The 123,179-nt window shown below is 38.3% G+C and overlaps 4 protein-coding genes across 5 annotated transcripts in view; 3 read left to right on the top strand and 1 right to left on the bottom strand.

Annotated features, from left to right (window-relative positions):
* Positions 1-1,934: 1,934 nt before the first annotated feature.
* LOC140230933 (dynein intermediate chain 2, ciliary) lies at positions 1,935-32,352 on the top strand. 2 transcript variants are annotated; one of them, XM_072311073.1, is made up of 18 exons: positions 1,935-2,038; positions 7,063-7,146; positions 7,974-8,027; positions 9,140-9,187; positions 9,680-9,760; positions 10,681-10,807; positions 15,065-15,138; positions 18,073-18,099; positions 20,378-20,506; positions 21,363-21,464; positions 24,542-24,710; positions 25,262-25,423; positions 26,344-26,591; positions 26,958-27,047; positions 27,714-27,801; positions 28,711-28,939; positions 29,322-29,424; positions 30,157-32,352. In XM_072311073.1, exons 1-18 carry the CDS (start codon positions 2,009-2,011, stop codon positions 30,451-30,453), a joined length of 2,142 nt encoding a protein of 713 aa, XP_072167174.1. In that variant the 5' UTR covers positions 1,935-2,008; the 3' UTR covers positions 30,454-32,352. The 2 variants fall into 2 exon arrangements, with proteins under 2 accessions (XP_072167174.1, XP_072167175.1); XM_072311074.1 differs by lacking the exon at positions 18,073-18,099.
* Positions 32,353-58,916: 26,564 nt separating this feature from the next.
* Positions 58,917-71,994, top strand: LOC140230396 (cartilage oligomeric matrix protein-like). Its single transcript, XM_072310545.1, has 19 exons — positions 58,917-58,973; positions 59,587-59,638; positions 61,057-61,208; positions 61,945-62,085; positions 62,486-62,560; positions 63,003-63,155; positions 63,662-63,766; positions 64,247-64,354; positions 65,148-65,310; positions 65,640-65,758; positions 66,298-66,350; positions 66,726-66,811; positions 67,367-67,462; positions 67,855-68,033; positions 68,655-68,900; positions 69,744-69,818; positions 70,475-70,572; positions 71,091-71,230; positions 71,723-71,994. Exons 1-19 carry the CDS (start codon positions 58,962-58,964, stop codon positions 71,764-71,766), a joined length of 2,097 nt encoding a protein of 698 aa, XP_072166646.1. The 5' UTR covers positions 58,917-58,961; the 3' UTR covers positions 71,767-71,994.
* Positions 71,995-72,839: 845 nt separating this feature from the next.
* On the bottom strand, positions 72,840-77,438 carry LOC140230395 (uncharacterized). The gene is made up of 2 exons (XM_072310544.1): positions 75,495-77,438; positions 72,840-75,076 (listed from the first exon to the last, which is right to left on the bottom strand). Exons 1-2 carry the CDS (start codon positions 77,289-77,291, stop codon positions 74,849-74,851), a joined length of 2,025 nt encoding a protein of 674 aa, XP_072166645.1. The 5' UTR covers positions 77,292-77,438; the 3' UTR covers positions 72,840-74,848.
* A 39,904-nt stretch (positions 77,439-117,342) lies between these two features.
* Positions 117,343-123,179, top strand: part of LOC140231088 (ileal sodium/bile acid cotransporter-like) — a 7,387-nt gene continuing 1,550 nt past the window's right edge. The window contains exons 1-3 of the mRNA XM_072311240.1: positions 117,343-117,492; positions 122,269-122,462; positions 123,035-123,179. The exon at positions 123,035-123,179 is cut by the window's right edge and continues 60 nt beyond it. Coding sequence (XP_072167341.1) covers positions 117,343-117,492; positions 122,269-122,462; positions 123,035-123,179 — 489 coding nt within the window. The remainder of the gene's footprint in view (positions 117,493-122,268; positions 122,463-123,034) is intronic.

The following is a 123,179-nucleotide window of genomic DNA, read 5'->3' as shown; positions in this document are numbered from 1 at the left end:
GGGGTGCCCTATACGGGGAATTGTCCTGGGGAATTGGTCTGGAGGGTAAGTTTGATATCTGGAGGTAGTTATAGGCTAGCTAAGACTATATGAGTAATCTACCGATTGATGGTTATGGTTGGTAATTTCCCTGGGGAAATCATCCAGGTGATATTTATCGGGGGGGGGGGGGGGGTGGGGTGGTTGTCGGGGAAGGGGGGGGGGGGGGCGATAGTTGCCCTACTGGGAATAACCTTGGAGGTGAGTAACTGTTCGGGGCTAGCCCTGGGATTGCCCTGGAGGGTAATTGCACTGGGAAAGGTGAAGATTGCAGTGTATTATTCCCCAGAGTAATATTAATTATCAGGTATAGAGTAGTTGTTATGTATATGCCAAGGGTAACTGTAGCTATCCCGGCTGTAGTTATCCGATTGTTATTTTTTCGGAGGGGGGGGGGGGAGGGGTAGTTATCCGAGTGGTAGTTGTCCGGGGGTAGTTATCCGGGGGGTATTACTACCGGGGGTAGTTATCCAGGGGGTAGTTATCCGGGGGGTAGTTACCCAGGGGGTAGCTAACGACTCCGCCGGGGTAGTTGTCCAGGAGGTAGTTATCCTGGGGGTAGTTATCCAGGGGGTAGTTTTCCGGGGGTATTATCCAGGGGGTAGTTATCCTAACGGGGTAGTTTTCCAGGGGTAGTCATCCTGGAGGTAGTTATCCGTGGGGTAGTCGTCCTAAGGGGGAATCGCCCGGGGGGGGGGGGGGGGTGATTGTGATTACCCGAGGAGGGTAGTTGTCCGGGAGGTATAATGTCCTCGGGGGTAATTGCCCTATATCTAGGGGGTAGTTGTGGGAGGGGGATGTTCCCCCTCCCACGGGGAGAACTTTTTGCATTTTGATGTTGTAAATGGTGCAATCTGATGCATCTTTTTGCGTCTTTTATCGACTTGAAACCCCCCGCTTAGACGCACCGGCGTAGCCTGGATAATGATCTTGTGATATTGGGAGGGCGGTGGTTACTATGCGAGGGAGCGAAGCGACAGAGCCCGAGCGAGCGGAGGGAACGGGGGGGGGGGGGGGGGGGGAGAACTTTTCTCACACGGTGAGAACTTTTTGCATTTTTATGTTGTAAATGGTGCAATATGATGCATGTTTTTCCGTCTTTTATCGACTTGAAACGGCCCCACTTTTTTAAGGTAGCAGGATATTTTGATGTGGATTATTATTGAACAATTTGTCTATAAAGTGGTAGCATTTAAATAAACTTCTTGTATTAATCTAGTGTTACAATAAATTTCATGAACGTTGTCTGTTAAGCAATCAAACAGAAAAGGCATGCTCACGAGGGTGTATATACAAAAGGGATATTTCTCCTCCCACACAATGGTGATTTTACATTTGCAGACCTGAAATTCAGCGATCTGGTGCAAACTTTTGGTCCAATACTTGGATTTTTTTTCTAGCTCCCCCACCCCCCCCCAAAAAAAAATATTTCTGGAAATAATTTGGACTTTTTTTCAGGAAGGTGTTAATAGCAAAATCACGGCATTTAGCTCTTATTTCGCGTGTGCATCATCTATGTGTATGTACAAAGTCTAATGAGGTAGAGGGGGAGGGTGTGGGAGGGGGATGCCCCCTCCCACTCGACGGAACTTTTGCGTTTAAAATCAAGATACAGCGATCTGAAGAACACTTTTTGTGAGAAATTCGGGTAGTGTGATTTTCCCCCCGATTTTCCCCTTTCTTTTTTTTCTTTTTTTTTTTCCACGATCCAAAAGTGTGTGTGTGTGTGTGGGGGGGGGGGGGGCTGCAGCCCCCCTAGCCCCTGCAAATTGCACCGCATGTTATTACTGTGTACCGGTGGACAGACTCCTTCGCCACCAATGCACCGTTTAGTCTGAAATGTCAGACTAATCGAAACACAGAGATGCTTTGCGCATGCGTAGTTTCCTTAACAACAAGCAGCGGAACCGACTGTGTGTGTTCGTCGACCGTGAATGGCAAGCGAGTAGAATTGTCAATTTCAAAAGGAATGCCAGCGAAAGCATCAAAGATCAAAGGGGTAAAGTTTAAAAATGTAGTTAAGCCATCACTCCTCAAATATTATAATTCATAGATTTTTAAAATCTAAGGATGAACTAGATCTATGCCCTTGGTTACTACTGCACTGCACTCCACTGTAACCCCGTCGCGGGGCGCTGTAACACAGTTACGGTACGTATTTGTCCGTATGGGGTCGCTGCTGCGGTTAACTCCACTGGTGTTGCTGGTATGGTAGCATTGCATTGGTGGGACGTGGGGGTAGTCGCCTCGCGTCGGCCAGTTTCCAGGACCGCGACCGTGGTGAGGTACCGTAGAGCTTAATACCAGGGTACCCACGGTACTCGTACCCTTCATACTAATAGGGCCTGGTATGAATTAATCATGATAATAATGATGGGGGCCTCTCATCAGCGTGGTACGCACCGCCGCAGGCCCTTTGGCAAACTAATTTTGGGTAAATCTTCTGGGTGATAGGGGGTGTTTCATCAATAGTCAGCACTGACAAGTCGTCAGTCTCTGACAATTTCAGCAAAATCCTTGACCTTGGTTTTGATTGGCTGAGATACTCTGGTCACTGACTGTTACTATGGTTATTGTCAGAGACTGACAACTTGCCAGCGCTGACTAACTTGATGAAACATACCCCTGCTGCTTCTCATCACATATCGAATCGATGCTTATTAAGTTAAAAATTTCCGTGGATAATATTTTTCTCATGTCCTGTTGTCAGGGGCCTACCGGTGTTGCCGTTGATCTTTGCCTCCAAATCCAATGTCTGCAATCAGCATGCCGCATGGCTCGCTCCATCCAACGTTAGGCATATAGAAGCTCTAGATATCTACATGTAAACGACCTAACTAGACCAATCTCTATTTTTAATTATCCGATATTTCTGGAAATTTTATTCAGGTGTTAAGCCTAAACACCCTAACTGTGCCAGAAATTTGATTATGGTTGGGTATGCCACATGTAGCCACCCTGTAACGTTCAACCAGTGATTGTAATATCAAAACTGACTGGAAATCGGTTAGAAATGTACTCATATCGTGGAGAAAACTCGACAACAGATTCTGATGCTGTCCTCAAAATTAAAATTCGAGGTCGCCTTCGAAAGTTCAAGGATATCACCACGAATCACGTGTGGTGTCAGTTTTCTCTCGCTCATTTTTGGTACAATGTGCCAGATATCACCACCCCTAAACTTTTACCGGGATTTTCGCCACCCCTAAACTTTTACCAGGATTTTGAAGTGAGAAAACAATCAAATTTACCTGATTTTTGCCTCACGAAGATTGAAAATATGGTCGGTTCAGATCCCGATCTCGCACACTCATTGTGGATTCCACCTACGGAGATATCGTTGTCTAATTGTGTTGACGCATTCCATGGCATAGAATGGGTGAAAATGTAAGAAAACTGGCTAAATGCCACATTGAAAACTTCAGAAAATCACAAATTTGAGCAATTTGATGCCTGTTTCCACCTTGTTTCTTAATGGCAAATCAAACCAGTGCATGTTCTCTGCGTATTGCGCCTTTCTTACCGCGCACTTTTGTCTTGCTTTGCGCACAAGCAGCAAATTTATATGCGCTATGGCGATATGGGGCATGGTGGCGAGATGTGGCTTACCTACCATATCGGTATTAGGTGTTTAGCCATAGTGCAAGGCACAATGTGTTCGGTATGCGCAGAATAGTATTGAACTGTGCGTTTTAAAACCAAAGATAATTCAATGACAAATACAATCGCTTAATGCAATGTATTAGATTCTATAGAATCTACATGCTTCTGAAGAAGAAAATAATACTAAATTGTACCATAGATATGCAAATAACAAGAAATGCTCTAGATAAGCAAGAATATGTCACTGGTCAACAATGATACAGGGGGTATGACAAGTGACCTATCTGCTGGGCTGTGCAGTAGTCTCTATTTTTGAATTCTATCAGTGTTGGTAGATCATCTCAAGCCACTTCATGCATGTGCATGTGCTGTAGTGGGCATATCATGAGTACATTCTAACCTGAAGATTGATACCAAGCCAGGTTCATATGCATGATTTAAGGGTGTAAGACAGCTTGTCCATTCTTAATTAATGGATGTGCTGATGCTTTCTCAACAGAGCGCAACACCCGTACCCACGGTACAGCTGGTTTGTGGGAAGATCATTCTTGCCTAGCAGTAAGATAGTGCATATGCACTAAACTATTACAGGTGGAGATTCTCATGACATAGAAATGGGTCATGAGGACCAGTTCATGTAGGTGAATTTCATGTTTTCTTCGAGGACCAAAAATGGTGGCTATTAAAAGAAAAAAAAGAAACTCAATGCAGCAACTAAAAAAAGATACTAATGGACCTGAAACACAACTTTTTGGTATTTTCATACAGATTCGCATCCTCAAAAACAGTATATAGTAAAAGTAAATGAGATGGCAGCATAAATCAAATGCATGCAAGGACAAGAAACTCTTTATGCCCCTCTTTACTTGGCCTTTAAGACAGGGCTCCACACTAACTTTTATTTTTGATCGGGCCACCAAAATCATTGATTTTTATTTTTTGGTGGCTCGAAAGTAAAATCTGGTGGCCTGAAAAAAAAAAAAATCAAGAAAAAATAAATCAGTCCTACTAAGAAAAAAAATAAATATGAAGTATTACTGAAGTGATACAGGTACCCATGTCTAAAATAAATGAATAGAAAATGCAATCATCTTACCGTTATTCTGAGTTCTAAGATTTAGCAAATGCCGGCTTATAGATTATAATAAAAGTTGATGCCTATTAAGTACTCCAGACTTAAAGGGTGTGTACAGTTCTGGTCGAGGTGAGGATTTAGCTTTTAACGTTTTGCGAGATATTCAGAAACCACTCTATGAGATGTCAAAGAGCATGCAGTTCTAAGGGGTATCAAAAGTTTATTCGATGAAAATCGGTTTTGAAATGGCTGAGATATCCAAAAATAAGGTGGAACAAAGAGATCCTAATAAAGTTGTGGCATGTCGCCTTTTATTATTAGCACTTTTTTGGATATCTCAGCCATTTGAAAACCAATTTTCATCAAATAAACGTTGAATTCTTCTTGAAATTACATGCTCTTTCATATTTCATAAGAGGCGCTTTTCATTATCTCACTTAGGAATGTTCAAAACATGAATCCCCACCTCAACCAGTACTGTACAGTCCCTTTAATTTGAAATGATAAAGTGGGAGCATTTGCAGACATTTGTAATCATTCGACATTTTGTTTTGGCATTGTAAAGAGCTGAAAGTAATCGTTATTCATTTCTGATTGTAAAAGCAATCATCCAACATTTACTAATACAACACCTTACAGGAGCCGAATGTTGTACCGTCAATCATTTTCAAATATAAAAGCAAACAACTGACATTCAATTTACAATATAGCATCTTACGGAGCTGAATGTTATCCTTATTCATTTCCGAACGTGAAAGCAAACATTCGCTATTTATTTTAGCATCTAACTGAGCCGATTGATACCATTAATTATTTTCAAATGTAAAAGCAACAATCTGTTATCTATTTTAGCATCGTACGGAGTAGAATATTACCGTTATTCATTTCCAAATTCAAGAGCAAACATCCGACATTTATTTTATTATCATATACGGAGCCGAATGTTATTGCTGTCCACTTCCGAAAGTGAAATAAATCATCTGACAATTATTTTAGCATTGTACGGAGCCGAATGTTACTGTTTTTCATTTTTGAACGTCAAGGCAGACATCAAACATTTATTTTACCATCAAACGCAGCTGAATGTTACTGTTATTCATTTGGAAATGTAATAGCAAATATCCAACATTTATTTTAGCATCGTATGGAGAAGAATATTACTACTATTCACTTCCGAACGTAAAATCAATCATCTGACATTTATTTTAGCATCTTCTGGAGCCGAATGTTATTGCTATTTACTTTCCAAAGTAAAAGCAAACATCCGACATTTATTTAATCATCGTACGGAGATGAATATTATTGTTATTCATGTCTGAACGTCAAAGGGATCATTCGACATTTACTTTAGCATCTTCCGGGGCTGAATCTTATTGCTATTTACTTTCGAACGTGAAAGCAAACATCCGGCATTTATTTTATCATCATACATAGTTGAATATTATTAGTACTCATTTCCAAACGTCAAAACAAACATTCGACATTTATTTCAGCATCTTCCGGAGCCGAATGTTATCCTTATTCATTTCCTAACGCAAAATCAAATATCTAACATTATTTTTAGCACCCTACGGAGCTGAATCTTCCTGTTATTCATTTCCAAAAGTATAAGCAAACATCGGACATTTATTTTAGTGTCATACGGAGTTGAATATTACCGTTATTCATTTCCAAAATTAAAAGCAAACATCTGACATTTATTTTAGCATCTTACAGAGCCGATTGTTACCGCTGTCCATTTCCAAAAGTTAAGGGCAAACATCCGACTTTTTTTGGTGGCCCGATTGGGCCACCAGAATCTTCATTTCTGAAATTTTGGTGGCCCAATGTGCGTTTTTTGGTGGCCCCGGGCCACCGTTAGTGTCGAGCCCTGTTTAAGAACTGTTACAGTTAACATTCGTCTTCTCAGTCTGAAAGCTTCAGCTTGTCTCTTCATAGGACATTACACTGGCTGGTCTTGTCTTTGCAAACTATTACTGAATTTTTAATGGAATTCAACTGAACTTAGCAGTAGAAATGATATAAACATATGAATTACTATGTATGTTGGAGAAAATATTACCAGTATATGAACTTGTTAGACTTGCCATCATAGTAATCCTGAAGAAAGGGGCCAAGGCTAGCTTGAGTCTAGAACCAAAATTTATATCTAGACTCTGGAAACCAGAAAGAAAGACTTGCACTTGCAGACAGATTATAGCTAGAGAAAATCTATGATTGTGTATAAGTCAGATTCTTCTGGTTTATGACCACAATCATCAGGTAAAAAGTTAGGATGAGCACAGTGTGTGCATACATGTATAGGATTTATGTGTTACTCTTGCTATTTTCTTGGATACTTCAAGGGCTCTGTCCAAGGCGGCAGCCAGGCAGGAGGACCGAGCACCCTCAAGGTCAACAAGGCCAGAGCTCCCGCCAAAGGAAAGAAGGTACAGTGTATAGTGAAGTGTTTATCAAATTGTACAAGTAGTACAAGCTAATTATACCTAATCCATGGGAATCATTATGACCCCCCCCCCCCCCAACACACACACACACATACTGCAGTACATTTTCATTATTTTTTGCAATCAGACTATCTGGTCCTCTTCTCTGTTTTTTAAAACTTTATTAGCAGCATTTGGACTCACTGTGGCATATTTTCTTTATACTGAAAGACTTTTTACTCTATATCACCTCCCAGTACTTGTATGTTTCCACACTTATTTTCACAAGTATCTGTAGAAGTCTTTGTTATCAACCACCATCTGCTATATCCTACCCCTTGTCTTTTCTTTCTGTAGCAGGACAATACATCTTGATCTTCTTTTATGACAAAACTGCACTTTAAATCCAGCATAGTACATCTTATAAATATTACAGTGGCAGAAAGAGATGAATCTCAATGTCAATTTCTCAGGGAAGTTTGTGTCCTCCCTAATCATCCTCCAGGGATTAGTCCATACACCAATCAGAAAAACTTGCAGTAGACGTGATATACTTCTTACTGTATGTGAATAATCTGCTACTTCTGCTGAAAGAAAATCTCTTTGCCTTCTTCCTGCTATACAGTATATACCTATTGAATTGTTATACCATTTTGAAGAAGCTTTCAAATGCTGATTTAAAACAGTGAAAGCTTTCATAATCCCATGTGTATATTAGATGACGTAATACTGACATTGCCATGACTCTCCAGTTGAATTGTACTCAAAATCAATCTCTCATCAAGCAGGCCTTACTAATTAATTTTTAAAATAACTGTTTTCTATGGCAGGATGATGATGATGCTACCGAGGCTGGTGAACATGGAGGTGAAGAGTGGATGCAGGTAATATTGTTTTCATTGTTTTCATGAGATACATAATATTGAATAAAAGCAGTAATTGCAAGGTTGTGTAACTTGTTGACAGAAATATAAAAATTACTTTCGTTTTCTAACATAGGAACAAGAGCAATCCTCATTGCAGAATTCAAATCTAGTCAACTTTCAGTTCATTGATAGCATGATGCAAGATTTTTGCACTGGTAGAAATGACAGTTGAAAATGCAATCTTCCCAGAAAGATTTTTTTCTTCTTTTGTTTTTTTCATGTTTTTATTTCTTAAAGTAGCCAATAAGAGCAGCTGCTGCTATTGTTTCTTAATCAGCAAATTTGCTCACCAAAATTGTTACTGATCTCCGCAAATATATCCTAGCACAGAAAATCAGTTGAAGCCATATTTGATATAATGCAAACGATTATACACTGAATGTGAGTTAAAAATGCTTTCTGTGTCACCTGTATGAAAATAGTAGAATGTAGTTCTTTTCAGTGGTTCAGTTTTGAATTTATTGTAGGGTAACCCACATTTGTTGGTGTTTTCCAGCTTAAACTATTTTGTCATCAGGCTATCTTGGATATTTTGTCATTTCATTTTGATCCAACATTACGTAGAGTTTTCAGAGATCGGCCCAACCCCACCAATAAAACACAAGCACCAACAACAGCATCACACTCAACAAACCGTTCTCATTTAAGCCCTTCCAAAGATTTTTTTTTTTTTTTTAAAGTTTGTCATTGAGTCTAACATTTAGTTCAGATTTAGCATGACTTCCTGTGTATCCAGATTGGGTAATAGTGACTAGCCATATAATGTGGCCATTGAGTGGTGTTATCTGATTAATGTAGGGGGCATACCTGTATATCTAGGGGAATTAATATCTGTGAAGCAATTTTTTAGTCTAACGTGCATCTTATATGTTGTCAAGACAGTAGGCAACAATGTCAAAAGTAATTGTTCTGCAGACTAGAATAAGTAATACAAAACCGAATGATGCTCGCTCATACTTGTATTTTGAAAGACGGTTTAAGTTCCGTTAGCTGTAGGCCTATGCATGGCAGTGATATGTAGTGTTTCATATGTGATCGTGTATTAAGGTTTTCTTCTTACTTCTATGCAGGCAAAGACTCTCATCAAGCCAGATGACCAGTTAGAGTTATCTGAGCAGGTAAGCACAGACACTCTCAAACTTCTAAATCTCCAATCTTGATAAAAATATTGTCTGCGTCATATTAGAGTCATAGGTGGTTTAATAGGCACTCATGAATTATGCATTATGCTTTTCAGAGTGATTATCAGCGGGTCTTTCTTCCCTTTTTTAAGTTATAAATTCTGTAGAAATCTCATCAGTTTCATCTTTTCTATGAGAGCATATATTTTTTCCTACTGATTTTCAGAGAAAATTATGCCTAATGAGGGGATCTCTTGAGACTACACTAAATGAAAATTCCCTGTGATGTAAACTAAATCTAAACTTTTTGTATCAGATGCAATTTAGATCTTTAATGATTCAAAACTACAGTGTACATGTGTCTTGGAATTTGCAAAAGAGGTGTAATTTTGAATATTGAAAATTGGCAAATGTGTATGTATCATTTCAAATGGCATTGGATATGTGTTGTAAATAATAATCTTTCCCTCTTTTTTTTTTTCCTTACAGGAATTGAAGGAGGAATTCACCAGAATCCTCACTGCCAACAACCCACATGCACCACAGAATATTGTCAGATACAGTTTCAAGGTAAGGAGATAAGTATAAGCTGAATCAGCTCTGTTGTTGGTGTGTTTTTTTTTTAATAACATTGAGTGATAATATGCAACAGACCCAGATGGATAAAATTTCAGAGGTGCAATTTCATACTGCCAAATTTGAAGTATTAGAGCTATCCAAAGGCACATTTGATGAATGTGCAACATAGATGACCCAGAGGGCTGATCATGATGCAGCATTTCGTTGACATGAATAGAAAAAAAAAAAAGATCTTAGCATACTGAAAAAGGTATGAATATATTCTTTTCTTTTTTGTATTGTTATGTTTCTCATCCAAATTACTTTTCTTCAGTACGTGCAATTGCATATACATGTATATGTCATGGTAATCAATAGCAGTTCTGCATTACAGGCACTAACATACTGTGTCAAACCACATACGAAAGGTTTGTTTTACAGTTCCAGCTCATCATCTACATTGCAGGAAGATTTCTCAAGGGCTGCTTACCTTAGATACTTGCCAAGACGGTCCCTAAATAACTTTATTTCATGAAGTGCACAGATACTATAGCAATATGAGCGAAAATAAGTTGCATTTCTAGTCAGCTTTATATGTTTGTCTAATCTTGTAAAGCTATTGATAAAATGTTATGTTGTGATTGACATTGATTTATCCTGGCAGCACAAAAACTTGATCATGTCACTGAAAAGAAGGATTCATCACATTAATTCATTTCTTTATTTTCATTTGTTTATTCATTGTTTGCCGTCTAAACAGCCAGCATCCAAACTACAATTTCAAAACCTATTGACCTATCACATGATTGTACAATTATTTGCTAGACTGTAGTAGAAAGAAAGAAAAGACACAATGAAATCAAACCTCTAACTTTCCCTTCAGAATTGGGTACAGAGTTCATTCCATGTACAATGTACTCCTATATTTTCAGGACTGTACCTTCAAGCAAACCTCTCATGTGGACCAGCTGGCTATCCACTTCTCCCTGGATGGTAACATGATTCACAAGGACTCTGATGAGGCAAGACGACAGCAGCAGAGGCATGGAGCCTCTGAAGGTAAATCATGACGATATCAAACTATATATAATACCTTTAAACACAGAGAATGCACAGAACACAGCACTTTTGTTTAGAGTGTGTGTAATTATTTTCATGCATGTTTGACAAAGAGGTCAGGAGGATTGTTTGTTAGGCGATCAAATTGTCTGCCTATTCATTTATTTCTAGCTATTTAGCTCACTTGAGCCGAGGACCCACATTAGAGATGTGGCATCAAGCATCCTGTGGCAGAAATTGTATTGTCTAGAAATTCTGCCCATGAAAATTTATATTCCCGTGTTTTGTGAGGAAATTATTCAGTTGGTTTCATCCAGTCTAAGTCACTAAGAGATAAATCACTTCTGACTGTGTTGTAGGAAGGAAAAACTATTGCTTACATAATGTACATAAAGAGCAGTGTACTCATTGCAGCACCTGTTGGCGTAATTTGGCATTTTAAAGTTTTTCAAATGCTTTTAACTAGTGCCATGAATAACCAACCGTAAGATTACATTTTATATGCGTACATGTGTTTTCAAATTGTTATTATTTGGACTGTCATTTCTATCCTAGTTAAGCAAAACAAATGACAGCAAATTATCAGTTGGTGAAATTTGTCCAAATTAATTCATTGCATCATGATGATATTTTGCATGTACAGTCAAATTGTTTCAGGTGGTACATGAAGACCAATTTCAAATTTTTTGGATTCCCTCTATTTTCTTTCCAATCTAACACTCCAATAGTAGGTGTATTCTTCAAACGCTGGAGTGGCGGTAGGTGAACACCAACGTCATTCACATCAAATGTTTTGTACTATATTGCTAGTAATTATGCATATAGCTTCCCTCAGTATCCCCTTGTATTACTCATTTAATATGTGGCATTCCAGGGTGGTCTGCAGCAAGCACAATACAGTGAGATCATTAGTGTCTTAAACAGCATGGACATTACATAGAGATAGCTTTGATACTATAAATCCAGTATGTGTTATTCTGTGCTGTGTGTTTTATATTGAATAGGAGCTTGCTTCACACATTAAAAATTGGCCTCCAAAAGGAAACTGAATTTGTCCTTGAGATGTAAAGCAGCAAATAAGTATCTCATAGTATATTAAAAGAGAATCCTTCTATGAATTCAGAGGAGAATACAACTTTCTATTTTTTTTTTTTTTTTTTGAGGGCATCAGGTCACAAAATATGATTCTTGAAGGAAATCCTTTAAAGTAAAACAAAATTATATAGCAAATCAAGAACTTTCTGTCTTTACAACAAAAGAGAGAGAGAGAGAGAAAAAAAAAATGTAGTACTCAGTGTGTCCTGCTGGCATGGGGAATGTTTGTGGACCACCCAGTTTTGTGCATTGTGCATGTATTGTCTCCAGCATTTCATCTTCAATATTGAAGTTAGTGGCTGCTTTCTTCATGTATGTCATGATTCCATTACATGAGCAGGTGAACAAACCAGGAGCCATTAACGCAACTGTAAGATATGTACCAATGTATAGAATCATATCAGTAAAAATGTGGACAAAGCTTCACTAAAATTCACTGATCACAGTTAAGTGATTGCTATTCTTACGTATGAGCTGCATTGCTTGTTCCAGTATTTTTTAATCAACCAGATGTCCACATATTACAGAAACATTACAACTGTCTGCTGAACGTACATGTACATACATGTGTAATAATGCCCATTTGAAAACTTGCACTCCATGTTTCAGTGATCAATGACATCATTGTGAAAGCAAGTTTGTAGGTTGCATTACTTTTGTACATCCACAGTTAATAATATCTAGTGCTATTTGTCAATATTGTGTAATTGTGATATTATTCTTGAAATCAGTTTCACGACAAGGTACCACATACGTTGAATTATAACACAGTGATACCAGAAAGTTAACGTTAGACCCTGCAAATGCCCTGGTAAGAGGAGATGTTGTCATAATTTACGTCCTGTTAGCAAGTACATGGTACACCAGTAGTGTGAAAGGTGGCAAAATGTGAGGATGTACTGTAAAAGTGGAAATTTTCATGGTGTTGAAATTTTCGCGCATTTCGCGCAACTAAAAAGTAGTGCGAAAATAAAAGCACATGGAAATTTTTGCTTGCCATATGTTCCAGTAGTTAATGTCTTGATTTCGTGGAATTAAAAATGTGCGAAAATCTTTGTACCGCACCAAGCACAAAAAATTAGTCGCGCGAAAATATGGATCCACTTTTACAGTATTGCCATTTCAGTGCTGGAACACAGGTATTTCTTCATTACCACTCTCATGTCTTCCATGTTTCAAAATTGTACTCACAATGGGTTACTCATTTTCATCACTTAAAGATAACAGATAAGACTGTTTTCTGTCATGAAAATCATACAAAGAAGTGGGCATTATTGATGAGGAAAGTGTCAATATACCATTTATCATGCTGTATCATGGATTACTCTTACAGCACAATCATGTGACTGAGTTTTCTTGCACATCATTCCTCATTTCCTTGTACACACAAAATGACAAAAACATGTTATTTTCCCTTTATTTTTCAGTGTGGATAGTGAATATATTGATTTCTTTGACATATGTAAGATGCTTAACATAAAGTGCTGACACTGAGCAGCCATGAACAATTATAAGTCAAATAAATATTAAAGTTAGTGGCATGTCAAATATAAAACAATGAGAAGTACAATAGATCATGTTTCATCTTAAAAGCTGCAGTATAAGTTTTGAATCACAGATGTGTACCATATTGATAGGTCTACTGAATAGTCTCAGCAATCTTACTGCAATCCTTATTGTGCCCAAATTTTGGTTTAGCTATATCGTTTGTTTCTCAGCTTTCATTCAAATTAGCTGTATCTGTCGCAGAAAATCTCCATAGGAGAAGCTGTCCACTTTTGAAGGAACATTGTCTTTCTAAAGACATAATCATACTGTATGAAAGTGACATTACCTATCTATGTTATTGCTGAAGTTAAGCAAAGTAAATCTTACACATTTTCATTCTGCTTTTTTTTTTTTAGTGTGTGTTTGTGTGTGTAACATTTGTGAAGAAATATGTTATCTACACATACAAATATTCTTCAGTTCATGTCAGAATGTTTCTCATCATACTGTACATTCAGTAGCAGCATATAAGTGTTTGTAGAGTTCAAATTATACAGTTACTGGTAATAATTTTGTGACCATTAAACAATACAGTTTGTACCCAGGTACTAAACAGAAGCTAAGGGGTTAGTGTACATGTATATATGTTTACATGCATACAATATGTGTACTCCATATTTTAAACTTTTAAGTTTCAGTTGACTTTTATCACCTGAAAATAATGTTGTATTCATAAACCGTCTAGATTCAACGGCAACTGCATGTTTCTCATAAATTTTGCTTTAAATGCATGTTCCATCAGTGATGTTGCATGGCTATTGATTTGTCGTTTTTTGTTGCAATGTGAGAGTACACATATGTAAGTATTCATTGAACACCTCATTGAACAATAAGGGCCACATATGAATGTATTGTATGATTCAAATTGAGAAGGGGCAGTCATATATTTAGCAATCATACCTGAGCATGACTTTGTCAGGCAGTCATGTGAATGCTCTTTTGTGCTCAGACTTCTTGTAGCTGATTGACTGCCCAAAAAATGTGCATGCAGCAAATCAAAATGTGAGATTGCGCTTATAAGCATTGCATACCGTTTACATTGTTAATGTAATAGGAAATGCATTGTGGCCATATAATCCATCACATTTCTGTATTCACTGTTCAAATTCACTTTCTGTGCAGTGTTGGTCAAGAAATTGTGCTGTAAAAATTTGATATTTTATGGTAGCAGAAGCAATGCTACGTTGTAGAGTATTGCTATATAGTAAAAAGAACCAGCAAAACAAACAAACTAAAAGAAACAAATCAACAAACAAACCAGAAAATGTATTTAACCTGTGTCAAGCAGGTCTAATATCTTTCCAGGTCAAGTGGCCAAGGCTTGCTATGCATGTGGCCTGCCTCCGCAAAATATGTGGATGAGCCAGTTTGGTCCCTTCCATATACAGTGATATTGGGCTTGTGATTGGTTTGCAATATACTGTTGCTCATGGTTACTGGTAGTACATCATGATACATTGTACTGCCATATGGCTTTGCATGGCTGTTTGCAACTGGCATTTTCATGATTTTTAATGACCGTGCATGATGTTGCTTTATGCGTTCATATTGCTATGTTCTGTACTCTAAACATCAATATTAATGTTCATATATAACACTGGCTTTTCTCTTCAGCAATCAGTGAGCAGGCCATCAGTGAGGCTGGTGATGAAAAGAAGGATGAGGAAGGAGAACAGAAAACAGAAGAGGTAAGCATCTTCCCCAGTCCCCAAGCCATTCTTCCCCCTTTAATGAGTTCAATAATATGTCTCAGTTTACTGTTTCACTTGATTATCAACTGGAGTTGAAATGTGGCCTTTGGAGGACCTGCATTACATGAAGTGGTAGATGTAACCATGCCAAAAGATAAGCGGCAGGCTGTGTAACAATTAGCATGAAGTAGTCTTCAGCTCGGTCGTGATTTGGCAAAAAGGTGTATGTCTGAAAAATATCATGTTTTTGTTTTTTACCATTTGGGGGGTTTTCGATGTCGAAATTTTCATATGACCAACTTTCGTAAGTCATCAATCCTTTGTTTCCGAGATATTTGGGGCTATCTCTGTATTATTTTATCAATTTTCCTGCTTTTGATTAGGCAAAAGGATGTATCTTTACATACACCCTTGACGTACAATGACGTACCAGGATAGAGAACTACATGATTTGGCAAAAGGGTGTATCTCTAGATACACCTCTAACCGTGCACGCTGGGGAGAGTTTAAAAATTTGGCAGATAGGTGTATCTTTAGATACATCCATCTGCCGAATGAATCATGAATTATAGTTACGAAGTATGATAAGGCAGAAAGGTGTATCTTATATACTCTGTGTATATTATATACTCTGTTATACGTGCTGCTGGCATGTATGTGTACTGTGTCACCGGTCGGTGCGGTGGCGGGCCATGCTCCTGACTTAAACTGGCAGCCCGTTGCACTGCAGAAGTTTCTCCTTGTTGCTAGTCGGTGAGTAGATAGAACCTAATATCTAGAAGTTCAGATCTAACGTTTGTCCTAGACTTCTATGGCCACTTCTATGCCATTAGATGCGCAGATTCGTAAAATCTAGCATTTCTGTTGAAATGACAGCTTTTCCAGCAAGTGTGGCTGTGGGATGACAGTTCTCTACGCTTCAAAATGACAGTGGTCCCTGCACTGTCCGTGCTGTGCAGTGCATGCAGAAGCCTGTACATAGTGTAATGGTTTGCTGTGTGACTGTGAGATCGGCTACCCATTACGCTATGCGAATGGGGCTGTTACCTAACAGACATTTAGTGGCAGTTACACACAAAAGTCTAGAGAAAGATGTGTCCCTGTCTTTGGAAATGATACTTGGATGTACTGCTCTAAGTGCTCAGTGGATGCAAACAGTTAAATGATCCTACCTGAATTTTCATATTTATTGAATTTATTGCAAAAATTGGGAGCAGCATGATAACTGCGTTTTTAAGAACAGATACATGATGTGCAAACAACTGCCTTTTTGTTTACTAAAGCATTCAGTAGAGAAAACAAACAAACCTTTTGTCAATAAAAAAGGGGCACAAAGCTAAAAATATAATGATGCATCTCATTGGAAGTAGAAGTTTTTGAAAAAAGGCAGAAGAAGGAAGAAGAAAAACTCTTCAGCTGTAATCCTTAACCATGCATATCCATGACACCATGTTTTGTTAATATTCAAACTCGAGGGTGTGTTTTAGTTTGCGCACATTTTTCTATGTTTGATGAAAAAATTGTGCATCGAGATATTTTTCTTTATTGTTATTCTTTTAATCTTTTTGTAATAATGAAGTAAAGATTGTCAAGAGTTAACATTTGATTAGAAATGGTCTCACATACACCCTTCTCCCTACAAAATCTCTGGTATATTTTGTTATCGTTTAATTTGGCAAAAAGGTGTATCTCTATACATACACCTTTTTGCCAACTTAAATGCACGATTTCTCACGGTGCATGAGAAGATACACCTTTTTGCCAAAATAGCGTGGGTTTCAGTCACTGTAAACGTGATTTGGCAAAAAGGTGAATCTCTATACACACACCTTTTTGCCAAGTTAAATGCATGATTTCTCACGGTGTATGTGAAGATACACCTTTTTGCCAAAATAGCGTGGGTTGCAGTCCCTGTAAACGTGATTTGGCAAAAAGGTGTATGTCTCTAAACATGCTAAAAGTGCTAATTCTCAAGTTTTTTTTAAAGTTAAATGCAAGAAAATTATCAGGAAATGAAATTTGAAGTGTATACTAAATCATGGAATTAAATCCCCGAGTGCTGCACAGTTTAGATGGCTTCTACGGTCAAGGAAACTGCCAAAACTTTAAAGTCGATTTTCTCGGCTTTGTAGTCGCTGTAAAACGGCAGACATACACCTTTTTGCCAAATCACGACCGAGCTGTATCCAGCAGAAGTGGAACAAAATTTCTTAGATATGTTGAAGTGTAAAGCCACGTCACATGTATAGAGAGAGTAAAATCAAGCAAACTGAGTGGAACTATCATGACAGTTTGATATGAAATAAGCAAGTCATGGAACGCGAAAGATTTTATGTTTCCATTGAACACTGCTGTGTTGGATGCAACCACATATGTACTCTACATTCTCGTGTGATTGGAAGAAAAGGATGAATTTCTAAAATTTTATTCAAAGTGAGTTGTGTCAAACTGTGTTTATCTAATGGTCAGCCATTTACTGTTTCTATATGATAGGAACTTGCAAATGTGAAGTGAGGAATACAAGATAGTGTTGGAGAGTTGGAGTCTGGAGAAGTTAGATAATGACAGAATTCCAATAATCAATGCTCAACTTCTTTACCAGGGGGACATTTCATGGAGCATTTTGTCAGATATTTTTTTCTGATAAACTGTTATACGTTACTGAAATCCTTGCACCTGATTGGCTAAGAGCAAATTTTTCCTACAAATTTGTTGGACAAAAGGCTTCTTGAAATGCCCCCCAGTTTACCATAATGATGAATAAGACATGCGTGAATGCATAATGCTCCGCTATGATGTAATATACTAATACAGCTGCATGTTGACTAACTGATTATTGTAGGATAGAAAGTCCTATGTGCTGTTGGGTATTTGCAATAGAGGTCATAACAAAGCGTTGTAAAATGCAATATTCTTTTGTCATTATCAAAGGGTGAAAAACCAGAGGAAGGTTCAGAGGTAGGTTGAGACAGGTAGTTTCCAAAGTGGAGGTTTTAGATGACTGACTAGTTGTTAGTTTTTTTTTTTCATAGATGTTTTGAAAATTTTGCTGTGCTTTGTTGCATGCTAGAGGAAAGAGAAAAACGTGATTTATGATTTCATTGTTTACTTTCTTATTCCCTGTTTTTCTTGTTTCTCGAGCAAGGCACATTTTTCCTGCGTCTTTTGTGTAGTTGCATCACAGTTGTCATTTTGATTCCTTTCTCATCAATTAGTAAAAGTAGTCACTGCATGCTTACCACTCTTTATTCACTGTTTTCAAAGCAGTAGCAGCATGAAATATTAAAGGCGCATAGTCCCGGCAGTGTAGAGGGCACTGTTGATGATACAGCCGATCACCATTAGCATTGATACGAAGATTGCCGAAGTTGAGCTGTCATCAAGAGTAAAGCGCGTAGGTGTTGCTAGGTAACATTGCCTTTGTTGTCTTCTCTGTGCATCACACAGTCTGTAGTAATTCCAAGGTGCGTGCATATGTGCTTCTTATTATGACATCACAAAAGAAGTTTGTCAAAGTTGTCATCCCCCTCAGCCGAACCATGAGCCGAACTGTGATCGGACTTCTTCGGACTCGGGGAAATGGGTCACAGCGTAAGCGCTAAAGAGGAGTCGATAGCGTAGGTCTCTAAGAAACTTGCGCCGTGCGCCCGCGTACGCAATTTGACTAAGCTACCGGGACCTTGTGCCTTTAACACGGTTTTGTCACTGCTTGATTTATGAATTTGAAGATGAGATGGATATGACCACAATAAGAATTTTAGACCCATAGCGTAGAATTATCATGTTTATTATTATTATTGTTATTATTATTATTTTTTTTTTTTTTGGGGGGGGGGTTGGTATTTACAGCTAACTGACACAGCTGTCTGGCTATGCATCTGCATAAGTAGGTCCTGAAGTAACTCCACAGGAGTTTTGTAGTCCCCATACCAACCTGACATTATTTGCCTGTCATCTGCTTTGCTTGCATATGGTGTTCAATTTCTCTTGCTCTTTTCACCTCTGTGCATGCCATTTCAGTTGGTGCATAAGATTAGTGGAGGACAAAACGTTTGACTTGATTTGTCATGTTTAGAATTACTTTTGTTAGACATAGAACAAAGAACCTTCAAACTCAGAAGAATACTTCTCCATATCTGCCTTGATTTTCTGCCAATATCTGAGATGCTAATTATGATGTGGTGTTTTTATTTTTTTCTCTCTCTGTTGTATTTTTTAAGCCTTCTCATGTTGTGAATGCCATGATGGTAATCGTACAATGCCATGAAACTTGAAAGGAAGTAGACTGGTTGATATACAAAGAAGAAATCACTGTGAGTGTGGATGTTTGAAGATTTTGTTTAGATTCAGAATCACCACTTTCTTTGTGTTTGAAAATTAGTGCTGGAGTTTTATATTGCTGTCCTGTTCCATTCTTTAATTATCTATTTATGTGTTTTATTATTATTATTATTATTATTTTTTTTTTTTTTTTTTTTTTTTGGGGGGGGGGGGGTTTAAATATTCTTTTTAGCTACTGTACGAAGAGCATGCCATTACCATTTGCCATAGAGTAAATTAAACTACATCTTTGTTCTTTTGTACAATATTGCAATGAATGATATTTGCAAGGTTTAGTGGGCAATGGTAATTTATGAGCAAAATTCTTTCACATTCATTTCACAATCCTTCAAACAAAATTTGAAGGATTATATTATTATATAATTCATTATTCTGTAGTCATTTATTCCAAATGTGAATTTATTTTGCCAGGAGATTGAGTGGGGAAAAAGAAAAGAATTATAAGAGTGTACCCTGTAGGCATTTTATCTGTTTGAGGAGCATACAAGAGAGGCTTTTTGCAACAATCAACCCCTTTTTGATACACAGTATTTGCTATTGGATGAAAATATTCTAGTCACAAAGAAATCAATGGTACACACTGTAAGTGGTAAAATTACTAATTTTAATACTAAAGAGAAAAGTTTTGTCATATTTTTATTTATTTATTTTATTATTTTTTTTTTACAGTACCATCAAACATTGGAGGCATGTATTTTACCCAATATTTTGCTCTGTTGGGATGTTGAAGTGTTTATGTTGTTTATCAAAAAAGATTTTTTTTTATTACTGTTATTGTTATTATCATTTTATTAACATCACCGTTTTGTTTTCTCATTTTTTTCACCTTCAGCAGTAAGGAAAGGTTACTGTTAATGAGTACATATCTGTTCTGCTATTAACTCCTGTCATGTAGCCAAAGGAAGGGGATAAGAGGGAGGAGGAAGCAACCCCTGCCCCTGGGGAGGGAAAATCAGATCAGAAACTCACCAACCAATTCAACTTCAGTGAGCGTGCTTCACAGACCTACAACAATCCCTACAGGGTAAGTACGGTGGTGTCAGTGTAGGGGATCTCTTCCAGGATGGTGCAGCAATTCAAGAGTGGTATTTTAAGTTTGATCTTGGGAACGGATTATCCTTTGTTCTTCTTTCTTTCCATTCTTTTTTTTTTGGTTAATAGATAATGTGTATTGACTGACTCAAAAGCCAAAATAGAATAGTAGTAATGATGAAAGTTTACATACTGATCAGTAAGCCTGTAACATCATATAGATGGAAGCAAAAAAGTTATTAGGATTTCAGTGCAAAGCCCACAAGTCAGAGTGCGGCACATCTATGTACAGTGTATGTTCTGCACTTTTATCATGTGTCTTCTTAGATATGTTACATTGAATTTGATTACCATTCATTGTTGGTGCTGTATACACCATATAATTAGCGAGTCTGATTTTACACGAATCGGGCCTTCCTGACAATCTTGCGAGTGGCTGAATTCAGGAGAAATGTATGCACTCACAACATTCAAGAAAATAAATATCCAGTGAAATATATGGTGTATGTAGTATTACTTGGGCTCTGAATCGCTCCACATAATAATATTTTGTACTCCGTACTGTCTGCACTCGCCCCTCCCTCCCATACATACATCAAGCTATCAAGATATACCACAAAGTTATACATATATCTCAGACTCTTTCAACAATGTTTAATGACCCTCTATAAGAAATATCACCCATCACAGCAACAGACTTTATTACTATCAATTCAAAACCATGATTCTTCTGTGGAGTAACCCAGGGCAGAAATTTAAACCTTTCCAAGCAACTACACATTTGCATGCAGAGGTGTATAGACTCACCCAATTATTCATTGGATTCTGTTAACAAATATCTGACTCAGGAAAGGGGAACACAGACCGAGCCCCCACCACGTGCTAACTTCTCCTCTACGGCTAACCAGTGGGAGATATATGATGCCTACATGGATGATCTGGAGAAACAGGTAAAAATTTTGAAAAATGCTGTTTGATTGATTTGCCTTTCAGATAATACAATACCAGCAAGTAGTCTCTTCACTTTCAGAGAGGAAATGAGATGCTTCCTCTCATCATTATTTATTGATTATAGAAATCTTACATAATAAATAGTAGCTCATGCGATATTAGCAATCTTTCTTGACAATAAATGGTGTACATGCCCAGTGACTTCCACTATTAGATTGTAACTTTTACTGACATGAAACACCTTCATCACGTCTTTACATGGACCTTGACAAGCATTAATACAAGCCCCATAGATTTAATGAAAGACATCAAAGAGCTATTGATACTGCTAACTTCGTCCCCAATATGAGGAGAGGACAATTTTCATTTGTGTGGGACTTGTGTCTGATTAGTCTAGTGGCCGCTTTTGTGCTTCAATTGTTTTAGAACTGAAACTAAGTATCAACAATTTCCTAATCTGTACCAGTAATCATTTCCCCCCAAATCTCTTAACATTCACTATATATTCATTGAATTTACATGGATCTGATGATGGACAGTGGCAAACTGAAAATTCAAAGGCCCATCAAATCTTAATGGGATTGGTTTCGTATTTCATGTTTTTCTTTCTCTCATATACCTCACTTTAATCAAGAATAGACTTGAATCCACTGTTCAGGTTGCTCCCCTCCCCCCCCCCCCCCAAAAAAAAAAACACAACAACAACAACAAACAAACAAACAACTTTATGTAATGCTTGAGAGCACTACCTGTCTGAATTAGGCATTACTTGAAAAAAAAGCTCATGCAGAGAGAATCTCACAATATATTTGATTACTGTTATGAAAATGGGTCAATAGTGGTTTTTATTTATTTTTTTGTTATTCTCATGTATTTAATGCATACAACACATTGCTCAAACCCAGTTATCGAAAGTGCAAAATTTTCTTTGTACTCCTATATATTTAGAGTAACATTTCTACTCCTGCCTGTTGTTTCATCATATATTATAATTGCCTACTCTTTACCAGTACATATTATCTAATCACAACATTTTTGTATACATGTAACATGCTATAATGCTTGCCTTTTGCTCTGTCTTCATTTCTATGGTAGCAGTTTATGGGTCTTTGTTGTTTGCTCTGATTGTCATGTTTTTTGATGGCGATAACATGTTATAAAATCATGCACAGAAGTGTTGCCAAGGGACAGTGATATTATGTAGGTATTATTGAATTCCCTCTCTATCCTGAACAAATAGATCATAAACCCTATCCAGATTTCACCCTTGAGAAGCTGCCATTTTAGAAATTTGCCTGTCCCTTAGTACCATATTGTTTAACTTTAAATGAATGTATTGTGTGTGTAGGGTTTCTATTTTTATGTGTGCAGTTTGTTTGTATATTTGGGGATTTGTTGGGGGGGGGGGGTAGTAGGAAAGAATAGTGGGTTAAGACTGCATGCCAAAGCTGGTGTAATGTGCTAATTGTACTTTGGACCATGCTTGTTTCTTACAGCAGCAAACACACTGTGATTTCTTTCTTCTTTTTTCATCCAAGTTGATGAGATAATATATTACATGGTAGGACAAAATTCTGTCAGATCTTTTGATGAAATAATAATAAATCTGATAAAACATTATTTTGAATGGGTATTTTTATATTTTGTAAACTCCACGTTCTTTGCTGTTTCCCATTTATGCTTTCTTCATCTTGTGTTGCTACATATATGCATTTTTATTACTTGTGAAATATGTGCTCTCTGCATACCATACATTGCCATTAATTAATACTCATCCTCCCTTCCTGCTCATTCTTTTTTTTTTTTTTTCTTCATGTTCTTTGTGTCTGCTTTGTGAGTGCTTGATTCATGGCATATTATACCTTACTGCCTCGCTTCTATGCTTCATTTACCCTCTCTCAACCATCATGCAATCCATATAACTTGGACATCTGCTGCCCTCGGTTGGTGCATCCATCGAATCTTGCTGCTGTCATAGGCCGAGGTTGGTGTCATTTGCTGTTCGTGACTGCAAAATAATTTTTTTGTACATGTGGCTTTGTGAGAAATTCTGCATACTACTCACCGTATATGTTGTTTTAACAGTTTGAAATCAGAAAAAGATCTCTGACAATAATGTGCAAGTCTAGGATGTCTGTGTGTCGTACAGGATGCAGACGAAGCCCCTTGCATTTCTTGTGAGAATCAGGTATACACAGGTGTAACAAGCAGATTACTTGCTTCAGTATGATGTCTTCAGTATGTACTGCTGTGTACCAACAGTCAAATATCTGCTCTGTGTGTGTGTTTAGGTTAAAACTCTTCTGTATTAAATGATATACAAAGGAAATGATAATCCTGAATGCAGTACATTTCCTGTTTACCATCTATCATCTGATGCTATTATCTGTTATCACCTCTTGCTAATATTGCTCTTTGCCAATTGAATGATATCAATTACATTATCTAATGCACACCAGCATAATCACTTTATTTGATTATATTATTAGCTGACATAGATGCTTAACATTCTTTTTGTCAGATTCTGACAGCTTCTGTTTTTTTTTTTGTTATATTTTTTTAAGTCACTATAATATTTGTTTGAGTGACATTGTAAATTTCATAATTTGTCAATTACATCTTCTATTATCATGCTATGACTAAATCCTAAAGAGGGTAAGTGCAGTGATCTATCTTCATTCTAAGTGTCTGATTAGCTAGAATTGTGACCCTCCTTGTGCTGTATGCTCTGTAAAGTTGCTCTTCTGTGTATGTTTGCTCTTAGAGAGTCAGTAGAGCATTTGATACTTACTTTGACATTTCACACTGATTCTTGTAAAGCAGCGTACAACATAGGGCAATTGCTTCCTCACCGCAGCTTGTCAGTCTGTCACATGAGTGCTTTTCATTGGTAGTGTTGAAAAGTTCAGTACAAATATGCCACACCTCCGAAACTACATCCATGTCAACATTTCTTTCTGACAGGGGTGGGAGTGAAAAGCCCTATGATATAAGAGGTATGCTATTGACTGAACTGAATTGTGTGAACAATTGCTAGGACATGCTATTTCAAAGGGGTCTAACATCTGTTTTGCAGGAGAAGGCCAAGGAGAAGAAGCAGGCACAGCCCAAGAAGGAAGAAGACAAGAGCAAGAAGAAGCTCACAGCCCTGGAGACCCAGTCAGATGACATGTCCCGCATTGCCCATGCCACCAAGATCATTGAGAGAATGGTCAATCAGAACACATTTGATGATGTATCTCAAGGTAACTGTAATCTCAAATAATCTCAAATAATTTTCTTGGAAGCTTCAAATGCTGATACATACCTTGAGCATGGTTTTTGTGGATCCTGTCTTTGTGATCATAGATAAGAAATTATTTCTATCAGTGAATTTGTATCTGAGTCAAAGGCAAATGGCCATAATGGGGAAAATCTACCTTTTCATCATTTTTTGTTTGGGTCAAAATGCATTATCAGATTTATAATGAAATATAGAAAGGAAACCTCATCCAGTGTAGGGAATGCTTTGTTTATTTGAGCAGTGCTTCGAATTGGCCATTGTATCAGAAGTATTCTGTGTTTTATGAATTTGATTGTCCATGTACTTTTTTTTTTTTTTTTTTTTTGGGGGGGGGGGTGTTTTTCCTGTGTTCAATTCTTGATTCAAAGTGAATGTCAGGTAACCAATATGACCATTACATCACATTTTTTTCTAGATTACAACATGTTAGATCAAGGTTTGATATGAATAAGCTATTTGAAGTATAGTCATTGAATAACTTAAAGTGATTTTTTGCCCTGTTCTTGCATTCAGATTTCAAATATTGGGAGGACCAGTCTGATGAGTTCAGAGACCAGGAGGGTACCCTACTGCCCCTCTGGAAGTTCTCATATGAGAAGTCAAAGCGCCTGGCTGTCACTTCCCTGTGCTGGAATCCCAAGTACAAGGATCTCTTTGCTGTTGCTCATGGCTCATGTGAGTTGTAATCATATATCCTCCTGTACTTCATCTTTTCTCCCTTGTCTCACCCTCCTCACTCCTCCTCTCTCTCTTGTCCATTGTCTTCCCTTCCCATCCTCCCCCTCTTCTTTGTCCCTTCCTTCCCCTTTCTCCTTTCTCTACTCTTCCCTGCTTTCCTCTTTTCTGGCTCCGTCTACTTTAAAATTTTGAATATTTTTCCCCCAAAATTGTTCTCCATTCCATTCTCCCTCTCTCACTCCTTCATCCATTCCATTTCCTCTACCTACCTTACTCTTCCTTTAACTCAACCTCTCCCCTTCATAAAACATTCACAATTTTATTTTTTTTAATGAAACTTGCTCTATGTATGATGTGATGTCTATTTCTTCCAGCTGAAATGCATACCGGTAAAGGACAATCTTCATAAATCAACTAAAAAAGGGGGGAGGGGGGAACAAAGAGGACTTCAAACTTCCCCAGCCTGTCAAAATAATGTTTGGTTACTTAATTGACCAGGAGCGAATTTAGCCAAGATAAAGGATGAGCCTTCTGATTTTTTTTTTTCCTTTCTACACAAGAGGAAAGGGATGTGATGGTATATGGGGATTCTGAACAATTGTGCATTTTCATGAAAAAAAAAAAGTGAATTAAAAAGTCTGTAGCAGACAGTTTGTGTGGACAGGACAAGTTTTGCATTGTGATTTTGGAAAATTTCCTTTGTCATGTGAAATTTCCACGTGCATAAACATGTTTCTTGCCCAGCAACAGTCACCAGACCCAAATATTTGCACATTGAGGTCAATAATAACTTTCCAAGAAAACTGCAAGAAAACACCTACCACTTTGTATGTGTTTTCTAGCAATGATGCAGAAAAGGCCTATATCATTGTCATTGATATTGACATAGTCTTTTGTCCTGACGTTGTCTTATGCAGATGACTTCATGAAGCAAGCTCGCGGCATGATTCTGTTCTACACGCTGAAAAATCCGTCATTCCCTGAGTTCATTTACCCAACTGACAGTGGTGTCATGTGCCTGGACATTCACCCAGAGCATCCCTACCTTGTGTGTGTGGGTTTCTATGATGGCTCTGTGGGGGTTTTCAATGTGACTGTGGGCGAGACTAAACCCATCTTCCAGAGTACAGCCAAGACAGGCAAACACACTGACCCTGTGTGGCAGGTAAGCATAGATTCATTCATTTCTATGGGCATGATACACATTGTAACATTGCACTCTTTAGCAGATAGTGGCAGCTACATGTGCAGTAATTTTATCACTCATTGTAAGATAATAGAACTTTTGTTAGATAAACATTGATTAGGTCTTTGAAGCTGAATATGAATAATGCAATGTATGATGTTTTGTTCTCAATCTTTAAAATGATAATGCAATGTATAATGTCTAGTTCTCAATTTTAAAAACTAGTAAATTGGGAATCTCAATGACTTGTGCCCTTGATGCTGTGCCCTTCCTGCATATTCTGTGCTGTGCATTGATGCTGTTATTCATACTGCCATGTACACTTTCTCGATCACTGTCTTGTAGGTGGCTTGGCAGAAGGATGACCTGGACAATAACCTCAACTTCTTCTCAGTGTCCTCAGATGGTCGTGTTGTGGCATGGACACTTGTAAAGGTACACATGCACATTGTACACTTTGTCCCTTGTGACTGGTCACTAATAAATATCACGGAGATGACTTATGTATGAAGGTACAGGGCTTGAACTAAAGCTTTTCATGCACATTATTAGCATATGTCATAGTAACTCAACTGTTGAATATCCATCACATCAAATGCATTGCTCAAGTCTGCATTTACTTTTCTCTTGTTTCATTGGAACTTAAGGTAAAGAATCAACATGAAGATTGCCTGGTGACAGTTTTGTTGAAATTACCTGTTAGATTGTACACTAACTTGTATGTGAGAAACAGTGACACAAAGTGACTTTAGATAGGTGCTGTGACTTGTCAGGTTGTTTGTTTGATATCTTGTCAGTGATTTTGGTATTTTCTACAGCTGTATTATGTACTACTGTATACGCTGTTATTTTCGCGAGGCTTTAATTTTCGCGAATTTCGCGAATCACAGTTGGATCGCGAATTTAACAACACGCGAAAATGTCTCCATGCGCCCTGTTAGTAGTGCATTAATGTAAGCGTCGGCGTCAATTCGCGAAAACAACATCTCGCGAAAATGTCTATGGCCTCGTCATTCGCGAAAATATCTGTACGCGAAAATAACAGCATATACAATAATATAATTATGGAATGTTGCCATTTACTTCTGCATTGTTTCCCAGAATGAGCTGACATACACGGATGTGATCCAGCTCCAGCTTGATGCAGTCCCCCAAGAGGGCCCTGAAGGCACACAGCTGTCTCCTCTGGGTGCGTGCACGATCATGGATTCAATTTTCACCACCAATATTTCTTGTTGCATCTATTTGGAATCTTTATTCTGATATGTAATCTTCTGTAGGCTGACTGATGTACCAATTATGCCACCACACTTAATTTGCATGAAGTCACCAAATTCTCCATGGACATGCAGCTGAGTGTCTTAAGAATACCAGATAATGATCTAACGACTAAGCCTACTTGTACTTGTTTTCACTGTAAGTTTAAGACAGCCACTTGTATGACTGAGAAGCATTTAAAGCTTTGGTATAGCTTTGGTTGAGATAGGGATTCAGGTTTTAATTTTTTGAGAGATAATTATAAACCACTTATAATGAAATTTTAAAGAGCATGAAATTTCAAGAGGAATTGAAACATGTATTTGATGAAAATCGGTTGTGAAATGGCTGAGATATCAAAAAACAAAGAGGTCCTGATAAAAAGGTGGGTCCCTCCTTTTATCAAGACTACTTTGTCTTCGAAGACCACTTTGTTTTACTTTATTTTTGGATATCTCAGCCATTTCAAAACCGATTTTCATCAAATAAACTGTTAATTCCTTGTCGCATTGTATACTCTGTAATATTTCATATAAGTGGTTTCTAATTATCTCGCAAAAAGTTAAAACGTGAATTCCCATCTCAAACAAAACAACACCGTCCCTTTTCATATCATACATGCATGCATCCCATGCACAGTTGGCTGTGCCTATCAATATATGTGCAGAACAGAAGAACAGATTTTTACGTCCTAGATCTGAAGTGATGGCTTGCTTAATATGGTATAGATTAATTCACCAGAACGTAAATTGCACATGCATCATGATAATACGGAATAATGTCAACCTATGTGTGACTGGCTGTCGACATAACACACACTTATGTATATCTGTCTGTACAGGATGTGGCACCTGCTTTGACTTCCACAAGCAGACAGACTACCTGTTCCTGGTGGGCACCGAGGAGGGTAAGATCCACAAGTGTTCTAAGGCCTACTCCAGCCAGTTCCTGGACACGTTTGATGCCCACCATATGGCAGTTTACAAGGTGATGTGGAACCCCTTCCACCCCAAGATTTTCATCTCCTGCAGTGCTGACTGGAGTGTCAAGATCTGGGACCACACTTACAGGTTTGTCAGAATCTATTCTTTCTACTTATTTGACTTCTTAACCTGTCACCAGGCTTGTCTAAGAAATTACAGGAGTGCAATAACTGTACATTTTCCTCTCCTATAAAGTGTGTATCAGTACAAACTTGAGTTCCGACACCCTGTTACTACTGCATTCTGCTTATCTACCGTGACAGTTTTTATTTTACATGGTACCCACTTGTGTAGACATTTGAACAGAAGACTTCCAGTATATCTGCCATAAGGTGGGCAGGTTTTGGGTTGTTGGTTTAAACTGACTTTCTTTAGATTAAGAATGCTGCTAATCAGAGCTTGTGGTGTCTTTCTATCAAATGTGTGTAATTGATACCAGCATTTATTTTTGTCTGTATTTTGTTGGTAGGAATGGACCCATGTTCACCTTTGACCTTGCAAGTGCAGTTGGAGATGTAGCATGGGCACCGTACTCGTCTACTGTATTTGCTGCAGTGACCGCAGATGGAAAGGTATTGTGAAGTTCTCCCTTTGATATCCTTTGCCAATCAGGAATATTGGAGACACGTGTTCATTGTCTGTTCATTTGTCCCTTGCACTCTTTGATACTTTCTTCCTTTCTCTCCATGTCTGTTTCCTCCTCCCTCTGCTTGTCTGGTTTATGAGTTACATCTTGTAACTTAAGTCACTTCATTACCCATATCTATCCTTGCACAGTTTAGACGTGATCAAACAAGTCTTTTATTTCGATCTACAGTTTATTTTCATACAGAAAAGATTGGTTGTATGTCAATGTATTTCACATAGTTTTCTGTATTTTTTCAATTCATTGTCAGTATCTGAATATGAATGTTTTAAAACTGTTTGAACATACTGAAGCTAAGTTTTGAATCATTAGATATGAGAAGCTGTAGTAGTACCTCTAGTTGTGATGGAAGCAATTGTTATGTTTACAGACAGGTATGTTGAGAAAAGAGCGAGATGAAGAGATCCTGCCAATGGTAGTTTGTATATTAACAGTAATACCAAAGATATGAGTCCCAGCTGAGTTCTTTGTGAAGTCAGGAAGTTGCTTAACAAGCACTCACCAACATGTTTAATATTGTTTATTTACATTTACAGAAGTAATGCAGTGAATTGCAGCTATTATTTGAGTATCTTAATTTCTCATATTGATAAAGAGAATGATGTTGAGCTAGACGTGTGACATAACTATACGTCACTCTCTTGTTTGTCTCATGTAGGTGCATGTCTTTGATTTGAACATCAACAAGTATGAGCCCATCTGTGAGCAGGCTGTTGTGCAGAAGAAGAAGACCAAGCTCACACACATAGGCTTCAACCCAAACCATCCCATCATTCTAGTCGGAGATGACCGTGGCTATGTGACCAGCCTGAAACTCTCCCCTAACCTCCGCAAGGTGCCCAAGGACAAGAAGGGCGTGGTCTTGAACCATGGAGCCGAGGCTGAAATCGCCAAGATGGACAAGCTTCTCACCCTGGTCCGGGAACCACCCAGCAACAAGGATAACAAGAACTGAACCAAAACAGATTAGCCTTGCACCACAAGGCACTCTGAATTGAGGAAAGCATGGGCTAGGGAAGGGCACAAATATGAATGAGTTTAGCCAAAATATCAGTTTGTAGTGGAGATGTGCATTCACTTTATCTCAAGTTATGCTCATAGCACATAGAGCCCAGACAGATTTGATGTAACTCTACATCAGAGGTCACCCTTAACAGAAACTTAATGAAAACAAAATGCCTTGCACCCCAAGGCACTTTGAATGAAGGAGAACGAGGGCTAGGAAAAGGCACAAATGTGAATGAGTTAAAATAAGCCAAAATATCACATTTTATTGGGAATATGGTGTCATTTCATCTCAAGTGATGCTTATAGCACATAGGGGCTGAGATAAATTTGATCTAACTCTGCATCAAAGGTCACTATCGTTATCATTTACTTTCTTTTCTGTGGAGAAGTTATCAGCTGGTAACCAGATGTGTTTACCATGTGGCTTTTACTGACATACCTTCAAACTTTCAGTCACATGAGAGTTAGGGAGCCTCATATTTGATATTAGTGCAGGTGTACTGTAGGTTTCTTACAGCACTTCTGAGGGATCTTTGTATATCATGAGGGTTGGTTCAAGAAACACATAAATTGAATGTGAAGTTTGTTTTTCAGTTTCCAGTGTAGCTCCCATACTTCTTTGTAGATACATCTGTAACTTGCATATTGTTTGCATAGTTATATTATTGTAAGTTGCTTTTTTATTCACTACAGATTGTTCTATTTCATTGAAAATTTGTATTGAAAGTAGTTATACCCATTCATATGTCACACTTGTGTGTATGCTGTGCAGGCTATGCTTTGCATGCAGAAATCTTTTATAGCAGTGTGTAAATTATTCAAACCTGATATTACATCTGCCAGTTGAGCCTGGCAAGAGCAGCTGAGATTTGCTACTCTTCATGCCTTGGGACCCATAAGGGTATTTCAGACAGTGATATGTTAAGTGGCAAAATCCCATCTGGAATCCTAGATTACAACATGACAGATTTGTGCAGGACATCTGTGAATCATGAGCATATCAGTCTGTACCTCACCATTTAAAGCTGGTGTACTTGACTGTTAGTGTTGTTTGTTTTTTTTTCACTAATTAAGTGGGTCAGCAGAGGATTGATCCTCTTGGTACAATGAAGGATTCAAATGCAGACATTAGGAGCCAAGGATGTACCTTGTCTTTAGCAAACCCTTGCTGTAATTGACCATAATATAGCAGGATTTCTCTGTATCAAGATTATCTTTCCATGAAAAGGTTCTGTGCTCTGTGCTGTAATACATGTTTGTTTGTGGAAATATCATTTATGAAATGTACCATCATTCATAATATCATTGTTATGCATGAAGTTCCAGCATTTGTCCACTTGGCATTTGCACACAAAAAAAAAAAAAAAAAGAAAAGATAAAAAAAAAGGAAACACATTGAAGAGTGTTATTTTTACATTTGAATACATTGCTGAAAAAAAGTGTAGAGTGTATTATGAAAATGATATGTAAAATATTGGTATGTGATGTATTCAATTGCTTTAAGAAATAAATGTCTTGACTGTAAGAATTGTGATCATTTTAGTAATTTTGTGACTAACACTGCTGACTGTATCACTTATACTATTGAATATAGGATATGTGTGTTGAATGTTGCAGTTTTGACATGAGCTCCTTGATGACGTTCAAAATTCAACATGCAATCTAACATCACTATATTTACTTTACATAAAGCAATTCTTACAATAATTTGCAGACTTACAAAATGCAATGTGTGCTTTATCATCATGTCTTGTTTGACAAGAGCTCTCCTGATGTCATTAGAATCTCAAAATGCAATCCAACATCACTAATTTTGCTTCATATTTAACAATTCTTACGACTTGCATACTTCTGATATGTATGTGCTGCATAACCATGTGTGTGTATGGGTTTGTGTGGTGTGTGTTTGTGCGTGATGGTGGGGGGGGGGGATGACGGGGCTTAGTGGGGCTTTGTTCTAGGGGCAGTGCACATTACTTGCTACCTTTTTTTTTTTTTTTTTTTTTAATTCCTTTGATCCACTAACCCATGATATCTTAACCATAGCCATCTTTGCTTGGTGAATATGTTCAATGTGCAATATGTTTTCTATAATTGCGTTTAGAATAATGGTCGTACATTAGTTTTGGATCCACGTGGCTTAGAGTGTAATGCACAATTTGGAGTGTAATAAATTACAGACTGTTCTGTGTCTCTTGAAATGGGTGCAGCGAAGCCTCCGAAGGAAATGGATCCATATTGTTGACTCATTCCTCTGTCCCCTTGCTCATGTCAAATATTAGCATTAATGAGAGAGCAAAACAAGCAAACTTCAAAACAAAAAAGAAAAAGATCGCCTCTACCCCCCAAAAAAGTATCCCTTTCAGTCCTCGAGCTACCATTATGATAAACTTGAACGTCAGTACGGATATTAGGATCTCTCCTTCCCCAAACAAAAGAAGCCCTAATGACATGTGGATACATAGGTATAAACATGTATAGATAATATGTCTGTGAGTGTTACCCTGTACTAGAACCTTGTTACAAGCTAACTTAATTAGGCGTACTAGTAAAGCTATGTATGATCACAACTCGGGACACCGTCCAGCCGATTTGTAGCCTGCTCGGTCGCCGCTGAGCTCTATGATTTTTATAGAAGTCGAGCGGACTGTAAAGCCCAGCGATCCCGAGCAATGGCCTGTCGATTTCCCGTTGGTGACCGCTCGATCTCTGCCCGAAATTTCTCACGAGCTACCTGGGTATATACGGTATGTGACTGCCCCTTGACCATCAACGACAACGCTTTTGCTTTACATACGAGAGAGCAACGGGGTCTCCGATGCCCCTGATTCTACCTCAACGACTGCCACAGTAAGGTTCAGAAGCCCAACACTTTTGTGAAAATATGAATACATGTACATTAAAGCCTGTGTACGACTTTGATAATTATATAACTTTCCTTGTACTTTATTCTCCTCAAAATAGAGTTTGATTCGTCATGAAGGTATACGATTTACATGAAGATGTAGACATGAGATGTAAACATAGACATGAGATGTACATGAAGTATAAGATTTAAGAATTGAATTACGAATTATCAACCTCTTGTCAAACCGGATATAAATAACAGGTAGAAAATAGGAAATCATATAGAAAGGAAGGAGAAACCAAGATGAAAAAAAAAAAAAAAATCTGAAATCACTCCTACATTGGAATGTCCCAAAATATTTTTGCTTGCTACTCTACTTCTGTTGTATATTTTATCACCTTTTACCAGTTCTCCAAAATGCGATTTGATGCATGAATTTGTACACACACGGACACACACACCCACAAACATTCTTACTTTGATATACTCCCGACTACTCTGTTTATCACGTATTGTCTACTTCCTACCATGAAAAAAGAAACGATTTAAAACAAAACCAAAAATGATATTCGTGTTGTTGTTTTTTTCGTATTAGAACGATTTTATATCGAAATTTTACCAGCATGAATATTAGTTCGATGTTTTGAATAGTCATTTTTTTTAAATGTTTGGATAACGAGTGCGCGCTTGGTCGTATCTTAACCGCAAAACCGATTTCTCCACGTCTTCTTGCCACTATTCGTACATATTACTATTATTACATAACTGAAATTTTGAAGATATTCAAAAATCAGAAAATATATTTGGTAATTAAGATGTGACATTTGTGTCTCAAGATATAGAAAAAAAGAGCAGTGTTAATCGCATTCGACGCTCCATATTTTTCGTTCGCAAAATAGAAGATCGTAAATGCTCCTTGGATAATGAGAGAACCACGGACGGAGAACCTTCCGGGAAGAATGTAACGACGGAAGCCCCAGACAACCGAAATTCAGCTGCATCATCAGCAACCGCGAAAAGAGAAAAATGCTAAACTGAGAAAAAAACATCGACTGTTAGTCTCCTATATAAATTCTAGAAAATAATGTATATCCACAACGTGGTTTCAGTTTCTATGATTGTGCATCGAAAAAGTATGGAAATTCATTAATTTGATGTTGTTTTTCATTGTCAGTCGTGACAAGCATCGGCGTGGGCGGTGAGAGACAGTTGTAGTGCCTAGCGTCATGTGGAGCAGTTTATGGAGCAAAGCACGGTCCATCAAAACATGAGTTCGCGAGTCCCTTTTGCAACCCTGAAAATTAGATTGCTTTCATAAACTGGTATATTGTAGAGGTAGGTAATTCAGACCTTTCCACAGAAAAATAAAACTGGAAACTTCTTTATGAGAGAAGGGAAACAATGCTATAGATTTTCAGTGTATTTGTTGGGACCCCGAAAAAAACAAAATCCAACCGCTATTCTCGATACAAAAGGGGAGCGTCTCCTCGAGCGACATGGGGTTAGTGTTTCGTTTCATTCTTTTTTTTTTTTTAACTCTGAGATGCGTTTACGTAAGATTTCATACACGATACTTGGATGCATTATTCTATAACCATGCAAAATTTCGTGACGTTTGCAAAAGAGATATATACGGCCTTACATAAACGCATATACACTCGACTTGAATGCGACAAAGAATAGAGAGTAACATAATCGTAAAGTTTTACATGTTTTCGCGAAACAGGGATATCGGTCACAAACACATTACAGCAACTCAAATGAGGCGAAATAATTTACTATAGGTTTTCCCAGCCAATTTCGAACTTTTGTCAGTCCATTTGATAAAAGGTTCATTCAATTTAGCGAAAATCCTCGTCATTGCACATTCTGTCATTCAAAATTGCAACTTGTTCGTTCAATTTAGCGTTTCGATCAATGAAATTCGCACATGTGTCTTTCGAATTCGTAAAACGGGCATTCAAATTGGCACGTGCTCTTCAGTCATTCAAATTCGCCAGCACTGGCGGAAAATGGTATTTTCAGTCATTCAATTTCGCGTATGGGCAGTCAAATTCCAAACATGTTCATTCAAATTGGCGTAATGTTATTTCTATTTTGAAAAGTGAGAACCGTGATTTATACGTATTTAAATGTGAATTTTTGTTTCATCCACACACTGTTCAGCATAATTATTATAAAGGTATCTTTGACCATAAATAACTCAAGTTTGTTGTTCTGTAACGCCCCTCTTCTTTCATACATGTTATCAGAACTATACATGCACCAGTACCATAGATTCACTTCACTATCTTATGTTCAGTCATGGCAGCACGAGTTAGACACAGGCGTATCTCTCAAGAAGACAGGGAAAGAATCATAGAAGCATTTGAGGGTAATAACCTTGACAAATTGATGGCTAGAGCTGATCCAAGAACTTTATTCGTAATGATGATTAACGCAATATAGCACCCACCAAATGAAAATAATGAAACCTGTAGATGAGAGAAATAATCACGATGTAAATTGAAACCTCCTTCTCCCATTAATGTCAAAACAAACTTAAGATTAATGGTATCTGTGAATGAAATAATGCTATCGAACATTATAAACACAGACACATATTTTGAAAGTACTGTTGCAAAAATGATATCAGAATAAAGAATGAATACGAAAATATGAAATGTTATGATGTTTGCAAACAATACCTATGATGAATGAAAATGAAAAAAAAAAGGAATAAAAGCATAAACGTGTCTGCTAAATTGACTGCAGTAAATGCGAAATTGGATGCCCAAGAATGAATTCGAATGAACGAGCGCAGCGTATGCGTCATCACGTGACTATATCATGCTAAATTGAATGAACGATTTTCGAAATGGTGCTTGTCTTACGAATTTGAACTGAAAAAGTGCTGATTCGAATGATGTTAAAGGTAATTTGAATGCTCCAAAATGAATTTGAATGAAAAGATTATAAAATTGAAATACCGAACATGCCATCTAGGCTAAATTGTGCTAAAATGAATGCAGCAGTTAGGAATTGGACTGAAAAAAGTGCGAAATTGGCCGGGAAAACCTAATAGTATCACTGACTGGACACAAATCTTCGTGAAAAATTCAATTCTTCGGTAATAAGAAATCTATGACTTAAGTCGAATTACTCGTTCAGTGTGAGGACTTAGCAATTAATAATTTGAAGGTGGATTGCTACATTACCACAAAAAAAAAAAAAACTTTTTGTAATATTTATATGCTAAATACGAGAGTGCGTTGAGGTGTTGAAGCTTCACTATTCCACTACTTTTTCAGTCTTTTTCCATTTTCTAGTTTTATTTGACAGGATTCAGTATGTCAAGATCAACTCGAACACAGGGAGTGGATGCAGGATCCAGGACGGTTATAACAAAATCAAATGGAAGTGATATGATGAGAATCAGGAAAAATTCAGGTTATTCGGGAGAATATTGCTGGTGGTAGGGTAAAATGGTATGAACATGTAGAGGATGAAATGACCTGATGACATCGGCAGGTGATCAAGGGGGAGAAGGGAAGAGAAAAAGTGGACGCCTGAAGAAGAAAAGGATGGAAATTTCAAGAAAGATGGATGATGGGTGGACGGGGTCATCCCACGAGACCGACACCTACGAGTCATAGCCTACAGCTCAAGAGTCCGACACTAGGCAAATAAGACCTACGAGTTCGACATTTCAACACGGGGCTTAATGTGTCGGTCTCATGGGCCTTGTTTGCTATAGTGTCGAACTCCTGGGCTATATGACTCATGGGCTGTATGAGTCTGGGCTGTATGAATCGTGGGCGTCGAACTCGTGACGTGAACCCAGGTAGACCAGGGGCTGGTTTGAGACAGAGCAAGGTGGATAGTGGAGAGCGACCCCTTTGAAGGTATTCATGGTTTGATAATCATCAAGTTCATGAAAATTACAAAAATGACGATATATTGATAACGCAGAATTACACCTTTCTTTTTTTTTTTCGAGGGATGTTGAAACATCTCAACGCTCGCTTTGTGTGGAAGACAAGTCTGAGAACATGATAACATCTATCAAATTGGATGTGAATGGCAAATAAGTTTTTGTTAAACGACATTGGTGACAATAACAAGAAAAAAGGAGATCAAAACCTCAGAATTTTAGGAAAGAAAGAGAAGGCAGTGTTTTCAAGACTGCTCTCACGCTGAGCTTTCTTACCTCATAATTTGTTTGACGTTCACCCACTGCTGCGATCGGTGCTGAGCACGTAGTTGTTGTGGCATGGTATCTACTTCCACGACATCAGTGACGTGCATGACAAAAATAGGTCAAAAACACAGAAAAACGGTAACGTTTCTCCTGTTTCGCGTTCCTGTTGCGCTTAATTGTGTCTCCCAGACCGATGATCAAATGACACAAGTATGCCAATTATGAGATAGATGTCAGTCTTAGGGAGATGAGAACTGAAGATGAACGACATTTATTTCTGTTAGAACAATCTAACCATATTAGCTTAACTTGTCTTTAAACAATCGAGATAAGCAAATTTTGGCCTTTTTGTTGCCTTCGATCGCTGTACAAAACGTTAAAAGAGACATAGCACGTAAAGAGATGTAATGATAGGACAGGGTGTTTTATTTCACAGACAAATTGATACATCTAAAGCCATAAGATGCATCGCACATAATATGAAGATATAAGTTTGAGTTTGACTGGAGTAAACGATAGAATAAAAACGACGAGTCGTTTTCTTTTCGTCGCGACGGAAAGAATCATGACATCAGTGACATAGCCCAAGACCTCCTTTTTTTTAAATCAATACATTGGTCAAACGTATTGAAAAGATGAGTAACAGCTATAAAACTTATATAGTTTTACTCATCGTGGAAGCTGTATAAAATTGTAATAAACTGTGATCAAAGGAATACTATTTTGCTTTTGTGCTCCACATATATACATTCGAGAAAGTGATAGAAAATGCACTTTGGCAAGCAAACTTACATTACTTTTAATAAACAAAAGCCTAGATAACCAGGGAATGTGCCCAATTTATTTATTAATTCCATCCAATCAAACCCGAATTGTTTCACAGTGTTTTCTGGGTTTCGGTCGAACTACGTAATCTTACTCACTGTTACAGTGAATAAATGTTTCATGTTTATATATTTGATTTAGTTAAACTCGTGATTAGCATAGTGTCATCAAATGACCGGGAACTCAATACACAAGCTGTTCAGGATGACAGCAGAGACAGACAGACAATGGAATATACCTTTAAAAATGAAACATTGCGAAAGTCTTGGAGTGCAAGATCACATTTTGGGACAGACACTATTTTCATAAAACATTATTGTGAATAGAAGAAATATATTGAGCTTCCTGTCAACCGTTTCCGTCCACATAATAGGCTGATTCGCCGTCGTCGTCAGTGAAGGTTACGAAATCTGAAAAGGATCGATCCAAGTTGATCCTCCTTGTATAGGCCAAAAGTCATATCGCAAAATGCGGGCTGCGAAAAACTGAAACTTAATAGCGAAAGAAAACAATAAGTGCTCTTTGTCTGGTTTCGTTGCTTCTCTTCAAGCATGGGTATTTCATGATACGTTGGAGACCATGCAGTTGAGAAATGTACCATTTTCTAGCTAGTAAAAGTATAAAAATGGATTCGAACGATGCGTGTTTGCCTTTTCCAACAAGAACAAGGCAACTGGGAATTGAAAAAAAAAAATTCTTATTCAGAGTCAAACCTCAATGCGGTAACAAGTCTTTATCAACCTCTTCGTCATCACACTTGTTTGTTTACGTCATAAAGGGGAATGAGTTCTTTCACTACATCTTCTAGCTCCGTAACAATCACAATATACCTCTCTATAACTATATTCATTACATTATGCAATGTATTACTTTATTCTCCATTTTTCCTTGTGACAATATTCTCGGTTTGCAACACTGGCACTGGTGTCTCTCTTGAGAAGTAATCTACATTAGATTCCGAATGATTTGTTTCAGTTTTTCTTATCCCAACTTTCACCCGTAAAAGGGGAACACTGAAGCACAGGTTAGATGCTTTTCAATAGAACACAGGACACAACGCATACATATCGAATAATGGATATACCTGACACTATACACGCGTAGTCGAAGAACAGCGGGTTTGTAAGTTGACCTAGATTACAGTACAGACAACGCATATGTGTTATTATATTCCTTATCATGGAAGTACGTAAGTAGAACGTATAGCCTGCATCGGCAAATGATCGGATAGATCGTGTGATTATTTTCCAGATTTAAGTGATTCGAGAGGACATTTTTATCTATGATTGCACATTATTATTATTAGATGTTTCTTACGCCATGCATGAACAGTAAATCAAATCAAGAAAACCTATTATATTCTTCTTTTATCTCTTTTTTTCTCTGTCTGTTGGATGAGTTTCCGGTGTAATGCTAAACTTTGTGGGCGGAAGTGAAGGAGTTAATCTGAAAATGAGGGCGATGAAATTTGCAGTCCAACTGCGCGAAGAGAAGGAGGTTTGAAAGGGGACCGTCTGCCTCATGCCAGGAGCCGTGACAGACGCTGGTGAAGGTCGCTATGCTGTCGGCGACCTGGCAGGGAGAGATTCAAATCAAATTTACCATGACACAGCATAGGAAAAAAAAAAGGCCAGAATTAAAAGAAGAGAAACAGAGACACAATTTGATGAAAAGAGAAAGGGCAGTGAAGATGAGATGAGATGCCCTGTTCCTGGTTTCAAAGAAACTTTAGAGCACAGGAATGGTCAAAAACTGTCGGATGTGTCTGGTCTAATCCTAAACGCGACAATGTAACGTGGCAAATAATGTAGAACGCTGACGAAAGGACGTAAACCACACGATACAGGAACACGTCGTAGTGTATTTACACACGTCGTTGATACCTCTTTCTTTCTTTTTTAATTCATGAATGATTTTAAATCAATTCTTAAAGTAGAGCACTAGTTCTGTATACAAATGGTGCGTTTATTGTCTGAGTACTGAGTCTGAGTACTGAAAGTATGTCTCATATCCGATGATAATTTGTTCAACTGCATAATAACATTCCACATATTATTAACAGAAAAAAGTACAGTGTATAGCATAATAATACATTGGTGCCAAGGATATCACGTGAAATGACACCGAAGAAAATCAATTATCTTAAATTTCTCCTCATTCAAGAATTCAGGACGGAGGTTTTCAACAAAAGTGTAACGACCCTATAGCTTTAGACCACATCCATGCAACCTGAGTCTGGAAGATGAAAAAGGTAAAATTTGTAGAGACCGCAGGTGATACCTTAATTTATTCTAATCAGACCAACATCTATGACAAGTAGCCTACTGATTATTCCTCAACACTTAAATCAGTCATAGACATCCCATCGACATCTTACAGACAAGGACACAATGGGCGAGAGTATATTAAAAAAGAACCTTTTAAAAACTTTTGCTGATAATAGTTTATTGCATATGTATTAATAGTATGGCCCCATATATCTTTAAAAATATTAAAAGGCGCAAACTCCTCGAGAAGAATTAGTAATCGAATGTCTGGCAAAATTGCTCCAGTTAATTTTGACATTTTTTTTTCAGCAGAAAGGGTGTATGATTGAACATCGCAGATAATTCCAGTGAGATTGAAAATGACCCAGAGATTTTATTGAACCATTACATAAGCCGCTCTCACTCCCCTAAGTTAGGCATTATCATTTTGATAGGACGTACTATCTCCCACGCCCCTGAAACTTGAGTACATGGAAGCGCTTGTTAGGAGGTAGATTACGTTATCAGTCATAAAAAGAATTTAAATGTATGTATCGTTATACATGTCATTACTAGAAAAATGATTCGAGGATATGATATGCGTAATTGTTTATTTTAAGTACACTGTATAACAGACGAAGATCCTAAGAAAGAAAAAAGGACCATATGCTGGACAAAGAATTTCCAGTGGGCTTAAATATAGTCTGGCGTCCCGCACTCACATTGATTTGGAAGTGTCCCCGCCAATTCAGGCGGGAACGCGTCACCATTGCGCTTTCTCCGCAGAAATTGTGACGTAGTGATGTGACGTCGCTATCGTCTGTTCGGGACGCGCGCTCCACGGAGGTCGATGAGCGAGTTTTCAAGTTGTGCTTGGAATGACAACTATGGCCGTAGGAGTCATCACAAATATGTTTTGACGATAAAAGACAACTAATAGATATCGTCGTCTAGATTTTTTTTTTTTGTTCTTAAACCTATAAATATTATTCATGTTGGGTATCACGTTGTTTTGCTGATCCATAAAATAAGATATCATTCGTCACACAATTATCGTAATTGAATTTCTGCGACTGCGAACAACATCTTAACAGCAGTTCTGCTTTCACATAGGCCCCTACGTAATCTCAAAGCTTTATTTTATTTCACTTCTTCTTTTTTTTCTCTCTCTCTCTCTACTGGGTGGTCAAGACATGACAGTAGATAGTCTATCTAGTTCTGGTCGAAAATGCAGCCACCGATAATCTGACTGCATTCAATATGAAAAAAACCCAAAAAGTCTTATTGTTGCAGACACGGCCCCAAAACAGCCCCAAAACAATATGTACATTTTTTTTCTCATTCTATATCTTTAAAGATTTCTCTAAACAGAACCCATGTTTTGACTCATTAATACGTAATAGTTGCTTATCAAAATCAAAGCACACATTAAATCGTTTGTTTATTACAAGAGCACATCAATATGTTGTTTGGTAATAAAACATACGTCAGTAATTTGCAAGTCCTCACTAAATTCATGATCACAATTGTTGACAGGAGTTTACATTTAGATCCGAGTAAAACAAGAACACTACCCTTTTCTAGTCTTTCCTTCGAGATCATGGTCACAGTATAAGGCCCCTAAATACGTGCGTGTGTTTGTGCTTTTGTGTATATTCGCTGAAGTTATTTTTTAGAATATTAATGTCAAAGTGTGGCATGTTAATGACCTATATAACAATAATACATTGCAGACGTAATTATACTATTGAAATGTATTGAAACAATCTAATCAAAGAAAGGTGACCTGTTTGAGGACCTCAACTATCTATAAACTGATAAAGCTTCATGGATTTGTTTCATATAGTAGGAAATAACAACACAATCATGTTAGCGATATCCAACAGACAACGATTTATCCATTTCTTCTTTCTTGCTTTCACTCGTTTACATCTTTACTTCAGATAGAAGAGAAATGAATGTAAAGATGCTCAGATTTTTCTTCATCAGTTTGCATGGACGGCGGTTGAAGCTAGACACCTGACAACAAAGACCGGTTCATCAGAGCGCCGTAACATGGTCTGGCGTTGCCCGACGGCGAAATCTCGATCATCAAAATGCTCCTTCGTATACTCGCGCTATCCACAACTGCTAATACACGTACTGCTGAATAGTGTTGAGATGGGTGATGTTACAATATTCGAAAGTTTGTTCATCCGAAAATGAAAGAAAGTGCGAACTAACGTACCGTCAGAATTACGAACCTCATTTCGTTTTCGAATTAACGAACCTTCGGAGTAACGAGCCTTTTTTTTTCCAGTTTCGGATTAACGAACCTTCGGCATAACAAACCTTCAGAATAACGAACCTTCGGAATAACGAATTGTACGGTTAGGATACCTGTAATTTCACTTCATCCTGTATACGTCCCATCAGCGGTAGCTGGTGAGAAAACATTATTTCCACAAGCAATTCTACTTTGTCGTATTTTCGCATAGGATGATGCTAAAAAGTTATGTCATTAAAAAAAAAAAAATATTTGCTGTATTGCTCATGCGAATGTAACCGTCATGATTCCAAATTGTTCTAAATTCTAAATTCTAAATTATTATCTTCCCCAAAGTCAACTTGAAAGTAGAGTAGCAGTGCACTTTAAAATACCATGGAGCTACAAGCTCCATGAAAATACATATCATTACAATAATATGATATCATATGGTTTTATTCACCCTCAGTATAGCACTGTTCTTCCAGAGGGCCCTGCCATTACTATTATCCCAACATTTCAAAGTACCCATTTCTACACCTGGGTCAAGAGGAACGTCGTCGGTAGTCCCATCAAGGACGCAAGCACTCAGCATGCAGGACTCGAACTCGTCACCTCAGTTTCAAGTCATCAAGAGTCTTATCCAGTGTACCACAGTGGCCCCGGCAGTCCCCTCTTTGTACCGAGTCTTGCATCAGCGTGGTGTGCTTAACAATCTTGGTTCGCAGTTTTATGCCCAACTAGCAAGACTGCAAGATCACAAAGACAACAACATCATCAAACATGTGGTCTTGGAACACAATGGTCCATAAATCAAAATTCTACATTAATACATCACTGATTCTTCCTATCACCATACTTCCGATTTTGTGTATTGGAAAAAAAAAAGAAGAGAAATGTGTGTTCATTGCCCCAGACAGTGAGTTCATGCAGAGACAAGTGAACATTTCCGGAGTATCCGACAGTAAGAGCCATCATAACATATGATATGATATGATATGATATGATATGATATGATATGATATGATATGATATGATAATGATATGATATGACATGATATATCATATCATATATGATATGATATGATATCATATATCATATCATATCACATCACATCACATCACATCACATCATATCATAGCACAGCATAGCATAACATAACATAGAATAGATATAAGTCCTCTCATCGTCGGTTAAGAAGTGCTTCGATAATAAATAGTACATCGGCACACCTGTGCTTAGAAAACTTCTAGAAGCTGTCTGGTGCATTCACACATATCAACCTTTTGAGGGCGAATGTAGAAATGTAACACTCTTCAATAGACATGTATGTTCTAAGAGCTCGAAGAGGTAGTCGCGATTAGGAGGGAGTGCCATGATTATTATAGCGAATGGAAAAAAAAAGTTTTTTTAAGGAAAAGAAAGAACAGATAAGACAGTAGTCCAACGGTTTGAGTGCCGTTACAATATACATGCATTTATAAGACAAAGGTGATATTTAGTTTGGTTAACGATATATTAAACGAGCTTTGTAGCTTCTGTATAGACGATAAAGATAACATGACGTCATACCATTTAGTAAACCATCAAGTCGAGAAGCGACCAAGGAGAAGCCAGTTCGGGGTTCCACTTTGAGCATGAGCAGAAAAAGGTCATCTGTACCCGCAGAGCATGTTGGTTTTTTATTCACCGAGATAAGCATCTGTGATGTAATGATTATTCAAGTGATCATTATGAGTGTGGCTTGCCAGCACATCCACCTGACAGCAAAAGTGGTATTTGACAATATCAATAGAAAAAGATTGTTGATGCATTCAATGCAAAATAATGAAATGGATGCTTTCCAAAGTGCTAATTGATGGATCATTCTGGTCACCTGGTCTACGCAAGTTCATTCTTTGTTTGAACATGACTGATGAATTCCATAAATTGTTGCGTGGGGTGAGCTAAAATACCTTCTCTCGCTTGAAAACTTGTGGAGTGCCTAATCAACTGAGAAAGAAGAAAGGTCATTTGTACCGATGTGCCCATGAGCTAACCCCGAACTGGCTTATTGAGATTCAACTACCAACGTCGGTTATTCTCTAACCAATGCAATTCTTTCGTAGGATGTCTTCTCGTTACAACACACAATTATATTTAAAGTCATTATATGCTTTGCTCAGAAATTGCTACTTTTTATCAGATATTGTTATGCCTTTTCCGGATTTCATCAATGACACTGCAAGAGTTCAGTTAATTAGTTGCTCATGTCCAATATTCACAAAAATTAAGAAAGTAAAAGTTGGAAGTTGATGGACAATAAACTTTGGAACCATACCTGAACAAGTCCAATAGTCCCGTCTTGTGGTGAGATAAAATCATTCCGGCTGATATACATTTGGTATATTTGGTGTCTACAATGCAACACTTATGTTTTCTGTTTAGCAACTCTGGACCTATTAGTAATTTGAGTCAAGTTGAACTTCAGACATCGGACATCATTTTTAGTCCGTCTTTATGATCTTTTTGTTGGGTTCAAACGTGCAACTTGTGTGACTATTAACCTTCTGCCCTTGCCTTGTGATGAACAGTGGGAAGTGTTTTGGTTTGCTGTTCTCTGGCCATTGTGATACTAGGAGACATGTGTTTCTTGACAAAAAGAAAAAATCTGACAACCTGATAGTTGTTTTCATATCAATGACATGCAAAATCCCCCGCCAAGTTCCATTTTTAAATTGCATCGCCCTTACATCAACAAATAGAATTCCTATCCCTGAAACGCCACTGAAGGGACCTACAACAGACTGCGTCCATCCACCGGCTCAGTCTGTTGCCCCGCTGTGCAGGGCATTATGAATCAATTTGTTACGCAATGAAAATTCCTGCTCCCGTTTAAGATTGGAAAGCATTATTGTCCAGCTGTAACACAAGTACTCAGGTTATACAAGGTTGTGCGACAGGAAATCCTCTTAAGTGAAATCCATAATGTAATAACGAGCAGTGAAGGAAAGCAGACATCCACTGGAACGAAATGTTTATTATATACTGTCATCAGTTTCGCATACATGGAACAATTACCAATTGATTCGCATCAAACGTGACGTCTTAACACAGGAGAGAAAGTTATGGAATGTCCATCCTCTTGAAATTGTCAATTTCCACTGTGCCATGCAGGCGGCCCGTTCTAATCATGATTTTCAGGAAATCAATCAACCATCGAAGTGCTCAGAATTGATAGTTTGGTGCTAGACAAAGCAAGTTTTGATGTTTATATCCAGGCAAAAATTAGTTTTATTCATTAGTGTCTTCATTTTATTTCCTTTGGATAAGGCATCTTCACATTTTCTTAGCTGATTGAGTGTAACAAATCAACAAAATGCTAAATCATGATCATCAGATGAATGATGTAATATATCTACCACATTCATTTTCATTGTGTCCTCTTTAGGGACCCTATTTCTTTACTTGATTGGCCATAGCCCATAACATGTGAAAGAATCAGTTTTCGAAGCAATTTCATATATATAAACCCCTCAAAATAAGTTCTGCAATTAGAGTTTGATATATCATATTTCTCCTATCCTGGCGGCATTATCTTCATTAAATATGACATCATAAGAAAGCCTGATTAATTATCTTTAAAATGACACCTCACTTGCTACGACTGAGTGTTCTTGGAATTTGCAAAACAGCTGAGTAAGGGGACAGATCAAAAGTAAAAAAAAAAGTCGCAACAATTCTGCTATTGATAATGTACAGTTTTAATGACAGAAGGCCACTGGAATAAGCAATGCTGAAATGAGAGCACTTTCAAAAACTCCTATTTCCTAAACATTAGATGACTGTTTGGTCAACCTTTATGTTTAATTTTAATATGCAGATACTACTGCAGTTTTTAATTCATGGATGAAGCCTGGAATCTAATGATAATCTCACAATGCATTCTATTCACTTGTACATAAGGGAACTTACTTTACAAGGCCTTTTTGGCTTTATTCAAGTTCTCTATTTTCATTTTCACACAATTATATATTCATTTTCTGCTGCCACCAAAATGATTCCTTCCGTGTCTCTTTATTCTAGGTTGCTTTTCGCAGTGGAACAGCTCAAGAGGAAACCAGTAAATGGAAGACAATCAATAAAGAGTGTATCCCGTTCTGCAGCGTTTAATTCTTTGCTGTTTATTTTCCCCTCAGATAGCTGAATAATAATCTTTTGTTTGTTGTTGACAAATAGTAATGACTTAATCCAAGCAGATCCCATTTCTTCTCCCCTCCAACAAGAAGGACTCTCTGAGTTTTAAATAGATATATGGCGCCGTATACATGATGCTATGAATCATCATCAGTACAAATCTACTCGGAAGCCGATCGGCAATTGCGGGGTTGTTGAAACATTTTTCTTGACGCTGTTGAGAAAGTGTAAGATGCGAATATATGTCTTGTATATTTAAACTCTCTCTCTCTTGTTTCAGGATGATGCATTATATGAATTTTGATACTGTTTTACAAGTTGATTGACATTGCAGTTTAATAACTAATCTTGAATTTTGTTGTGAACAAAATCACAGAAATAATTCTTGTTGCCATACATCATCCATTGATAAAGATGCAAATCAATCAATAATGATATGTGCTATCTGTAATATATATTTAGTCTCTTTAGAAGATGATATTTTCTCAAATTTTTCAAATTTACCATGACTTAAAGTATTTGAAGGCAAAGTTTGTAGGCTTGGTATTCAAAAGTCTCATGTGTCAGGGCGTGTTATTCAACCCATTTCCCATATTTTGTCTTCCCTCACATTTTTCTCCTATTTTTTTTTTCTTCTTTTCGTACGCATTTTACGTCTAGTCATATGTATGTGTGCGTGTGTGTTTGTGTGCCCAAGGGTGAGTTGAGATGGCTTCCCCGCCGAGATTGGTATGCCCGACTTCTGCCCGTTAACGGCCCTGCGACGCTCGGTGCCACCAAATGAATAACCAACATTTGAAACTGCAAGCTTGGTTAGGCCAAGGTTGTTATCAGCATATACATCGATATAAGATCCCCTTTAATATACAAAACTCCAAACACAAAACAAAGAAAAAGGGGGGAAATACACAAAGAAAACACCTCCAACAACGACAAACCCAATGAAAATAGCACACTGAAACAAAGAAGGAGAAACTGACACGTTGAGAAACAGTGGGTGCTAGAGTCATTTACTAAGTAAAGAAGTTTTGTCAAGGTTTCGTTCAGAGAACGAGTTGCATTTATATCACACTAAAACAAAGAACACTGAATACGTCATCATAGCGTGCCACTGCAATGTTATGAAAACTTCTTGTTTGTGAGACATCTAATGATCTTTTCTATAGTACAGGCAATTTCCGTTATAACGAAGTCCTCGGGACCTGCGGGCGATGCGTGATCTTGAACATGAAGGTACAACAAACCAGAAACTCCAAATTGATTTGAATAATATCAGAGACCATTATATCTGTCAGATTTTTAGGAACAGATCAGGAGAAAGAACAAACTATCGATTAAGTGTCATTTTTGACCGATGGCTCTGTAGTCATAGACCAGGAGAAGGCAAGAGGCAATTGAGAGAAGTTTAAAGACTAAACACTCTTGTTTATCTTAACCTTGACATGGTTCTTTGCCATAATTTTACAGCTCACATTTTACCTTGACGTCGTGTTTGAATTACAGTTGTATTCATCGTGTATAAGTGAGTAATTGCTTGTTTAGAGAGAATTCAGTTTGTGGACCTGTATATATGTAATCATTGAAACACCGGAAGTCATTATATACCCCATCTAACCCTGAAATTTTCTTTTTACTAGTTACTCTCTTTTGCTTTGCCATTGCTCACTCCCGATAGCTTAACAATGTGGACTAGTCTCTCAGGCGACTGGAAGATTCGTCAAATTAAAAAAAAAAAGCAACTGTACTAAATGTACATTGGTTGATTTTCTAAGAACCTGTCAAATCTGGCTGGCGCTGTGTCAAACAAACAGAAACAAATACATTTTAGAATAATGATACTCGTATTAAGTAGGAAGCTTTGTTGTTATTGTTTTTTTGTCTCTTTTTGATGATAGACTTCTAATTGTTTTTTTTTTTAATCCCATGACGATGTTTCACAGAAGTCGTTTGAGTTTATGAAAAGGAAACTAACTATGACATTGAAACTTTTTATTCTCCTCTTAGATGGCATTCCTCTGTCTCCTTACACACGACACCCAACGGGCTCCTCCATCCCCGGTCTTCCGCCCTTGCTCCAGCATCCCAACTCCGTCCTCATGTCACCTCTAAACCCTCTGCATGGAACCCATACTGGGAGCAAGTCACACCATGACCCCAGAGTCCCGAGCTCATACACCGGATATATTTAGCTGCAATACTTCTGCAAGCTGCCAGCATACAGCAGCTGACGCGCGCAAAGGCAGGACGTCTTGAAACATCCTTGCATCCCACCAGCTCATCTTCGGCACCGCGGACTGCCGAGGCAAACTCATCAACTCAAACATCCGAGACTTGACACGCCAGAGCAAGCTAGCAGGATAAAAAAAGGTCGCATTCTCCAAACTCACAAAAGGGGCTTGGCCTGCAGTAGAAGGTGCTCAAGACAGAAGTGGAATGAATGAATACCTTCACAGCCTCTTAGAAGGATAAACGACGGCAACACAGCGTCATTGCTTCCCCCGTAATATTCCATCAAAGCGAGAAGCCGAACTCCAGGGAGGTACGCGCTTTGGATTGGAGATTTTTTAACTGTTTTGGAACATTTTATGATTAAGAATTCACTTCACCAGATCAGAGACACAAAGACCTCAGAATGGTGAGTCATCAAGTTTTAATTCTTCTTCTAGATGTAATATGAAGCAGTATTGAGAAGTGTGATACTATGTAAGTGGGCGTGAGACTGTGTCTTTTTTTAGCTAAGTCTCGGAAGCGAGAATTAATTGCTGGTTTGTTTTTTTTTGTGTGTGTTTTTTTTTAATGCCAATGGGCGTGGATGTGGTGTCGACTCTCCATATAGTAATCCTTCTTGGTGTGTTTGTTTGAGAGGGGTTATCAGCGAATGTCACAAATCACCCATTAAACAACATCTACACGACTTAGGATGTAAAGTTCTGACACCTTCATTACACCAGAGAAGAGTGGTCATAATGAAGTTTGCCAGCTGTTACAATATCATCTGTCATGCTTACGACAGAGCCTATTACAAGTACTTCTCGATTTCTTGCAATTGACATTGGAAATATAATGATTTTCCGCTCAGTATGACAGGAGTCATCTTGTTTAATATGGTTTGATCACATTCTAAACACGTTCCATGAAAGCTGAAGTGATCATACTGAGTTTTGATAGCGCTTTGCCAGTGGGTGACGACAAAAGGAGTAGATAACGGTTGTTCAATCAATGAATGACACACTCTCCTCCAAAGGATATTATTTGCTATCACATCGAACATATTTTCAACTTTTGTTTGCTGTACGCATGACAAAACCGACGGTCTACTTTACTGGATTTGCAAGATATTTTTCAGAATATTTCTCTCTAGGAAATAATACTATCAAGTCGCGAAGCTCATAAACGCTGACAAATACACGCCGGTATACTACATCACACATCACACGACGGTAAAAACACGCTCACAATACGCTTAAAGCAAACTGCATAATTTGTGCGAAACTTCATCTGACTTGTTTGTTGAAATTAACCAGCTCGACTGATAGATTCGAATGCAAAGGAAGAGAGAGTGATTTACATCATTAATTTTCTCGAGGAAGGAAGTATAACCTGATATACCACTAAGGCTTGAAATGCGTGATGAAGTGTGCAGAGCAGCCTTTGAACCTGAGCTTGGCTGATGGATTCGAATGCAAAGGAGAAGCTAATTGATGATTTATGTAATTTATGTGCTTCAGAAAGGAAGTAAGACTCAATATACCGAGAAAGGAATGAAATATATACAAAGAGTCATGTACAAATAAATCACATGCCAAGAAACCCCGGATGTACGTCTTGATGGAAACCGAAACAATTCTACAACACCCCACCCCCTTCTAATCATTATTTGCTTTTACTACTAGTCAGGAGAAAGGAGATATTCTTCCAGAACGGTAATTGATGCCTTCTCACCCTATCTTATACTGCAAATTTACATTTAGTAGGTATGAAATTTTGAAATAATGAATATAATGATGGTTTCAGATTGCGAAACATGCAGCAACTGCATACTATGACTGCAAGATAAGCTAAAAGTTGTTACCCATGATCAGCTCTTTAACCTTTCTGTACATACCCGCTCCCTCCCTAACGAGCTCAAAATAACATTCATCGTCATTGTGTTATTGGAATGGTTACATAGGTCAACATCAGCATCATAATCGTTACTATTTCAAATGTACCATGGCGTAAGTTCTTACATCATTATGCACCCCACGTGCGCGCACACACACACACACACACACACACAACAAAACAAAACTAGCTTGCATGAAATTGGTATTTCGGTTGTAAGTTCAAGAATGAATTGGAGGTGGTGATGGCAAGAGACAAATTTTATTATATCTATACCTTTTACGCAATCTGTTTATAATTCTGATATACTGAAACTCGACTAATGGATCGATTGTTTAGCATAAGGCACGACGGATGGCTAATGCATGTAGAAACACATTCACACAAAATAAGAGAGGTTTAAGCAAACGGGCACAACATACATGTGCATTGTTGTTGTTTTTTCTTACAGACCGCGAAATAAAAGCGCTCATAGCCTTAAACAATGGCAGTCGTGTGACATATTTTGTATCAGGAATAATTTTCCTTGTCACAACTTGTTCTTGTCTTCCCTGTCTGTGTGCTTGTATGTTTGTCCGACTTTCTGTTTGTATATGATCTTCAATATCTTTCAGATGAGTAAAAGCGGTTCCAGAGGGAAAAAATTGATATCAATCATAACGAGAAAACATAGAATATACAGTAATCATATGCAAATCTCTTCTTAACCTTTCCGTTCGTTTGACTCTCTCCAGATGGTGTGTAGCACACGGCTCTACTCGCTCATCTTGCTGCTGGTTGTGACGTCATCACAGATGCTGCCATCCTCCGCAGTCGGTAGGCATTCCTTTGACTCGAATTCCAATTATTTTCTCTCGAAACGGTTCACTGTTCGCATGAATTACTTCTTTCTTCTTCAAGTTGTTACATGAAGTGAAAGGGCATGATATATTGCAAACATCTATACTTGATTCGTTCATATCGCTTGACAGAGTTCATGGAGCTTTGTCCTCATTACTTATAATTCTCGCGGTTATGTTAGAGCTTGTGTATTTTCCAATTTACTCAAGGCCGGAATAGCTAGAGATTAAAAGCTTTGTAGATTGAATGGGGAGTCAATTTTCTAAACCTCATGATACTGTTTTATTCAGGGTGGAAATACACACGTTTCTTGTGATATTGGACGTGGTATACTCTCAGGGTCTCTACACCACACTAGTGAAAACTTTTATCCGCGAGTCGGGATGCAGAAGTCTCTGAAGTTTGAAACAAAATAATATACTAGTAATTTGACCCCCAAAATGGGAAAGACTTACAAAAATAGGCAGCTGAACAGTACATGATAAAGTCCGTCAAAAAGTTGTTGCTAACATCGATTGTAACAATAATGATTGACTAACATCACCGAGTTATCATTTCTAGATGATGTTACCGATGTGGAAAGAACCAATCAGCCCCTGGAAGTTTTCCTGGGAGTCTTTGAGGGAGAAATAATTCAACACCGTGCAATTTGTAAAAGTATCGCGTGAAGTTGAAGTTGTTGACGATCGTTCTAGAGTTACCGAGATTTTGGAATGCCTTTGTTCCTCTCAGTTTTCGTGACATATTCTTTTATTTCTGACCTCCTGCAATAGATCATAATTTATTTTCATTATGTTGTCCTCCAATTTAGATTTGTTCTTGCCAAAACAAGATTAATCTCTTACTTTGGAATGTTGAGACATACCTATCTCTCCCTGATTTTGGCTTTTCTTTTCCCTGATATTCTACTTTTCGTCGGAATTTGTTCGAACATTTCAGACACCACCTTTCACTAAGTTATGCCGAAGGTCATTTGGGTGTCGTTCGACTCGTATTCCACTCTGGGCCGGTTTTTGAGCCGGAGCCTTGTCAGGCACAGCGGGGAACATGATTGGACATGACATCCAAAATTACTTGTTGAATCTCAAGCAAGCAGCGCAAACAAGAAAGGAGCGATTCGAGGCCCATTGCCATAACATGTTCGCCTAAGAGGGCGCCGCCTCCAAGTCGTGCAAATATTTTATTGTGACAATATTTCGTGCTGAAGTCTGAGGTAAATAACCCCGATAATTGTTGTGACATCATAATGACAAGTTACTCAGTGCGCAAGGCCCGTTTGCTGCAGTATTCTATCTCTTAATCCTTGAAGTCTCGAAACCACATTATTTTATTGGTTTTGGGCTATATAATTTTTGTTCTAGTTTTTACTATTCATTGTTAGAGTTCAAAAAGATTGGGTACAAAAAGGTCTCTTTAGTCATTTTTGCTTCTGTTTTGAACATATCTTTTGTTATGTTTCGATGGCAGAAAATGATATTTCCCAAAGTCTCTATGTTACTATATTCAAAGCTGATTTTGCGTTGGCAACACACTTCAGGAGATCAAAGTGGGCTAATTGTTGTTAATTCCTTTCTGATTTTCGTCCTGATTGAATGAATATGATCACGTCAATCTCATCGTTCTCCATTACATATCATGTAGTGAAGCTCAGCGGTGAAATCTTTTAAAGTGATAATCAGATAACAACTTCTTCTGCAGCTATATCACCCCAGGGCTCGATGGGTCAAGAAGCACTGAAGTCCTGTAACACAGCTCTTTGTTCACTTTCTGTAACGGATTAACGGGGTTTTAAGTCTTTGTGGCATAAAATAAGCTTCTACTGTATGTGTAATGTGCTTAACTCATGACAATGATCTCCTAAAGTAGTAAATTTGTGAACGTCATGCCGGCCATCTGGCTACATATTTCTTCTTCTTATCATTTCTAAAGGACCAAGACAATATACCAAGGAAATTTAGATCTACAAAGAAAAAAGACAATAGAACTAGTTCTTTTATGGTTCAGCACGGATCAGTTACAGCAAACTCGTTAAAATGTTGTGGAGGGTATCCAAGTTTTTCGTGCTTTGTTGGAATACTGCCATGAAGAAAAATGATATGTTAAGTAATTGTTAGCTGCTGTGTGCAATATACTGGAATAATTTGTCATCTGCCTGGCGTAATCACCGTTATTTTTGTATTTTTTATGTTGTTACATTCTTAGATGTATAATAGGCTTACAATTGCGAGCCCTATATTATTGCTTTGACTCAGAGTTATGTCTGTCCTTCATCTTGCTTAAAGGGAAGGTAAACCCAAAGAGCAATGTGGATTGAGTGAAAGCAGCAACATTAGTAGAACACATCAGTGAAAGTTTGAGAAAAATCGGACAATCGATGCAAAAGTTATGAATTTTTAAAGTTTTGGTGTTGGAACCGCTGGATGAGGAGACTACTAGAGGATATGACGTATGAGTGGACAACAATACAACGAAAATATAAAGGATATTCAACAAAAATTCACTTTTCTAGAATCATGAAAGAGCAGTGGAACAACCGCTTTCAGAAAGCAAGGGGAATAATTGCTACCCTTAACATATGTCAATATGAAGTTGATGGAATTTGTAATTTTCATGAAAAATGGATTTTTGTAGTATTTTCTTTTTATTTTCTTGATATTGTAGTCCACTCATACGTCATAACCTCTAGTAGTCTCCTCATCCAGCGGTTCCAACACCAAAACTTTAAAAATTCATAACTTTTGCATCGATTGTCCGATTTTCTTCAAACTTTCACTGATGTGTTCTACTAATGTTGCTGCTTTCACTCAATCCACATTGTTCTTGGGGTTTATCTTCCCTTTAATATCACACTCCAAGGGATCATAAAGATGATTAAACCAGAAATGTGTCGGATTTTATTACTTCTACTTTAACAAAAAGAATTTTTACATCCCGATAACGTTTTGGAGTATCGCGGAACTGCAAAACTTTCCAAAAAAATAATGAAGGTAGTATACATTCATAGAAGAACGACGTTCATCTTAGACTAGATGTCAGCTAAACGTCGCAAAGTTCGAAATCTCTCTGCATGCTTATACGTTGTGGAGAAGCGACAATTTTACCACTTATACTGCAATGTTGATACTAATTACTGCGATTCAGAAACATTCATCACACGATTATGTTTACTTCAAAACATTGGATACCCCTGACAGACGTTAGTAAAAATATTTCTGATAAAGCCGGAAGAGATGAGGGGGTAGTGATCAAGTGGCCTTCGTGTGATGATCAGCTGCTAAAATTCATGCTCAGAGGAAACTATCAATTCATCTATTAATTAATCTCTTAAGCAAAATTATGTTATCTTATTATATATTTATATAGTCAAGGTGAGAATTCACTTTCCATCGTCATAGGAGTTATGGTCATCGTATGGTTCAAAATGAAACCATCTTCACATTTTTTTTCAGTTTTTTTAAGAAGAAGATTTGATATATTTCAGAAAAATGGAGGAATCCTCTTGAAAGCTATGATCATGAACTAAAAGCTTGTAGTGCTTGTCATGTGCTTGCAGATGATTCGTGCTGTGAACCAAGCACCCACAACTACGTCACCACAAATACCGCACTAGATTCTGGTGTTTCGAAGCCAGATCTGATTTGTGTATCTTACACCCACTCTCACGGGGGGGGGGGGGGGGGGGGGGCAAGAAGCGGGATCCAGTGAACTCCTGATAACTTGGGCGGATCTTGGGTGGATCCAAATTGTCTGATAAATATTGTCCTTGTGCCAAACCCTCCAGTCTGTCACCTGGAAACAGGAGAAGAAACGGACTCCGTGTAGCGACACGGCACCATGCCGCTCTGTCTCGGGTGTCTACACAAGCTCAGGGGGGAAAAGCTAGAGGAGAAAAACTATACATGCAAACAGAAGAGAATGTAAAGACACGCCCGAAATATGATTCGCATACACTTGGCAATATGCGTTTTCTTCATTAATCACTGTCTTTACTTGAAGTTAAAGTATAGTTAGGTTATCAACATAGTTTGTATTCGATTGAAACACGTTTTTTTTTTGGTTTTTTTTTTTGTGTTTTTTGTTTTTTTTAAAACCGGAAGCGATCACGTGACATTTCTTTGTGACTTGGCAGATTCTGGTATATCCTTTGGTGGCGAAGCTTATATTAAAGATTCATTTCACATTTGTACAATGCTTTTGCCTGAAATATTAGACAGTTACATTAATAGACCACCAAAGGAGTATTGGTAGAAGTATAAGCAGGTCTTATTCAAGACAGTGATTTTCGCAAAACTAAGATTTCTGCATTGATTCTTTGGTATGTTACACATTATCTCCGCGTTTATCTCAAATGGAGGCCTATGAACACATCGTACATGTCTCTGGAAGATGATTGTTAGTCTTCATAATTTATCTTCATTTCGAGTTTGTTGTAGATCGAATTATAGCCAGCAAAAACTGCGAATCAATTATCACCAAGAGTTCTATGAATACGGTTGATGAGAAAACACAACAACATATGAATACAATTTATGTACAAAACGTGCAAAACAGAATCTTGGCGTGGATTCAAGTTTCCCCGTTTAAAGTGTCATGGACATTTAAGTTACTCTCTTTTGATATGAAGCGTTTTTGTTAGGGAAATGATCCATATATATATATATATATATATATATATATATATATAATTTGTCATCACTGACTTCAGCCCTCATGGTTCGTGGTGATCCGTTAGCTTTTCTTTGACCAATATCTATTTCCATGTGAGATGAAAAAATTAGGGTTGATAATCAATGCCGGTGAAACTAATCCTAATCTGTTAAAGGTGAATCATGCAGCATAATGAGAAACACTTAAATACTCAAACGTCATACTCTTTCTCTAATGCTCACCTGCAGAAGTGGATCTTTTCGATGCCTTCAGCATTTATAACACACGCGTGTCGGGAATCTCCCCCGTACCACAAGAAAACTCCAACATCTACGGTGAGGCCTACCACTTCAACGGCATGAATATCCGGTACCCGCTCATCTCTGACCGCGCCTTCTTCACCAAGTTCGCTAAAGAAATGCGAAAGAATGAGAACGTGTACTTCGTTGTGAGGGCACGACTTGCTCCCAGGCATCAAGGTGTCTTCTTTGGGGTCTATACCAGCAGCTACCACTTCCATAACGACCGAAATCCACTCAAGTTACAGGTGGCCTACAACGGAACAAATGGAGGTGACATGCGTAAGCAAACCCAGTGTCCATGGAAGGTCCCAATGTTACAAAAATGATATACAAATATGTCATCAACATCAGACACATTTGGAGTGATACGCAATCTCTACATTTCGTGTAAAACCCTATCTTCTTTTTCTCTATTTTCTGTACTATCAATTCATTACTTCAGAAGTGAAATTGCAAAACATATAAGTTCACGAAGTGACACATAGACTTGAGATATGATAAGATATTTTCTCTTCATCTGCAATACCTCATCTTCATAATGATCATAATTACATTATGTTCAACTTTCTAACTTTTTTCTTAAAGCAATCATAATGATTTTTACTTAAACATAAAAGCCATCATAGAGAAAGAATGTGTTTATACCACAGTGATGATACTTTTCTATGTCTTCCTTTGTTTTCAGTCGTGATTCGTTATCGCACATCAGAGGGTGAGCGACAAGTGCAGTTCTCCAACATCAACCTTGTCGACGGGGACTGGCACACCGTGGTGCTCCAGATACACGCCATGAGGACGCGGGCAACCGAACTCGTGCTCTATGTCGATTGCAACCGTGCAGGCCAGACCGTCGTCGATGAGCGTTTCGCCCGGATCTTCACGCGACCAGTGATCGACAATGCCGAGTTGAGACTGGGACAGGCTGGCTATGGCATGTCGCTACTGCCACTCAAGGTGCGAATTCACTTTCTGTCGTCATAGGAATTATGGAACGACTATTGAACGGAAAATTGCAAAATTTGGCAAATTGTCATCCTGTAGGTGACCCTTTCCGACCGAAGGGGGATCTTTTCTTGCCACCTGTACCTTTCTCTTGTTTTGTATTGTTTTCTTCGCTTTAGTAAGAAATGAGATCAATCGCAATTCTTTCAAGCACGTTATTCATCCTTGCTTGTCTTATGATTATACAAAATTTCGTTCTGTCCGTTATGTATGCAGGGAACTCTCCAGAATGCCAAGTTCTTTTACGGAGGACCAATTACCGATGTCTTACACTCTCTTGCCTGCAGTCTCGCTACGGAACCCAAAGAACCAGAATTTGAACCTTGTAAGCAATTGTAGATCTTTCATGTAAGCGTATGATGCTCCTTGTTCGATTCTACTCCTATCCACTATAGTCACTACTAGAGCAGCATTTCACTTCAAGCCACCGATTCTGTGGTTTCTTGCTTACAAGAATTTGTTTGAGAAATGAATCTAGACTCAACCTTATGACAGCCCCGTAACTCTGAAAATGCTAAAAACCGGTCATACTTGTTATGTTTTACAACGAAAAAAACAAACAAACAAACATTATTCAAGCGCTGACGAGGAAATGTAGCCATGATACTAAATAATTATGGTTGATTCATTAAATTCGGGAAATTTCAATGATACGCTTCGCTAACCTTGTCGGAATCATTTTTCAATCAAATAGTCACGTAAAACTGAACTTAAAATGTGCCGGGGCTCCGGGGCGACATATATGCTCGTGAGGATTTAGTGTGTTCAATCAAATATTCTCTGATCGACATCTTATGTGGCCTATACGGACAAGGCTCTATTTCTTCGCAATGGGTCAACAAACCTCAAGATTACAGGCACCTCTTCGAAGACTCGATTGATAATTGGGCAGGGTTCCGTCTGAGTATGCATTTACCATTCTCACCTTTTTCTCTCTGTGTGTGTGTGTAAATGTCGACGTCAATCAGGGCCTGGTTCCACTGACCTCATGGATGCTTTCCAGTCTCTTGCCAGTACTCTGACTCTCCTCAAAACGGAAATGGCTGGTCAGGTAAGCTCGGAAATCCTTTCGTGAATTAAAACGGTCATCTGTGCAGTCGTCGTGCATTTGTCTCGTTTTCTTCTTGCTTATGTATTCACGTAGTAGTTGTCGGATAACCGGACCGGAAAGGTGTAGATCAATACCGGTACAACTAATCATGGATTACTTACTTATGCGTACCCAAATGTAATATTTCAACGTAGCAATGTTGTAGTGTTTCAGTGTTATATTTTTGATATTGAAGGGCTGTGAACAACAAACTGTTAATGGAAGAGTAGCATTTTGAAGTTACAAATATTTTCACCAGCTTGTTCGAGCATTCCGCAGCTAAGTAGCAGGAAAATTTTGTCTGTAAGGGATCCTTATCTAGGCCTATTAGTAAACAGAACCAGCCAGGAATTACGGTCGAATCTAGAGACGAACAGAATTGATATTGACATTCAGGTTCGCCGAATTTCGACATACTCGCCGAATGAATCGGACGATGGCAGCTGCGGAACATGGCAGCAGTGGCAGCGTGGGTCCAGTGCCGTATATATACGGCACTGCGTTGGTCCATGCAACAGCGTCCCCTTGAATCCTGCGCCTGTCTATCACTGATTTATCAAACTTTTCATTTCAGACTCGCGAGATTCAGCGTCTTCGGCATACGATGGAAACCTGCAGAATGTGTGGTAAGATTTCATTGCATACTTTCTAGTATTAAATTGTCTCTATTTTTTTCCTCACAACTGACTATTATAATATGAAAAATACTGTGGGAGACAGACTATCATTAACGTTATATTCTGACTTGGAGCCAGATTGTTATTGTATATTAGAATAGTTTGCCCTCAGATTATTGTTTTGTATTTGTTTTTGCTTTTTGAAGCCAGTCCCTATACGCCACAAACACGATAAACACCGCAATAAGATGTCATGAAGCAAGAGGTTGAGAAAGCTGATATTTCTTTGTTCAGTACCTTGCTCGCTTGCTGTTACCAATACGGAATACACCCGCTTCTTGCGAATATAACATGAAGAGTCTTTTCTCCACTTTTGTCCTAATATGGAATGTAATTTTATACACGGTTTAGTAGTTAACTAGCACAGAATTGCGTGGGATTCTGCTGTGTAATCTAATGCAACCACTTCATTATGGTATTTACTCTTTGATACATTGTTGTGGCAATTTCGTTTTGCGTTAATTCTAATCGACTGCCTGATTATCTATTGTTGCCAAGGGTACGAGCAAATCGACCTTAGTTCTACTGACCTTCCCTTCACTACTTTTGAATTCACTTTGTAGGCCTATATACAATGCCTACAACGCGCCTATCAAACAGTCAATATTGACTTCGAGAAGATGACAAATAAGGCCACCTTTGAAGTGTTCACACATTTAATATTTGGAGATGTAAGCAAAAGTAATTTGGACCATCTAAATCAAGCATCATCATTGTTCTGAATTATACCAGTATCATTCTTGGACTTATCGAAATAATGATGACACAATGAAAAGAAATGTTTACCGCCGTTTGAAATGTTGCCAAGTAAAAATTGATTGTTGATACTTTATTTTCAGTAGCTCATGCCAGAAGAAAAAAAAAACGATTTAAAATGGTTCAAAATTACCTCACGTCCCTTTGCTTATGCCATTTTCACCCGTTACTTACATTCCCCAAAGACTCCTTTGTCACACCATTATATACTTCTTTTTTTTTTTGTATTTACTTGCCCAATTCTGTTGAAAACCGAAAGAGTAATAATAATATCAGAGTGATTTTCGCCCCGATGCCGTAATATGGATTTATTCATGCTATCATTCTTTCCCTATGAAACAGATCATTTGATAGCTCTTTGGTTAGGAATCGATTACTAAGAATCGTGTATATCCTAAACGTCTGGGCAATATAAAGCCTCAATATTGCATGATGAATAACTGCTGATCTTGATCGAGTGACTCCTCCCCTTCCCTTTGCATTATAATCTTCGAAAAGGGAATCAAAGCAATAAACTGACACACTAACTTTGAATGCTTCTTCCTTTAACCTTGCCCGGTCTGCCTCCCTCTACCGTCGTGTGACAGACAGCACCGATTATTTTACTTCAGGTCCGCAGACCATCATCTCACAAGATTGTAGCACGAACCCGTGCTTCCCCGGGGTCATGTGTTTCGACGACCCGGAAGGCAACGGCTACCGCTGCGGCCAGTGTCCAGCTGGCTACCGAGGAAACGGCACTCACTGTCATGACATCAACGAGGTGGGAATAAAGCAAGAATGGTCAGCAACAGAATCAATCGACAAAATCTCGCAAACTCTCATTTTGACGTTTCCCCTAAATGTTATATGTCAAAATCTTGTATACATATTTGAATAAATGCAGAATCAAGCATCTAGAAAGTACATCTAAGCTCAGGTGTATTAATGATCAGTGAATCGAAGCACTAACAGAAAGTAAAGCTTCAGTCAGACTAGCTATCAAACACTATAGTAATGTTCACCCTCCGAATAGGCAGAATCTCTAAGGTTCGAAGTAACATGGTTTTCTGCGTTTAGGTACTTGAGATCGTGTCTTGTCTAAAGATAAGAAATTTCAGTGATGAATTACAGATAATAATCCTTTTGTACCCCTTTTGACCATGGACCAAATGCAAGAAATGACAACTGAGGATAGCATTACCTCTGTAGGAGCGAAATCATTATGTTCTAAGTGAAAGGACGAAACATTTCAATCTTGCAAAAAGAACGACATTTTTTGACACTCCATCCACATGTTTCTCACGGTTGAAGTATGATACATTATCCTCTTGCCCTGAAACGATGTTTATTTATTTTTACTTCGTCCAAAATGTCGCATGGTCGACACATTTAATATACAAGACAAGGCTTCACTCCAAGCGGACAGCATCCATTTTTTGTCGTAGACTCAAAATACTCAGAGAAAGTTATTTGGGAAAACTTCCGCTTTAGTGATGGAAATTTCGATGTTTGTCTAGTGTATTGAGGCGTCTCCATGTTCGCGCGTGGTCGACTGCGTCAATCTAGTCCCGGGATTCCGGTGCCCACCGTGTCCGTCCGGCTTCATCGGGCTGGGTCTGGAAGGAATTGGTCTCGAAGCAGCTGTGAGGAACAGACAGGTAAATAAAAAATGAAAACATCACATAACACTTTATAGTCTGGATTTAACAGTACTACTGCAAATATCAAACTCGAATATCACTATGTAAAGATCATCAATTTTGGCGCATGCCACACGAGTCTCATTCAGATGTGCCATGGAAGTCTGCCAACAGCAACTGACCAGTGGGTGCTCCTCATCAAACAGATGTATTAATTGTAAATTTGCAAACTTTGCATGCTTTGAGTTTTTTTTTCCTTCTAGTTATGTACTTTAGTCTTTTTAGGCATTTCACAATTTGACGTTAGCACAGTTAGCACATTTTCGTTCAAGCAAAAGCAAAAGCAAAAAATGAAAATTTTAAAACATATTATTTTTCTTTGTGAAGTCATCTTGCAATGTCGTTCTTATCACCCTAGATTTGTGACGATATCAACGAATGTGAACGCAATAATGGCGGCTGCGTTGAGAATTCATACTGCATCAACACCATGGTATGTCAGAACGTATGCTTCTTTCTGTCAAAGAAAAAAAAAGTATCGTATTTTCTCTGACCTCTCCTTGCTTAGTCACTTTATCTAGTCTTTCGTTTTGGTGTTCAATGACTCAACCCTTTACAATACACGATCGATAACAAACAAGAAAATAATGGCTCAGAAAGGAGAGAAGCAACATAAGGTAGATACCTCCTCTGAAATGTAACAACGAAACATCTAAAAGAACCATTAAAGATAATCAACTTTCTGGCTAAGTACACGTGTGGACTGTGAAGTCAAATAAAGTTTAGTGATAGAGAGGCAGGTCTGGTTACATTATACATGTCATCTGCAAATTTGGACGGCTTTATTTCAAGTCAGTTTCAAATGATATTCAGACAGCAGAAGTTGAGAGAATATCTCCCATGCAATGACACCCATATTCTCTTTTTCCTTGTAGGGATCATATTACTGCGGAGACTGTATGCACGGCTTTGAGGGCAACCAGACAGTTGGCTGTAAGGAGCACAATACTTGTCCGAATGGGGCTCGTAGCCCCTGTCACCCCAAGGCAGAGTGCCTGATTCATCGGAATGGTGCTTACACCTGTGAGGTGAGTGGATCCTACCAAGGAGGCACTCTTCTGTCTTTTTCTACGCCGTACTAAGCATCTGTGTCCCCTTTACCCTTAAAACTGGTTCGCACCCAATAAACATTCACGTTGTTCAGACAAACATAAAATTCTTTTGAATAAAAAGAAAGGCGAATTTGCCAGTACTTTGATGTGCAACCAAATATTCGGAAAATTGTTTGTTTGTGTTCAACAAGGATTACATGGTGTTTAATTAGGATATGATTACAGTGGTCAACAGTGTTAGGCCTACACATATGCGTAATAAATGCGTATGTGTTTCTCCATGATAATCAGTATCGTTTGTCTGCATATGCAGGTCTGTTTGTGCATCAAAAGTTAAATTCTTACTATGATCTATCTCCATCTTCTTACATCAGTACGTGTAAGTAGATACACTGGTCCTTTTCCATGTCCTTTTGAATGATAGTGGGTAAAATATGCTTTTATCTTAAGTCTTTTGTGATTGCCTTTGCTTTCCGCGATAGTGCATCGTTGGCTGGGCAGGTGACGGTTACGATTGTACTATCGATACCGATCTCGACGGTTTTCCCGACAACGAGCTCAACTGCTGGGACAAACACTGTCGAAAGGTAAGGAACACTCTATGGGATGTAAATCTTGCCTGCAAAGGCACTAGAATAAAAAGCAACTTTCTAGGTCTCTCACGAGCTAACGATTTTCATGGATATTAGTACTGTTGTTGTTTATTTGTTGTTTCTTAAAGTAAAGCTTCTGTGTCGGAGAGCATGGGGTAATTGCGTCGTTCTCTGCTCATTTCCAATTTATTTCGATTATTTGTCTTAAAATCCCAGTCCTGTTGACGGCATATGATCTAGATTCACCTGGGCATTTGAGCCTTGAGTGCATAGCACATTATGATATGCTCTATTGCACAGGGGGGAGAATGCACTTCGAGAAAATAAGATGTACAGAAGTTTCATGGCGATTTAGTGAAATAGTTGAAATGAGAAAAGGTATGAGACTGCTAATGTCTCTGCGTTGTAAAGATGTGGCACTGTTTACATTTTAAAGAAATTTGAAAATTGTTCTCTACGTCGTGTTTCGCCCAGGACAACTGCGTTTACATCCCCAACAGTGGACAAGAAAACCAAGATGGTGACGAGATGGGCGATATTTGTGACCCTGACGCAGACAACGACGGGATACCAAACGGGCCGGTAAGACATTTATCTTATTCCCTTACTACCAAGGTCTATTTTAAAGATTTTTTTCAAAGTTATTTGTCAGTAGATGCCTCTATGAATGATGGATTTTCTTAATAGAGTTAAGAATATGACAGCAACAGCTATAGAATCAGAGTAGGTTGTGTGTGTCTTTTTTTCGAGTTTTAATTGGTTCGAATGTAAAGAGCCGATCATATTTTGTCGTCATAGAGACCATAATGTTGATATTTAAATTAATTCTTTCGTGTACCTGTTATGTTGCTTGCCCATATTCCATAGTCTGCTGTGTACACAAAATAAAACGAAATGTGTGAGCGCGTAGTGTAATCGATAGAACGTAACCAATGGTAACGAAGATACTTCATTCAGAGAATACGACTATGGTTACGATCCACGTACAATATGGGGAATAGATTTAGAGGCCCACACAAGACATCATTATTCTCTTGATTCTCGCGCCTTAGCTAATTTTAAGATCACTTAATTGACATTCACAATGCCAGTCACCGACCATGCGTTGTATGTTACGCCACTAACGTAAAGGCAGGGCTAACAGCATGTTAGCTTAGAAACATCATTCCTTTTTTTTTCTTGTACCTCAATGACTGTGAAATGATTTCAAACGTGCATAATCCAAACACGTCAGCCTGTTCCAAGAGTCACCGACGCATGTTAACATGTGTTGCAGTCCGTGCTTGGCATCCACACAACCACAAATCAAAAACCTCTTCAATATGCATGTGATAAACATTCGATAAGTTGTTACTTTACGAAATTGCTGACGTAGGACAACTGCCCTCTTGTGGCCAACCCGGATCAAGTCAGCACGAACGACGGAGATGAAGTGGGCGAGAGATGCGACAACTGTCCGATGACGCCGAACCCAAGGCAGATCAACACCGATGGCGACGAGTACGGAGACGAGTGTGATGATGACAAAGATAACGATGGTAAATTGTGCATATACATTGTACTCATCCTCGATGATCGTTTCATATACATGTATACTAATACAGATGCATAGTGGATTTTGCCTGAAGTCAATAAAACAGCACATAATAATTTTACAGCGCCACTTTAAAATGTATCAGATCAATACTCTCCATGTCAAAGGATAGTCATACAATATTTGATCTTTCTGTCAGTAATGATCAAGTAAGCAGCTATTCCAAACACACTATAACTATGGAATGGAGTTGCCCAGAATAATATTTTTTCCACCCTGCGAATGTTCTGAAATTGGCAGTTCCGCTGTTCTAACCCCCGTCTCATATAACAGGTATCCTGAATATCTACGACAACTGCGAAATCGTTCCAAATACTTTACAAGCCGACACCGACGGGGACGGTTTTGGCGATGTCTGCGACAACTGTCCAATGGATTATAATCCCGATCAGGTAGGCCGCATTCTATCACCTGTTCAAAGAATTAATTGCTTCATTGAGAACATAAATAGGACTTGCGGAGGAGTACCTAAAGAGCATTCCCTCATCTGATTTTTGTATAATCTGAATAAAACAAAAACATGTTTTTAGCCGAAGTTTGCTAAATTGAGGTATTTAGGTCACTGACAAAGGTTATAGATCGTACTAGTTTTCTTCACAGTGAAGCAAAATGTCACGACAGCTGATCAGCATGCCATGTTTCAATACTGTGATGATGGCTGATGGATGTATACAGCGAATGTTTTCGAGCATCCGTGGCAGAAGTCAGAAGCCGATTCGCTTCACGCAGTGAACGCAGGGATAGGCGTCTATCTTTTGTCTGCCTTGAACATGGAGTATAATATGCTGAATGTGAAGGATGGAGAACAGTTTTTTTTTTTTTTTTTTATATGTATGTATGTATATATGTTTGTCTGTGTATGTGTGGATACGTACGTATGCATTGATTATGCTGATATATATCAAGCGATATTGTTTGTATGTATCGACAGAATAATACCGATTCTGACCTGCTTGGGGACGTCTGTGACAACAACGAGGACGCGTAAGTATGAATGATAGGAACAATGACGTCATTGTCACAAAAGAGTCTCATTGGTAGACTCCTAGATCTTTTGCTCCCACTATGTTGCTGATGGTATAACATGGAAAAAAAACCCAACTTATTCGAAGAAATATAAGTACATAGTCTAAATATTACCAATGTGACGTCCACTTTTAATAGAAGAAAAGTGTAATTGGTTTTTGCAACAAAACAAGCTCACGTCTAGTTACCTTTACCAATGCCTTAAAATCGATATTAATGGTAGAAGATCATTACTCTAGCATTGATATCAATGTGTTTTGGCAGAAGAAAGCAAGCCTATGTATCTATATCAGTGGAGTCATGTGATGAATGAATCATTCCGTCTCTTGGCAGCGATGATGACGGTATTCAGGACAACCTGGACAACTGCCCGAAGATTGCCAACAACCCTCAACTGGACGCAGATGGCGATGGCATTGGTGAGAACACGCTCTATCCTCGTCCTTCGTTGAATTTGTGCCGGAAATACTGGCTGATATAATTCACACAAACATGTCCTTTATCAAAACAAAAAGAAAACGCACATGCGTGCTGTAGATTCGAATCCTCCAAAAAAGCGTAGACATGATTACACCTCCACCCTTTCCTGCAATCTAAAGTCTGTTTTGATTGAATATTCAATATTCACGAACTAAATGTAAAATATAAACAAACAACAAAACAAATGAATAAACAAACAAACAAACAGAGGGTGCTCACAAACATGTCAAGAAAAAAAAAAAACAAAAGCAACAACCACACCCCAACCCTTTCTGTATGAATGTTACAGCTGTAATAAATTTTTCATGTACCGGTAATTTTCACTTAAGTGCCAATACAAAACGTGAGAACAAGTAGACTTAAACTTGAACTCTGAAGAATAGAATCCAAACTAACAATATCACTGAGTAAACTTAGACTTGATATCACTCAAACCACCGAACTTTCTCGGTTTCTCACGCTCCGTTAATACTGATGTCAATTTCCATTCACAGGTGACGCGTGCGATGATGATGACGACAACGACAGGGTGTATGACGTCATTGACAACTGCAGAATTGTCTACAATCCTGAACAGGATGACGGTGATGGTGAGCGTCCATTTCAACTTTTTTACTATGATTTTTACAATTATCATTATCTTTCCTCCAATGCCATGACTGTGCAAAGTAAAAAAAAAAAAAAACAACAACAACAACCTGACACACAAAGTTACAGATATTGAGGATAAAACCAATAATATATCTTGCGAATGGCATTTGTACGTTTATGACACTCATCGCACATTCTAAACCGAACTTTAAATATCATTTACAAAATGATATTATTTCAAGAGGCATGATTTATTCAATACTCAGGATCAAAGTTTCATACCAGACATTTCTATAAGGTATATGTGCGGAATGGTATATCCACCTATTCACGGAGCTAACCTCACACAACACGCATGACTAGCATGGAAACTGTACTTCATTCTCTGCAGAGGACGGCCACGGAGATGCATGCGACAGCGACTTTGATAAAGACGGTGTCATTGACACCGAGGATGCTTGCCCAGAAAACCCCAACATCTACAGCACTGACCTTCGCACCTACCAGACGGTGGTCTTGGACCCGGAAGGGGAGGCCCAGGTGGATCCTCGATGGATCGTATTTGACGAGGTATATGCAGAGAATAATCAGTAACATGTCAGATAATTGACTTACCTGAGATATTTCAGCAGCGGTATGTGTGTGTCAGAAATGATGTGAATACAGGCCCGACTAACTTTCATGAACTTCTTGAAATTAAGTCCTGGTCTCTGTCATCGTAGTAGATTTGTGAACACTCCAATAGATGACTTATTTTCGAAAACACGCATTACATTAAACGATTGACAAATTGTCCTACATCGCCGTAAATAAGCACTGAATTGATCAGTGTTTTAGTAGCAGCCACATGACAAAAGAAATCATGGGCGTACATACTCGAGCAGGATTCGAACCTACGACCTCCTGATCTCCGGAGAGGTGCCTTATCCCCAAGACACCTGTGGCTATACTTCTAAAACCTGATCAATTCAGTGCTTATTTACGACGATGTAGGGTAATTCGTCCATCAGTTGCAATAACAAACAACTCGATGTAAGAATTATTTAATGTTGTTGAACGAGTTGATGATCGTAAGTAGCGTTCAGTGAGGCGGGGCAAGCTTTATTACAAGTTTATATATCTCTGGTTACACCTACGTCTCCTTCCCATCCCCCCCCCCCCCCCCACACACACACACACAAACATAAACAGGGTCGCCAGATCATCCAGACAATCAATAGCGATCCTGGACTAGCCATATCTTACCAGGCCTTCGACGGTGTCGACTTTTCGGGCACCTTCTACGTCAATACCCGGACGGACGACGACTTTGCCGGCTTCGTCTTCGGATACCAGGATTCCGCCAGCTTCTACGTGTTGATGTGGAAGCAGGGGCCCCAGACTTACTGGGAAGCTGCGCCATTCAGGGCCGTTGGGGAACCGGGATTTCAGCTCAAGGTATTTCATATGTGTACACATTACACATACACATACCATATTTGAAAACTGTTATCATGATCCTTTCTTTCGAGAGATAACGAAATGAATATTATGATAATTATATTATAGCCTATACATAATAGCGCCTGTAGGCACATAAGCGCTTCTAGGTACATGTATACATTGAAAAATACATACAGGAAAATTCAAAACAGACAAATGTGGAATTAAAAAGGATATATACCAAGCAAACAAAATATGAAGTTGCAAGATTTTCACAGTTAATGACCATGTTTTGAAGTGCCCTCGAGACATAAAAGGAGCCAAATTCAAACAAAATTAATGCTCTTACAAACTGACAAGATTCGTTTTACATATGATAATATGCAAAACGAATCTTGTCAGTTTGTTTTAAGATACGTACGCCGTACCTGCTGTTGTTCTATATATTATGTAGAACAACAGCAGGTACGGCGTATGTATCTTAAAACAAACAGTGAGCTGTCGCGGGTATCTTAAATACATTAATAATCAACAAAATTAAAATAAATTCATGTGTTTGTCTATGTTGATATTAATCATACATACATGTACATGTATTTTAGTTACTGTCTAAGAATGTTTCCTACTCATTTGCGAATTTGCGTATTCATTTTTTTTTTTTTGCGAGTAAAAAAAAAAAATTGAACATTGAAACTGCGCCATCAGCAGCAGTATGAAGTTCACAAGACACTGACTACATTACCAAAAATATAATCTATACCAGTGGAAAACCATCCATGCGACATTCAGCCTGGATTTTTTGGCTCTGACATTGAACACGTTGAAAGGGCTGATGTCATTGACTCTTTGTTTCACTAGGTCGTCAAATCAGAAACTGGACCGGGAGAAATGATGAGAAACGCTTTGTGGCATACGGGTGACACACCAGGCCAAGTAAGTATTAAAAAAACAAAAACAAAAAACAAACTGCAATATGAATTACCAATAAGTTTTTTTTTTTCATTCTACCTTTTTTTCCCCATTAGATTTGGCATTCCGGGTTTTTTATTTTTATTTTACGAATGCTATGATCACCATGACAACAAGTTCATTAGTTATTACATCCGTTTTCTCCAGGAATTCAAGTCATGATTTTTAGCTGTCTTGTATTACGAAGGCAAGATGTCTTATTGATCTTTGACAAAGGATTATTCCACGTGATACTCTTATCAATGCAGATGAAAAAAAAATCTCAAAAGAAAATAACTTCCTCTAAATAAAATCTGACATCAAAGAGCAAGTGCACTTTGCCCTGTCAGCATGAAACAGGCACTTCTACCTTGTACATTCATCAACACATCGCTCCTAATTACTCTTGTCCTTGCTTATGGAATATTGTTAAAGATGCTGTATTTAAAAGGTATTGTTAATTGCAGGAGCATGGATAAAGTGTAAGGTTATATTGGCTTAGTAGATGATGTTTATATTAAAGATGAAAGACTGATGATACACGCCGCATATTCAAGTACAATATTCCATGACAAGAGGGCCTGTATAATCTGTTGTGCATCCGATGATATTCACCTTACCACTACGATTTATACCTTTAGGTTCGGCTGCTCTGGAAAGACCCTAATAACCAAGGCTGGAAGGACCACGTTGCCTACAGGTGGAAGGTTCTCCACAGACCTTCTATCGGACTCATTAGGTATGATTGCTATATAACGTGGACAGAGAATACGTGGACGTACTTGCTATTACAAATCTACGATTCGTGGACGGTGTAATGAGGAACTACCAGTAGATTACTACAATACCAAAATCCCGAAATGTTGGTTTCCGATTCGAAGTATGTAGGCCTACATGATTACGTCAAAGTGGCCAGAATGAAACAAATCTTGTATTACGAATGGTAGAATTGCACATTTCTTCAGCTAAATGTGTATTGTAACGGTGCCAAACAGATTATAAATGACAAGTCTTTACGATAAGCATAAAGAAATTGATAGTAACAGTCACAAGTTTTGTAAAACCTGAAATACGATAAATGCGAAATACTGCAGTACCAGCATGAAATGATGAAGGTAGCGTAGCGTTTGAAATTCATCACATCAAAATCTGAGGTTGATTTTATTATCGAGTAAGTAGTTCCGTGATGTCATGATTGGTTGGATGAAGACATGATTGATAAGTAGGCCTATTTGTCTTTTTCTCTTTCGGGAATAGAGTGTACCTGTACGAGGCTGATCGCCTGATTGCTGATTCGGGTTACCTCGTGGACACAACAATGAGGGGTGGACGAGTTGGTCTCTTCTGTTTCTCCCAGGAAGACATCATCTGGTCGAGGATGACCTACAAATGCAACGGTAAGTTTGCTACACCTATTCACAATGATAGTTCTTGCCACTAAAGTTACATCATTTGATCAATCATCTATCATTTTGACTTATATCCTTTCCCCTATTATATCTTAAAGGGCAGCTTTACTGAGCGCTTGCCTATAAAGATGAGATGTTTTGTGATATACTGCATGTGTTGAATAATGGATTGCCCTGGATATGCCGTCCCCTCGTCGTAAGAGCTATATTTAGATGATTTCATCATGTTTTAATGTATAGGTTGTTTACATGAAAAATACAACTCCAGTATCATCTGTGTAATTTCACCTTCTCATTAACGAGTCTTTAGCCTTGACTTTCAAAGGAAATCGCTTACCGAGAGTTGCTGTTTGACTCTACATGCTCTTTGCCCTCAGGTTACATTTTTTGTCATTATAACAAAACAAACTCACGCAGCAACATTTTCAAGAGTTCCCTACGTTTTATGTTTGTTTGTTTGCTTTCTTCAATTTGATGCAGATAAAATACCAGCAGATTACACCGAGGTCAGACCAGTAAACTAAAAAGCGAGAGCTCATGATTCAAACCAAGCTCCCGAGGAAAAGCCAAGGACAAAGCTGTAAGGACTCTAAATGAAGGGCTTTAAAGCCGTGCAGAATGATTTACAAAAAAAAAAAGTAAACAAAAATGATTAAAATGTCGGCTGAGATTTCTGTAAGTTAAATTCTGTTGTTAAACTAATGACGCGAAAGTGCAAGGCAACCAGCGGCGATCGTCAAAGTGACCGTGGAATTGAGGGAAAAAAAAAAAACAACTGGTGATACATTGACAGTGAATGATCTACTTCGAGAGAGAAGTATGAGAGTTGTGAGGATGCATCCACGAAGAAACAAGGACGTGAGCTTCTTTGGCACAGCACAGCTTTGGTGTAACAATGATGAAATTGGAACGTGCCAAACAGCGTAGTTTGTTCGCGTCTGTTCAAAATCTTGAGAGATAAAATCTGCAGTGTCAGAAGTTTTTTTTTTTTTGTTCATGGATTTGTGCGTGTATTTCTTTTTCTTCTGTAGATTTCGCAGAATTAGCTAAATGTTACTTTCATTAAGATGTAGCTAATTCTTGTTTTGCTCAAATAAAAAGCGACATCAGAGTCAGAAGTCACGTCTTGTAAGATTTGAGTGAGATCATCTTTACACTATTATTGGCATGTGTCCTTTGGAAATGCATTCATGAAAAAAAGATCTTTCAATATACATTTGTGACAGTCTCCTTGAAGTTTACAAACGGCGATGTTGTTGTAAATACCTGCCCCCTTTTCATGATGAGTTTGATTGTACACTTATATCGTAAGCACTCTAAAACCATGTTTTAAAGCTTAAAATTAAATACGAAATATACAGATCTTTATCTTTAAACGAATCGAGTGTATAGTAGCGTAGGACATTGATTTGAATAATGTACTACACATGAGATTTGGATTGATATCGCTGTACATTGTGCAATTTTTGAGTGTTTATCAAGTAGTAAATCTTTGCTCATCAAGTGGGCACAATGTCTTAAATGTGCAGAAATAAATTATTACCAACTATTACTTTGTTTTAAAATTGTACATAATGAGTATTAAACAAAGACAATGTAAATTATGTTTTATCGTTTAATTCACTTTGAGAAACACACAAGGATGATCGGTAGCTATCTAATGAAGAACTGTCTTTTCAATCTTTACGTCATAAATGTATTGATTCCGAAACGTGGCACTTTTCGTTTTCGATGTAATATTCCCGATACACATTATGTTGCAGCTAAAAAAAGTCATCACATTAAAATACCTATGTTTACAGTTTGTCAATATTACGCTTATTACATAGAGGAGATACCAAACTTTGTGATTAATGCGCGGCGAAAGCGATATTTTTTTCTATTTTCTCACTGCTTGTGACGATAATTTCGCCCGAAAATGTTTTTATTTGCCACTGAAATGTATTTGGAATTAATTATGTTTTTTATTATCTTATTAATAAGTGTCACGAAATAAAATATTTTAAGGAATACCTGTTACTTTCATTGTCATTGCTCCTCTATCTTGTCTATGCTTCGAAAACAAAGCTGCATCGTCATCGATTGAGTCTTTAATGACGTAATGTTCAGTTAAAGAGCTGTCTTGTAACTCGGCATCAAAATATTTCATAACTTTTGCTTGTTTCACCCAAGTATAAGTACGACGACATATGATATCTAGAATATCATCCAGTCATTGATATTTTAAAATCGATTTATTCTCTAACATCATTTGTATTTCTACACAGAGTTGAACAACCCTATAAGGAGAGTAAAGTTTAGTAAATCTCGGTCAAATACTGAAAACATAAGTACGCGGCAGTATATTTTTTTTTCTGGAAACAATTGTCTCCTGAAGTACAAACCAATTAACAGAAGAAGAAGAAGAAGAAGAAGAAGAAGAAGAAGAAATATCTCTTATGAAGCGAAATATACAATGTGTAGTGTAGACTGTAGGTATTATTACTAAAGTGAAAATGAGAACTGCAATATCATGAAATCAGAGGAGAGTTATATTAACAATATACGTATGTGGTAATGACATTCAGTGGTATTTCCAGAACATGTATCACTGCCCGAACACAATTGAATATATCAAAGTCAATATACACTCCTTCAAAATAGAATATCATTTTCAGATTTTTTTTTTTTCGCGAAAGTATTTTCTCTTTCTAGAAAACCGATAACCATGAATTCCCCTTATCCAGGACATAGGATATTAAAAGGAACACTCGTATATAAATAGACGAAGGACATCACTTTTGATTTGCTAACTTCTAAAGAAATGCTTAAAAACAATTTGCTCTATGGATTTTTTTGGTGGTAACTTCTACTGTTTATTTTTTCCCATCCTCTGTATCAACTTTGCATTGTGCTTGAAGAAAAAAAATGCAGATTTAAAACCAAACCAAACTAAACTTCATGAATGTATGTGGTTACCATGGCAGCAAAAAAAAAAAAGTGATTAAAAATATCCATTTAAGTCATGTCTTGCACAGCCATGCCTCGATGCCCTCGTGAATACCGAAAGATATTTGAACCACTTAGACATTGTGGAAGTTATCCTTTTTTTTCTCATTCTATCTAAAAAGCGCAGCTGACACTGCAGCTATTCAAAGGCTACCATGCACTGTCATTTGACGTTTTATGACAATGACATAAACTATTTTAGCTACCACGACAGGGCCTGGTATGCCATAAATATGAAAGACATGTCTCGCTCACTCCTTCAATAATATAAAGGGATAGTATAGTTTTGGTTGAGATGGGGATTCAGATTTTAACTCATTATCGAAAAAAAAAATTAAAAAAATATCATTGTAAGAAGTTAGAAATCTGAAGCCCCATCTCAACCGAAACTGTACCATCCCTTTAAGACAAGTGTCAAGATGTAAGAAATCACTGATGACATGAAAATAGTTCATTTGGAAGCAGTTCACTCGACAAGGATTTACATCGGAACGAAAGATACTTGCTTTGTGTCACACTAAATAATAAATGACGTCCATTTACAGAAACACAAATTCCGAATGCATCTCTTCCGCACAGATCCTTACATGTATTGCTCATATGCGTCCCTCTCGGTGGTTACTTTTCCTTGTCATCGTTGAGGGTACGGTGCGTTGGCCCTGATTCTGAAGTCATGGCATCCAATTTGTGCGTGAGATCCAGAACGAGCCTGCGCAGATCGAGGTATTCATCCTGCACTCGATGGGTGTCGTTGATCATGCGCGACATGAGTTCGTTTTGCCTGTCGAGATCGGTCATGAGCTCATTGGCTTCGCGGTAGCTGAGACGACCACAGCGTCGCCGAATCTGAAATAAACAAACAAAACAAACAAAAACAAAAGAACAATAAATTACGCAACAAGACTTTAAAAAGGTGACATTTATTGAGATCTATTTTATGTCGAACCATTTTACCACTTTATGATAGTGAGACGAATACCTGCAATACTGAAAGAAAGCGAAGAGAAATTCTGCAAACTGTCAAATTCTGACAAATTTAGAAACTGATTCCAATCAGATTCAAATCAGTCTTACTTTTTTTATTGCTATACTGATTTGGTAGGAGCCTACTAACAACATTGCACACTTCACAAAGCTTGTGAAGAGGGAGAGAATATTTATGATAAACACAACAAGAAATATTATGGAAAAGCCCGTGATTTGATATTACGCATTATCGTTATATACTTAGATCTAACATAATATCGATGGTAAGAGCACTCACGTGTTCAAAGATGTTAACTTCCTCGTCGCGCGTCTCATCAATCTTATCGAGTTTGTAGTACGGAGGTCCATCCGGCGTATCTGATGTGCGGGTGTCTTGGCTCAATCGTTCATCTCCGGAGACTTTGGTGATGTGTCGTCTCGGAAGCTGCTGGAAAGACGAAGATAATTCACCGACATCGACTTGGATAGCCTCATCGACCTTGTCAGGAGTGAGCCGTGTGCGGAGCTCGTCTGTGCACGAGGGTGTGGTGGAGGTACTGAAATTGCCACAACCTGGCTGTATACTGACTGACAAAGATTTCACTCGTCGTTCGTTGGAATTCAGTGAGATTTGATGCATTGGGTTGAGGTTCACATCACTTGTTGCAGAATCGTCTGGCAATGACCAATCCTTTCCCTGGTCGTTGGTGTCGCCGCACATCTGTTTCGGTTCACTGTCGTGATGCGGCGTTTCTGTGTTGGTAGCTTTGGGAGTGGACGACTTTGCTGATCCCCTAGATACTTGTCTCTCCTCAAAGTCATCGTTACATCTGTTGAATGAGAGGGTGGGGACGCCCCTCATCTTTCCATGAAAGCTTGAGTTGTCTCTGTCACATGTATCTGTCAGTGATGTCCGTGGCGGACTTGGCAAGGTGTAAATGCGATCGAATGTGTCAGGGAGGTGGCTTGAGTCATCTGACGAAATCTCGCGGTACTTGTAACACTCGGTATCGTTGACGCTGTAGCACCGGCGGTGAGAACTGTCAGTGTTTCTTCTGATGGTGCGCGGGAGCTTGGTAGGCGACCTCGACCTGAAAGTCGAAGCCTTCGTAGCTATCAAAGCTGGAGAATCCACCACATCATAAACAGTTTCACACGTCTCGTCGTCAATGATGACCTCAAAATCACTTTCCACGTCTGGAGGGAGCTCAACAAAAGAATGTGTGGTTCCCTCGGTGACGTTTGCATTTAGAACCTCTTCAATTGCGAGAGAAGAATTATTGTCATCGTCATACTCGAAATTACACTCAGAGGTATCATCGCTAGCATCAGCAGGCCCGTCTTCCACGCAGGGCTGAGTGGCGTTAACACATTGCCGGCTGCAAACCATTCCGCTTTCGCAATCAACTTCGAACTCGTACTGGTATGGTGGCGGTTTATCACTACTAGTACTAACTTGATCCTCTTCTTCCGGGAGGGAACTGTTGAGGAAGTGTTCGGCAGCCATCTCAAACATGTCATTACTGTCGCTCTCTGTCATAGACAGGACTGACTGACATCTTTCATCGGATGTAATCTCAGGGCTGGCATTCGCACTCTCATGTTCGTTGTTCTCAAATGTACGCGCTATTTCGTCATCGATCACTTGAAGATAGGCCTCATCCGTGGCCGAAAAGACTGGATCAGGTGACCTGCCCCTCCCATCAATCGCGTCGCTGTCCTTCTTCACCAAAATTGGGTGCAAACGATGATTTGTCACATTCCCTTCCGCTCCTGTGAGTGCTCTGAGAATGACGTAGGCAACGTACATTTCCACGTCCACCTCATGCTTTGATATATCGAGGTCTCCAGCAGGAACGAAAGCTTCAGGATCGTTTTCAGACCATGTCTGCTTTTGAACGTTTGAACTGCGCAATAAACTTCCTCCTCGTCTTCTGATCTTTGACGCATCATGTGCAACAAATGAACAACACGTGTTAATACTGCAGTCATCTAGCGTCTCAACTCCACCGAACAAGTCCTTTGAACCTCGGAAGGCTTTTGACTTCGGCTCAGAGTGCGAAGCATTGAAGAAAGAAGCATCAGCGTCACCCATGTTATTAAAATAAACTTGACAAAAGATGCTGGATAGGTTGTAATGTAACGAAGTCTTTCGGGTAGATCGGGTAGATCAAAACTGTGAATGCTGAACTAATTGTAGGCATCCTCTTCAGCAGCTCAAACAAGCAGTGTGTCTCGGTCTCGTAAAACGTCTGGTAAATATTTTAGTGCGTAAAAGTCATTAAAACGCATGCCCTATACCCTGCGACAATAACGCGCGCAAAAAAGTTTGGCGCGCAATTGGCGTTACTATGGAGACATACTATGTACTGAAGTAAGGATAAAGAGAACCGTGTTTTGCTGTGCCATAAAAGGGACAAACACTCTATGAGGTTGCATCTAAATTTGGTTTACTGCAGTTTGGAAATGTGAAAATGTAAGTACTACATAGAAAATGCAGAAAACATTCTTAGATCTAAGTCATGCTACTTTGAATAGACTCAGCAGAGTACATGGGAGAGAATATCGCTCAGTGTTCTGTCTTATCATATTTCGCTTTTACGCTGGGCCTGGTTCACCCACCGGATTTTCGTTTCCAGCAGTTAAATGCTTTCAAAAACACATGCATAAAAAATAAGCAAGAATATTCCACGAAATGATTTATAATAATCTATCACATTATATCAATATTCACTTAAGCATAAGTGATTCATACTTAGGCCTACACTTAAAGAATATGTATACAACAAATCATAAAAACAACAATCAAACAAAAGAAAACAAACTTTCGAGCTCGGAAGTGACGGTTAGTACGTGAACTCTGTTTAATCTCCATATATAGTAATAATAAGGTCTTATTTACCCAGGGTAGCCTCTTCAGTGTTGCCACTGCTCTACCAGAGGGCCCTGCTATTATCATTACCCTAGCGTTGCCAGGTACCCATTTATACACCTGGGTCGAGAGGGACACAGTGGGTAAAAACATCTTGTCCAAGGACGTAGGCACTGGTCGGGATTCGAACTCGGGTCCTCCGATCGGGAGTCGGAAGTCTTATCCACTATGCCACAGCGCCCCCACTTGAAGGATAGTACAAAAGGATAGTACAAAAGAAATAGCGTTTTCATAACATGCCACAGAGACACTGAAAATTTTTCAACGGACGATGTGGTTTTACAACGAAGTGTATGACGTATATGGTTATGGTAGATCGAAGAATCAGTTACAGGCGCACGCCACCACCCCACCTACGACGAGTAAACATCAGTCTCTCATGCAGTTTGAAGGGCAAAGTGAGTTCCTCACCCAATTGTGAGCTCCTCACCCAATTGTGAGCTACGCGGAAGTTCGGAGGATATTTACATGGAAAATAATAAACGGTAGCTCCAAGAATCATGACATTGTGAGTTATGAAATCACAATGAGTGCAGTTTTTTTTTAATACAACTGTCCCACAACTTGTGAGGCCAAGGCATTTGAAGCCGTGAGAACTGACCAGATTGTGGAAGAACGTTGCAGAAAATTTCTAGGAGGGACACTGGAGAGGCTGGACAAATTGGAGGCTACTTGATAAGTGATAAATGGTGTAAGGTGGAAGACTTGTGTAAAAAACTTGAATCCGACATGAAGGACCTGAAAGACACCGTAAAGTCTAAGGATGTGAAAACTCATAGCGAGGTGCTTAAATCTACTGTCCAGTCTATCGTCCAAGAAAAGATGACCGAGGACAGGGAAAGGGAAAAGAGACGACATAACGTCATTATACAAGGCCTGACAGAGTTTAGTTCTGATGATCCGAAGGAGTGCAAATACCACGATACACCTGAAGTCTGTCAAGTCTTAGAATATCTGGAGGTGGATTACGAAGTTAGGAGAGTGCAGAGGCTGGGCAAGAGGAATCCTGAACAGGAATCTGAAACAGAGAAATCCCGACCATGCCCCCTACTGGTAGAGTTCTCAACGGTTGAATCTTGCATTGCCACAAAGGCAAGAGCAAGCAAACTACGTTTCGGTTCAAATGATTTCAAGAAACTGTATATACAGCCGGACCGTGCACAGCTATTATCAGTGTCAGAAATATGGACAAAAGTATTAGACAATGGTGGAAATGTTGATTGTATATATTATTTAGATTACAGTAAGGCGTTTGACAGTGTACCTCATGAACGACTGATTAGGAAAGTAGAAGCGTACGGGATCACTGGAAACCTTTTGAAGTGGATTAAGTGGTGGTCAATGGTGTGTCATCTTCACAAACTGCAGTTTCTAGTGGAGTCCCACAAGGTAGCGTTCTGGGCCCGATTCTGTTTCTGTTGTACGTAAACGACCTTCCAGATGTGTTATTAAGTGGCAGATGTGAAGTTAAGCTTTTTGCAGATGATACCAAGTTGTATTCACAGATATACGACAATGATGATGTACTGAATCTGCAAGCTGATCTAACCAGAGGGATGGAATGGTAAAAAAAGTGGCAGCTTCCTTTTAACCGGGAAAAGTGTAAAGTTATTCATTATGGAAGAAATAACCCATGTGTCAGATATACAATGGATGATACAAACCCGCCCATCCCAGTAGCTACATATGTAAAAGATCTTTGAGTAAATTATGACAAGAAGTTAGATTTTACTCATCATGTAGACACAATCTGTACTGCAGCGAACCGTAAGATTGGAATTATTAACCGTACATTTGCTACTTTCAATGAAAAAGGATTTATTCAACTGTACAAGTCTATTGTTAGACCGACATCAGAATATTGTTCTTCAGTGTGGCATCCACATTGGAAGAAAATGATGTAAAAGTAGAGAATATACAGCGTCGAGCTACCAGACTGATACGTCCACTCAGACCTCTGAGTTATGAAGCATGACTTTAACACTTGAAGTTGCCTTCATTGGCATATAGACGGCATAGAGCCGATATGATACAGATTTTTAAGATTGTGAATGGGATTGATGATACGAAGTCTTCAGAGTTTTTTGAGTTCTCATCTGGAGGAAGGACGCGTGGTCACAAATTCAAGATACTGAAGAAACATGTGAAGTCTATTTAAGTGAGGCAGTGCTCTTTCTCTCAAAGAGTTATTAGTGGGTGGAATAAGTTGCCATCATTTGTAGTTGACAGCCCATCCGTAAACAGTTTCAAATCTAAGCTAGAGAGGTTCTGGAGTCAAGACAAGAACAAATTCAGCCCGAAGGGATATTTTTTGTGTGTGTCCCTGTAATACAATTTCTGCACAGCGCGTAACAAAAAGTTATTAATGTCATGTAATGACGGCACCGAGGGGCAAATAAGTTGTGTTTAACTTTACGCCCACATCCAAGTTATGTTATCCAAGGTATGTAAGTAAAACAACAAACAGAGTTTTCTCTTTCGGAGAGAATGATAAATTTCCTGATGAGAGCCATTGTGCGTTCAATATTCAATTACCTGATGTAATAGAGACCATGAAACGTGATTTAATCAATCATTTAAGATTGATTGATAGATTTACATAATTATCTATAGTACATAGTACAAAGAAGTTCCTTCCAACATAAAAAAGAGACTCCATTTACAGAAGCAAAACCACGACATGCAAAATACTACACGTCTTATACATGCATGCATATACATAATAAGTATATTGATGCAATATTAATATTCATACCGTTGATATATGTGGCACCTCTTACGGATCCTGAAATCTGTCCTTGTGATATGTGAAATATCTTTTCCGTGTTGCTTCGATGTCAATAGGTATGAAATATGTAAAATTCGAGTTCAGTTAGAAATGATAGAATTCTATGGTGCAACGCCCACCTTACTCTCTGGAAATGTGATAACAATGTCCTGTGCTTCGTTCAAAGAAAGGATGAAAGAAAAACGTTTGAAACTAGTAGCAGGATAGTGACCTCTGACGTAAGTATCTGTCACATGTTCATGGTCTCCACTTCCACCAAAACTCTCCTTTCAAAAGTAATGGCACCATTGTTAGAAAGGTCTGATCGGTCATTAAACTTCGTTTGTTGATAATCGTAGGGCGTCCCTTACTGCACTTGTTGGTTACATATAATAGATGACTATTGTGTGGAACAACTACGAACTTTTGATTGAGGTATTTTGGTACACATATGGTACAGAGTATAGTATTATAAATGTATATATGCATATAAATTATTAATGACGAAAAATCATTGACGAATCATTGAAAAAACTTGACGAGATCAATCTGCCGGGCAGATTGATCTCGTCAAGTTAACCTCTGTAGGACATTTTATTACTTGCTGTGACCATTAATGCAAGGATGTAATTGGAAAAAATGCTTCAGTGTAGGTCCTACCGGAAATTCTATTTTTTAATAGTTTTTTTTTATTTCCATCAAAGAAGAAAAAGAAAACAAAAGATGATTCAAAGCGGCACAAGTTGTCAATTTGACTTTGATTCATCTGATAAGGACAGTTCGTCGAACACAGAATGAAGTATATGCACGAATGATATTATACAAAAAGAAACGATGCACACTTTGTCATGGTAACAAAAAGTAAGTAGTCATAACGACGGAAAAGAGTGTTCCACTAAAAAGCCAAGCTTGTAGGACGTGGAACACTGGAATGAAAACAACTACAGCACCAATATACCAACAGAATATATTCATATTAAATTTATCTATATACCATTGTACATTTGCTCATTGATGTTGATAATACAAACATACTATAAACAATACTTACTATGATTTGACATTTAATATGAATTTTGTTGTGGGATATGATTTGTTGAGAAATATAACTTAAAATCTCTACATTCATGATGACAAAGTAAACAGTGTATTGAGTCGAGTGATTCTTTCAGCAGGGTATAAAAACTTCAGTAACTGGTTGAAACTACTTATTATTCCTATAATAGACAGTATATACAGAGCAAAGTACAAAGCCCTTAAGGCACTGTTAGGTTCTTTTTCCATGATTTATCTGAAGTCATCGCGGTGATACATCTTTTTACCAAGTTGATATTTTAACAATCATCATGTGGGGTGGCCATCAAGGACTGATGTCGATGCCTTGTTTTAGACCACGTGACATATAGTCAACTGTTGTGCCCTTTCGATATGAGAGATGCAGAATAATGAAACCATACCAAAACAATTGCAGCTAAACAAATATGCCCACTTATAGTATACAGTAGTTGCAGAGGTAATTGCAAACAGTAAGTGTAAATTGTTGCCAGTGTTTTTTTTAGGGAATTCATGATTTCATTTCATGGAGTAGTACGTCAGCGATCTAAATGACTTGACAAAGTGAAGACAAGACTGACGGAGTCTTCTGCTGCAAATCACAAATATAGGGTGGGTTAAAATGGTTACGAATCTAGCGCACAAGCCAACCCCGGGCAGAGGAAAGAGCGAAAGGCATGAGTTATCTGTCATCGTACCCGGATATCCGAAAATCGTCAGCTCTTTGGTTGAACTTTAGATACCAGTCAGTTGTGACGACAAGCCGTGCTACCACATCCTGTATTCTCACGCTATTGTAAAAAGAGAGTAAAAGTCCTTACCCTGCTGTGTTACCTTGTTTCGGAAGATAAATATTTTCACGCGATTGCTTTATGTACTATCATCGTTTCACTCTGCGTCATCTTCTCCTTTATTTTCCTTCTGTATATAGAGTAAATGAGAAACATTTTATGTATAATCTATTTATATAATTCACTAATCAATCAATTAATGCATTGTTTATCGATTTATGACTTATTCATCAATTTTAACAGGGTAGCCCATTCATGAAGGCTGGTGACCGATGTGGCCCAGAATTTAGTAGGAAAAATAATGAACATATATTTTATAACACAAGTGTGGAATAGAAATACATACTTTGTCCTGTTTATCTACTTCAGTCCTGTGTCACCAAAATAATATGACTGTTGACATGGTAAGTATAAAGGAATGCATGCAGTACTATAATAAAATAGCAAAATAATGCATTGTGTCTATCATGGGATTGTTGCCCATGGCTTATTGTTTATCGTGAAGTTTCCACTTTGCCTTTTGAGATTAGAGCGTCGAGGACAAAGAGCGCATGCGAGGATTTCCTATTCTACGTGTAATGCTAAAGAAAAAAATTATCTCGCACTGTTTGATTTTCTCTATACATTAAAAACAATTAGATCATACATGAAATTGCACTTTCAAGGAATGTTCCATTGACTGAAGTCAGGTTATATGCATCATCTCCATTCAAATGATTTCTCACTCGGAGAGCCTTGATTTATTCGTTTTTGCTGTTGGGTGTTTGCTAAAGTAAATTGAGCTGTTTCTGTCGGATGACATTCTCGTCATATCTGTGTCCAGGGTCCTATTTCGATTCAAATGACTATTGCTTGCAATTTTGGTAATTCGCAATAATTATAATACAGGCACAACAGCTATACGACTAATTCATGAAGAGTTATTAGTTATCACCAATCCGCCTGCTCTACAGTACTGCAACGTTGTACAAACTTTCAGTAGTGACAAACATGCTGTATGATGTTACATGTCCCAGGTCAGTCTGTGTATCAAGATGCTGAGGTAACTAGCAAGTCATGACTGGGCACACTTTATTTTGAGCTGAAACACTTCCTGTCCTCGTGACCCTCTATGGATGTTCTTCTTCTTCGGAAGCATCGAAATGACCTTGATATTCATGCGCGATTCTTTCGTGGCTCTTCACCCATCCTAAATCCCCAACGAAGCTCCTCCCTTCATTGCGTTTTCTTACTGAAATGATGAATGCTTACTGAGTAATTCTTAAATGCAATGATAGTCATGATAATAATTGTGACAACAACAATAGCAATAAAAACATACAAAACCACTTTAATCTATACCAAGAGTCAGAAGCAACAAGAGTTTCTTGTGCATTTATATGTGTGTAAATGCCCCCCATGCACACACACAAAACATAGAGTCAAAAGTATGTAAATCATAGTCGTTACGTACACAATTAGGGCGTTTACTATTCTTTTCAACATTTAAAGTTATATGCAATTCCACACAAGCTTTCATTGGTGAATCATCACCGTGTGTTCTATATTATCTTAGTGACAATCAGGCATGTTGAGTTTATCTCGACTGAAATCTATCAACTGTCTTTCTCAATGTACACATAAGTTTCTTTTTTTTTTTTTATTTCATCCTTGCAAAATCACATTATTAGGTGCCAAGGAATAGAAACGTGCGAACGTACAGACGTGAGGTACGTATACAGACTACGTTACTGACAAGTCATAATGACAAATACAGTGACAGGCACGTTTGAATGACGACAACAAGAAATGATACAGGGTTTCAGGCTTCCGTTTTGCATATCTTTAAAATAAAATTATGGGTCTAACAATCTATAAATAACCCTCTGAGGTAAATGGGAAGTTACGTTTTTTTTTTCCTGTCTAGTTTTGTTTCTATAAAAGAGTTGAGTTACTAAAACGAAAGCATATTACAATAACAATCACAAACCATCACAAGCGCAGAGAGAATTCGTTCAAGGTGACTCGAACAATCAAATATAACTTAACATGATAAGCCATGACAATTCCCACTAGCAGCGAAATGACATAAAAGGGAAGCTTTCCCAAATTAATATGTAGACTGCAAGAATGCAGCAGTGTTAGAAGAACGCATCAGTGAAGTTTGAGTAAAATCGGACAATCCGCTTAAAAGTTATGAAAATTTCGGTGCCACCATCGCTCGATTAGAATACTTCAACATTTCGTGACGTCACTGCAGAACGACCGTATAAAGAATGATTTTTATAGCATAATGACAAAGCAGTAGACTTACGACTTTTAGAGAGCAGGGGGAATGGTATTACACTGAACACACATGTATGTATGTCAGTAATAAGTCAAAGAAGTGGATATGTACTTTTTATAAAAGATGACATTTTGGGAATACTATTTTCTTTATCTTATTGCTGTTCTGCAGTGACGCCACTACTGCTGCAGTCTTCTCATCCAGCGATCGTAAAAAGAAGATCATGCCTTTTGAACTGATTGTCCAATTTTCCTCAAACTTCACTAGTGTTCTACTAATATTGGCTGCATTCACTCTATACGTATATTTGGGGAAACTTCCGCTTTAAAGCTCGATCAAGACCCTTGAACCATCCAGCCTAGCATGGTACGTACATCTACAGAGAAAGAAAGGGAGAGGGACAGAGAGAGGGGACGGGGGCAACTCCCCAAGAAAAATTAAAAATTCCCTTTTTCTTTAATCTTGAATATTGCTTTTTCAAATAACTAATGTGAGAATGCACGTGGCGTTATCGTCTAATTTACGTCACCACTGCATTCACTTCTGTTTATTTTGTCATCACCGTTGAGCACTATCCACCTCCACACACTCATAGTACACAGTCAAGACACACACACGGACAAAGAGGACACATGGACAACAGAATAGCCATTCATGCTATTGCTGAATGTCTAATTTTCTTCCTTTTTTCGACTACTTCGAGTAAAATATTCCACTCAAAGTGTGCACCAGATTGTTGAATTTCAATTCTAAAGATGCAACAGCTCCCTTGTGTCTGTGTGTGTGTGTGGGGGGGGGGGGGGGGGGGAGGGGGAGAGGAGATAACCCCTGCCCGATCGCTTCACCTTCTTTGTACGTCTTTAATGTTGTCCACAGTGAAAATGCACAAGCCAAACAACAGGAGATAGATATCACTATTTGCAATTTACTAAATGTCTGAATATCTATTTTTCTTACTTTTTTGATTGAACATTTTCAAATATTCCACCAAAGTGTACACCAGACCGTCGAATTTCCGATCTAAAAAAAAAAGAATAGAAAGACAATAAATTTAAAAGATACGTCGTGTGTGTGAGTGTGTGTGAGGGGGTATTATTAGGCAAAAGGCATGGTTCCAACACACACCTCCTGCAGCTCGCCAGCATCAGGTGCCATATTTTCACCCCAGCCATTGTTTAAAACTGGGCTTCTTTCCAACCCTTTCAGCACCGGAATAGCCGGATATCACCTCTTTCCTAGCTTCCCATGGCAATATAAAAACCTCCCAAAATGATGCAACATTAAGTCGCTATTAGGATAACATTAAAATAAGAAAGACAGATTTCTGCCTGGTAAAAATAGTGACAAGAAAAGTTTTGAACGCCATGCCGAAGCAAGGAAGGTATACAGCTTAAATGTGCCAAGACATGCAAGATATAGATAGGTAAAATCTTTAAAATGTGTGTACCTCAGCGGAAGACGGCAAAGAAAGACAGCAAAATTAAATGCGAGACGAAAGAATTTGCCCAAGCGATCGATTTACATTGATCAGGCAGTCAAACAGTTATTATGATTGTATCCCTATAACATGAAGCGCTGTTCATGCGATGCATTGCATCTGCTGTATGGTCAAAGCATTATTTCTTCGAGTATGCATCAACTGGTCATTTCCCCTTCTCTGTTACTCGTGTCGGTTATCACAACACCTTTCTTCATGAACGCCACCGCTGTTTTGGGGCGCATACATACCAACAGAGGGGTTTGAATAGACTCATTCTCTTTGGAGATATTCCAAGCACGATATTGTCCTCTTCCGTAGTAACATGTCTTTACAAATTTAAACTTTAAATGATAATCTTAAAGGTACTGTTTGCCATTGGGAGCAATGACTTAAAAATGTTTGAGATATCACATTCGATGAATATGTGCGCGGTCCGTTGTATCACAAAACATCCTACCATGTAAAAATTTCGCAATAAAGCCTAAAATGTAACTATATAGATGATTACTATTTTTCTCAAACAACCATAACTGCAGACGGTCTAGTCAAGAATCATTTCGATTATAGCTATTGTTCACATTTTGTTCATTTACAATACTTAACATTAAATATATTGATTCATTTTTTTTAGTTGTTTCTATCTCGTAACTCACATTTTAGACTATTTCGATGCACTAAAGCTGGGTTTTTGTTTCATCTGCAAATGGTAAATAATGCCTTTAAGATTGATATAATTATAGCATAAAATTATGTAAAAGAGAACAATAGGGAGAGGATTTGTCGTCATGAGCAGTCAACTCATGTAAACTGAAGGCGTAAAGCCTCTTAATCATGACACAAGTCATGCAGAAGAAGTTTCTGCTCATTAATTCGTAACCAGCCAAATAATCAAGGGAATTAGCACTTGGACGAACATGAGCTTTTTCTTTAATCACACTTTTCGCAAGTAGCTTTGTGCATCGCCTTGTCAGCTTGTGGGTGTTGGGCTGCCAACTCCCAATTACCACTTTCTACGTAATTCAATCAGGAAACTCCCCCACCCATATACATTGTTGGATCACGCTCGATAGGGGTTGCGCTGGCGGACTGGTAAGTCATCGTTGCATTGCGCCCTCACACAAAGTGGTGTAACCCCCTAACCCCCCCCCCCAAATTTGCTCTCTTTCCCATTAAAATGGGAAAGGACTGAGTCATCTAGGACACAAAAGCCTCTACCTCTAGTGCAAGAACTACAGTCAGTTTTTCGAGTGGGCGAGAAGGCATATCAATGAGCGTGGGCTGTTCGACGGGGAACGATTATCTTGACTTTGGGAGCTGAAAGACAGACATGAGACTTGCCGCACTCACTTGCTGCAATGCTTCATATCGACGCCCCGCTTTCATAGGGGAGGATGATTCACGTCGCCTCGCCGTAGCCTGCTCTTCCGTAGCAAACTAAGAAATTTAGGACAGAGGAAATTTGAGTGGATCATCATTCAGTTGCACTATAGCGACAGCGGGTAACAAACAGAGGCGAAAATTCCGGCCGATAGTATTTATTTTACTTCGCCTTCACGCTGTACAAATGTGAATCTGGGATACGGATGTATTTCGACTCATAAGATTTTGCTGACGCGACAATTGTGATGATGACTACAAGGAATACTTTAAATTATGGCCTGCATTGCGTTTGTTTGTTTGCCTTGTGATTCCTGTGTTGCCATGTCTACGAACGAATGACTATTGCTTCTCCGTAGCGGACCGTATGGATGCTCCTCTTTAGGTATGTGACATTGATACTGTCATTCTCAAATAATTGCATCTTCGAGGGCCAAATCGTTGTTTTTCCATTCGAAGGAAACTAACAATTTCAACAAAAGTTGTATGCAACAGTTTAACCTGATAAGTAGCGGAATAAAGCCACAATGCCGAATCTTCAAGCTGTCATCAACCCTCCCGTACGGGAGGTGCGATTAGGCTCGTCAGCCATGTTTTCGTGTTACGGCTACGACAACACGGGCCACGAACCGACGCAGCCGGTATCATACGAGTGGGAAGCTGCGCCGTACATCGTGCAGGAGCAACGTTACATCTTCAGCGAAGACAAACACCAGCTCGAGATCTATAACATCAAAATTTCGGATAATAACACGGCAGTTTGGTGTAGAGTTGATCCGACCGACAACAGCGGCCCGAGCAACAAGGCCACAGCGCACATTATCGTACTACCAAGTCTGCCAGGAAACGCTGGCTTGCCTCCTCCGTCGTCGAACCCTTTGAATACGATGTCAATGTTTTCGAAGCCCAGCAAGGGAGCAAACGGTCGATCGGCAGGAGTGACTGTGGCTGCTTTGTTCTTCGTCGTCCTCATCCTCGCCGTACTTCTAGTCATCGCATACCGTAAAGTGCGACGCAGTCGACGAAACGTAAACCTCGGCATAGGCTCCAAATTGCTCGGGAGTAAATACGGCCCACGGAAATCCAAAATATCGAGGTATACCGATGGGGATGGAGGGTACCAGGAGCCAATCATTCCAGCCATCAACCCTCCCCAGTACACCTGTCTCACTCAAGTCAACCATATAAACAAAAGACCAATTCCGCCACCCAGAACGAAACGCGGCCGACGAAATACAGAACCCGCCCAGCTATATGCAGTTGCCCAGGACGATCACAGCTACAACATGGTAGGACCGGGCATTTGTACTGGGCAGAAAGGTTCTCCTGAGCAGGCAGGATATATAGACATGTCAGGTAAAAACAATAAGCGACCAGCAGCCAACGCGAGGAGGGCATTCAGTCAGTACGATCCCGACGATGACTACGAAAACATCGCGGTACGGACTATCAGCAATCGCACGGGCAACGTCTACGCTCATGGGAAGAAGACGGAACAAGCCCGAGTCCAAGCTGGTGGCAAAAACTACAACAGCAACAAAACACAAGGGTCGCTGCTGTATGCCAGCCTTGATCTAGGTGAGTCGACGAGCGGGGAGGTGTTAATGGAGACCAAAGAAGAGAAGACAACGTACGCCAAAATCTTGAGAATTCTTAGCGTCTTCCGTACTATGCGCAGTACTAGGATCCGCGTGATCCACACGGGGATGGACGGAAAACATGCACGTGGTCAGTGTGACACGACTCGATACAGATGATGAACAATGAGAAGAGACAAGAAACCAAACTGAAAAAATCAGTCCTTGACGACAATAGTAGGTACTTAGTAACAAAGGAAAATGGATCATTTTCATCGCTGGCGATGGTTTGCCGAGTTTGCTCGTGACACCAGATTTTTATAACCAAACAATTTGTATGGTGAAGGTGTTTGAATGAAGAATGACTGGCGAAAGTGAGGTAACGAATGTGTGTCGTTATCAGTATGAATTTTCTGCCATAATCGGTAAACAGTTCAATAACAGTGCGTCTATTACGTCGGGACGATCGGGTATTGATGGAAACGTAAACTGTATGATAACTGCCCTCTAGCTTGGATGCCTCATGGCAATCAAGGCTAAAAACAGACGTATTGTACAGCTGCAGATGAATCGAAAGACATGACAAGTAGAAGTGAGGACCACCCTGACCTTATAGCGTCAGTCATATTTTCCAAGAATTACCATATTTATGTATGCAAAAGCAAATTATTTACACTTATCTTTTTTGTTTTCTCGGCAGGCCTACTCTTGCCTGTTTTGACAGCTGTAACCTTGTTATCTAAGTGTAGTTCTTATCATAATTATTCTTTTCTTCGTCCTCATCAATTGTAAGATAACAGTGATCGTGACTGTTATGCTGGTGTCAATTGCAAAGTGATCATAATTTGAATCACTTGTAATGCTTTACAAAGAGCAGCATATTCCGGGCTATTTTTTCAATTTTTTGCATAAGTTATGCTTGTTGTTGTTTTTATTTACTTTTCCTTGGACATGCATCTAATATCAGAGTGATTAATGCATGTTACGAACCGTTTGGTTCTTATTCTCTGAACATCATGATAGTTCATGTACAATTCAGATTCACTCAGTGGTATAGAACGTCATCTTTGTGAACTCACTATAGAGTGGTATTATATCATATTATAATATCGAGGAATGTGTGCCTTGGTTTGTATATGCACAACATGCAATCATAGTTTGTTGCTTTATATACACATACTTTGTATATTGTAATATTTGAGCACAACACAGTCACTTAAAAGTCGTTTCCAGTTGCTTCTCACAATGCAAATCATATATTGTTTGGATCCTGTATGTATGTCAAGCATGCACACTATACATCCATGGTGATAGGAAACATTCATCAGCTGTCTATCCCTTCCTATATGCGGGTATATTTCTACGCACGACTATTCCATGCTCACGAAAGCGGCATGTGTGCACCTGCCTGGAAGTCTTGAAGCACACTCTTCACCACTATAAGCATTATATCCAGGATGAAAGTTATATGGTCAGCTCATAATCTTCCAAAATTGGAATGGGAAGTTCCTTTATTTCAGTGACAAGTTATCAGGAAGTAATACTTAGATTAAGCTGATAAAGTTCAAAGAAATCAGATCCTTTTCGTCAACTATTTATCTGGCATTGAATTCAATTTAGAAAATTAGATGTACACTGTTTAGAAGAATCGACAAAGCTCAAGCGATTTCAAATGGATTTATTAAATCCCACAGGATTGCCAACTTTAATTGAACTTTTTTTTTGGCGTTGTGTTCATTTGCAGACTCATGGTTCCATTTTGGAGAATGAAATAAGTGATTCCTCCTTAAAACTCTCGTGAAACTTTGGAAACGAAGGCCACTTCCCTCTTTCCCTGCCTCTTTTGCCCTTAAGATTAAATGTAGAGTCTGTTTGAGATGACTATTAACTCTAACAAGAAATCTAATTCAACTCTAATACACTCTCTAGTCGTGAACAGATTTTGGAGGAGGAACTCGAATTATGATGTTTGTGCTTACATATCACTAACAACTCAATGACTCATGCTTGAGCTCTGAAAATGTACAGATATCTCTTGTGTAAATTGACCTGTGTGAAAGGATTTGTGATGAGTTTACTTGGTGAGTACACCATCACGAATTCTTTCGGACAGGTTGGTATGCCTGTTTAACATAATTCATTATAAATGTACTTGGAAGGATGAACGGTAAGGGCAAGTGAATATAGTATACTTGCCCTTAACCCTACCCTAGCGCAGACGAGTTTGAAAGAGATCATTACATAGCCCCTGTTGGGACAAAACTATGAAATTCATTGTGCCTCAAGGTTAGGAAATGAAACGTGTTATCAGTGCACACATCTTTATGTTTAATGTTTCTTCATCATTCCTGTCAGTAGTCACACAGAGCAATTAAGACTTGGTTCCTCAAATGGTTAGTACACATTCGTTTGTTTTTTAGCTCCCATCTCGAGTATGTTTTTGATAGTCTGTATTAATATCGGGCTGCAAAAGAGCCAACGTTGGCAAAACTCCTTAAACGGAACATGGAAGTTTTGATATTACTCACAGAGCGTGTCTACGTGTCATTATCGGACCAAAAACTGATCCAACAGACAAAGTTTTCTACAACTTTGAAATATCACTTAGATAAAAAAAAAAAAAAGGACAACGTGTATTCCCTCATGCTTAATAACACCGAGTTAAAATGGCAATTGGAATTTGAATACAGAAAAGATAAGAATGAGGAAAGAAGCAAGAAAGTAATGATAACGATAATTCTGTATGTTATATTGCGCAATTCTATTTCACCCGATATTATCAAACTTTGCCAAACATGTGACTATAAATAATGCTCTCACGTGATTATACGGCCAACATTTAACCATGACAAATTTGATGGGGATCACCGGCATGCGTAGTTTGTCCCCGGGGGAGAGCATTAACTCTTCGGAGGCTACGAATAGAGGCAGGGGTACATCCAAACATTCTGCGCCCCTAGGGATTTATTGTTTCTGGGCGGGGTCAGAAGTTGTTCCCTAAAAACATCAAGTGCTGTCTGATCTTCCCTAAAGACAACCTCGGGAAAGGAAGGAGTTGTAGCTATGATAAGGTCTTTGCTCGCTGAGTAGTAGGCACAAGTGGTAAATTAAAGTGTTATCCATTTCATGTTCGAGTTGACTTTAACAGACTGAAATCAAACAGCGAGAATAATAGAAGTTTTATAAAAAAAAAAAAACAGATATTGAAAGAGAATGCTATGGGAGTTTTAAGTTTCGCATTATACCACAATAATACTGACAGTTTAATTTACGGCACCATATTTAATTACTCTACTCTATATTGTTTAAATTAAAGTGAATAACGTGTGACTCTATGATATGATGAGAAACGGAGCACTTGTAAAATATAGTCGTTACTCTCTGCGCAGCGTTTTTTTTTTTTATAACTCTGTGTTTTCTATATTTGATTGGATGTCAATCATGCAACATTTTGTAGCAACGTTTGCATTTGCATTGAATATGAAAAAGGTGTGTGTTTGAATAAAGAAATGTTTCAGATCTGAAAAACATATGGTTTTAATTCTAAATGTTGGCTGTGGACTCATCGCTTAGACTATCTTGGATGATGTGTACGGAAGAGATGGTGAACCACCGCCTATCCCACCCCGTCGACAATATCAACAGCCTGCTGAGTTGCTTGCTTTGGGCCCAGTTTCATCAGAATGCTGAACAACAATAGCCACTTTCAATCATTGCAATTTAACTAACCGAAGATAAAAACAAAACAAAACACTCAATCAGTTTGGAGCAGAATTGTCGCCTTGTATAATCTTTTATGAAAGGGGTCACATGATTAGAGATTACAAATGATTCCCCAAAAGACTTGAGGTAATGCGATGTAGTGGCTTAACACCACCATCAAGAAAATGCAGCCACCTTCCTTAAAATTTTGTGTCCCTATTTATTTCCAAATTAAAATTTTCAGTATTATGATATATGTCTGAAATATCTAGGTTAGGTTAATGTGAGGGACGCATGTTCTGGAATGCTTATTGTTTTTGCTTTTTTTGTGTGTGTGTATTTAATCTATTTGACGGTTTCCTTGGGAGACAGACAACTACTGGCATCTTGAAGTGCTTGTCGAGAATTTACTTTGTGTATAATGCATTAAATTTCTTTCATTGCATCACAAGAATTCCACATTGAAGTTATAATCATCGTGATCATTAATGTCATGTACCACATGTCTTATGTGATTTCGAAACGGAACATCATGCGATACTGTGATGTTGAAGGATTTGTATGATACAAATCAAACATTTTAAGCAACAACCTCCATCTTCTGGAATTCCTCTTTAAATTCTTTGTGTGTATGCGTTTTTCCCCAAGTTAAACAGTATTTGTGGGCGGTATAAGAGTAACTAGTCACGGCAATTGAGTGCATTAGCTATCATAACTAGTGTGACTTCACATACGTTCATCAATATCAATATTCGCAATGTTTCGTTTTCGTCCATCACTTCCAAATCTTCGTCTCCCAGAAGCTGCTGCAAGGAAGCTAGTCATGTCATCTCTTCAGTGTTATCACAGGCCATTTCAATTCCATTCCGTGAATAAACAAGGATTTCAAATCAATTGGTAGTGATAAAAAGAACATTTGGAATGCATTTTGTATCGTACAATAAACCATAAAATATCAAATATACAAAACGGGCAGAGGATCCAAACTCAAGTCTTGAGTAATTATGTCACATTAGTGTTTTGGCCTTAAACCCTTACCTGCTTACCCACCCCACCCCGTCCCAATTTATAGGGAAGTACTCATTGGGCAACGATAGAACGATCATACAAGCACAGCGGGGCAAGAAAAAAAAATAGAAAATAGTCCCGTATAAATGTCAAGGATTTGTCTTGCTGGCACAGTCAGAGTTGGAGCGAGTATTAAGGCTGTCTATAACAATTTTTGAAAGCCAAAGGCTCGAAATAGCTCCCCATAAATAGGTCGAGTACATTGTACATGGGGACATTTCGCGATTATTGTTTTCACATAACGCAACGTACGTACTATATATGTATAGTATACTGAACATGATAATAACATGGAGGTTCAAGTTTGAAGGTCCTTGATAATAACAAATCGCCCTTGAAACTATAGGTGTAGATTATCACGTTATGAATCCAATATACTGTATATTCACACACACAGATGAAGTTAATGAATCAAGATGTTGTGGGTATTATGTCAGATGTAAAAATAAACATAGCATTATATATATAAGGTTATATACTTTGTCAGAGTATAAGGTAAATGCAGGGAAGATGAAAATTTGCCGTTTTATGTGATTTCAGCTTTGACAGAACACTTTAAAGGGAACATCTGCTCTAAAGCTATCTGACCAACATGCACACAACACACAAACACACTCAAGAAAACATGGAGTTACATGGTAGAGAGAGAGAGAGAGAGAGAGAGAGAGAGAGAGAGAGAAAGAGAGAGGTAAAGACTGTGAGGGAAAAAACACGGAGGAAGAAGAATTAAGAAGGAAGAAAAATAAGTAAAAAGAGGATGAAGAAGAGGAGGAGAAGGCGAAGAAGAAGAAGAAGAAGAAGAAGAAGAAGAAGAAGAAGAAGGCGCCAAGAAGAAGGAGAAGAAGAAGAACGGGATGAAAAAAGAGTAACTAGCAGATCGTCGATTCATGGCTGAGGGTGAAAACGTGTCCTGAATGCGGAATTAGCAAATTGTAAGAAGATGGCGAGCAGTGCACTATGGATTGAAAACAGGGCCCGAGCTGACCAGTCATCAACATTAATTCCAGGTAGTCAAATCACCATTTTACATTTGTAAGATAAATCAAACCTTATAATTTGTTATTTAATTAAGGGAACATTATTGTTCTTCGCTGATATTTTCTGTGGAGAGATGCACAGAAATGTATTAATAATCATTGCTATTATTCCCCTATTACTACTATTGCCAACATGAATGTCATTACTATAGCGTTATTCAACTTGTAAAGGCTTTGTATGAAAATAAAACACATGACATGAAAGATATGCGTTTGGCACTGATCCTGTTCTTGATTGGCCAAGTAAGTATCATTAATGATGTCAAATCAATACTGGCAAGACAGTCTTGTTATTCAAAGTGGCATTCGTGTAGGACATCATAATCGTTATAAAACATATTGATACACTGCACAAGTACCAGCAATGCGCGGTGTATTCTAAAGCAATCGTTGTTTTCTTTACTACAGTTGGAAACAGGGAAGTAAGGCACACGGCAGAAAAGGGCTGCTGTGTGGGTCCTATATCGATAAACGCGCAACAGGCTATCGTGTTTCAATTTGGCCTGGCTGTGAGGTCGTTGTAGAAACGTTACCGATTGGTTGACTCACTCTAATCTCGCCAGCTGTGCCAGCAGCCAGGGCTCATGAACATTATGTCAAAAAAGTGGATTTAAGAGGAAAAAACAAACCAAAGAAACGAACGATAAAAGAACAGAATGTGCCAACCATATCCCTGTGACATGGCGATAACATATGGCGTTCTGCATCATTTGTGTCTTATAACATTGATCGACTCTGATGAAAGATTGGCAACCAGTGGGAATCGTGATCGAGAGGAAAGACGTAAAAACGACACAAATGTGTTCGAGAGAAAAGGAGACGTATCTGTGTTTGCATGTGCGCGCGGATAAAAACGGTAGTTTACGTAATCTGCAGACAGACAAAGCTATGTTCTGGGAACATAATCACAAAGAGAAACAGATGAAAAGGTCATTACCGTAAGTCAGCCCTTTGTGCTATATAAAAACGACAAAACCCAAATATTTCGAGAGATGGAGAAATACAGAATAAAGCAGACAAAGAGACAGAAATTCATACATATAGGCCTACACATCTAAATAGACGCTAGAATTAAAGAGACGGACGAACACATAACAAAAGAAGAGATTAAAAAGAAAGTAAGGTCATATATTGACACTGACCTCTTCCTGCACAAAGAAGATCTCACAGACAAGATTGAGTTAAAATGCATCAGACTAAAGCGTATACTGAATCTACGTGACACAAAAAGATATGTTATAAATGAAAAAAAAAAGGAAAGTAGGCATCGCATATAATTCAATGACTGCAGAAAGATACTGCTTTGACTAAACTTCGCGTTCAGTGTGTTTCAGATCAAACAGCGTGAATGGGAATATCGCACAAGCGATTCTGAGTGTCACTACCACTCAGTCTTCAACTGCTACTACTAATATTCAATTTTGCCCCACACACTATCGTCCTGTCACTTTGTATTATCTCGACATTATGCGAAATATGTCCGAATTTTTCATTTACACCATTGATCTGCATAAACCAGATACATTACAATTTTGGATAACCCTATTCTTTGAGTGTTTACACTCTCAGCAGAAAGAATAACGACTTAACTATCTGGCAATGTTCTTTATGATAATGATGACCTCGGTTACGTTCGAATCACTGAAGTGTAAACAGAGCTATTTCATCTAAAATCATATTAAAAAAACTAACTTTCCCTTTTTTTAATTTGTCTTGTGAAATCTACATTAGTCTGGACAAATTAGTATCAAAATATCATAACGAATACGTTTCTGAAATTTTGTCTGTTTTACATATGGAGCATGGTTATTGAGCTAATACAAGAATAAAAGACATTATACGATATCATTTTTTTTTTCATTGCAAGGTGACCGAAATGTTAACGTTCCTGACTTTTTTTCGGCTTCATTTTAAATCTTATTTTTAAATTGTTCCGTGACTCTCCCAACAAGAAAAAGCAAAACATAACTGAAAGATACGTTCCTTATATACCTTCAGAGCGCACGCATATCTCACTTCAAGATCAACGGCACGTCAAAAATTATCTTTGCTTAATATTTTTTGACATGGTTCATGGCCTATTATCAGTCTCTCTAGCCAATTCGTTTGGATGAATTCCACGTCTACCATTTATAGAAATAATTTCAGATGTGTCCGTTTTGAATTGGAGTAGCGAAAAACTTCTGAAACCGTGCGTGTATCAGATCTTTCCCCAACCCGGATTGGGAAGTCGTATAACTAATTCTCTCTGTTCTTTTCTTTCTGTCTGTCTTTTGTTTCATGATTATATCTTGTTTCTGTCAAATGATCTTACTAAGCAGTGACATTGGTCACCACCGCATACATGTCGTGATGACGTCACCACTCTAGAAACTTCCCATTGACTTGTGCACGCATAAATATGATGGTTGTGAGATGATCACAATAAGCGCCTTGAGCATTACAGAATGTATGTATGTATTATCAATATCATCACTGATTAACACAACAAATGACATCTTTCTATGAAATAGGTTAAACTTTTAGACTGAATAACTTTCTTATTTCTTGGACAATTTTGATGAAACTTCTAATACTTTTTTTTTTTTCTTTTAAGTTAAGCTACCTCAGTACATGGAGTGGCGCTGCACTTTGCAGTAAGTTCCTTTTCAAAATAAAAATTTTCTAGAGGTTGGTCCAACGGAAGAATTTTTTAGCGTGTAAGCGACCTCTTTGAGGTAAACCTGGCGAGTCTCCAGAGATCTAGATCGTCTCCACACTCCTACCCTGCCATGGATTGACTGTCCGCCTACCCATCTCTGGCCAACAGGTGAAGCTTCCTTCAACGTTCCGCTCTATTAGCAATGTCCGGTCGCAACGACGTCCACTAATACACATCCGTTCCGATTGACGAAAAACACGTAAAAAGGAGAAAAGTAAAGGGACAAGCTTTTCACAGATAGACGGCAAGACACTCAAGCGTCATGGACACTCGTCAATGCTCGTCGGTTTTTCCCAGCTATACTTTATGCTACATAATTTACAGCGCATTACCTCTCCATATTCCATTTGACCTAAATAACGAGATGAAAATCAAGCCAACAAGATTACAGACGATTTATAAGGATCAGACATGAAATGATAAAGTTATTGAAATTACGAGATTTCCGTGTTTACTTGAGAAAGTAATATGAGTCATAGCTATTTAAGCAAATTATAGATTACGCGGTGATATTATCTCCTAACCACATTCCGATTGGTCAACATACACTTACTGTATATGTAAATATATTCTACAAATCTTGCTTTTGGTGGATGATTTAGCAACTATACCATCTCACCCGGACACACTGGCATTGCTAGATTTGCTACTAAATAATTTGACGGGCAGGATAAACGGTCTTGTAAATTCCATTTAAAAAGAGGAAATGCAATGGAAATATTTGTACAAATAGACTAAAATTCAATGAGGGGATTACAGCAATGCCTGCCTTCATTATTTTGTACCAATATCAATATTTCGTGAAACACGTGACACTAATCACAACTCTCTTATTTTGTATTATTTAGTTTGTTCAATTTTGCTCTGTTCATTAACATGCATTTTGAATAATTATGGCTTTACAGTACACTCTAATTTCCAAATTTTCATTGGTGTAAATCACTGAAAAAATGAGTACACACACACACACACACACACAAACACAATTGTTTACACTACGTGCAATGGCAGGTGCTTTCTCCAAGTGTTGTTTTGTCTTCACCTCTTTCTTTTTCGGAACTTTAAATGACAAGTTCACCTTCATTAACATAAGGATTGAGAGAATGTAGCAATATTAGTAGAACACATCATTGAAAGTTCGAGGAAAATCGGACAATCCGTTCAAAAGTTATACATTTTTGAAGTTTTTGTGCGTCACCGCTGGATGAGAAGACTACAGCAGTGTATGATGTCACATGCGTACAACAATATAAGGAAAATATAAAGAGAATTTCACAAAATTTCATCTTTTAAAAAAAGTACACATTCCCTTGACTCATTACTGACATATGTTATGGGTAATATTATTTTCATTGCCTTTAGAAAGAGGCAAGTCAAGTGCTCTTTTATTGTGCGAAAAAAGTGAAAATATGTTGAATTTTCTTTATACTGTTGTACTCATATGACATCACGAGCCTTAGTAGTCTCCTCATCCAGCGGTTCCAACACAAACGTTTTAAAAAACCATAACTTTTGCATCGATTGTCCAATTTTCCTCAAACTTTCACTGATGTGTTCTACTAATATTGCTACATTCTCTCAATCCTTATGTTAATGAAGGTGAACTTGTCCTTCAAGGAAGGCCGAGCAAGATAACGGTCACCTGCATTTTAAGACACGAGTCGTGGATTTCTCCCATTCATTTTGCTCACTGTCCTTTAAATGAATGTGCCTTGAGGGAAATTTTTGTTCTATCACGGAAGTTACTAAAAGCTGTCACACTCAGTCAGTATAGCAATCACAGCACTCATGACATACAACATTTTGATTAATCAACACCCAACAACACACAAAATGATTGACGTAGTAATTAACCAGAAGGATGAAAAATCACTTTACAAATGGTTGAGCGAATCATTTAAACAGGTCTACCCACATAATCACAATTGAAATTGAAATGAAATTAGATTAAAATAAGTATATTATATCTGGACTGGTGGCTGACTTATATGAAACTAACGTACATACATATATACATATATACGTGTGTGTGTGTGTGTGTGAGTGTGTGTGTGTGTCCTTTGTCACTTGAATTTGATTTGAGAATCAAAATCACTTGACGACACTGAGGGCAGGATGCCCGAAAATTTTTGTGTTCTTTAAATTAACTGTTGGTATATTGACAGCATGATACATTTTTTGAGTTCTGTGCTCTGATCAACACGTGGTCTACGACTTATTTTACATACATACGTATATACACTATATATATCTCTAAAAATTTGACACACTTCAAACAAACATAATATGCTATATATTCCTTATGTTTTGCTGACTCGCGGCTGTTTCATAACGAGGCAAATACTGTAAGCCTCAGTTACTATGGCAGTGGCCGTTAGGCAGGAAGCGGACAATCAGAAAATAATGCCCATCTTTACTCACTGCCATTTCTGTTCTCATACAAATCCACTAGTTTAATAATTTAACATATCATAGATACGGTTGTCTCGGTTCTGCTTCAAACTGCAATATTTGTCTTATTGTTATCATTGAAAAATTCCAATGTTTTTTTACATGAAAACGCTTGGCCCTGAAATTTATTATCATAAGACAAGGGTATACAATAACTATTAATATCCCCAACTTTGAAAGTCTTTGCTTCCTAAAGGTTCTAAGATACGGAATGACTATCCAAATAGCCTGTTATCATTCCAATAGTTAGTAGTACGTCTTGCAATGTTTAAAAACTGAAGTGGACACATTTTTATTTTTTTTTAATCAAATACGAATCTGTTATAGGACCTGTGTTATGGGGCAATTTTGTCCAATCTCTTGTTTATAGTTATATTCTGTGTTATGTACCACGTAAAAGAGTCTGGTCCTCGATTTTTTTCTGCCTACCCCTTATCACGTGTACCCACTCGTTCTATTGCCGTCATTGTATTGTATCCAGTCGTCTCTGTCTTATCTCACACCTGTACTTTCTTTGTGATGCAAAGTATTACACGAATTTAAATTTGAATCCAAAAACCCATCAACACCTCTATACAGTCTTTGGAAGTCAGGGAAATTAATACCAGTCATGACAACACACACATATTTAGGTAAAGGGGAAAGCAAGTTAGCGATATTTTGCGGACACATCGACTAAATCTAAATTTGATTTCTGGCAAGCCCACGAGGCCGTGTTAAGACATTGTAGACGCGACGATTTCCGCTGACGTAAAATTCTTCACGAAGTCGCAAAAATCACATTGTGGTGACAGGAAAGAAAACGACTCGTGTGGATTAATGGACACGTTTCCTTTGCAACCTGAGAGAGTAGACTGGACCACAATTAATCATATCCTTGAGGGGAAAAACAATCATATTCACTACTTTCATGAGAAAAATAGCGGTAGGATTATTATATACCTTAGGTTTCTGCAGTCTGCAAGAAAATGGTATACGCTACCTTTAATAGACAATAATTTTTCTTCAGACTCACCTTTTGAAACGTTTATCATTATTCTTTTATTCTTACTCAGTAACAGAATTCAACACATAGATTTCAAAATTAAAGCATTGAATTATTTTTACTTTCCTGTCTTCTCATACTGAGCAGCTGCCGCTACTGAAAACGCTTTTTCTTGAGATTTTGAAAGTTTTTTTTTTTTTTTTCAGTGAATACCATTATTCCCATGAGGGAGAAAGCACTTCTCCAAAAATATTTATAATTTTCCCACATACTATAATGCTGAAATTTACATCAGATACACAGTCAACCTTAGGGAATTTGTCACCTCAATTGAGTGCCCGAAGGGGTGGCGTAAGCGGGGTCAACCCCATTTTTTTCTTTTTGCCCCACGAAAGGGCGACAATACGTTCCGCGCGACTCAAGTTTGCTGTAAAAGCAGAACTTGAACTGTGTCTAGATTTTTTTTTTTTAGTACTATCACATTGTCATATACAGAAAAACAACAAAGGTTCACTTGACGTAAGTATCCTGCTGGTAAGCACACTGATGCCAACTGTTGAAAAGAATAAAGACAACCAAAATATGGAAGCCCCGCCGTTGTCTGCTATAAAAATCTGGCTTTCATCCCAAAGTTGTCGTCGACCTATAGCGGGTTGTGACGTTTCGTGTGGAGAACTGACGTTGCAGTTCGAACTGTTGCATGGCTATGATATGGCGTGTGCTATCCAGCTTATAAACCTTTGCTCTTCGCAGTCTAAGTGACGTCTGAGGTTGATAAATGCTCCAGGAAAACCATGAATCATACCAGGATTTTTGTCTGTCTTTACCTTTGCTCTCTGTGGCTTATTACAGCGTCGAGCAATTCAAAATCTTTTGCGATTCAGCGGGAATGAAATCCGTATAACTTTTTCGCATTTGCTCCCCGTGCGAACCGCACGCTCGCCCCAACAAGGAAAGTAGGAGGGTCCTACACATACTTTCGGCTACAATGTCGTAAGCAATCATTCATATCTCTGTCAGCAGCGGATTCTAAAACGGATTCTAAAAAGTTCACTTCATTATCTTTCCACTGAGACATATTTCGTCTTGTATTACCATCAAAATCCAGTGATCATTTTTCTTTCAAAAATGTCAGTGTAAGCAATCTGCCAATGAGAAATGGTCGACTTTGGAGACCCTGCTACCTTGGTTCACAGATTGTTCTTGATCGAAAGTTAGTTGAATAAGAAATGAGCCCACCTCCCTGGTTGAACCTTGGAGTGAACGGTTGTGGAAAGCTGGCTGAATTCTCTCTTCTCCTTTTGGGCAATACCACTTTAGTAACAGGGAGTCGTGTGGTCGGGGCATGCATACCGTTGGGTGAATAATGCGATACAAGATTAGTGCTAACTGAGTACATTGTACACGTGTGTCGTGTCAACATGGGCTATATGGCTATATAAATTGCGTTAGACCTTGGAAAGCGCCGAAGCTTTAGTTTAGTGCAATATATTTATTGACAATTAAGGCGACCCCTCTGTTCATACGACACCACCATTTAAGCACGGTGGAACAACCCGAAAGCTAACTTGGTGGATGTTCACTCGTGGTCCGGACACAAAACTAATGTGTGGATCTATATATATATATATATATATATATATATATATATATATATATATATATATATATAATTATTTTTTTTTGCTTATTTCAGTACGAAACTTTTCACAAGGCGTTTTCACATCAGCCCGATAAAAATCCAAGCTCGAGATATTTTTCGCGTCGCGAATTAGCGCGCTATTTTCATTTCCTATTCACATCAGCCCGAAGAGAATTAGCCCGAAATTTTTTCGAGCTTATTCGACAGCTGAGCATGTGCAAACAGCATCAGTAATGTGTGCAATTTCAAATAATCCTCATGATTTGTGTGCAGTTTGCCTCGATCGATTGGGTCACACACGCTAGGCATGATGGGATGCATCGCGCTCATTTCAAGAGGCGTTTTCACATTATCAAATAGCGCGCTATATAGTTCGCGAATTATCCCGTTATTTCAGAAATTTCCCGAGTTGTACTCGAGAAATTGTCTCGATCAGAGCAATACAATTAGCGCGCTAATTTGTATTCACTTTATCAAATAGCGGGCTATTTCGTGATCGGGTTAATTTCCCAAGTCAGAAAACAGCGCGCTATTTTGAAACATCGGGCTGATGTGAAAACGCCTATTATGATTAGGCGTTTTCACATCAGCCTTCACACTTTTCGAGAAATTTGTGTGTGCGCGTATATACCAACCTTTCAAGAAGTTTTGAAAATGAAGTTAACAAAGAAATATGGCGATAATTTATCACAGATTCTTTTTGTCCTTTTTTAAAAATTGGTACAACTTTAGCTATTTTCATTTTTTGTGGAACTATGCCAGTAGATAACGATAAATTAAAAATGTGTGTTAATGGTGTAACTACTTCATTAATGATGTTTTTAAGGAGGAAATTGGTGATTCCGTCACATCCAGAGCTTTTCTTATTGTTCAAATTTTGCACGATATCTTTGATTTCTTCTTCAATGACTGGTTCGAAAAAAAGAGACTGCTGATTCTGGTCTTTTAAAAAGTAATAAAAATCAGTGTTTGAGTGTGGAATACTGCCGGCAAGATTAGGTCCTATGCTTACAAAGTATTCATTGAATACTTCTGCCACATCAGCTTGATCTTCGATATACTTATCATTATGGATAATATGCCTAGGGGGTTCAATGTTTTTTTTAGTATTCAGCGCTTCATTTATCACCTTCCACGTACTCTTGATGTCATTTTTATACTTGATAAATTGCTTTGAAAAAATGCATTCTTTTGGCTAAACGTATGGATGATGTAAGAACGTTGCGATAATGCACATACCGAGACCGATTTCGACTGTTAGGATCACTTCTGTATTTATAAAAAGGGTATTTTTACGGTTAATAGACCTAAGGAGAGATTTTGTAATCCAAGGTTTTTTTGGAACTTTTCTACGGTTTGAACGAGTAAATGGCTTAACGGGTATACTGGAATCATAATATGCAGATGACAGTATTTGTGAAAAGTTTTCAAAAGCTAAGTTTGCATCGCTTTGGTTATTAACAATTGACCAATTAACGGATCTTAGTCTCTCCCTAAGTCTACTAAGATTAGTTTCTGACATTTCTCGAAAACCAGAACTGGGCGAATAAAAAGAGGCATTCCTTATGTTAAAATTGGGCATAACAGCGAAAATCGGAAAATGATCGGATACATCAGACACTATTATACCAAACGTGATATTAGAAAGGGGACTATCAACGAAAATATTGTCAATTAGAGTTGCTGTGACATCAGAAATTCGAGTGGGCTTCTTTATAAGAGGTGAAAAAGACTCGGATAGCATCACGTTGAGGAAATCTTGGCATGTGGAGTTGGTATGACAATCTAAAAGGTTGAAATTAAAGTCACCCATGATAAAACAACTCTTGTTCACAAAATATGTATCAGCTAGAAGTACGGATAATGATTCAGTAAATTCAGTGGGGTTTGTATTTGGAGGTCTGTATATTTCACCTTCAGCAATACTTTTTCTATTTGGAACCCTAATTTCAATAAAAATACTCTCAATAACTTCAGACATTAAACTAAATTAGTCTAAGAGTTGATAATTCAAATTTTGAGTGACGTAAAGCCCAACTCCGCCGCCTTTTTTACCTGCCCTGTTGTTAGTCAAAAGTGTGAAGCCATCAATGGTAAATAGCGAAGAAGGTGATGTTTCCTTTAACCAGGTTTCACTGATTCCGATAACTTGACTATCAAATTTAATTTGATTCACGAACATATTGAATTGATCAAAGTTTTTGTTTATACTCCTTACGCTAAAGTGTGAAATAAAAAATTGGTTTGGATTTGAATGAGATAATGAAATTATATCGTCTTCGATGTGGTATTCTGTGGGTGGCATTTGAGGACTGGTGTCGTTTACATCAACATCAAGTATCAGTTCGTGAGCTTGTGAGTTCAAAAAACTAATTATATCAGGGTTATCACCTTCTTCGCTATTTGTGGCATGTACAGGTACATCCTCTTTGTCTGGTGCGTGAGCAGACATAACAACAATTTCATTATTCATATCATTCACACTATTTGACTTAGCCATTGTGAAAAGGAAAGTGAATAGGAAATGAAATAGCGCGCTAACTTGCGATCGCGAAAAATATCTCAAGCTTGGATTTTTATCGGGCTGATGTGAAAACGCCTATTATGTACAATCCACTTCAAACTTCAAGCGGTATGCCCCCCCCCCCCCCTGGCAACTTCCATTCGGCAAAATAAGTCTATTCCACTCAAGTAAAATACACCGTCACCTCAATTGTATAGGACAGAGCACTAGTGGGGCAAATATGAATGTTATTTGGTTGCTGATAATTCATCACACTTGAAGGCGCCCCCCCCCCCACGTCTTGGGTAATTTCATGCTACTTCATATCGTATGATATTTAAAGTAACCCTTGCACTCTACCAAGCCAGTTCTTCCTGTGACCCAATCAAACACAAACGGTCCTGTCAGCTGGATAAGAGCTAAACGTTATCTTTGTGGTAAAACGGAATGAAGTTTCTACAGCAACGCCTGTTAATCAAAAAAATAGTAGACTGTGCATTTTAGCACATTTTCTATCTACACACTGTTTCCATCAGAGGAGTGGTTTCCGTTATATATTCTTTCTCGATTGAAAGGTATGTATTGAGCTTTATCGATAAACACAGTGCATAAAAATTACGAATACTAAGTAATATCCTGTGTATGTTCATTTTAATAATGTACCGAGTGATCGAATATACCAGTGAGTAGAGTAATTTATTATACACGTGATGTGTGACTTACACTGATTAATGATACTATACCGCAGGGGGCCTATGTCCCCAAAAATATTACAATCGGACTTCCGCAACGATAAGTTTAAAGATAGTGAATCAATCAAAATGCAATTCTAAGGTATGAAACAATAACTTATTACCCACGTCTCACAGAAAACCCCATCTGGTTGCTTCAGTGGTCACAGAGAAATGGGGATCTTTGTAGAGAATGTCAGGAATCCCTTCCCTCCGAGTTTTGTCAATTGTTATCACACCTTAAAAACACGCAGTTGTTCACAATTGTGTTCTCGCAATATATATATATATATATATATATATTTTTTTTTATATATATATACATGTATATAGCGTGTCCCAGAAAAAACACGCTATATATATATATATATATATAGCGTGTATATATATACATATATATATACAAATTATACATATATAATTGTGTATACATATATATATATATATATATATATATATATATATACACGCAATTATATATGTATAATTTGAAAGAGTGACTGCTTGTTTCTTACATTTTCAACTAACGAAATTAATAATTCGTTACACCAAATAGGAAGCATATTTTTTTCTCAGTTTTCAAGCGTTGGTAAGGTTTGAAAAATGATTGATTAAGGAAAGGTATCAAATTATTAACTCATGGAAGATTGGATTGATCTCTTCTTTCTTTTTGGCTTTCTTTTTGTTTTGATTTTTCTTTTCTGGTCTTTCTTTTATTTTCTCCAAGATAATCATGAGCAATAATATTTACATATTGTCATGTTTATACATTTACCTTTAGATGTAATAACATGCATAGAATTTGAATTCATTTCTTAGTTGTCCTGTCAGTCGTGTGCAAAACATTTTCATTCATATGGAAGCTTAGAGCATCCAGTTGCTAAACTTGGAAGAAAAGGACAAACGATTTGCTTTACAATGATCCACATATCTCTGTGACCACGCACTCCTAACACTTGCCTAAGTGACCATGCACTCAATCATATTGAATGGGGTTTTCTGCATGATGTAGGTAATAGATCATATTTTCATGCCTTGAAATAGCACTCAGATTGTCTAATGATTCTGAAAGTTATCAGTTCCGAAATCCTATTGGAATTTGTTAGGCGGGACACACTGTAGACTTCAACTTTCTCTTCAAATATCTCTCCCACTTTCATTGTCATCCTGAGTGTGTAACGTAATTCAGACCTTGAGTTCCCTCCTATGCGATGTAAGTTTCTCCGAATATGGTTATACGTTGTAACTGCTTATCTTTCTTTTCTGTTCTTTTTTTTTTTTGGGGGGGGGGGGGGTATCAGAGCAATTAAGGTATTTTCTATCACCAGTGATTCCCATCTTACTGAAAATTAATGTGCAGGTCGTAACTTTTCGAAACAAAAAATATCTTTTAGGTGAGCGTTTTACTGATAGCGATGTATCGTTAAAATAGGAGAAAGATTACTGCAGTAACACGTTAGTCGCTTAAACTCGAAAATTACTCCTGCAATAAACTTGCTTTCCAATGACACGCGCGTATCACATGTACTACGTGTAATTCCTTCAGTCTACATTGCGGTACATACTGTCTTTGACCCCACTTCTGACTAAAGTGCAATGATATTTCTTATCAACCAAAGACCATAAACATAAACCTGTGATTTTTGTTCTGATCAGACTTGGTTGTATGGCAGAGTAAGGTTATACAGGTAGGCCTATTATCTCCATCCTCGACCATCGTATCACGAGCAAGGACACATTTGTTTGTAACTGTTTGGCTAACTGATCACGAACCATTTGCTGTGCACGAGAATACTCATTCATGTTTATTTACGATTATAGCGTCTGATTTAGCTTATGAATTAACTTTAGCGCTAAATGTGTACTTTAATTTGCATATTATAAATTTGCAAACTTAGGAATATCAATTATAGTTGGGGGCCTAAGGGCTCAAAATGGGTTGTTTGGTTCAGATTCTTCCAAAAGCACCAAATTTGGCTCATAGGTCCCTTGTACCATACTCTTTCGAATTTTGATGGGCGCCAAGACTAAAAACTTTTGGGGCCGCCATATTGGTGAAATCCAATATGGCCGCCATCCGGGTTAAAGGTCAACTGCAGTTACAAATTGAAAAGGTTGATTAATGGTATGAATGCCATGTGGAAGATTTTACGGGGTTAGAGAATGTGATTCTAAATATCATTTCTCGAATTCAAAGTCACTATCACCTCTCAAGGTCATTTTCAAGGTCAAATAAGGGTCAAATCAGGTATTTTGTGCATTTTTTTCGAAATGGCGTCTGTGAGCATTCAACTGCAATTCGCTGGTACCCCTATTTTGTCCCATCGTCATCTCTTCCATACTCCTTCAATGGTCAATTAGGGCTAAGAGCGGTTCCATCCCCCTACATATCAATAATGATTATGACAAATGAATGAAAAAAAAATATATATATGTATGTACATATATATATATATATATATATATATATTATATATATATATTGGCATCTTTGAGCGCAGAAAGCGGGCTTCCATCGGTTTCGTTTTCTTTTCTCATTTTCTTTGCTCAAAGTTTTCACTATTCATCAATTGTTTCTGGTCAGTTTATCCTTTCTTTGTTTCAATATATATGTATATATATATATATGTATATATATATATATATATATGTATATATATATATATGTATATATATATATATATATGTATATATATATATATGTATATATATATATATATATATATGTATATATATATATAATATATATATATATATATATACGGCCGCCATCCTATTCCAAGGTGCCGAATCAGGGTGCAATGGCAAAGAGGGTAATAAACACGCCTAATCTTATTTTGTCTTCGTTTTTCCTTCTGACGAGATAGCTGGATAGCCCTATGCAACTAGCTGGTCAGTATATGTACTTGCCGGTGGACCACTTTACCGGTTTTTGCACCTTGAGTTTTCTAATAACGGAATGCCGATTCGGGATCTTTTCATGTGTCTGGGTTTGTGATTCTTTCACACAAGGGACTTCCACTTTTTATATCCAAGTGATGAGGTCCAAAGTGTTGTGCCTCTACTAAAGGGGACGGTATGTCAACACACACAATTGCTCAGCTAGAGTTGAGATAAGTGGAATTCGAACCGGCGCCGGAACACAAGTCTTTAGACCGCAAGCCATACGCTACCGACTGAGCCACCTCGTCACCTGTCATGGTAAATTATATAACTATCCAGCTGGCAAGCGATATGATTCTCCTCCTCTTGAAATTGGTGTATGCCTGCTCTCCCTTGACAAGACAGCGTCTGCTTCTTCAGTGAAGGAAGCAATGGCCGAAGCCTCCAGGGAATCGAGCTCCGCAATCCAGGTCAGACAGTATTCTAGGGGCAGTTAACTAAATTTGATCATTAAAGTCCTTTAATGGCAGTATCTCATCAGAGTAGGTGAAGACAATTCAGCTGAAGATTTTTTTTTCTTATCTTTTTTATTCTCTTTTTTCATCAAACGAAACCGTTTCTTTACCATGTTTACTGAAAGCGCAAATCACTAGGGAAATTGAACATCTATTGATGTTGTATGGGATACTGATGAGCAACAAGTTTTATGGGGCAGCCAGCGTCAACGAGGGTAGGCATCATCTCGTCATACCGTGGGAGCAGATCATCAGAAATCACACTATCTGCTCAAGCGGCGCTGTATCAACATTTCGAAGATGAGTGCTGCTGCAAGTGAGTCTCTACTGGAATCATGACAGTATGGGCCATGATGTGATCCCTGACTTCAGGGAGTCGAGTTGGAGGAAAGATGGCACTAGTTCATGGCAATTACTAGTACTATCAGCCACTCTCCGCACTGCTTCAGTACCAAATTTCATTCTTCTGCACAACAGCTGTTTCAAGGCATGCATTGGGAGGTGGAAAACATGGAAATGGAAAAAAATAATGGAATGAATGAATGAAGGTGAAAATGCACGATGTAGAGCAGGTGTCAGACGAGCCATGGTCAGTAGTTTGATATTGCTGCAAACTTAAAGTGTGTGTGTGTGTGTGTGGGGGGGGGGGATTGAGGGCCTATCTGACGGGAGGAGACATTGTCGCAATGCCAGCGTCTCGGAGAAATTATTTTCGCTGTCATTGCTAACGCGATTTCCAGGGCGACGTCCAAGACGTCTTCAAACAAAGGGACAGCTCATTTGCTTGGAAGTCAAGGGGATTTTGGCACGGCTTTTGCAGTCGCAGGGACTTATCAGAAACGTCTTTTCTCAGCGACTAGTTCCTTTCGTCGCCATTATGTTATTACGGACCCCACAAGATGCGGGGACATCTCGAAGATGTTGCAGACAAATTTAGTCCCCACGACATGGCCACAGTGATGGAGACTTCGCAGAGACTTCTCGGAGACAAGCTGGAAGACGGAAATAGTCTCTGCAAAAATCGAAAATGTTCGATTCTCCTGCGAATCCTGGAGATTGGGCTCGTCTCTAGGAGACGTGCGTCGTAGAGATGTTGCGGAGAGTAAAATTGCAACCTATAGTCTTCAGACCAACGAGATACCAACTTATAAAGTCTTGTGATATCATACCAATTTGCGTCCAAGCACTTTGGATAGAATCTTAATAGACCCTAGAAGGTGTCATAAAAGTTGTACAATAGCATATCTAATCTGTACCCTGTTAATGGTGTCACTGTGGCACCTGTGAAATATGCTTGTTCCCTACATGGGGTCACCAAGACCGTCATGTTCTCTGAACTGCATATTTAGCTGTGGACGCACATAAAATTTCCTATAGGTCCTAAGGACTTTAGAATCGAACTTTCTTACACAAGTTCGAAAATAGCAAATTGATGCCAACCCCTATGTACTAAAAACTCTCTTAGACACGACAGATCTCTTTTTCTTTTTTCATCCAGATTAGGAGTGATCTTCATCTGAACTGCAACAGAGAAATAAAAACACTTCTTTTTTTAGTGGCAACGTCAAGGACGATGGTAACATAGAGAGCAGCCCCCCCCCCCCCCCCTTATTGCTAAACTATTAATATATTAGGTGGCAGTAGGATTCTATTTCTCGTATATGTTTTTATTGCATTCCTTGCAGATGAAGATGAAAATAATAGTCCAATGATTAGAATCTTTTTATTTTATTTTTTTCCGACCTGCGTATCTCAAAATCATACATGTATATTTTTACAAATGATTTAAATAATCTATATTAAATAAACAGCTATAAAAAAAAAACTTAATTCATATATTGTTTACTCATTATTAAATAGCGATCCACGTCCCACAAGCTTTGCTTTTTAGTGGATCACTAATTTCCATAATCGAATTTATTTTCCGCACGCCCACGAAGTTTGTTTAATAGATACTTTATTTTCTGCAAATCAACAAATCAATCAGCAAATCAATATACATAAGGCACATGATCATGAACATGTGGGAAATATAAAAGAATAAATTCAAAACAGAGTCGTTTGACTTGCGTAAACAAAGATATAAAAGGTAATTAATGATACAAATTATACAGTATGCATGTCTATGCAGCGGAGATTACAGCAATTATAATTATGGAGCGATAATGCAGAGGGCCGCCATTGTAAGCATAGCTTGAAAAGATGGCCGGCCTGAGGAAAAAGTAGGAACGTATACTAGTTTCGTAATAATACAATACAACACAAATTCTGCTGCGAAGATAGCAGGGGAAAATAAACGTGATGGTGGTGGATGTGCGTGCAAGTGCTAGAAAGTGCAGAAGGGCAGATATGCTGGAATGTAGAATAATTGAATTGGTTTGCTGGAAGAGGGAACCGTATGCGATGCTGCTATTTGGGGGACCAACATTAATCATATGAATTATTTGTTTTTAATTTGTATTTGAAGTATACTGTAATAAAATGTGCTTCTTTAAGTTTGCTTTAAATGAAAACAAGGAGGCACACTGTTTCAACTCCTCAGGAAGTATATATGCATTGTTCCTCCAAACTATTGTATATATATATATATATATATATATATATATAGACGATGAAGACAAACAAGTTGACATAATGCATTAGAATCCAACTTCATTTATTTGTAAACCAAATTTTCGACCCTTGCACGGATCTTCCTCAGGGTAACAGTGATATTTGTATTTGAAGCTCAGCACAGAAAAATAACAATAATAACAAAGAAACGCGCCTGGTTGTCAGCTTAGAGTTTGAGCTAGGTTAGCAACCAACATGCACGGTTGTTAGCTTAAAATTTGCGCTATCTTCATGAGTGCAAAATCCTTAAACTCAATTATGACGTAACAATGCATCATAAAATGCATAAGAAGTAAGACATAGACATTTTCCAATCAAACTGATCGTTTACCAGCCGCGCAAAATACATACCAACACGCACGGTTGTTAGCTCATAATTTGCGCTATCTTCATGAGTGCAAAATCCTTAAACTCAATTATGACGTAACAATGTATCATAAAATGCATAAGAAGTAAGACATAGACATTTTCAAATCAAACTGATCGTTTACCAGCCGCGCAAAATACATACCAACATGCACGGTTGTTAGCTCAAAATTTGCGCTATCTTCATGAGTGCAAAATCCTTAAACTCAATTATGACGTAACAATGTATCATAAAATGCATAAGAAGTAAGACATAGACATTTTCAAATCAAACTGATCGTTTACCAGCCGCGCAAAATACATACCAACACATACGGTTGTTAGCTCAAAATTTGCGCTTTCTTCATGAGTGCAAAATTCTTAAATTCAATTATGACGTAACAATGTATCATAAAATGCATAAGAAGTATAGTAAGACATAGACATTTTCAAATCAAACTGATCGTTTACCAGCCGCGCAAAACATATAGCAACCCGAAGAGAGCATAACGATTAAAATATGCAGATAAAACATTCTAAAGGCATGTTTGAGTAATAGCCGGTAAACTTTATCGAATTGGGCCTAAATTGAGGCGCAGAGACAAAGAGATATACTACTTAAAGAAACTATATTTGCCTAGCCATGACAGGACTCTGTTCAGCCCAGTCTGAAAACTCTTGCTACGAATTATAGCGCGCAGTTCAGCCAATTTTCTCTCATCCGCGGATTTATACCCGCCTCCGAAGAGGCAGATCTTAAGATCACTTAAGGAATGGTCGGTTTGGCTGAAATGCTCGGCTACTGGGAAACCGGTTCGGCGTTGCCTGATTGTACATCTGTGGTTATTGAATCGCATTCTGAAACTTGTACTTGTTTCACCAATATAGGCTACTCCAGGGCATTTGTTACAAAGAAAACAATACAAAACGTTACTTGAATCACAGTTGTGAGCAGGAGGATAGATGGTATAATCAGATGAGAGCTGTACGGAGTTATCCGTTATTATGTGAACGCATATCTGACAGCGCGTTTTGCCACATTGTTTGTTACCTCTAGGTTGAGGTGGGCCGGGTAGCTGATTCCTCACCAGTAATCTTTTCAGACTGGGCGGCTGCCTCTGTGCATGTAGGGGGGCCCTAGGCATGATTTTAGCAAGTTTTTCATCGACCGTGATTGTGGGCCACTCTTTCTTGATTGTAAGGGCAAGTTGGCGACCTTTCGGGTGATACGTGGAGACAAAGGGGACTGCTTCTTCCCCTTTGTTTTTTCTTTTTTGTACGAGAAGAGCCTCTCTACTTTTTCGGCTCACCCTTTCCATGGATTTCTTGATCAAGTTGATCGGATAACCGCGCTCAATGAAATGCCTGCCTAGTTGCAGTGCATCCGATTCGTAGGTATGAGGGTCGGATGTTATTCTTTTGTACCTCAATAGTTGGCTGTACACTATTGACTCCTTGATGTGCGTAGGATGGAATGAGTTATAATTAAGATAGGTGAAGGAGTCAGTCGGCTTAGTGTACACCGATGTTTGGAGTTTCTGCCCATTTGGGGAAAGAGTGACCGTGACGTCAAGGAAGTGGACTTTCTCTTTCTCAAGGAGTCAATAGTGTACAGCCAACTATTGAGGTACAAAAGAATAACATCCGACCCTCATACCTACGAATCGGATGCACTGCAACTAGGCAGGCATTTCATTGAGCGCGGTTATCCGATCAACTTGATCAAGAAATCCATGGAAAGGGTGAGCCGAAAAAGTAGAGAGGCTCTTCTCGTACAAAAAAGAAAAAACAAAGGGGAAGAAGCAGTCCCCTTTGTCTCCACGTATCACCCGAAAGGTCGCCAACTTGCCCTTACAATCAAGAAAGAGTGGCCCACAATCACGGTCGATGAAAAACTTGCTAAAATCATGCCTAGGGCCCCCCTACATGCACAGAGGCAGCCGCCCAGTCTGAAAAGATTACTGGTGAGGAATCAGCTACCCGGCCCACCTCAACCTAGAGGTAACAAACAATGTGGCAAAACGCGCTGTCAGATATGCGCTCACATAATAACGGATAACTCCGTACAGCTCTCATCTGATTATACCATCTATCCTCCTGCTCACAACTGTGATTCAAGTAACGTTTTGTATTGTTTTCTTTGTAACAAATGCCCTATGGAGTAGCCTATATTGGTGAAACAAGTACAAGTTTCAGAATGCGATTCAATAACCACAGATGTACAATCAGGCAACGCCGAACCGGTTTCCCAGTAGCCGAGCATTTCAGCCAAACCGACCATTCCTTAAGTGATCTTAAGATCTGCCTCTTCGGAGGCGGGTATAAATCCGCGGATGAGAGAAAATTGGCTGAACTGCGCGCTATAATTCGTAGCAAGAGTTTTCAGACTGGGCTGAACAGAGACCTGTCATGGCTAGGCAAATATAGTTTCTTTAAGTAGTATATCTCTTTGTCTCTGCGCCTCAATTTAGGCCCAATTCGATAAAGTTTACCGGCTATTACTCAAACATGCCTTTAGAATGTTTTATCTGCATATTTTAATCGTTATGCTCTCTTCGGGTTGCTATATGTTTTGCGCGGCTGGTAAACGATCAGTTTGATTTGAAAATGTCTATGTCTTACTATACTTCTTATGCATTTTATGATACATTGTTACGTCATAATTGAATTTAAGGATTTTGCACTCATGAAGAAAGCGCAAATTTTGAGCTAACAACCGTGCGTGTTGGTATGTATTTTGCGCGGCTGGTAAACGATCAGTTTGACTTGAAAATGTCTATGTCTTACTTCTTATGCATTTTACGATACATTGTTACGTCATAATTGAGTTTAAGGATTTTGCACTCATGAAGATAGCGCAAATTTTGAGCTAACAACCGTGCATGTTGGTATGTATTTTGCGCGGCTGGTAAACGATCAGTTTGATTTGAAAATGTCTATGTCTTACTTCTTATGCATTTTATGATACATTGTTACGTCATAATTGAGTTTAAGGATTTTGCACTCATGAAGATAGCGCAAATTATTAGCTAACAATCGTGCGTGTTGGTATGTATTTTGCGCGGCTGGTAAACGATCAGTTTGATTGGAAAATGTCTATGTCTTACTTCTTATGCATTTTATGATGCATTGTTACGTCATAATTGAGTTTAAGGATTTTGCACTCATGAAGATAGCGCAAATTTTAAGCTAACAACCGTGCGTGTTGGTTGCTAACCTAGCTCAAACTCTAAGCTGACAACCAGGCGCGTTTCTTTGTTATTATTATTATTTTTCTGTGCTGAGCTTCAAATACAAATATCACTGTTACCCTGAGGAGATCCGTGCAAGGGTCGAAAATTTGGTTTACAAATAAATGAAGTTGGATTCTAATGCATTATGTCAACTTGTTTGTCTTCATCGTCTTCATGCTCTTATTCCAACACGCGGATAATAATACCATTATATATATATATATATATATATATATATATATATGTTGTTATATGATCTATCTCTTATGCTACATGAATATTTTACAAATGTTTGAACAATATCATTTCATGACATGTATACTTTGTACTATGTTTTGATTTTCGTTGATTGGAAATAAACTATGATTGAATTGAATTGAATTGAAATCTTGAAAACTCTTTGAAAGGGCATTACCCATAATTCTACCTAGCTCTTGTGGTTTTCATTAAAGCAAATGCACATGAATTCCGAAAATATGACCAAAGAAAATCAGACCATAAAAACAACTTCAGAATCGAATTCCTTGACCCATAAAACCTCTAAAGCTGACTTTTTAAATTATTGTAACACTTTAAAAAGGTTTTTAATTGTTATTATGGCCTTTAAACGTAGGTGGCAGCCATATTGGATTTTGCAAATATGCCACCCTTTACAAGAAATACGGGTTTTTTCAGCTACAATTCTATTACTACAATGGCATTCCTGGAATATTGACCATGGGCAAGCCATTTTATTTGATAAACTGTTATGAATACAATGGCTTGACCCCTAAATGACCTTAAGGTGGCCTTATAAGGAAAAATTGACTTCAGACCATAAAATCAACTTCAGATTTGAATTCCGTGACCCAGAAAACCTCTTAAGCTGACTTTTTAAATGATGGTAACCCTTTTATATTTTCAAATGCAAGTGACCTTTAAACCTATATGGCGGCCATATTGGATTTTGCCAATATGGCCGCCCCAGAGGGCGCCCTTCTTGGCGCCCATCAAAAATCGAAATAGTATGGTTTTGGCTACATATGTGCTTTTGGAAAAATTTGAACCAAAAATCCCTTGCTCCCCCCATTATTACCTTAAAATGTCACATCACATCAAGTATGACCTATCATTAATGACTCAGATGATGATGATATGCTGATAACCCTTCCCCCATTCTGGTGTGAAGTATAATGACCATGGTGACTATAATAGAAAAATCATATTTTCCTTTATCTGTTGGATACGCACATGATTGTGTACAGAACTGCCCATAGGATTATACGGAAAACAGTGGAATAGCTCTTGATAGTTGTATTTGAAAGTTTAAAGCCTGTATACATGGGTTCTAGTTCTATTCTCTCTTTTTTGCTTAAAAGAAAAAAAAAAGTTATGAAGGATTACTAACCATGGTCACGAACTTTCTACCCAGGAACTATAGTCAAGATGACGGGAAAGCTTGTCTTCACCACGGAATACGATGGCACAATGGCAACTATGCTTTCGACTTCAGCCATGAATTCCAGTTTCAACGATACCATCGATGCGATCCCGACTGTCAATCCTGCTCTTAAACGAGCCACTCAAGTCATACACATTCTAATCTTGGCCTTGCTAATGGTCTCTATGGGAGCAACCATTGATGTCAAATCTTTCAAGGAGACGGTGCGTGTATATTATAATGTTCACAAGCCCATATGACCAACAGACTCTCACACACATATCAATAATTAACAGGTTAAGCCATGACCCACTCACCACTAGAGCTTATGCGATAACCTATTGAACGTGAATTAAGCATTTTACGGCTTGAAGTCTCTTCCACCGGCGTAGCTTGATCTGGGGGAGGGGTGGGGGGGGGGAAGGGTGTGAGCGAAGGGGGGCGGTATGGGAGGGGGTGTCTTCCTCCCATGGTGAAAACTTTTTGCATTTTTGTGTTGTAAACGGTTCAATTTGATGCATGTTTTTCCGTGTTTTATCGCCTTTAAACAGTCCCACTTGTTTAAGGTATAGCAGTATATTTTGATGTAGATTATTATTGAAGAATTTGCCCATAAAATGGTATAATTTAAGTAAACTTCTTGTATTAATTATTACAATGAATACCATGAACACGACCGAGCCCGAGCGAGCGGAGCGAGCGAGGGGGGAGGGGAGGGTGTGGGAGGGGGAGGGAGGTGTCCCCCTCCCATGGTGAGAACTTTTTGCATTTTGATGTTGCAAAAGGTGCAATTTGATGTATGTTTTTGAGTGTTTTATCGCCTTTAAACAGTCCCACTTGTTTAAGGTAGTAGTACATTTTGATGTAGATTATTATTGAAGAATTTGCCTATAGAATGGCATCATTTAAATAAACTTCTTGTATTAATTCTTACACTGAATGTCATGAACGCGACCGAGCACGAGCGAGCGGAATGAGCGAGGGGGGAGGAGAGAGTGTGGGAGGAGGAAGGGGGTGTCCCCCCTCCTATGGTGAGAACTTTTTGCATTTTGATGTTGCAAATGGTGCAATTTGATGTATGTTTTCCGTGTTTTATCGCCTTTAAACAGTCACACTTGTTAAGGTAGCAGTATATTTTGATGTAGATTATTATTGAAGAATTTGCTTATAAAATGGCATCATTTGAATAAACTTCTTGCATTAATTCTTACAATGAATGTCATGAACGCGACCGAGCCCGAGCGAGCGGAGTGAGCGAGGGGGGAGGGGAGGGTATGGGAGGGGGTGGGGGTATCCCCTCGATACCCCCCTCCCACGGTGAGAACTTTTTGCATTTTGATGTTGCAAATGGTGCAATTTGATGCATGCTTTTGCTTGTTTTATCGACTTGAAACAGTCCCACGTACTTGTTTAAGGTTGCAGTATATTTTGATGTAGATTATTATTGAACGATTTGCCCATGAAATGGTATCATTTAAGTAAACTTCTTGTATTAATTATTACACTGAATATCATGAACGCGACCGAGCCGGAGCAAGCGGAGCGAGCGAGGGGGGAGGGGAGGGTGTGGGAGGGGGTGTCTACCCTCCCATGGTGAGAAATTTTTATATTTTGATGTTTCAAATGGTGCAATTATTTAATGCATGTTTTTCCGTGTTTTATCGCCTTGAAACAGTCCAACTTATTTAAGGTAGCAATATATTTTGATGTAGATTATCATTGAACAATTTGCCTATATAAAATTGTATCATTTAAATAAGCTTGTTGTATTAATTCATGAACGCTGTCTGTTATAAGCTATCAAACAGAAAAAGCATGCACACGAGGGCGTAGATAAGGGGCATTCCTCTCCCACACGAAGGTGATTTTGCATTTTCAGACCTGAAATTCAGCTATCTGGTGCAAACTTTTGGTGCAATACTTACTAAGAATTTTTTCCAGCGCCAAATAATAATGGAAATAAATAGGACTTTTCCAGGGAAATGTTAAAATCACGAAATTTAGCTCTTTCCGAATGTGCATCATCTCTGTATATTATGTACAAAGTCTAGTGAGGTAGAGCTTAGGGGGAGGGTGTGAAAGAGGGATTCCCCCTCCCGCTCGATGGAGCTTTTGCGTTTTTAGAATTGAAATAAAGTGATCTGGAGCACACTTTTTGTGGAAAATGCGGAAATTGTCATTCCCCAAAGTCTATAGAGGGGACCAAGCAATGGGAGGGTGGCAAGATACCTCTCCCATATTCAAGGGAGCTTTTTTTTTCAGTTTTAGAACTGCAATTCAACAATCTGGCGCACAGTTTTGTTGGACTATCTGAAAATTTGTCAATCAGAGAAGTGTAGCAAGTCTGTAGAAGGAGATTCTGTATTTTCTGATTGCAGTTAGACGTTTTGGTGCACACATTTTGTGGCATATTTGGAAAACTGTTTATGTTCAAAGCTCAAAGGAGCTTTTGCCTTTTTAAAGTTGAAATTGAGATATTTCGCGTACGCATATTTATTTTGATGGAATATTTGGGAAATTATTTTAATAATAATAATAATAATAATAATAATAATAATAATAATAATAATAATAATAATAATAATAATAATAGTGGCTACTTGTATAGCGCACAGGTCCACTTTTCAGTGCTCATGGCGCTTCAAAAATGAAAAGATATCATATATTTACATGCATATACATATTCAAACATTTCAACAAAGAAGGAAATGGTAAACAAAAACATAAAGAATACAAACATATACCAATTAAAAATACAATATTGATCCAATATTAATGGCATACAGCAATTACAGTCCTCAGTATGAAAGGAACAGATAAGTTTTAAGTTTGGATTTGAATGACTCTGTAGATGACAGTTCCCTTAACTGAAGAGGTAAATGATTCCACAATTTTTGTCCCATAACGGAAAAAGCACGATCACCATACCCATGTTTTACTCTGGGTGTTTGGAGTAAGAATGTATCTGATGATGAATGCAGCCTTGTGTCGGATTGTATTTTTGAACAGAATTACTTACGTATATGGGGGGAAAAGAATGAACTGAATGATGTACTAATAACAGAATCTTGAAAATAATCCTTTTGTCTACAGGTAACCAATGTAAGGAACGGAGAACTGGCAACATGGAATCAAACTTATTAGTAAAAGTTAACAATCGGGCAGCAGAATTTTGCAACCGTTGAAGTTTTGTGACATCTTTTTTTAAAAAAACTGATCTGGGGGAACTGAGCGAGGAAAGGGTTGATTTAAAGGGGATATTAACCTTGGACATGAGGGAACTTTGAGTTTTCGGAATATAAGTGATAAGTCTTGTGCACTCAGAATTATTCAGAATTTTTTGAAAATCCAGAAAGTGTACGAAGGCTGGGGAAAGGGGAACAGAGGGGGCACTTGCTCCCCCCCCCCCCCATGAAATTATCGGGGGCAAAACGAGTTTTTGCCCCCCCCCCCCGTGCCCCCTGTAACAAATAATTGATTAATTATTTTAAGACCAAAATGAACAATAAAGGCACTTTTCTTGTCTAAAAGTTGGCAATTTCATAACTGAAAATCATAATATATACACTAATAATATACATTATTATCTATCTATACACTAATATTTACTCATGAGTAAATCTAGTGTACCTATAGATGGTAGCCTCGCATCCCCCAGTGTGCCCCCTGAAACATACCTTTTGTAAACCTTCCATTTTCTATGCTTTCTAGCACTACAAGAATATTTTTCATTGCTCGAACAATGTGATCAAGTTTAAGCTTTTCATGAATACATTTCAGACGAATGGCAATATGAAAGTGGCTCGCTCGCTCTACCCGTACTTAAAGTAAAATGAATAGTTTCCATAAGTTATAATCATCGTCCTTCGCTGTGATTTTGGTTTTAATTCCCTAGTAATTTGATTTAAAATGCTCTATAAACGCGACTTTTATACTCTGTTTTTACAAAAAGTCCTTTTTTGTAAACACCCCTCCCACCCCTGCCCCGCTCGGTCGCTTCGCTCTCTCGCCGAGGATCTCACATAAATGTACCCCCGTATGTTATAATCATGTCCTTTGCACTACATTTCTTTTGTGCTATGTTTAATTCCCTAGAAATTTGCTTTTAAATGCTCTATAAAAGCGACTTTTGTACTCTGTTTTTACAAGAAGGCCCTACCGTAGGAGGGGGATACCCCCCCTCCCACACGCTCCCCCAGCTCGGTCGCTTCGCTCCCTTGCCGAGGATCTCACACTTTCACATAATGAACCCCCCGTATGTTATAATCATAGTCCTTCGCTCTGATCTTTTTTTCTCACTATGTTTAATTCCCTAGAAATATGCTTTTAAATGCTCTATAAACGCGACTTTTGTACTCTGTTTTTACAAAGAAATCCCTACCGTTTTTACCTAGTGGCGAACTCATTGTCTGTAGGACCTATGACTCGTGATAGGCTGTACGAACCCGTGGGCTGGATGTCAGTCTCGTGGGATGTCCCTGTATAGGCCACGTGGTCAATGTACATGAGAACCAATCTCGCTGAAGATATTTCTATACACGTGGAAAACATGTAATACAGTCGTTAATAATTCGGCTGTATTAGCTTCGTTGATCGCGAAGTTTGCACCCCAAGCCTGTTTGATGGCCTCAATGCAAACAAGAAAAATAAACAAATGAATTTAACAGATTGATATTAGCTTGCATTGGCAGATGTCAGTAAAATGTAAATACTGGCTGTATACCAGAGCGAAGTGGTCATGTCACTCAAGGATAGTCATAAACAGCATTAGAAGACATTATCAACTTTGTATCCATGTCTGTTGATATAGCAAACTATGAACTGTCTCTATATACGTTTGATAATAATGTTATGTTTTATTTTGTGGGAGAGTTTGTTGGTGGCGGAGTTGTTGTTTGTTCTAGCCGTAAGTTTGTTGCCGTTTTAATATTCCCCGCAGAATACAGTGATAAAATTATTTCGTAAAATAAATAGTTTTACTGTTGTTCTTGATGTGACAGTTTCGGCGTCCAGTGGCCTTCTTCATCGGAATGGCGTCCCAGTTCGTGCTTATGCCGCTCATTGCTTTCTGCCTCGGCCTGGCCCTAAAACTTGAAGCGGCCGGCGCCATCTCCCTCCTTGTGCTAGCATGCTGCCCCGGCGGAACACTTTCCAATGTGTTCACTTACTGGACAGATGGAGACGTCTGTCTTAGGTTTGCCGCATTTATTTGATTCGAATGACCCTAAGTGAGATAAAAAGTCTTTATTGGTGTTGGGACGCTAAACTTATATAGAATAAGTGGATTAAGATTATGAGTGAACTGAAGATCCCAAGGTCAGGCGTACGGCCCTTCTACTTCGAATTAAAGATCGTTTTCATTTCCAAACTAAGTAAAAATAATATATTGAATTAAAATTATCAAAGAATGGAAAAAATGAACCATATACGATAATCTTCACAGTATGTTCAGTTATATATAGATGCATACAAGAAAATTACAAAAAAAGGACTCTGATATATTTTTACATATTTCATGTTTTTGATATTTTGCAAAAAAAAAAAAAATCTCTTAATCTCTCTCTTTAGATGGACATCAATCATCAGCGTAAAAAGAATTACAGATAAATGAGGCCATCAATGAAGCGAGAAGTTTGTAAATCTATAACCACCCCCTCCCACACACACACACATAGTTTATTATTGGTGATTGACTCCAAGACAGACTATCAGACAAGAATTATGTAATTTCCTGCAAATTTTCTCTCCCTTTTTTTTTCTGTTCAGTGTTTGCATGACTACAGTCTCGACCGCCGTTGCGATAGGGATGATGCCCCTTAACCTCTTCATTTACACACGTGTGTGGACGGACGACAAGGTCGTCATCCCGTACATCACTATTGTCACAACCCTCATCAGCATACTGATTCCA

The sequence above is a fragment of the Diadema setosum genome, chromosome 7 (genome assembly GCF_964275005.1).
Source record: "Diadema setosum chromosome 7, eeDiaSeto1, whole genome shotgun sequence".
In the NCBI taxonomy this organism is placed as follows: domain Eukaryota; kingdom Metazoa; phylum Echinodermata; class Echinoidea; order Diadematoida; family Diadematidae; genus Diadema; species Diadema setosum.
The sequence above is the reverse complement of the archived record's forward strand: the minus strand, read 5'-3'. Positions and strand labels throughout refer to the sequence as shown.

Coding starts and splice junctions, on each gene's coding strand:
- LOC140230395 (XM_072310544.1), bottom strand. CDS start 77,291: ATGGGTGACGCTGATGCTTCTTTCTTCAATGCTTCGCACTCTGAGCCG. Junction 75,077..75,494: donor AAGTTAACATCTTTGAACAC/GTGAGTGCTCTT, acceptor TGTTTATTTCAG/ATTCGGCGACGCTGTGGTCG.
- LOC140230396 (XM_072310545.1), top strand. Junction 59,639..61,056: donor GGAAACCTGCAGAATGTGTG/GTAAGATTTCAT, acceptor ATTTTACTTCAG/GTCCGCAGACCATCATCTCA. Junction 69,819..70,474: donor CGGGTGACACACCAGGCCAA/GTAAGTATTAAA, acceptor TTATACCTTTAG/GTTCGGCTGCTCTGGAAAGA.
- LOC140230933 (XM_072311073.1), top strand. CDS start 2,009: ATGCCAGCGAAAGCATCAAAGATCAAAGGG. Junction 18,100..20,377: donor AACCAGAGGAAGGTTCAGAG/GTAGGTTGAGAC, acceptor CCTGTCATGTAG/CCAAAGGAAGGGGATAAGAG. Junction 28,940..29,321: donor ATCTGGGACCACACTTACAG/GTTTGTCAGAAT, acceptor TTTTGTTGGTAG/GAATGGACCCATGTTCACCT.